General features: G+C 37.9%; 3 protein-coding genes across 4 annotated transcripts in view; all 3 read right to left on the bottom strand.

The window, feature by feature from the left end:
- The window catches only part of LOC145997267 (uncharacterized), an 18,828-nt gene extending 7,458 nt beyond the window's left edge, over nt 1-11,370 (bottom strand). The window contains exon 1 of one of the 2 annotated variants that reach the window (XM_083134134.1): nt 11,283-11,370. In XM_083134134.1, the coding sequence (XP_082990260.1) occupies nt 11,283-11,303 (21 nt within the window). In that variant the 5' untranslated portion in view covers nt 11,304-11,370. Of the gene's footprint in view, nt 1-2,109; nt 2,246-11,282 lie in introns of those variants that run through there. The other variant, XM_083134135.1, reaches the window with a different exon arrangement.
- A 15,435-nt stretch (nt 11,371-26,805) lies between these two features.
- On the bottom strand, nt 26,806-47,646 carry LOC145996949 (polyglutamylase complex subunit TTLL1-like). Its single transcript, XM_083133535.1, has 8 exons — nt 47,536-47,646; nt 44,421-44,552; nt 42,333-42,401; nt 38,922-39,293; nt 32,956-33,157; nt 29,545-29,775; nt 28,523-28,632; nt 26,806-27,033 (listed from the first exon to the last, which is right to left on the bottom strand). Exons 2-8 carry the CDS (start codon nt 44,525-44,527, stop codon nt 26,889-26,891), a joined length of 1,236 nt encoding a protein of 411 aa, XP_082989661.1. The 5' UTR covers nt 44,528-44,552; nt 47,536-47,646; the 3' UTR covers nt 26,806-26,888.
- A 5,183-nt stretch (nt 47,647-52,829) lies between these two features.
- Nucleotides 52,830-82,434, bottom strand: LOC145996951 (polyglutamylase complex subunit TTLL1-like). Its single transcript, XM_083133536.1, has 8 exons — nt 82,318-82,434; nt 76,951-77,081; nt 71,694-71,762; nt 68,940-69,296; nt 62,047-62,248; nt 57,299-57,529; nt 54,265-54,374; nt 52,830-53,037 (listed from the first exon to the last, which is right to left on the bottom strand). The coding sequence occupies exons 2-8, from the start codon at nt 77,058-77,060 to the stop codon at nt 52,890-52,892; spliced, it is 1,227 nt and encodes a 408-aa protein (XP_082989662.1). The 5' UTR covers nt 77,061-77,081; nt 82,318-82,434; the 3' UTR covers nt 52,830-52,889.
- Nucleotides 82,435-144,179: the final 61,745 nt, after the last annotated feature.

The raw sequence follows: 144,179 nt of genomic DNA on the forward strand, positions 1-144,179 counted from the left end.
AGAATATTGTTTAAAGTTTGATTTGATATGATAATCGGAAATGGAACTACAGTTTAAATCTGGATCCGAAGAAATGTGCAATATTCCTCAAAAGGCGACGAAATCCGAGACCCCTTGAGAGAATATGTCTCGTTTTCTGTGTTTTAAGTCCATTTTATGTACAGTAAGGCTAATCGGGACTGGACCTACAGTTTAATGTGGGATCCGAACCACCATGTGCCTCCAACTGATATCGAACCCCGGACCCCTTGATTACAAGGAGACGACGGTACCACTACGCCATCGGGGAGGCCCGATTCTGATTTTTGTTACTTGGCATAGCTTTTATACCACTTGTGGCTAATCGCGACCACGAGGATGAATAAGGATATAATAAAATTAATGAATGGATAGTCACAAAGAACACCCATGCACCCGGGACCCCTGGCGTCGTAACCTGCGCTAACCGCTCTTTCACGAAGGTCGGCAGGAAGTAAGAGAGAGGGAGAGATTGATTGATTTGGTGTTTTAAGTCAACTTTATGCACAGTAAGGCTAATCGGGACTAGACCTACAGTTTACAGAGGGATCCGAACCACTATGTGCTTCCACCGGGTATCGAACCCGGGACCCCTTGATTACAAGGAGACGAGAGAGAGAAAGTCTTCCCTCCGATTACGAACAGTAGCGGCGATTGGGTGCCAAATCTGGGGGCGCAAGGACATTTTTCTTTCTCTTGGTAGACGAGGTTTAGCATTAAGAAGCCAGGGGGGGGGGGGGGGGGCAAAAAGTTTTTTCCAGTGCTCATCCTCGTCTTCGAGATTAACCAAAAGGTGTAGAAATACGATGTAAAAACCCAAATAGAAAGTGAGATATCTAGAATCTCTGGCACTAAGTGTCGGTCTCGTCTCGATTTTACTCGTTCTCGACATCTTGAAATTTCGAAACATTTCAAGAGTTTTGTCTCTGTACCATTTCTAGGGTTCTAGGGGTGCCGCGAGTACAATGTAAATATAAGATATTAGGTTAAATATATTTAATATTAATTAAATTTAATGTAATATGTAATTCCAATATTAAATATTATTGTTGAGAGATTTTTATCTTGGCCCCTTCTTGAAAGTATTGTCGATCCAACAATGGTGCAACGCCATTAAGTTAAGGAGTTCAAATGTAGATTCACAAATAACGGTCGTGGATCTGTCTTGGATGTTCCTGCAAAACAATCAGTTCGCAATAATTCTGCCAAACCAAGAAACTGTCATTGTTGGAATCTTACATTTTCACCTCCCCCATCTTGGCTACGCCCTGTTCATTCGTAATTCCTACTATCCTTTTTCATCTCCACTTTGAATCCGAAAACTGTTGTATATGAATTCCCTTATACACGAGGTAACAATAATAGACGAGAGCTAGTCACTGCATTTTGATAAGCATAACAATCAGAAATATGTGTGTAGGTGGGGAGGAGGGTGCATTGTACTTTGTAGTGAAAGAATGGAATAATGTTCTGGTGAAAAAATGGGCAAGGGGCAAATTAAACAAAATCTCTTATCTTACCCGCGAGAAAATTAGAAAACACAATATTTCAAAGCTTGCAGAATGCAGTCAACAATCAACCAACAACAAAATGACAGAGATTAAATTTTGGACTCCTCAAAACGTATTGAGAAGTATCAGTAATTGCTTATGAATTAACTGTCAAAATAACCTATATCAATGCTTTTCCTGTTCGGAAATCGAGCCATGAATATATAACTGATACACACGCGTAATACAAGTACTACACAGAAAATCTTGAACGAGTTAATTTGAATTGAGTGGCTACGCAAAATGTGAACTAGCTAAAAACGATAAAATAAACACGATCTTTCAGTGTATATCACATAAAATAGATCGAGTTCTATGACAAAACTAGCATTAATAAGCATAGGTCTACACGAAGTACCCTAATCACATTTGGCACTGCACTTTACTCTTACTGTTAGAATTTTACAATCCAAATTCCATTTATAAATAAGCATATTGTTTGTTTTCACCACTATTACATCGGTATACTGAACCGCGATTTAAGTATGCAATTTAAAACAAAACTATGTAAAATACTAACAAGATATTGCACCCAACTTACCATTTTCTACAAAGTTTGTCGATTTACAATATGTAATAACTTGTTTGCACAAAACTATTGCAAACGCGCTGTTTGTAAATATTAATTGAACATTCAAGGAGCTTGGTCCCAGGGAAGAGTTTGACCTAACTGGAAACTTTAGTGTCATCTGTGATTATCATTTCGTTCCGTTAATTTTTGGCTTACGCTATTGAACACAGTCTCTAGCCATTTTTATTTACATGATTAGGGTGCGAATACCAAGGGGTGTAGGGGAATTCGCCAATCCCAAGTACACTTGGCCAGGGGAATTTATAAAATTTGGGCCCTTTGGCTATGCTTTATTTTGGGCCCTGCCGACACTATCATTATTAATATTATTATTAACAGTTTTGTTATCATAGAACTTCACTTTCACTAATTGCATCCGAAAGATGCCTTTCGTTTATAATAGCTACTTGTACAGTGGGATGAATAAGTATTACCAAGCAAATTGCCCACCAGCATATTTTTCTCTTTGTTTAGCCAATAAAAGCTTCAAGAATTTAAACAAAAAGCCAAACAAACAGCTGACAACTTCTGCACCAGAGGACGTAAAAGTCAATTGCTTAAAAACACAAGGATGCAAGGGAAAAGTTAACGAAAATAGTCGTGGACAAATTGCAGAGGAATACTTGTGCATCCCACTGTACTTTGCATTTCGCCACACAACACTGCACATGCACCAAAGGGAAAGATCGACACTGACACTACATTACGGTAGCCACATTGGCCTCGAACTGAGAAACAAGGATGTGCATGTGGGTTTTTACCTTGAGTATCCCTCCAGTTGACTTTCAATGTTTACATTCGTTTTTTCGAGGTACAATTGTTCATATTCGAGCAATGTTACGTGACCTCGCGTTGTTCGTTTGCAGTCCGCCATACAGACTTGCATGCCAGTTATAATACAGTACTGAAAATAGGGTTATGATGTAAGAAGTTATTTAAAAACTAGAAATTCCTCTATCTACCTTCTTTCATGAATAAGAACATATAACTACTTAACATGCTATTTTCAAAATATTAAGGAATTGTAATAGTCGATTTGCTTTGTGTCTTCCGCCCCTTTTGTATCATATTTGTGTGGCCCCCTTGGACTTTCGGCCCCTAGGTTATAGCCTAGGATAGCTTAATGGCAAATGCCCCTTGGCAACAAATGTAAACTTTCATTCCTGCAAAGGTTTGATTTAACCTTACATAATAATACACACGCTTGTAACCACTGGCGTAGGCAGGATTTTTTTCCGGAGGGCGGAAGGAAGGGGGGGCTGGATTGTAGAATTGGATGGTGCATAGCTCCGTTCAGTGGGGCAGGAAAATTTTTCATTTGGGGTACAAAATTCAACATGATATATATATTAGGGCTGAGCCGATACCGACGTATTGGTATCGGTATCTGTAAGTATCGGTTGATTGATCGGTCGATACCAAAGGTTTATGGATTGATTTGCATTATTTTACTACACTTTTTGTGCCACTTTTGGCTAATTTGCAAGATGGGAATGACTGATGATATGATGAATGGACACTCACAATCATCCATGCCCAGGCCGGGATTCAAAACCGGGACCCCTGGCGTCGTAGCGCGATGTGCTAACCACTCCGGCAAGGCGGCCGGGGATGATACCAAAGATTTGAGTGGCTAGGCTAGAGCGGCCAAGAGAAACAACTCATTTGTCAAGATTTTACCTTTTCGAAAGTTCGTTCACCCTTCCTTGTGACAGGTTGGGGTCCCGCACAAGAATTCCATGGTCATTTCCGAAAATGATGCACCCTTCTGGGAAGCAGATGGCAAGATCAAAGGCTGCGCCCAAAAGTGACATTGAAGGCATGTAACTGCCTGGTGGTCAAAGCTATGTGGAAATAATAGAAACCATCCATTGCCATTTCTTGCTCGCAAACTCGTGGGTAAGAACGTGACGTTTTCAAAACCAGCATCATTATAATTCTAGGCTCATTCCGAAGTTCCTGGGAAACATAGGCGTCGACTCCATGGGGCTTGGGGGGAGGGGGGGGCTCGAGCCCCCCATGTTAACGATGGAGGGGGCAGAGCCCCCAAATAATTTTGCTTTAGAGGATCTAATGTATTATTTTGCTTCTCTTGTAAAGTTTACTCTGAATTGTGCCACATGAACTTAACTTTAAATACTGTGCATGAACTAGGGTAGTTCGGGCTACAAATGGCTCTCACATGACATTCAGAACGAGATCATTGATATATTGGGGAGATATGTTTTGCACTCCGTGGTAGCAGATACTAAAAGTCGGGAATATTTTGCTATTATGGTTGACGAAACTTGTGACATATCCATCCGTGAACAATTAATATTCTGCATTAGAACTGTGAATAAAAATTTTGATATTTTTGAGGAATTCATGGGCTTTTATGAGATTCCGAACACTGAGGCCAAAACTTAAAAAAGGGAGAGAGTGAGTCATTTATTAATTTATTTTAGTGATGAGAGCCCTCCCAATAATTTTGACAAGTCTGCGCCCCTGCTGGGAAAGGGCCACATTCGAAGCCAAGCTGGGAGGAAAGTAGACGAGAGGTATGTATCCCAGCTTTCAACAGTATATATATATTATAATGTCGCTGTGGAAGAGAGGGTTGTGGATTTTCTTCTTGTGCTCTACCCTTCTGTGTGACTGCTGCCCGATGCCGACACTGCAGTGACTTGTTTTTATTACAAATGACAGAATAATGGACAGCAGGACATATACAGAGCTCCCAAATGAGCATTAAATATATGTCTGTATTTGTGTATATTTTTACGTAGTTTTCCTCCCTCCCCAGGTTAATCCAAACGATAAGAATGTTGTTTACATTTGTATTTATTTTGCATTCCTTCTGCAAACTGTACGCTATACGCACTACATACATTTTATTTTACACACTAGGTTATAACTTTCTCTGGCAGGGACACTCATAATAATACACCGATTTTTTCGGTGATCTGCAACACTTTAATAATGCTTGCAACATTTCAAAAACAACTTCTTTTTTTGCATCCTATAGGGTAGAAAGAAGTTCACATAAAATGTCACAGGACATTTTATGTGATATAATGTTATATGAGAATAATTTGGAGTATTTGATATCATTAATACTAATGTGATGTGATGGGTTAGTGCGACTCAGTAACTAGCCTTTGTTATTTTACTGGAATTATACAAGTATCAGTATCGTCTCCAGCCCTAATATATATAATATATATATAAAAGCCAAAATTCTATCCCACATTCAAATCGCAATACATTACAATGAATAGATGCATGTTTGTTCGGTACTTTCATATGACAAACTTCTAATTTTCCGTCCTATCACATTCGAAATGAGCCAGAACGAGATCTAGAGCTTATATATATATATGGGACCGTGGGGCTCGAGCCCATCCAATAATTTGTCGTGTTATTATTATTATTATTAGGACCTTATATATTTGTTATCGTGATTCGTGGTGGAGAGCTTACTGAAATAAGTAAATAAAAGATTTAAAAGCAAAAGTTAGAATGCATTGTTGGTGAGCATTAATATCATAATACATGGATGGGAGTTTTTTTTTGCGAGTTTGTAATTCAAGTGTTTTGAGCTACAGAACCGCTGCTCGCTCTGTGGTCCACACGTGTATACGAAAGCGCTCATTTGCAAATACGGCCAGTTGGCCAGGCTTGCTTTATATAAAATTTACGTAAGATTTTTTTTGCGATTGTAATACAATAAACGGCAATGCATGTAATAAAGTAAAAGCTATGCCCTGCTTGTGCGTTAGAACCCCACACATACTGGAGATGATTCGATCAACACCACGCTCCAGCCGCCTTTACCAAGCAGGGTTTCCCTCAGGTACCCACAGAGGTTAGGTAAGCCCCAGTGACATTCTATGCAGGGACACGGCCAGACAAATTCCAGCTTCTATCGCCTACTGCTGAGATCGAACCCGGGACTCCTGCGTGGCAGTCAAGACGTCTTACAGACTTTTTTCTTTCCTTTTTAGCGGTAGTTTCCCAGTCTTTCTTTTTCTGTTTTACATGGATTTGCATTTCCACGTTGATGAATAACAATCATCCATGTCTTTCCAGGGATTCCAACCCGGAACACCCTTGCGTCGTAGTGCGATGTGCTAACCACTCCGTTGTATTGAGACAGACTTGGAGCAAAAATGGAAGAACAGAAAATGAAACTGTTTCTTATCAACAATGCTCGAAAAACAAAACAACTCGCACTGAGATATAAGTAACAACAATCACAGAAAGACCAGTTGAATAAACAAAAGAAGCAATCAATGCTGACAAATGGCAAAGTTGCCGATCTTTGTAGGGACTGCCGCCAGTACAGGAAAGTTAAAGCGGCTTCTCTCTCAGATCAGGAACAATGGCTTGCCTGTTGTATACAATAATCGCGGTCTCGCTTCAATACCTTTACACTCAATGTGACATGGTTTTAATAAGTCATAAGGGTGACCAGACGTCCTGATTTTCGCAGGGCAGTCCATTTTTTTAGGGTTATGTTCTGCGGTCAGCGAGGGCACTCCAAAAAACAAAATATGTCCTATTTTTCATAGCGTCCTGCGAAATGTCCTACACAACATCCAGACGAATTGTTTACCTCTGATTTTTGTTTTTTGGTATTGTTTATTTGCATAGAAATACTTGTAGAAAAAAAAATATCACGTTCACTTCGGTCGCAACCTTAGGGAGAATTCACACCGAAGAAACAGGCGACACGCACCATGCAACATGTGACACGCGACTCGAGTGTTTCACACCGAAGAGACAAGATGCGGCACTGGTTTCTTTGCTCAGTTTGCATGATGGTACCGATATAATTGCATTAATCAGTTTATTAGTCACCCGAAAATAAAATAACGTAACAAGAGACATTGTTACATGTAAATTGCGTTGTAAAATTTGTGCAAGTTATTGAAACTTGGGAGAGGCATGTTGTGCATGAGAAAACTGAGAAATAATATGCACTGACCTCAAACTGTATACGCTAGACTTTTCAGCCTGAATAAAGCGAATACCTAAACACTAGAGAAATGGTTCTCAACCTTCGCGAAACCATTTCACGGTATTTTTTTAAGTGAATGCCCTTAGCCGAAGAATTTTTCTCGTAAATCTTTACAGTATTTAAGATTTTATGCATGAATTAACATGTACCCATGAAATTAAATATTGTTAAATAAATTCTAGAATAATCATAAGAGTAATAATAGTTTGATTACGTGTGTAGGATTGTTGACAAATATAAACATATGGAAGACAAAGTGCTAACGTCGTCTCCTTGTAATTAAGTGATCCCGGGTTCGATAACCGGGCATATCCAGTTCTGATTAGTCTATATGTGCACAAAATGGACTTAAAAAACGAAAACTCCCAACTCAAATATGATATTGGGATTATGATAGTTGTCAACCAGTTTCAGCAGAACATTTCGGTGCTCAGTATAGTTGATACGAGGGCACGGTATCGGGTCGCGGCCCGGCGGTTGAAAAATAATGCACTAGAGTACTTTACCATGTTGACTAATATATTTTGGGTTAAAGTGCCTCAATAAGCTGACTTTTTCAAATAAAAGCAGTCAGGTAGTTGGCCAAAACACGGCCTCTTTACACGATGATGAAGGAAAATTACAGCCGATAGATAACTGCATCAAAAAACTTGATAAAGCGAAATGAACGTTGTGTTTAAATCTTAAAACATTATTAAAACATTGTACATATCGATACTTTATTATATCAACAAATTAGAGGTTCAAACATAATGCCGATTAGGCTCTCTTCTACTCGTTGGAATGAAACATTCGCTGCGCATGTGCGAACAACGAACTGAAGCCACACGATGCACGGTATTGAGAAAACGGCACAGTCCGAGAGGCACGTAAGCGACACGCGACACGTGCATCTTGCCGTGTCTCTTCGGTTCGAAAGGTTGCATTGATTACTGAGTGTTGGCTTCCAAGCGACACGTGTCGCATGTCGCGTGTTTCTTCGGTGTGAATTCTCCCTTAGAGGAACGAAAAAGAGAGAAATGAAAAGGGGAAATATATAACATGACCTCCGTGGCAAAGTGGTTGAACGTTAGGATGCCAGGGGTCCTGGGGTCGAATCCCAGCCTGGGCATCAAGAAGAAAACAGATTAAAGAGAGTTGTGCAATATTTCAGTAGACATGTAAGCAGCACGACTTTTTCTTCCCCAAAGGGGTGGGGGTTGAGGGTGTACTTGACCCTGTGCTCTTTTAGTTGTAGCTGCAAATTCCCCCCCCCCTCCCTCCCATAAGCATCCATTTATGTCCTGCTTTTAGTTTCAGAAAATCTGGTCACCCTACATAAACGTATCATGACACTGCAAAGTTAATAAGTGTTTTCGGTTGAAAATGGATTTTGAAAAAAGGGCACGGAAGGGAGGTCCCGAAGAGGCCCTGTAGAGCAGGGCCGCGCATATCGGCAGAGGGGGAGAAAAATCGAGTGGTGAAATCGCCAACCGTACGTTCCTGACCGTACATGTACGGTCCAGACCTTAGTCCGTACGCTAAATGCACAGCTTGTCAAAATTTGCTCTTGCAGTTTTGTCCCTAACATTTCGCTAAGAAATTCTTAAACCAATCGTACGGACCTGGAGACAAAAATACGGTCTGTTTGCCATGTGTGTTCGGTTTTATCCTTTTCAAAAGTTTGCAACGCTGCATAGGAAATCGGGTAACTCCCGTCGCCCATTACACAATCCCGTTTCTCTCACTGTTCATTGGTGGAGCCGTCTCGCGTCACTACTTGCGCAGAGACTTGTTCTCGTTCGCCTGGTCTACAGTTAGCTGGTACGGAGTTTAGCACCCCTTTGCACTTCCATAGCGTTGCCCCGGATCTCTTTTTCAGTTTACCTACATCGTAAATTCCAAAGCACGTGTACGGTACACCTCAAAATTTGATGTTTCAATCTCAATACAAATAATCGTGCCCGTAGTCTCTCGACTCGAACAATAGTTTATGACAGGACATCGGAAGAAGGCTATGGTCAAAAAGAAGATTCAATTGTGTTGTGTTATAGGGGGAAATTTTATTTTTACAATGTTAACAAACTTGAGGTTGTGTTCCCGTTTACAACTTTGGTTTCCTTTTTCTATATGTAGGGCTGATTAGTGATTATTAGGGAAAGGATTTTAAGGTGCAAAATTATGGTCGGGAAAGGGAAAGAAAGGTTCTGAAAACGTTTTTAAAAAGGTGCTGATAAAATGCTTTTATTCAATGCTCTCTTTTTCTTCACCTTCTGTATATAATGCGCGCGGACCTCATAGAGAACTGTGGTTCTGCCGAATAGGTTTTGTTGAAATTTGTGTTTTCTCTCGCGGGTTTTGCAGCATTATCTTGTGAACTATTGAGGCTGCAATGATTACATTATACCATTTTATAGATCTCGTTCTACTCTACAAAATGAGACTATAGGATTTTATGTATCTGCTCAAGAAGAGTGGAAATAGTTTATTTTTCTGTCCAATTTTTTAACAAAATATGGAAGAACAAGGGTGCTGAAGAATCCATGATCTGGTAAAAAGGGGATAAATGTGCTAATCTCACAAAAAGGTGCAAGAAAGTGTGTCCATCTTACTTGATTTTGTCCTAAAATAAATATACTAAATTATCGGTATGAAAACAGCTATTTGGAAAGTGCACCTTAAAATCAGTTCCTTAGTGATTATAAGTGGAGCTGTATCGGTAATGTAATTCGGTTTCTTTTCTAATCGAGTGGGATCACGTTTGCCCGAGAAATAAACGTGAGAGATCTTCCGCAAGGCGAGGTCCTGTGTACTTTGCATGCCAGTCGGTACTGTGAAGTTTGAAAGTAAGACAAAGAACAATATAATATTTTCCTATTACATTCTACATATGTTATTTTTTGCTTTCTCTTTGTTATGGCAAATCAATCTTACAACATTCACGTCGTCTTGTTAATTGGTAGATGTTAAATCGTTTGTTAAACCTAACTTCACATGTGCGCGATATTTGAAACCCATTTTTTCAAAATTAAAGACGCACACTTTTTCCCCTTTGGATCGATTGATTTGGTTCATTTTCCTTCGTTTTTATGCCACTTTTGGCTAATCGCAAAGATGAGGATGAGTGATATGATGAACATTCACAAAGAACACCCATGCCGGGATTCGAACCCGGGACTCCTGGTGTCGTAGCGTGCTGTAATAACCACTCCGCCAAGGAGGTCGGTTTATTTCTTTTTTCAGCAACTAAAAAAAATACACGATGTATAAAACCGTATTATTACCCTAATTTTATGCGCAGGAGCGGCTATTGAGTCCCAAAACTGGGGGGCGGGGGCAAGGACAACTTACTTTCTCTTAGTAGACAAGGCTTAGCATTAAGAAGCTGTAGTGCAGGGGCAAAACCTGCAACTAATCGCTGCCACTGTTTATGCGTAATTATGTCATATCGCTGGTGTGGAAATGGGTGTTTTATTTATTCAAGTAACGAGAGACGAATTTCGATATTCATTAAAAACTAAAACTTCCATTACCCACACGCTTGCGAAATGAATGAAGTATGCACATATAATATTTGTAAATATTGGATAGGCATATGAAACACTGTTGGACCTACATTAGAATGAACTTTTGCGAGCTTACGACAATACCCTATCCTACAATATAGGTGTTCGTTCAGTTGGTTCAAGAGGTTTAAACACGTCCACTTTGTTACAGATACATCAAATTCCGTAAGAAATAATGCCCCCTCAATTCTTAGAATTTATTACCGGCTTGAAAATGTATTTTTTAAAGAAAGAAAATAGTATTTATTAACTGAGAAAAAAATCCTCTGCACTCATTCCTAAGTGAAAACATAAGGGGGCAACTGTCCCCACCTTATCCCCCGTCCGCACTCCTATGGCAAAACTACTATCGTCATGTCTGTTAACGTGACAATGCAAGTACGTGGTGCGCTGCAGACGTGCTCACATTTTCATGTCGCTGTTACAATAAGTAAATTCACACATTATACAAAGAGATGATCTTTTCTTCAGACGGTACAATTTGACGCTTTCGATTTCGAGATAAGAGCTGGAAGCTAGCAAAATAATGACCTCTCTAAATTAAACGCCGTTCCAAATTAATTTAGCAATGCAACTACAGAGACATGGTTACTTACTTCTTGTTCTTGAGGCTTCATAACTGGAACTAGACAGGCCACCTGTTAACTAAACGAAAGGGGTTGCTACGTAGACTTGCAAAGACGACCGGCGTAAGCTGAATCCTAGCGATAGTAGCGCCAAAGGGATGGTTGCGTCATGAACTGCGAGTCAAAAACGTGGACGAAACAAAGAAGTTGGGTTTTATCAACAACTTGCAGAAACCCTTGACGGGGCGAGAAGTTATGTCAAAATGAAGGTGAAATTGCATCTGATGTATTCACTGTTGTCATTCCAGGTGCAGATAATTATGATGTAGGCACATATGCGTAAAACATTCTACCATTTGTTATGAAAACATTTAATTTCATCGATAGCTTTTTGGCAGTGTTTAAAAGTAGGGGGGGGGGGGGGTTAAGGAATTTCCCGTTCCTTTCTCAAGCAATCTTTTAACTCTGTTCTGTAGCCTTGTAATGAAGAGGTACAGCATTTGACTTCCGACGAAGACACACTGGAAACCTATTTCTAATCTGTGCTGTACTGCTTCAGATCAACAGTAAACCCATTGTTTACTCTCCGCACCACAAAAATTCTTTTTTAAAAAGTAATAATCAATCGTAGAACGAATTTCCTGTTTTAGTAAAGCTCGTATGTAAATTACTATTTGCCAAGTTGCTCAAACTGTATATAATTTTACATACTGTCTAATTTTTCGTTTCCTATTCTATATTTCAGTTGGCATACATGCCAGGTAAGTCTTGTTGTTGCACTATTTTTATTATGAATATAACGAAGAAAGCTTCGTTATACTCGCAATAACAACATTCAAGACAAACATATAAGCGGGTTACCCGAGGGAGTAGTGGTAAAAAGCTCTTGCCTAGAGTCGTTTTCACGTTCAGAAGACACAACGGCGCTTATGGAGAAACCGCACAGTGTTGCCAATACAGCGCTAGCTCATGTCGCCGGGAAATGATGACCTTCCTTCACAATGAAGGTGTTACATATTTTGTATATATAATGATAATTATATGTAATTATTAATATTAATATTATACTGTGAACGTTACAGTTACCCTTTTTACTATGATCCATTGCGATCACTACACACGCGAGTGTAATGCACGAATATGACACTTCAGAAATCACTTAAAAAAGTAAAAATCACTGAGAGCTCACACAACTCAAAACACTTTTTCGGGAGAGGGAAAAAGTCTAAACATACCAAAGCAGATCTATCACTCAAGTAAGGGGAACCTGGCACATGGGTTAGATTAAGTTGCAACCCAAACAAACAAATGAGTTATGGCCCACGTGAACTGATAAGACGTGAATGACTCAAGCAAGGCAAGTCATATTTCTATCTTGAAGCCCCATATTTTGTCACGTGTTGGAAAGCCTTTCAAAGGTTAATATGGTGGCAATGAATTGATGTGTACGTTGGAAACTGAAAGGTGATCTTCATTTCAGTATTAATGTCGACAGTAATGTAAACAAAAACAACGTGTATTTGCGACAGCACTAATGTTGCTCACAACAGCAGCATTGGAAATAATTGTCAATTATTAAATTTAAGTAATTTCAATTCTATTATAACAAACAGCATGAAGTTCATATTTTTACTGAATGGAAATAAAATAACTCGAAAACTTGGTGGTGATTAGCCGGAATGCTGCGGTGAGTCAGCTCAAGATGGCCAGACAACGTCTCCTTACTTCGCGCGCGGTTCGGGTTAAAAAGAAACTCCAAATGCATGGAAGTAATATTTCCGGGAACCTTTGAGTGGTTATAAAAAATAATTTCATTATTTTCTGCACAACTTTGTCGCTGGAAGTTTTTACTTGGAATTACAGAACAAAAAATGGCCAGCGACGACATTTTCTACTGCACGAATATAAAAAATCTCCACATACTTTATTTGAATATTTTTTAATGCAAATATGCTTTAAAGTATTGATAAATTCTGAGTACCACCGTCACCTATGACAATTAAAAAACAGTGTCAATTTTTTTCATAATGAAAGGTTCAATTTTACGGCATGTTTCAACGTTAGGAATGAAAACAATGTAAAAATTATGTTTTCACAGAAAATTTGCGTTTTTAATTTATCTAAAATTATGTAAGCAAGTTACCAGTTTTTTGTGTTCACCATCGTATTCTCTACAAAATTTCCTGCAAAACTGCAGGTACCGATTTTACTTAAGCTAAATTTGTAAATCCAGAAATTTGACAACAGCGCGCTCGTATTTCCCATAAGGAAAGCATTGCCCATAAGAGCCCATTGTGTCTTCTGAACGTGAAAACGACTCTAGTAACGAAGAGCTCCCGGATGCGTATTTACAAACCCTGGAGTGCTGCAGAACCAGAGGTATATAACGCTTTCTTATTGGCTGTGAGCACCGGAAGTGTTTATGTTCCGTGTCCGTTCTCTTTTGTTTGTCTTTTACAGAAAAAAATAGACTCGTGGTTATCTAGTAATAAAGTTGGTAATCAAATTGGCGAAATTATGATAAGAAATAGTTGTATATAAATATGGAAAACGTTAAAAATATAATTAAATCTTTTCTTGTCGACAAAAATCAATAAGCCATTGAAAAACAATAATATTGAATATTTCTGAAAGCGCTTGTAACGTATATGTGAAGTGATTACCGCAGTATAGGAGAAATTTCATAACTTGACATTTTTGTGTAATAACTTTAAAAATGTGCTAACAAATCAATCTCAGTTTAAAGGAGTTTCTCATCATGTTAGGATGGATGTCTGAAATCTAGACTGTCAATTTGAACCCTGCCATCTAGCGTCACTTTGAAGGAACTATGCATTAACTTCCGGAAGACAGCCAATCAGGAGCCAAATATGGCTGCAGGTTCTGTAGCACTATAGGGTTTGTAAATATGCCTCCCGGATCGATCCCCAGTGGAGGCCCTACTTTAAACTGTAGGTTCACTCCCGATTAGACTGATGATATAAGAAACTTTGTCCAACTACTCCATTACGTACACAGTGGCGCCTCGTACTAATATTGGACGTGAGGTTCGAGCCCACCCGATAATTTAGTGTTATTATTATAATTATATATTCGTTATTGTGATTCGCGGATTGCTTATTGAAATCTGTAAATAACAGTATTTTTTTATGAATGAGATATTTTTATTCATGCCGGATATTTATAATATTCAGCAAAGAGTTGGGTGTTTGAGACTAATGTACGTCATTCGTAACGGAATGCAGCATTCAACCAAAGAATTTCAACATTGTAAAATATCAACTTCGACTTTTATTATCTGTGTTAACCATATCAGGAAGAGTGAATATTTCTTTGCAAAGGCAATACTGGAGGTGGTAGCTAATGCCAATGCATGCATATTTATTTATGTGTATTAATTTTGCGTTGAGTGCTTCTTCCACGTAGGTAAATGCAAGGGTATTAGAAGTATAGAGGTTAGGCCAATCGCTTGATGACAAAACGACAGTAAAAGGTAAATTTATCCAGGAAACGAATTCCAAAGCTGTGTGTTACGTTTAGGTCGTTCGCCGGCCTTACAGCTTGGCTACGAGAGGGGTTTAAATGTGAGAAGGGGGAATAATTAATGTTCCTTTGTCCTTCACCTATTTATTATGCACAGGCCGAACAGGTATGGGTGTGAACACGCCTGAGCCGGGTTTGAACTACGAAACACTGAACACTTAAATTATTAGTGTCATCACTAGGACTCGGATAATTATGCATATTGCATATGCAAATGCATATTTAAGGATTTTTAACTAAAATGCATATTTCATATGAAGGTGCATATTTGTATGAAAATAAGTTGATGTGCATGTTTTTGTACCCACAACCAACACCGAGCATATATTGTATTTATTTTTCTTCTCCTCGCTTCTCTTTTCTTTATCTTTTCTCTGGCTTTCTTCTTTCCTTTTTCCTGGATTGTATGAAATGTATTGTGTTTCACTTAACGCAGAACCATATTAAATGAAAAAAATCTGTGTAGCGAATGAGCATCAGAATAATGCATATTCATTGCCTGTCATGTAATCTTTCATAGTTTCTAATATACAGCATTTATAAATTAAATGTTTTTTTTTTTAAAATGCATACTTAAGTGCATATTTTACACTTTTTTAGTGCATATTTGCATGCATATTTTTCGTTTTTTTAGTTCATAACTATCCGAGCCCTAGTCATCAATGTACCTGATCTGGTCACGTCCGTTGACGTGTGTATTTTGCAAGGACAGACTTCATGAGTCGCACCAATTAGACCAACCGCTCGTCTTGCTCACTCCCTTCACAGTTTCCTTTCCAGACCCGGGAGCTGGCTGGTGTTTTTGTGATGACATACCATTTTATTTCCGGCTCGTGACATGCCATCTCCCCCTGAAAAAATGGGGTTGACCAGGGGACAAGCCCATTTCTTTATTTACGAAAAAAAAAGATTAAATATGTACAACGACCAGTCCCTGAATAAATGATTGCACCCCGTAGGCTTGTATGTAGTGTCATATTAACAGGCGCTGTACGTTACGAATAATAATAATACACTAATTGTAGTACAGCACTGTTCTATCGTGTATTCCGAAGCGAATGGAACCATCGGCAAATATGATAGTCTCGGCGGCATCTCATTGCACGACGTACATGTAGGTGACACTATGGAAAACACTATGGAAAAAATATATCACTGGTAACACTAATCCGAAAGATAAGTTAGTAGGTCTCAAAGTTTGAAAGGAATACACAAATAAATTGATTGGATGACTCTGGAGAAATGGCTGTATCTTATTTCTATGATAAGGTACATTAGTGATGACACAGCAAATGATGATCACTATCAGTGTTTAGTATGTTATAAAATAAAAGTTTGATCGTGAACAGGAGCAATTGGTAAATTTAATCAGGGTGTAAATAATAAGATTAGGTACATACTATGCATTCGATTATAGCAGAACATATAATGAAAAGTCTTCAGAAAAAATAAAAGGAAATGGAAGTTTCAAATATGTAATAACAGATAATGTAAATGTGTGTGAATGGCAATATTGCATGAAGTCATAAAAATGGTAGATGTAACTAGAAGAGGTAGGGACTTTGGTATTTCTGTCCAAATCGTGCGAGTTGTGTGTTGTATCAGTAAAAAAATGTGTTTCTGTGTGAGAGTTTGGTCGGTTTTTAACGATGCAGCACTCTCAGTTCGCTTCATCGATAGCTGGGACACATCTGCACTATAATAATTTAGAAGTTAACATGCTGTTATATATTAATTATATTGATAATATTGCCGTTTATATATAAGAAGTGACATGGGCTGAATGAGAATTTTACAGCGAATGATGCATAGCGTATTTTCTCCGCCAACAGTGAGAACACGTGAGCTCTCTTCCCAGACGCAGAAGCTATATTCATCTCGTTGGTGCATTTCTTTTTAACGTACCCAAAATGCTAGCGAAGCAGAAGGTCGTGTTGCTTCGGTATCGTCTTCAGGAATCCATCCTACTCTGTGTGAAATCATATAATAAAGTGACGTCACGGGAACAAAGACTTGGCATAATCTTGTATGAGAAAGAAGAAAAAATGTTGCGGCGAGTGCTGTCGAGTGTACGAGATTTTTATTTTATTTTCTTCTTGCTTTGTGAGTTAGTTGGACACATTTTCCTCCGTAAGATGAAAAAAGAAGAACATAATTTATAAGAAGGAACACAGTTTATATGTTTATATGTGTTATTCAGCGTGGTAGATTTTATAGTTGATACGTTGTTACTATCACTGTTCGAATTTTCGTCGCGGCGAGGAACTATGATGGATGATGATGGTGATCGTCTGCGTTAGGAAGTAGCTGTTTTATGCTGCCAGTGTTTCATTGTTTCACGCAGTGTTGTCAACTTCTGGTGTATAAGGTTCACTAGTTGTGAATTCTTCCAGTTAAAGCCCCTCTAGAGTATGAGGGATATCCGTTTGCATTCCTGAATGTAGCTAAGGAGTTCAAATCTATGCGCTAGTGTTGCAATATGCAGATAGGAAAATATGCCGAAACTGAACACACTAAATCGAGTACACAAATACCCATTTCCAGATGTAAGATGCTTTCTCTTTATAGACTACGCGATGAACCCATTTACAGTTTCTGGCTTCAGAATTCAGATCAATTGAATATACTGATGGGTAGCTGCTTATTGTACATAACATGAAATAAAAACATATTGCAACGTCGCTTTACATTCAAGTGATACATTCGCTTGACCGCTAATACATCATTATACGAAAATACTTTATGCGTCTACTTGGAGACGGGCTCTGGTTGCGTAAAAGTATTTTCTGGGTTCGAATTCCAAACTGGATACGAGTGTTTGTGTTTATCCTTTTCTCAATTTCATCTTATCATCTTGGGTGCCAAAACTGGGGGAGAGGGAGTTCTAGCCTGATTTGCATATCACTTCACACCCTTTCCTTTGAAATTTTTGCGTTGAATTCAATATGTCGGTCAACAATGTGCAGGACTGGCGCTTGACACACACAGCTAGGGATCTCCCTGTGCCTAACCTATTTCTTTCATGACCAGGATAACTCCTTTACATTTTGTAGGGGGTGTTAAAGGACTTTTGACTCGTCATAGTTCATGTAATGGGGCTTTTATCAGTCACATAGTTACACATATTATTTTGTATCTTCTGATCCCATTGCAGTCCCAGAATGATTTTTTGATATGTTTTATAGTATGGCATGAGGGACCAAATATATTTTTTTCACGATTTTTGGTGATGACATGTTTTGAGATATTCAAGGTCAAAGGTCAAGGTCACGTGGCAAAATTATATTTCTATCGAAAGGTGTACTTGTTATATATCAGTGGAAAGCTTGTTCAATTTCCTGTACAATAAGCTTTATTTGAGCTGTCTAGGCAAAATAGTGGCGGAGTTACAGCACATTTAGTATAGCTAAGCGGGCTCAAAAAGGGCAAGTTGTGCGAACTTTGACCTTGAATAATTTAACAATTACAAGACGCACGAGACTCAAAATTTTCATAGTTACTAAGTTCCATGCATAGGTTCAACTCCCCAAATTTCATGAAAGTCGGAGATGGTCAGGTTGGAAATTGCACATATCTGTGTTGATTTGGCATGGAATGACTCTAAATCAAGAAATATGATGGATCAGGACACGCTCCAAGCTTGTGTGAAGGTGTTAGCTGAGGGGAACAAGGAAGCCACAGAAAATTTCATGGATGATGTCATCCACAGATATGCTGTAGAAAGCCTAGACGCCTTAGTTTGCTGTAAATGTACATTATGTAATTGATTCTCATTATCTCATTCTTAAAATGATAGTTAATTAAACCTAATTACACTTACTTTAATTTAATTACATATCAGATGCAAGAAATAATTTTAAAATTTTAGTATTGTTTCATAGATATTAAAATTTGATGCCTGTGACACTCCCCCTCCAAAGTCCAGATTAGCCTATTTGTGCATAAAGGGAACTTAAAAGCACAAACCCTATAAATGTGAATCGGAACCTGGTGAAATAAGTGACATAAAACTAACCTTTATCATCTATTCCAGTGGCGGCCATTGGGTCCCAAAACCGGAGGGGGGGGGGCAAAGACAGTATATTTCCCTTTGTATATAAGGTTTAACATAGTGCGGGGGTAAAAGTGGCGAAAAGTGGGGGGCAATCGGCCCCCTCGACCCCTAATCGCCGCCACTGATCTATTCTATTCTAATGGGTACGTTACTTTTTAGGTACCCTACAAAAATATCATAGAAATGATATATATTATGCTACTCTTGAAAAACCTCTTTTAATCTCCTGCATTGCTTCATAAATATTCGGTTGTTAAGAAAACCTGAGGGAAGTATATATATTATTCAAATTTCTTGAAATTTGAGCAAAACCTTACGCATTCTATGTTATGAAATTATAGCAGCAAGTCATTTAGAAAATTAAGTAGCCAATAATAATTTACAGCTATAAGAAACAAGATAAATGATACAAAATATACCAGAGTAAACAAGGCTTGCCATCTAACAGAAAAAGTTAGAACTAAACGGTTCGGTTTTTTAATGATATTTGTTACTTGTATGGGCCGTACAGAGTTGAGCATACTATTTGCATATTAAATTACAGAATACCCTACCCCAGTCAGTAAGGCTGACTGACACGCATGGATGTACAAGATACAGGCAGTACTGTAGTCCCAAATTTTTCAGAGAATATACAAGTTTCGTGAAACGTTAAGCAGAAACCATGTTTGAATGAAATCAGTTAAATTTTGAAAAAAAGAAAACAAGCCACAGATGGTAGGATGATGATTTTATACCCACAATGTTGTATACATCAGGTAACTCTATTTAGAGAAGGCATTTTAAAAATATGCAACGCGTTTTTTAATGATTGGATTTGAGACGTATAAGGGATACATTACAGCATGTTATTTTAGCTTATTTTCTAGCTCATACTACTTCATGAATTGTCAGTTTGTTTTAAGAATACTGCTAACAACACTAAAGTGGAAAACGTAGAAAAAATACTTTGAAGACCGCATTAAGCAACAAACACATATGGAACGATAATTTAAAATCGTTCATTATTTTGACTTAATTCAAATACAAAATAATAAAAAATAAAACAGAAAAGTACACGCTATGTTCCTTCATGGCACAATGCAATCCATTACGGATAGCTGGATACTTTAAATTGTTCGAGCACTAAGTGATACGAGCCACTAGTAAAATAACGTTATGGGAAAAGGTCTAAATATGAGCCCCCCTTTTTATTTTGTCATTTTCGGAGGAAAAAGAATTAAAGTATCAAGAACCTGCCTTTAAAATGCATATCAATGATATATACTTAAATGTAATAGCATGCTAAAGTATAGGTGGTCTCCATTTTTTTTAAAAAAGAAAAGCAATTTCCAAAAAATGGTTAAATGATGTAAAAATATTGTGGTCTAAATATGGACTACTAGTGGCAATATCACAAAAAGCAATTAAAATTTAAAAAAAAACAGTCATTTATCGCTAAAACTTTATACAATTAATATTTATGAATAACACTGGGGAACAGTGAAATTGCGGCACAGTGTTTGAGAGCTAATTTAGGGCAATTTCATGCTGCTGAATAATGATATAATAATATTTTTCCTGAATTGGCTCTAATTTATGAAATAAATGCAACTAAACCAAAATGGTGGACACATAAGACATACATATAAATGAACTTCCAACAACAATTTAATATTTCTTTTTGTGATTACGATCATTATTATAAAAATAAATTTATATAGGCCTATGATTATAATAATTAAGAAAATATGTACAGAATGAAGTAACAAACTATGTGAAACGTTTTCTATACGATTTCCTGCTGTATTGCTTTTTAGGACATTCCCTCTGTAAGCTCCAACAGTAGTCGGCCATCATGTGGCGATCCCACCGTCCCTGGTACCTTTCTTCCATTATCCTTACATCCTGATGGAACCTTTGTCCCTGTTCTTCACTAAAATTACGAAGGCTCTCAGGGAATCTGTCAATGTGGCTATGTAGAAAATGTATCTTCACACTCGTATTAGCTCCCAATTTCTCAAAATTTTTCAGCATATTTCCAAGTATATCGGGGTACTTTTCTGCTCTGTGATTCCCCCAAAAAGCTTTTGACGACGGACACAGAGCTCAGCCAGGCCTCAGATTCGATGTAAGACATGTAAGTTGTAAAATTGGCATCATTTATAAGTGTACGAAATTGTGGTGGTCCATCAAATATTCCTGCCTTCAATTTTTCAATACTTAGTCCTGGAAAAGTGTGTCATATATATTTGAAACAATCACCACTTGTATCTAAGGCCTTGACAAACTGTTTTATCAACCCAAGTTTAATATGCAGTGGCGGAAGGATGATTTTGTCCCTATCTATCGGCGGTTCATGATAGCATTCCCCACTAACATTTTCCCTTGGGGGCCAAACTTTTATCGTCCAATGCTTTTCTCTAGCACGACTATCCCACAAACATAGGAAACAGGGATACTTTGTGTACCCACTTTGCTGTCCTAGTAAAAAATTCACCATCTTGAAATCCACACACACGAGCCACTTATGTTCAGCATATTCAATTTTTTCTAAAATCATTTTTATGTTTTGGCATTCTTCCTTAAGCTATGTTGAGTGTTTGATATATTGCCTAGCAATGCTTCATAAGTTGCCTAGCAACAATTTACAAATAAATAAATAAGTTTCTTAATGGGAATTTCAGCCTATTATCAAATTTTGATATTACCGAGAAAAGCGTAGAGTAATTTTACCTCCTACATTTTCCATGGTGTGTTTATTTTTATAACTGGAGTCAATTCAACTGAACCAATCATACAATTGGCAATCACAGCGGTTTTGTGTGCTAAAACTGTTATTAAACTTTATGCCGCAAAATAAAATCTTTTTTTTGTTCCCCAGTGTAATCTGTTGTTTTGAAAATCACGCGGAATGGAAAAAATCGAAATTAAGGAAAACATCTAAATATTTGTTGGAAATGTGATCTCAGCATTAGACCTCATGTCATAACCCATATTTAGACCACAACGCTATTTTTCTTCTTAAATTTATTTTCGCTCTCTGTGGTACATATTTCAGAAACAAATCATGACATTATAAAAGCCCACATTTGTTTTATGTACCGATAATATCATAACCTATACAAAGCAGATGACAATTCAGAAAACGCTGAGTTAAAACACCAGCAAAAAGTTTTCGGAGGTCGCAATTCTATAACAGAGTCCAAGGCCGAAACTAACCACCACTTTCTCTTGCGAATTGGCGCCGCAACCTTTGTCCTTGACAGATAACCATTTCCCATAGCCTCTGCCAAGCTGTAGCACCTGGGAGCGCTGATAACTCCAAAACCCATATTTAAACCTTTGCCCATATTTAGACCTTCTCCTCTAACATAGACTGTCCAATATTTTGCTCAAATTTCAAGACATTATAACATATATCTTCCTCCCTCAACTTTTCTTAAAATCAGACCGTTGTGAAGCAATGCAGGAAATGCTCATCATCTTACAGCGTATCTAATTATCATCCAATCTTCATCGCCGTGATTAGACAAAAGTGGCAGAAAATCAACGTAAAATATTAATACAAAAGAAGGTGTAAAAATATGATGGACTGAAAAAGAATCATTATATCCCAATTTGTGTAATCTAATTTCAAGACCATAAAGAGCCAATGTACAGGGTGGCTCAATAAGTCACTTAACACCCCCAGTACAAGGCCACTGCAGCGCGCAACATGGAAATGGTGATGACCAATCGTTATCAGGCCAAGGGGGAACCACATTGACACCACCCACACGGTCGGCGGCCATCTTGATGTCCGCCATCTTGAATTCAACTTCAAAATTTTAAATGGGAAGAGGGTCGTGCGACATATCAAAATGGGCTAGAATTGCACGAGAAATGCAATGGTGAAGGTTTTTTCGACGTATCTTTAACCAGTAAAAAGTTATGACTGAATTCTTGTACCAATTTGCTTCTTTTCGAGGTGTTAGAAAAATGCCTTAAAATTTGTTTAGCGCTTCGGTAATGCATCGAGATCAAAGATACGTCTATGGAGAGACGTTCGCATGCCATTGCACATTATTTTAATCGGATACATCCATGAAGAGCTGATGATTTTTATCTGATAACCCATTTTCGACAGATCAAAGCTGAATGGTTAGTGTTGGTAAGTTAATGGTGTGACGTGCTGTGTGGAACACGATTGGTTAGTCAATTTTCCATCAACGGAACCTTAAATGCTTAGGGTTACTTGGATTTGTTAAACAAACAGTTTTTTTCATCCTTGCTTATGGAAGAAGGTACTTTTTACAGAGTTTTTTCAATAGGGAAGAACACCAGAACACTTATGGGAACGTTATGAACCAGTTTTTGTCCAAAGTTAGTTATCAGATGACAAGGATCACATATTCTGTTTATGAACTTCCTTATGAACATAAACATTAGCCTTGTCACTATGAAGGACTTTTAATTCAATGGAAGCGTCACACTGTAAATTGTTCGCGACAACCATTCATAATGCACAGCTCTTCATGGATGTATCCGATTAAAATAATGTGCAATGGCATGCGAACGTCTCTCCAAAATTGTAATAATATTTTTTTAGCATAAAATTGATCAAGAGTTACAACAAATTGTGAAAAAAATTAGTCGACATGTTACAGTGGTATAGATTGATTGATTGAGTTGGTGTTTTAAGTCCACTTTATGCACAGTAAGGCTAATCGGGACTTGACCTACAGTTTAAAGTGGGATCCGAACCACTATGTGCCTCCACCGGGACCCCTTGGTTACAAGGCGACGACGCTACCACTGCGCCATCGGAGAGGCTACAGTGGTTTAGAGAAATAAGTGATAGAGATTTATATATATATTTATTTATAGTTGTAATTGTAAGTCCACTTTTATGCAGAGATAGGCAACAGGAGCTACAATTTAAATTGGGATATGAACCACAATGTGCCTCCACCGGGTATCGAACCCGGAAGCCCTTGATTACAAGGCGACGACGTTATAATCATACCATGGGAAGACAGACAGCCAGCTTTCTGATGATATTTCCTATGTTGTTCTTCGGCGCAAGGCCGTACGGTACAAGCGGCCTTGCGTCCCTCTCCAATTAAACAAGAGAGGCACCCACAGATGGTAGAGACGTTGACGCCGTTGTGAGGCTTTAAACTAACATCTACCTGTACCAATGCAATTACCTTAGTTTGAAAAGATTTATGACATATATTTACTCTTATTATTAATTTCTCTCATTCTGTCTTTCTCTTTGTTCTCTTTCCTCGTTTCACACACTTCATATTACCCTGTTCTTCTCCTTTACATTATTTTCTTCTCTCTCCTCTCCCTCATTCTCTCTTCCCATATCTCTCATCTTTGTTGTCCATTCTCTCCTCTCTCTGTCTCTCTTTCGCTTGAATATATTGTTCATTCTTCTACTCTGGTTACTGCTGGAGTTTATTTTCCAAACTCCGTAATGTAGTGGTTAGCAGAGTGTTCCACAAAGTCAGAAGATAAAATTTTCACCCGGACGAGCTAGATTTTTGGCGCCCCTCTAATTTTTACCGTGCTTACATACAGAGTGTCCCAACATAGTGTTTACACTATTTGAACGTTAATAATGGGAACACTAATAACAACAGTATGAACTTTTTTGTGTGTTACATACCTTAAAGTGTTCATTGGCAGCAATACTTTGTCTGCAATGCTATAGAACAGATCGACAAATCAACAAACAGCAGATATGGTTTCCACAGGAAGGAAAGCACAGGTAGTGTCAATTGTTTGTATGTTTCCAGTGACCATGGCATTGTGGGGTACACATCATTCTTCATTTTCCCGGATGTAGAAACCTAACGATATTAAATTGGGAGATATGGGTGGTTATTTGACACTTATTACATTGCTCAAAATAATAATTGCTCAGCTCTGCCACTTTGGGAACACTAATGCCTACCGCCTGGTGGGCTGTGATGGAACTAAAAACAACAGAATGCCTACACACGCTCGCACACACACACTTAATATAGACATTGCAGCTTCAAATACAAAAAGTTCAGTCAAATTATCTTTAATAGTTTCTCTGTTATTAACATTTAAAGAATGTAAACATTATTTTGGGACACTCTGTATTTACGGTTTTAACGAGGAAAATAGCCATATATTAAAAACACTTTAAGTGTTACTGCTAAATAACACTTTGTTGTAGGTACGTGTTTATTTAATACCTATGTAATGATGTCTATCAAAATAACAGTAATCTCTTAGCTTAAATTGCTACATGATTTTTCATATTAAGTAGCAGTAACTTCAATTTATTTTTGTCTACAAAAATCCAACTCCTCTTTAAAACAAATAGCCACGCTTATTCAATCAGAAATAATGTCTTAGCGGTACTCAAGGGGGACGCCCCGACACCCCTGCATACATTGGAGCTCATAAAGGGAGTCAAAAATCGAAAAATTGTATCTTTAACTGCGACATATTGACGTTGAGTTTGCGTGCGATCATAAGACAGAAACGTTTCAAAGGAACAGACCAAAGGTGTATGAAATAAAAGGTAGAGATAGAGAGACAAAGAAGGAAATCACTGGGAGAGAAGATGCCAGAGGCAGAGAAAGAGAAATGAAGAAATGAGACGGAGAAAAAAAGAGAGAAAAGAAAAGGAAATAGAAGAGAAATAAATAAGTCAGTCAGAGAGAGAGAAAGAGAGAGAGAAAGAGAGAGAGAAAGAAAAATAAGAGAAATAAAGAAATGACAGAGAGAGAGAGAGAGAGAGAGAGAGAGAGAGAGAGAGAGAGAGAGAGAGAGAGAGAGAATAAGAGAAATGAAGAAACGAGACGGAGGGAGAGAGAAATAAATATGCGAGTGACAGAGAGAAAGGCACAAAAAAAGGAAGACAGACGGAAAAAGAGAGAAATGTACAGAGAGAAAAATAAGCGAAATAAAAAAGCGACGGAGAGAAAGAGAGAGAGAGAGAGAGAGAGAGAGAGAGAGAGAGAGAGAGAGAGAGAGAGAGAGAGAGGGTGAAGAAAAAGTAAGAAATAAAGAAGTGACGCTCTCTTCCCTTCAGTGCGAGAACGAGATAAATTTTTAAAACGCGCGAGAGGGATGAAGGAGGGGAGCGGTGGCGCCAGGATTAATCATCTAGGGGTGTTGAGAGGGGTGCGGAATTAAATTTAGGGGGTGCGATGTTGAAAATAAAGACAAATGAAGCGTGCATGCAAGTTCTAGCTACAAAATCTAAATAGTAATCCACTTTTAGTAGGCATCCATGAAAATATGGCCATGAAACTGAAGAATACTAGCGACTTGCTTCATTTTTGCATGATTTTAGCATAAAGACATGTTTAGAAATTCTAAAGGAACAGCTTGTTCAAGGGAGGCCAATGATATGCATGGACGAGAGGAGAATTTTTTTCAGAGAGAGGCAAGGACAGTGGTGTCACTTCAATACTTATCCTTTAGTGCTCAATGTAACGGCACTACATAGTACGAGACTGTTATAGTTTTCGGTTGAACATAGGTTTTGAAAAGGGGTTGCTGAAGAAAACTGAGGGGTGCGGAAGCACCCTTCGCACCCCCCTGGCGCCGCATCTGGAGGGGGGAATAAAAAAATAAAAAACGAGACACACACACAGAGACAGAGAGAGAGAGAGAGAAAGAGTACACGGAAATGACGGAATAGTTATTGAGAATAACGTAACCAAGTGATAGCTCGTCCATTCCTGGACTTCGCTCCGCTCTACCAGGTGCAGGCACATTGCACAGTGGATCGGATCCCACTTTAAACTCTAGGTCCATTCTTGATTATCTTATCTGTGAATAAAGTGAACTTAAAACATCAATTTAATTCAATTCTTTTCAGTGAACGAGCGTGCACTTGCTGACATGCATTGTTCTGAATGACGCTTATGGTAGAACCTACATTTGAAACAAAGTTTTCCTTGGCGGAGTTAGAAATCAAACAAAACTTTGGCAGCCACGAAATGTATTTACAATTGAACAGCAATGGGAGACAAGTAGTGCCTAACACGAACACAATTGCATAGAGAATTACATAATGCTCTCTACTTCTTGACAAGCGGGTAACCTTTGGTGGCGTAGGGTAGGTACTTGTTCGATACGGCGCCGTCTTCTTCCACCAGTTCCTCGTCCAGAAGGAGCTCAAAATTTCCCAGGGCTTCGGGAGAAGGGGTCTTGTTCCATCTGGTACTGGAAAGACACGCCATGTTATCATCGACTGAAAAGTGATTCGTTTGGTTGTATCTTAATTACGAACAATGCGTGAATAGTCCTAATTGCGAACATATAAAAGTGAAAAATAATTTGATGTTCTACACTCTGCCCCCCTCACACACACATCCCCTAAATGTGCCTTCAAGACACGGGGAGCTTTACCTTTACACCGGGAATCTCTGGAGGAAGAGAACGAAAACATGTCTCTGTAGGACTCGAGAGGCTCGACAAATGAACGCGTGAGTATATTGAGGGGACTGCAGCTACCAGCCGATTGCAGAGCTTATTGCTTCGCTCCGCTCACTCGCTTTCTCCCCTTATTTTACCGTTGTGCACAGCCTTGATCCACAGATTCCAGAGACAGACTATAATTGCGAACATTTGTAATCTGTGGAGCAAGGAAGGACGCGCATAACGGTAAAAAGGGGAGAGAAAGAAAGTAGGCGGATCGTGAGCGCTGCTTCAAACAACTGCTATATAGCTGAAGCCACGTGTTTCCATCTCGCGTGTTCATTGGTCGAGCCCTCTCGAGTCACTACTTGTGCAGAGATTTGTTTTCGTTCGATTGCCAACCTGATTGACCAATCATGGTCTTCTACTTTGAAAATCCCTCCAAGGTAATTTTGCCCTTTCAGTCTGTCGACGTAATCTTTCATACGCGTGTTAATGTTGTATTTCAAGTTCAGTTGTTTTAAGAATGGAAATCCAGAGAAAGGGAAGCTTTGTGCTTAACAAAAGAGATGTGACATTGCTTCGACGGGAGGCACCAGAATAATACAATGAAGGGAGACCTCAAAAAAAGCTTAAAGGATGAGGCAGAAATGTGTGATGCCATGTTTCTGAGGATGGAAATAACCCTGAAAGGTGTGAAGCGGAAGAAGAAATATGTTTTATTGGACAAGAAGATAGCGAAGAACACTAACAAGCTCTTAAGAACAGTGACATATTTTTTTAAAAAAATATTAGTAAAATAATTATATTATTACTTGACGAAGTTTTTAATTGCATTATTAATTGCATGATGCTATTTTCAGTTGAGAATTGTGTACTAAAAAAAATAGGTCACATTTTTATTATTAAATTTATATACTTCGACGACGACTTTACTTAATTTAAAATGTAACTTTTAAAACATCAGTGACAAGTTATGTTTGTCATTTTTTAATATTTCGCATACGTAATTTTGTAGAACATATTTTATTTCTTATGAATGTAACGGAGACGAGACGGAAGCTAAGATAACGAGACAGACTTTCAGATTCATTATTGCTGTTGCAAATAGTTTTCATCGTATTCTTCTAAAATCAAGAAATTCATCTTTCAGCCTGTGCTTGGACTGAATCACAAACTCCACCCATATTGAACTTGGATCTTGGACGTCACACGTAAACAATGGCGATGCAGAAACACTACAGCCAATTAAACTCACAGACTCACAGAAAGTTAGAAGTCTACATATACTTACTCTGGAATGCCGTCAGGAGGCAGCACTATCGACAGTATATTGTCCACCAACCTGTACTTGAGAACACGATCGTTTACCGTTGTGCATTCTAGCGATGGAGACACGTTCACCTGCGAAAAGAAAAAATGATACAAAATTCAACCAATTGCAAACCTAGAAATAAAGAAGACAGATCGTATACAGGGTGTCCCAAAATAATTCCCCGGATGTAGTTATTTATAAGTTTCCAGTGTTACATCTGACTTCTACATGGATATTATTAAGAGTTGAGACGTAAAGTGACGGGAGTGGTCTGTGATAAGCACATGGGCACACAGAAATGCCCTAGCTATCCCCTGACATCTGGCAACAAGTGTACCATGTGACTACTTTCTCAACAGCAACCGACTGTTTAACCCCACCCTGCGAACAAGGAAGGGAGTGGCCTTCTGCGTTTCTTCGTTATGTTAGGACCTTGTTTGTTGAAGTTTGTGAACCAGTGGTTAGTTAGCACTTACAAATTTCGCCAACAGGAGTGCTGGATAATTTATAAATATCCTGATGCTCCAAGAGTATTCACTGGATTTTCTTCCATCCCACTGGTAACCTTTGAAAAACAACACTGCGCAGTGCCAAGGTCCAGACAATCCAATAGGAAGAAAAGCGACGTAAAATAACCCAACTCGTAGAAAAGGGTGTGCATTGTGAAATTACGACATGTAAAGGGCTATTGGATGTCCGCAGGATTTTTTCCTGGGAGAGGCAAGGAAGGTTTTTTCTCCAGGGAGGCAAACAAGGCACATTTTTTCCCCAATAATAGTGTTGTTCCATCAAAAAACATTGCTTAAATTTAAATTTATTATGTTCATGCAATAATTAACACATATTATTGTGGCTGAAATGAAATTATATGTGAAAAATATATAATTTTTGATTGACTTTCATTTTCCAGGTGGGCACCGCCCCCCTTGCACCCACTTCCAAACGCCCATGGCTATGTCCGAAAACAAAAAACTTGATCAAAGAAAATTGGGTATGCTTACCTCAATGAGCCAAGGTTTGAGGTTGTTGTCGATGATGATGTCGTAGCCGTAGCACTCGAAGCAATGTCGCTCGGACGCCATCTTGGGAACCACGGCCTTCAGGGAGTGGACGATCAACCAGGAGATGGACTTGAAGAGATTTTCGGTCACTGCCTTTCCTCGGGTGCTTTCCAAATACAGACGCAAGTTCTGCAAACTTAGCTTTCCTCCGTGAATGCTATTGTAATCTCTCTGGAAGACAAAGACAAAAAATATGAGCCGTTTAGGTATAAGTAAGTCCGAGTCAAATAAAAGTGAGCAAAGACGATTTTTGGACGGAGAAATACACACCCCAGCGTTAAGACACTTGTCCCACTGTGGTTCTATACTCTTTCTATTCTCCGTGAGTGTCTCTTCATCAGTCTCAATACATCCTCGCCAGGCGTGGATCCACGGAGAGGGTGATCACCCCTCCCAACTGCTAGGCTTTTGGACATATTATTATGCCTAAGATTTTTGAAGACTCAAATGTTCCGTCTTTAATCACCAAGTGTTAAATAGGCTCGATAATATTTTTTTAAAAGTTTAAGTCTACTTCATGCTCATGATAGGCTAATCGGAACTGGATCCGCCACTGTGCAATATGGCTGAAAAGGGGATCGAACTCGAGACCCCTTGAGAGATTGTTTCTCTGTTTCCTTTGTTAATTCGTTTTACTCCTCGTATCTGATCGATCAGTTAACCGTGACATTAGGATGAATTATGATAACAACATACAATAATAAACATGTATTCCAGCCAGGTGCCATGTTCGAATCCCGGCCTGGGCATGCGTTTTCTTTGTGAGTGTCCCTTCATCAATTTCATCCTCATCGTACGGATTAGCCAAGAATGGCAGAGAAGCGAAGCTAAATAACAAAAAAACCTATCTATTCCAGCCCTGAGCCCTTAATTTTGCAAAATTACACTCTCATCTCAAGAATATGGAAGCCAACTTTGTTTCCATTTGTAGTACGATACATATATTTTTTATTTTGTAAAACAGCTCAAGTGTTGGTTACAATTGATTCTCGGTGAGGTGAGGTAATGTGCGTCATAGGCCTTGGGGGGATGGACAACCCTAATGCTTCAATACAATTATTGTTTCAATTCCACGATAAATTATGAAAAAAGTATACATAACGGAAATATTATGATCATTTTCTAATATTTATTTATTTATTTATTTATTTATTTATTTAATAGAAGATTCCAAATACAGCGTTAGCCATTTTACATTGGAACGTTTTTATAGAACATAAGGACAAAAAAAATAACATAATACATCAAAAATAATAACATAAAAAAAATTACATGTGGTTAAAAGACTTACATATTTTTTGCTAACTTTCTTCTAAAACTGTCCAGATTTTCAAAAATGTCTATTTGGCTTCCTAGATTATTATATTCACTGGGCAGTCTATGGAACAGAGAGCGCTGGATGAGACACAATCTCGGCTTCTGAGAGGCAAAAAGTTGAGTGCTTCTTGTTGAACGGGCAGGCACACGAAAGTGAATTTCCTGAAGAAGGCGGTCACTTCTGAGGTTGCCATTCACTATTTTATGTAGAAATATTTGGTCAGCCTGTCTATGTCTCTCTTGTGGAGTTTGGATATTTAACATTTGCAGGAGGATGGACTTTTGCAAGTGTTTTGTGGACGGAATTCGGTGTCGAACAATGGCCAGGAAGAAATTTAGGACGGAATTAAGTCTATCTGAATTTGAGGGGCATGCCATAGACCAGATCGGAGAACAGTATTCAATTTTAGGTGACACAAAAGATTTGTAAAAGGTGCTGAGGGCAGTCAAGTTGTTTATTTCCGTGAAACGATAGAGAAGACCCAGCATACGCATTGAACCCCTTGTGACTGTAGAGATGTGCTCAGAAAAGGAAAGTATCTCGTCAAATATGACGCCCAGGTCCTTTTGTGCGGCAGCTCTTTGAACACAATTATTTCTTATGAAATATTTAGTATTAAATGTGTTTTTCTTTAAGGAGAAGGTCATCATGGTACATTTTTGAGGGTTGAGTTTTAAGTTCCATAATTCACACCACTTTATTAGAGAATCTAAATTCTTTTGCAGAAGTGTCATGTCACTGAAATTGGAGATTTTACTATATATTTTGCAATCGTCAGCGAACAAGAGAAGGTTCTTGCATGACTCGGAAAGATATTCTGGGAGATCACAAGGTATAGGATGAAGAGAAGAGGTCCAAGAACACTACCTTGAGGTACACCAGAAGATACAGCTTGATAAGAAGAAGACATTCCGGAAAGAACAACTTTTTGTTGTCTGTTTTGGAGGTAGTGCTTGAGCAGAGAGAGAAAGTTTCCATGAATATTGAAACGGTGGGATAATTTATGAAGCAGGAAATTGTGGTTTATAGAGTCAAAAGCTTTCGAAAAATCCAGATATATTACATCCAGTTGAGAATTTTCAGATATAGAGTTGATAGCGTCAGATAATAAAATGCTTAAGTTGGTTAAGCAGGAGCTTCCTGGTAAAAAGCCGTGCTGTGCTGTATTTATATATGGAGAGGTAAATTTGTAGAGTCGGTCCTTTATTATCTTTTCACAGGCGATAGAAAGTGGTGAAAGAAGGGAAATAGGTCTATAAGAAGAAACAGCACACTTGTCTCCAGATTTGTATAATGGTACCACGTTAGCATATATCCAAAACATATCCTATTTATGTCCATTCTTGGATATCCAGTTCTGGATAAGTTCTAGTTATGTTTTGGATATCCAGAATTGGATGTGTTTTGGATATCCCATTTTGGACAAGATCTAGATATGTTTTGGATATCCAGAATTGGATGTATTTTGGATATCCCATTTTGGACAAGATCTATATATGTTTTGGATATCCAGATTTGGACGTGTTTTGGATATCCAGTTCTGGACAAGATATAGATATGTTTTGGATATCCAAAATTGGACGTTTTTGTATATCCAGTTCTGGACAAGATCTGGCTACATATTGGATATTCGGAATTGGACAATGTTTCTGACAGCTAGTTCTATACATGTTTGGGCTATGTATTAGATGTCTAGAATTGGTCGAGTTTCAGATATCCAGTTCTGGATATCCAATAGACGTCCCATCGATATCTGGAATTGGATATATAATGGATATCCATGGATCTGATCTGGACATTGTGGATATCCAATGGATATCCCTTGGAGATTTGTGCTGTATGGGGAGGTACCCGATTAAAAATCCGCCCGTCCCAACTGTAACTTCTGGATCCGCCCCTGATCCCCGCTCACCCTCATCTTCGCGATTATCCAAAAATGGCAAAAGCGAAGTAAAGTAAACCAAATCCATAAAAAAAAACATTCGTTATGTATACGTATGTATGGCTATTTGCACTAACGTGAGGATACTTACCCCATGTCTCTGTATAGAGACATTGGTGAGATGTATGTACATGTTGTCCAACGTCTGGATGCTCGTGTCGTACTTGAGGGTGCAGAAGCGGCAGAATCCCAGCTTGAAGAGATAAGCCTTCAGAGGATGGAATGAGGTCACCAGAACGTACAGCCTCAAGTCGAACTTCTTGCCTCCGATCAGGAGAGGGTTGTCAATGTACCTGGAAATAGCAGGGTGAGTCCGTGCTCAAAATGGTTTCCTTCAATACCCGGAACGCGCACCACAAATTAGTGGACAAGACTAAACTCCGTACCAGCTAACTGTAGACCAGGAGAACGAGAACAAGTCTCTGCGCAAGTAGTGACGCGAGACGGTTCAACCAATGACCAGGAGAGAAATGGGATTGTGTAATGGGCGACGGGAGTTACCCTATTTCCTCCTTCTTACTGTAAGCGTTGCAAACTTTTGAAAAAGATAATACCGATCGCACATTGCAAACGGACCGTGTTTTTGTATCCACGTTCGTACGATTGGTTTAAGAATTTCTTATAGAAATATTAGGGATAAAACTGCAAGAGCAAATTTTGACAAGCCGTGCATCTAGCGTACGGGCTAAGGACTGGACCGTACGTCCGTACATGCCATGAAATTTCCGTACGATTGGCAACGCTGCGCTTTCACCACTCGATTTTCCTCCTCCTCCTCTGCCGATATGAGCTGCCCTACTCTAAAGTTAGCTGGGACAGGGTATACTTCTACTTACCAAAATATATTATTTTTAAAAAAAAATCTTTAAATACTAAATAATCGTAACCTTTAAATAGGCATGAAATTTTTTTACTTAGATTTATAGATTATCATCAGGAAGCGAGATAAACAAAATGACGTAGAAAAAATTATATTATTTAATCAGCACACAACTGCCAATGGCAAACTGACATCGATACGAAATAATTCTCCCCTAGAAGCTTATCTTCCCGCTTCTGGGAAATTCGCCCTACTTCCGAGGTATGAACATTGTTTGGGCAGAGAAAACTATATTCCTTTTCCGGAATGTCTGGAGTAAGAGAACGCGAACGCGTCCTTAGCGCACGTTGCGGCTGTGTGCCTCGTCCAATGAACGCTCGGAGGGGAGGGAATAGCGCGGGAGGGTGCGACTCGTCTTGTCTACTAGTTCTGTAGTAAACATGACAGCTCGCAAGCCTACTAGGGGAATTCTGCATTCTGCACCCTTCCCCACCTAGTCTGGCCCCGCCCACTAGCTTTCGCCTCTGCGCGTCGCTACTACAGACATTCCGGAAAGTTAATTATACCAAACGATAGATTCGACATGTGATAAACGTATGACCCTAAAATGGTTGGCGCCTGGAGCCTACTGACTGCCCACTAACAGGAGACAAATTTAGTTAACCTAGCATTTTTCTTTAGCATTAAAAAAATAAAATGGATGTCCAATGTCGCAGCTTCCGGCTCACTTTAAGTCCTGGGTGAATCATATAAGAATGTATGAACATATATACACTCTGCCTCTGCCCAATGCGTATAACGGTGGAGAAGGGGAGAAAGCGAGTGGGCGGAGCAAAACCGTGCGCGGCGCTGCAAACGGCTGGTAGCTGCAGCTCCATATTCCTCTCCACGCACTCACTTCCCCTCTCACGCGTTCATTTGTCCCCTCTCCTCCTTGCGCACAGGACTTGTTTCCATTCGCTCGCTCCAGAGTGCAGATAAGGGTCTTGTCTGTGGTATTAGGCAGCATGTGTACTCAAGTCCAATTTTCCTTTAAGCACTTTGCTTTTGGGCGGAGGGGGCTCATGATAGAAAATGCACTCTCCAATTTATCATTTGATTAGAATTGATTTCATTTTTGTTATTTAGTTTCGTTTTCTGCCGTTTTTGGCTAATCGCGAAGATGAAGATGAGTGATGATGAAATTGATGAAGACTCACAGAGAACACCTCGGGTCTCGGAGCGCGATGTGCTAATTACGGATGGCCACAACATTTCAAATTATCCGATATCCGTTTCGAATTCAACGGATAATCTGCATATTCGAATATCCGGATAGTTCAGATGTGATGAAGGATTTGTATAATATCCGTACAGTGAAATACGACCATGGCGAATAAATGAATACGTGGATAGCCCATAAAACGGATAAACGATAAAACTGTCCGGATAATGCACACATTCGGATATCTGGACATTTAGGATAATCCGAATATCCGAATATAGGAAAAGTGGAATCCGAACCACTATGCGATGTGCCTCCAAGGGGTATCGAACCGATCCCAGCCTCAGCATAGGTGTTATTTGTGAGTGTTCCTTCATCAATTTCATCATCATCTAGCTAATAGTGGGTGCAAGGGGTGACCCTTCCACTTAGTACACCCTGGAATGCATTTTGCAAACTAACGAGGCTTTGGCGTCTGCATCTACGACCAGTGTAATCCTCTGTAGGGCTCTGTGTGTGTGTGTGTGTGTGTGTGTGTGTGTGTGGGTGTGTGTGTGTGTGTGTGTATGTGTGTGTGTGTGCTGAGTGTTCATTTACAGCCTCAGCTTCCAACCCAGGTAAGAATATTTTAGTCCTGAAAAAGTGGTTAATGTTAACGGGGCTGGGTCGTATAATATGACAGGTGCAAAATACAAGGGTCGTTCAAGGTTGACCGGGATTTTTGTACGTAAAAAATCGATGAATAGCCGGATCATGATGAAACGTGCGGGTGACGTAATGTATTCCTTCGCAAGTAACTAGCGCCCGGCATGACGTATTTCGCGCATGCGCAGCAGTTACAGCTAACATGGCGGCAAGCAGTGTGTCTGTGGCTGTGGAGCAGCGGTGTGTAATCAAATTTCTCATGATGGAGAAAGTGAAACCAGCTGAGATTTTCAGACGATTGCAAGCACAGTATGGTGAACAAACGATGTCGCGGACAAGAGTGTACGAATGGTGTGAGCAGTTTCGCGAAGGACGGGAGCTGGTGACAAATGAAGCGCATGGACACATTCGCCCGACCGCAGTCACACCAGTGAATATCGCACGTGTTGAGCAAATGATTCTTGAGAACCGGCGAGTAACAGTGCGGGATATTGCTGCCGAGGTGAATATCAGTGTCGGGAGTGTTGAGACAATCATTCACGACCACTTATGCTTCCGCAAAATCTGTGCAAGGTGGGTTCCCCGCCAGCTGACATTCGATCAGAAGTGGACACGCAGGACGGTCTGTGAACCGCTTCTGAATCGGTTTCGAGCAGAAGGTGATGAATTGTTGCAATCCATCATCACGTGTGATGAAACATGGTTGTACAATTCAACCCCAGAGACCAAAAGATGCAGCATGGAGTGGCGGCATAAAGGTTCCCCGCCCCCCAAGAAAAGCAAAATGCAGCCGTCCGCTGGAAAGATCATGGCAAGTGTCTTCTGGGACATGAAGGGCGTTATCCATGTGGATTTTCTGGACAAAGGGAGCACGATTAATACCCAGTATTACTCCACATTGTTGAGTGGTGCTGTACGAAAGTCCATTCGCAAGAAAAGACCTGGGATGTTGTCTGAAAATGTCATTCTTCTCCATGACAATGCCCGCCCTCACACGGCCAATGTGACAACAACAACTCTGGCCAACATGCACTGGAAAGTTCTGCCCCATCCCCCCTACAGCCTGGATTTAGCCCCCAGTGATTATCATTTGTTTGCACCCCTTAAAGACCATCTGGGAGGGAAGAAATTCACGACAGACGAAGCACTGCGGAGTGATGTAATCCAGTGGCTACGACAACAACCAAGTTCTTTCTACGCCAAAGGAATTCGGGAGCTGCCAGAACGATGGCAATGGTGCCTCGGCGCGCACGGAGAATACTTTGAAAAACTGACATAGTTTGGTGTTTCTTCTGATACCTATTTCCTCTGCAGAAATAAAAGTCCCAGTCAACCTTGAACGACCCTTGTAGCTTAGGTGCTGACGCACCATCAATTTTCAATGCAATCAATCAATCAATGTAGCCAAAAGTTGCAGAAAAGTGAAGTAAGATAAACCAAATTAATCAATGATAACACTATTAAGACTTGTTTCTATGTTTAATAGAACACTCAAAATGCTGACCAAGGCAGAATTTATTGTCAAATAAACACACCGTACACGTGACGTTTCAACCTTGTGTTGAGCCCCCGATTTCCTGATTAAATCCGGCCCTGGTTACTTCCTTTCATCCGCCCAGTCTCTCTCCTTAGGTGTCTCAAGAGCAGAAGTAACGCCGGAATTTCCGAAAAGGGGGATCATACATAACAGTAATATTTTGTCCCTAGATTCGTTTACGCAAGTACAGAAGGAGAAGAAACTACTGTTAATTGGCAGTACCTTTGATCTGGGAGTTTATATTTAAATCAAAGATTATCTCTGAAGGATTACATAAGGTTTATTACATTTTGTTTCAATCTACATATTTAAAGAGGGTTTCCACAGGTACATTATTCAAATCAATAAATTCTCTGAAACTAGAAAAGCGTACTTGGGCCAATCCATAAGTTCCGGGTGTGACAATCACACGCTTCAAATCTAAATATTTTGTAAACGAAGACCTTGGCTCATCCATATCATTATTATAGTTTCAGAATGATGATATTGTTACTGTCCTGAAGAGTGAGCTCTGTGAACAACGTTGTTTTGGGGCAATTCAAGAATAACGGGAGTCCGGGTGTGACTCAGAGAGAGGTAAAAGCTTCACTTACCACGACACAACTTGAAAACTCTGTGAATTATTACAATTTTTTTATCCATCATATTTTTTGGGGGGGGGGTGTAGATTGTAACCTTTCACCTCATGTCTTTTATTCCAGAGAAAACATTTTTATTTTTACTGTTATTAATTTTTAAAAAAGTTCCGGGTGTGACCTATGTGAATACCTCATTAATTAACTCCATTTAATACCATATTACTCACCTAATACTTTAACTGAACAATATCAAAGGGGAAAAGAACCTCTTCAACTCATAAATTTTAATAATAACCAAATTTATTTGTGAAAATTACAAATTTATTGAGTATTGCTTATACACTCTCAAGTCTTAATGTAAAAAGACAACCTTTATCACATTTCCCACTTCTCTTTGTTAATCTGTATTCTTAAAGCCATTCAAGGACATGTAAATATCAAATTAATAACTATTTAGTATCCCGCAGTAAGCTAAAGCTTAATTTTAATGCTGTTTAAATAGTTTTTGGACTAATTTTACTTTTTGAAGTGTCATGGATTGGCCGACCTATGGCCTAACCATTAGTACTTTCAATAACACAAAGTTTGCCTAACTATCTCTGTGGCCTACCCTCTACTTACGGATGTTCCGGCCTGTAACGCAACCTTGCGTTTCCTTACCTCATCTCTCTAGGCACTAGCATGGTGATCGGACATATCTTGAATAAGCAAATCTTTGCTAATGGGGAACTTGGGGATTTCAAACAGGGGTTGGCTTTACCAAATGCTACATTAATTTCTCTATCATCAGTCTCTGGACTAAACGCTAGAGGAAGGTTCTTCGTCGTCGTAAAAGTGGTGTTACTAATTGTAGTGTTAAGCCCTTTTATAGTCGGGGTGGAAATCCGTGGAAGTCGACCCCGTAGAACTGGAAGTTTCCACGACAACGGCTTCTTTAAAACAACAGCTCCCCTAAAATGTTGAAATGCACAATCCAATAAGTACATACACACATGCAATAACATGTAAAAATACATATTAATTAACCCTATTAATATAATATAATAGCAAAAAAACAAAAAAAAACAACAGTAAAGTCCGGTCTTTACAACCTCACAGCGCATTTGAATTTGGTTCGGAGTGTGAAGAAGACCTTGCTACAAGGTTGACTGTGTGTTTATTTGACAATAAATTCTACCTTAGTCAGCACTTTGAGTGTTTTTTTAACAAATCAATCAAGTTCTTCATCTATCCTGCAACCCCGTTCCTACCACCAGGCGGGGACGAATCTTACTTGGAAATGACGTAATCCTCCCTGTAGAGCGAGGTGTTGGAGGATGACGTGGACGCTCTGATCTCCTGCACGGCCTTCCGCAGCTTGGAGAGCTTCTTGATGAGGAAGATGCCGTCGCCCCTGGACTTCCCGCACGGCTTCATGATCCACGTGGAGCGAGGGTTCCTCCGGTACTCCTCCACGAAGAGGTTGTAGTCGCCGGGGAGGATGTAGGTGGTGGGGAGGAAGTCGAGGAAGATGTACCGGCCTCTTTCGTCTTTGGCTCCGACGGGGTCTCCCTCCTGCTCCAGCCGTCTCCTGTACCTCATGATGTTCCTCACCAGAAGGTCCTTCCGACTCAGCTCGTGGAATGTCGGGAAGTGATTGATCATCCTGACAGAAAATGAAGAAAAACATTAATGGTCCTCTTCCACGCATCCCAAAACTTTCAACACCCCCCAGAATTTTGAGCAAATGACCGATTTGTTCATTTGGCTTTAAATTTACCCTTACATCCCTTAAATATGAACGTACACACAGTACATGGGAATTTCTCTATCTGTTTTTCCAGCCGAAACTTCACTTATTGGCTCAGATGCCGAAGTTGCAGCTATAATTCGAGCAACAATAGTTCCTAGCTTTCAGTGAATATTCGTCACTTTTGTAAGCGTAAAAAGAGGATATGATGGCCCTTGAACCTATGAAGGAAGTTGGTTACTGTGGAGACGATTTGTTTCTGTTTTGTACTACATTGCTAATTAGCAACAAGGGGTGGGAAACTTCATGGAATGCCTTTGCTCGTCCTGACCTGCAAGGAGAGATCAGATGCTGCCTGGCTTGATTTGTTGTTTTAAGTCCACTTTATGTACAGAAAGGTTTATCGGGACTGGACCTACAATTTAAAGTGGGATCCGAACAACTGTGCCGTGTGCCTCCTGGGTATCAAAACCGGGACCCTTGATAACAAGGCGTTACAACCGCCATCGGGGAGGCTACAGACGTTGCCTGGCCGAAGAGTGGCTTATGACTATGGTTACCTTAGCCTAAGGTCCGTCGTCCGGGAGGAATTTGACAAAAAAAATCACAAATGTCCTACATAATTTGAATTTGAATTAACAAAATATGTGTTTCGGTCGAAAAAAGAGTAATCGAAATATACATTATGCATTAAATTTCTGTCGACTGCACTCCCAAACCCAACAGTGAAATTAATTTTGATTCAGATACTGCAAAAAAGTGGTTCTAGAACAAAGACTGATACGGAACAAAGTTATTGAACTATAAACTACTGAAACAATTTTAAGTTATGTTAAGGACATTATGTTTCATATTATTTCAAGTTATGCTAATTGCTGAATATTTTAATTGAGTTAAATTTTTTGGGAATTGCTGAATATTTGTTTGTCTTTCCAGGTAATAATGCAAATGTTGGGAGAGTATTTTAATTAATGTCAGCACAATGTAGTGACGAAAAAAGAAATTTCTCACAGAGTCTGTAAAAGTTTTGGTACTGGTTCAGTATAATTTCAACGAGTTCAGAGTTCCATTTGACTAAATCCGTAGTTTAAAAATATGGCTCCTCCGAGAAATATGACTGAAAACATGTGTGGCAACAAATGTATTGTTTATCATTGATTACAAGTTTGGGAATTTTGTATCTAAGAAATCTTTTAAAAATCATTATTTTTTTAAACTGAAAATGTGTCAATTTTACATTATTTAGTAACTTGTTCTAGTAATGTGTATTATTTACTGCGAATGATTTGTGTCCTACATTTTGGGAGAGAAAGTCCTACATTTCCCTTATGGTGATATAGTAACGCTATTTATGACTGAGGGTAAAACAACAAAGCGTCATCTTTGCAACCAACTTTTGCATCAAACGTAACCCTCCTAACCAAATTACTTTTTACAGAATTGTAATAATGCCTACGTTGTTAGGTTAGGAGCCCAGGTTTAGGACTGTTAGCAACCCATTAGCTAACAACGTGTTAGCATATGGGAGTATTTGAAAATAAGATCCTTAGGAAAATATTTGAGCCTAAAAGGGATGAGGAGACAGGTGAGTGGAGAAGGCTACATAATTTAGAAATACATAATTTGTATTCATGTCCAGATATTATTAGAATGATTAAATCGAGAATACTTAGGTGGGCAGGCCATGTGGCAGGAATGGGAGAGGAAAGAAGAGTTTACAGGATTCTTGTCGGGAAACCTGATGGTAAGAGACCTGTAGGAAGACCAAGACGAAGATGGAGGGATAATATTGAGATGGCCTGTGTTGCTGCAGCCATGAACCTTCGGGTTCAATAAGGCTAGAGAGTTAGTTAGTTAGTTAGCATCTGGGTGTGCCTCTCACTCGACCCGCCCTTCCTTCTTTTGGTGCCAGACAATGATGGTGCCAGCCTGATATATGTGTGTGGGGGAAAGGGGAGGGGGGTGCTACAGATTTCGTTTTCAATTCTCGGGGGCTAATATGGGCGTAACTTGGAACCTAACTTTTGAGGGGCGAGCAGAATCTAAAATTTTTGCATTCCATAAAAACAGTGATCAGGACTATTTCGCTAAATTACTGTTACATTTGAGAGAACAGAGCACTCATCCTCCACTTACTAATCGATCCCATTACGAAGGTAACACTTGAATTGTCGCAAACTAAAAAAATGTTTTTTTACATCCAGATGTTTATGGGGTATGCACATTGCAATAACACAAAGCTTAGAACGTTCGTGAAAGGCAATTTTGAAGGTTTCAACCATTGCAAGCAGCTGCTGAAGGGTTCTTATTTTGAGTTTCCTTTCTGCCTCGTTTCGTTGCGTGCAGTAACTTCAGGCATCACTAAACTCTGTGCATATCACAACAATAGTGGGCGGCGAAAGATTGTAGCTCTTCGTACTTCAGAAAATCGGCACTTTCTGAATTGAAACTGTCCTTAGTAAAGATTTCCTTTAATTTAGAAATTAGGTGATCAAGAACTGTAGAATAGATCCTAATTTTAACATCCTCTTCACATGTAACTCTTTTTGCTTTCACATGCTGAAATGTAAATACGCCACTATGACAGTAATGCAGAAATTATTTTATAACATCACAAGTTATAATTAATTAATATGTAGGCCTAGGCCTACGAGCATTAAAATTGGCCGGTTTTTGCACCGTATTGCAGTATTTTAGTGGGTTGGATTTGTATTAACGTCCACTACATGCACAGAGGATAATCGGGACGAGGCCCACAGTTTGTAGTGGAATTTTAACCACTTACTGAAATGTGCCTCCAGCAGGGAGCGAACCATGAACCACTTGGTTACATGGCAATGGTCTTACAGGTAGATCACCGGGGTGGGAGCAAATTCTGTAATAGTCCGCTTCTCAATCTACATCGTGTGAGCGGGCCTTAACCGAGAACATAAAATGAATATAGTAATTACTTACTGATTGTCGCTAAGTCGGTGTAGAAGTGATGCTTTGTAAACATCCCTAAATACTTTGGTGCTTCTTATCCTAAATACAATGTAAAGAAAGGTGTTATTAATATACAGCATATTTAATACAAATTATAATCAATGTAAGAAATAGAATTACTGCATGGGTGTCGGGAGGGAGGGAGGTAGGGCCGGTTCGTCGGCCCCCTGGAGATTGGAAGTTTTTCATTTCAGGTTACGAATAAGCAGAAAGTTTGTTATTTTTACAGTTAATTACAGAAATAAAGTTCAGTTAGTAGTCGAACAGAATAACGAAAGTAAAAACAGCATTAGATCGAAAAAAATAGTGTAAAATACAGAGCATATGCTTCAATATCCTACCATTTTATCCGAAAAAGAAATGGTTTTCACTGTTTTCAGAATTCCAAAAAATAGTTTTATGTGAAACGTCACACAACGTGATTAAAATATTCCCCTAGCATTTATGTGAAACGTCACACAACATGATTAAAATATTCCCCTAGTATTTAAATCATTTTCTTAAACGAGGTGTTCAAAAGTTAATAACACAATAGAATGACTGTGCATTTTAGTGCACTAACACTATGAAATGTAACAAACAGCTGTGCTACATCTTTGCATCTGGTGGATCGTGTACAGGAGTCTCACCATAGATACGTAGTTAGATATTATAATAATAATAAAAATAAAAACATGTCCTCCATTATGTTCTGTTATGGGGCTTATCCCCGTATTGTGTGACGGGCAAAAATAGCCTATGGGCTAGGGTTGCCAGATTTCTAAAATAAAAAAAAACTGGACATATAGACATGGATATAGTTAAATTTATATAACGTTTTTAAACATTACTATATCAATTGCAGTTTAAAGCATTGTTAATGCCGAATTTTTAACATCTTGACAAAATATATTAATATTTGAGTGAACACTTGGCGTCCTTTAAGGGGTCCTTTGTTTAGAATAATCACTACTATAAGAAAACTTTCTTTTTGGCATGACGAAATAAAAGAAAACTTTTTACATCACCTAAACCATGAATATTATCCACTCCACTCTGATTCCATTGACCAAGAAAAAAAAAGTGATAGCTGTATTAAAACCAGAACTGCCTTTGCCAGTCGTGAGTGGCTTCTTATTCGACAATCGACAATGAGCAGTTCTACGCCAATGTTAATATGAGGATTGAGTGGTAAATGGTAATTGGTATCCAATTAGGTTAGTTATAAATTGTTATTAATTTCTTGTTGTATAAAATGATTTTGAAATTTGAATTCGTTTTTTCTTTAGCTAAATGCAAGGCAAATGGGCGTCCCGAGAACATTTTCCGGGACATTTCTTTAAAAAAGAGGACAATCCCGTATAGGGTCTGGCAACCCTACTATGGACTGATGTACCATACTATAAAAATCAATCAATCTATCCTTTGTCGAAATGTAAATGGTCTAACGATGAGAATTGTGCACAACCAACTCTAGATGTAGCTTTAAATGTGTTTATGAAAAAGCAGAGATGGATACTACTGCAAGAGACATAATTTTAAAAACGATTACAATTAAAAATATACTATTACATTTTATTAATTGTTAGTTCAAAAGTAGTATTTTATGAATACAATAGTCACAAATATTAAGCTGCACGTAATGACACGTGTATTGCAAGTAGTTATTCCAGCACTATAACAAGTTTTCAACATATTATTATTTTTATTATTCGAGATTTGCCTCGCCCGAAAAATAAACTTGTCTGTGCTCCTGAACCCAAGCTATGTACAGGGTGGTCCAAATGTCTTGTTACCTCTACATAAATATGTAATAACACAATAATCTAATACAGCATAAGGTATTCTAATAAACAGACACATATGATGGATTCACTGTCAGCAGGACGGATGTTTACGCATCCACAATGTTAGTATTAGCACCATCATTTTCGTGATATGGAGGGTGAAATGTAAATAAACAACTTCACTGAAACTTAAGGGGGTGACAAAACATTTGGATCACTCTGTATATTTTTGTACTATGGATATTATGTTGTATAAACTATACAGTATGTCTAATTGTTTGACTGTACTTGCCATATAATATTCCAGTTCTCATCGGGTGCTACCTCAGTCCATCCGCGCCTATAAAAATTGGAAGTTACAACTGCATTGGCGAAGTCTTGAGCGTATGTGAGCCTCATGATTTTCTATGACGTCACGGACAATCTGAAAAGTATGATGATATGTTACTGTGAGACAAACATTGCATATCCTGGAACTGGCATTAGTGGAACTTTTCCCCTTCAAATTTACATTCTATCTTCGAGTAGAATAGAGACAGGGGTGTAAGGTGTGCTGCTTCCACGTAGTACACCCAATCGGTGGTCTCTGCTTCCACGTAGTACACCATGGACTGAATTTTGCAACGAGGCTATGGCGTCTGGACCTAGGGCCAGTATAATCTTCGTAGGAACTGTGTGTGTATTGTCTTGTGATTTGTCTTTATTTGTGCTCAGTGACTTTTTACAGCCTCAGCTTTTAACCAAGGTAAGAATATTTTAATCCTCAGAAACTTGTTTTATTTTTGCTATGATAAGGGGCTGGGCCCCGTATGGTGTAACGGGCGCAAAATAGCCTAAGTGCTGACGCACCCAAAATGTTAAATTCAAATTCAGAATAGAGACAGAATATCGCAAAAATAAGAACTTCGGTTCTCTTACGTCAGCGCCCACTAAGAATTTTTCCAAAAATCAACCCAAGAAAGAAAAAGGGAATGTTAAACCTGTTTTATTTCGGTACGTTTACAGCTCAAACCCCTTATCCTTAAGCATGAAAATCTTTATATTGTAAACAAAAATGCTCAACAGATGGCACTGTGTGTATTATACGTGTCGATATGGTTGTGATTTTTGAATTTTATACATATATGAATTAATGAACACGCTTGTCATTCTTATGGATTATAATTTCCGATACCTACTGATATTGTACTAAAATAATGCTTCGTAATTATTGATATGAATATTAATTTCCGATACTTGCTGATAGTGATTAAAACTAATGTCTCATAGCGCCTCATTTATTCTTTCTTGACAAAGTCACTGCCTTGTTTCAAGTCCGCGTTTTCTATAATTTGATGAAGAAAATACACTATCATACAATGCTGGCGGGTTGCTATCATCGTACATGTAGCCTACCGTTATAGAAAATTACAATTTGTTCTAACTTAAACGGGGAAAAAACGCCGAAATTACAGGCATATCCGTTACAAGATAGCCTAATGTTGCCACTTCACTCATGAAATAAATGGGTATTCCCAAACCAGCAAAAGTGCTTCACGTGACTCACAAACTTACAATTTCGACCCTGTGGCGATTTCTTTTTCTCTCTCGAAATTGGCATTCTGGACAAATATTTCTCCTAAATTTCCCCATTAATTAATTACTAGAAGTTTCTCTACGACACAAATTGGGAATGAAAAGTATTACAAGTTCTTAGAAAGCAATCCAGTTTAAATAAGTTGTACAGCTATCAAATTAGAAGCGATCAAAGAATTGCGTGACATTTGAAATACACTGCATGTTACTGTAGATTTTTCCCGCGAGTCTTCACAAAAACGCTGTCTAAAAGATCATAGTTGTAGACTTTGTAGCGAAGTTCGCACATCGCCGTAAAGTTAGGCAACACACACAACGTCATGCGGGCTAGCAGGCATATCACGATCTAAGTGTCCCTTTTTTGCCGGCGACTGTACAATATGGTTTAACTCAAAACTATCATCAAGTTAGAATTCCGCTTCAAAAAATATATGGGCATAAATGATGATAGCAGAAAGTATATACGTCAAACTTTATCACGTACTGGTAACCTCGCGTGCCACAGTGTGGGTACCCTGTAACATTAGGCTACGCATATAGTAATAGGTTCACACATCATGTATTCGATTCCAATTATAGCTAAGAAAAAATATATTTTGTTCACAGATATTTTTTGTAGAATTAGGTTAATACACATTTAAACTCCATATCAATTTCAGCAGCTTGACCAAGAAGACCCTCTGATGCTGTCCTCAAATTTTCAACCATGAGCTAGAGGAGTCGGCATGGGCGAGCAAACGGCTGTTTACCATGTAATCGTTCCCTTGCGTTGTCGAAATGTGTAGCTTCTTTCAACAAATCGTCTGCTATATTCAATGCCATCAATTTGTATTATCTGAAGGTGAAAACCGTACACCAGCGACAGTAGAGACGTAATGTTCTTGATTTTTTTTTTTTTTTTGACAACGAGGCAAGCTTCCAAGCTACTGAAGCACTTGGATGAAAGCGAAGGGGAAACGAGAGGAGAAAACAAATGACTGTGCACGTTATTTCGCGAGTTTGGTCGGTCAAGCTGTATATTCCTAGCAGTTTGTCACACCAAATTCCAATAAGGAAGACTACGCGAACACAAGTAGTCGTTAATGCATCCAGAAAAACATGTACGTTTCATTGACACTGACCCAATTAGACAGTCAACCGGCAGACATTGCGCTGTGGTAGCAGGAAGACTCCTCAGGTCTCACCACCGCCAGGTTTCGCTTTCCGTAAATGTGGAATATGAGATTAAACAAAGACAAGAAGCGCGAGACCCCTGGACTTTGTATCAAAGAGACTGCATTCGGACGGAGACACATGCAGGTGCAGTGAGATCTCAACCACGAAGTCAGTTCAGTGCAACTCACTCTCGCTAATCTGTCTTGTTTCCTTATCGTCGGCCTGGGACAAGCCACAAGATATTGAAACCGCTACTATCTGTTAATTTAGTTCCATTCCTTCTAGACTCGTAGACCTCAGTATCAAAACACGAGTCATTCATCAATGTGTATGTATGTATATGTGTGTGTACTTCATGGAAAACTACTCTCCCAAGTTTACATAACTACGTTATTTACTTTTTAACGTGGTCAACTTTTCTGCATTACTCAACACACGTTTCTTTCATTGTAACTTTTACTCGACCACAAACATTACCTCACTACAAAAAACTTGTCAGGAAAGGAAAATTGCAACGGAATCATTCATTATCGTAACATTTATAAGTCGATTTACTTGCCACTTTATCAACATCTTATTGAATATTAAAAAAATCCAAAGCACAAAAACGGATTCTAGATATCTAAGCTTGCCTTGAGAATAAAATCAAGATATTACTAAAATTCAGGTTTACTTACTTGAATCCATAAAATAAAGGCAGATACAACTATAATTTTAACCACAATGTTGAGAACATTTTTTTATCGGTCAACACCACCACAGACGTGGATTCTTGTCAGCATGTCCAGTCACAGATCAATTATGACAGATGTCCATTCTCTCGTAAACTTTCGCGAGTGTTTTTAAACTTACAGAGCCATCTAGTGGATTTATTTATTTATTTATTTATTTATACATACTCCCCATAACAGAGCTATTGCTCCACTTACAACGGGGGCTTACAAGTAAATAAACTATGGTACATAATATCCATATACATAAACATATATTAACATATACATAAACATAAATATTAACATATACAAACACATAAACCAATTGCATATACACAAATAATTAAATGATATTAATGCCTATTTTCAGTTTGTGTTATATTATATTGTATTATAAAATTATATTTAGCATTGATAAAATAACTTGAAATATATAATTACAATTTTTTAAACAAAATACTAATTAAGAATAAAATTGTTTAATAACAGATAAATATTTCTTGTAGGACATAGCAAAATCAATATTAACATTATTTTGTATTAGTACATTATGAGCTTTACATATTCGAACCATTACTGAATTCTGATGTACAATATTTTTAGAATTAACGAAAGAAAATGGCAAATAAGAACGAAGCGTTCTAGGTTTAATTGTGAATCCTATCAACTGAAGACAATCTTGAGCATCAATTAAGTTATTTATAAATTTATAAAGTAAAATATGTTTGGCTAGTTCTCTTCTTGATTGTAATGAAGAGAACCCAAATTCAGATAAAATAGTATTATAGGATATTCTTTCTAAATATGAAGATCTTTTAAATTTTTTGTAATATAAATATCTTACGAACTTATTCTGAACATTTTCAATTAAATCACGGTAGCATTGAAAATAAGGATCCCAGATGACACTAACATACTCTAACTTACTTCTTAATATCGAATTGTATATTGAAGCAATAGCTTGAATATTATTAATTTCTCTGGTAGTTCTAAATATAAAGCCTAAAATTCTAAATGCATCCGATACTAATGTTTGTACGTGCTCTCTGTAAGTAAGCCTTGAGTCGAGTAAAAGTCCCAAATCCTTTATAAGTTTAACTCTATTTAAAACTATTCCATTCATAGTATAGTTATGAGTATAATATAAGTTATGTCTGCTAAACGTAATAGTTCTGCATTTACTTATATTAAAATCTAACTTATTGGTGACACTCCACTGAAAGCAGTTGTTTATATCTTTCTGTAATTGCGCTAAATCACTTATATTTGTAATGGATTTAAATATTTTTAGGTCATCAGCATAAAGCAGATAATTAGAATTTTTTATAACAGAGGATAAATCATTAATAAATATTATAAAAAGTAAGGGACCCAAGTTTGAGCCTTGCGGAACACCAGATGTAACACAATATAAAGGGGATGATTCAAAATTGTAGGTGACATAAAATTTCCTATTTTTTAAATACGATGCTATTAATTTTAACAGTGGAAACGAAAAACCGAAATTTGCTAACTTATATATTAATATATCATGATCTAACTTATCAAAAGCTTTAGCAAAATCTGTATAAATAGTATCAACAGAGTAACCATTGTTAAATGAGTCTGCCAAAAATTGGGTAAATGAGATAAGATTAGTTAAGGTTGATCTTTTGGATATAAAACCATGCTGATGGTGAGTTATATACGGTTTAACATGATAACAAATTCTATTATATAAAATGTGTTCAAAAATTTTTGCTGGTGTTGAAATTAAAGATATAGGCCTATAATTAATGATTTCATTGGCGTTACCAGATTTTGGTATAGGAGTTACTTTACTTATTTTCCACCTATCGGGGAAAATTTGGGTGGTTATAATCAAATTAAATATGGTGCATAGAGGAAACAATAAGCAATCAGTACATCCTTTAAATATGTAAACTGGTATACTATCTGGACCACTAGCTTTCTTCGATTTCAGTTTTCTAATAGAAGTTTCACATTCAGATTCAGTAATACTATCTAATACCAATGGTTGATTTACTATCATAGGTACTTCACTAGGAATTGAGTAAGTTGGAATAGAATCATTAAAAACGCTCTTAAAGAATTGCGCAAAACCATTAGCTATATCTTTGTTATTGTCAAGTAATACTCCATTATAGGTTAGACTACACTGATTATTAGTTGATTTCTTTTTACCCTTAATATAACTCCAAAAAGACCTAGGATTATTTTTTATGGATTCTTCAGAATTCTTTATGTAAATCTTGTAAGCTTTAGTTATCATAGATTTTGATTTTCTGCGTAATTCAACAAATTTCTTCTGGTTATATTCTGACAATTTACGTCTATGTCTATAATATTCTTTATATTTAAGTAATCTTATAATATCCAGTGTAAACCAAGGCGGGTAAGATTTTCTCTTATTACGCTTCCTTATGGGTACATTATTACGAATAATTTTATCTAAAATTTCATAAAAGTAGTCCAATGCTACGTTGGGATTCTTAAATAATGTTAAAGGATTCCAATCAGTTTGATTAAGATTTCTATATATATTGAAAAAATCAGCATTACGGTAATCATATGTATAAATAGAACGTGACTTAACATTATGAATAGTTTTGTCATAAAAGCGGTGGACTTGAAGTGATAAGGGAGGATGATGAGCATCAGGGCTTAGAAGAGGGAAAGAGTTATGATTAACTACGACATTGTTAGACAAGTTGGTCAGTACCAAATCCAACGTTTTTCCGTTGTTATTTTTTACATTATTTATGCTTTGTAATTCCAGTAAACTTAAAAATCTAAATAATGTTAAGGAAAGAGGACAACCATTTTCTAAGTCGTAATTAGAATCTACAATTTCTGGAATATTAAAATCTCCTACAATAATCAGACCACAAGAATGTATATTACATAGCTCTTCCATTCTGGCAAAAAACATATTGTAAATTTGTAATTTAGTATTAGGTGGAAAATAAACTGTAACCACTATAATGGAAGAAACACTAGTTATTATCTTAACACAAACAATCTGAATATTTTCTATAGTTATTTCAATGTTCTTGGTCCTCAAAGTACTCTTTACTGCAATTAATGCGCCACCACCTCTTCTATGTAACCGATCTTGCCTAAATACAGCATAGCGAGTATCAATAAATTCACAGTTGTTAATAACATTGGAAAGCCAAGTTTCTGTAAAAACAATTACATCATAGTTTTCATTTAGAATACTTAGATATACATCATTAAGCTTAGTATTAATACCTCTTACATTTTGATAGTATAAATTCAATTCATTATGTGATTCATTATAATCCGTGACTCAATTCACCATGATTACATAATATTTTGTATATCTGTTTCAGATATATAAATTGTATATCTGGATAGAGTCAATTACTTGATTCTGAGTAATCAATTTATAAAATTTGTACGAAACTTTTGTTATCTGCAAATTCTTTTTGATACACCAATTCGAGTAAAAGACAAACGTGCAGAATAGTAGAGACATTCCATTATTAATGTATTGAAAAGACAAATTCAATTACAACTCATTGTAAAAATAACCTAATTCTAATCCACAAATCTTGATTTCGACTCGAAATTTATTCTGCCTCTCGTACAGTGGGATCCATATGTATTACCGTGCAAATTGTCCATCACTTTTTTCATTAATTTTTCTCTTACATCGTATGTGTTTTTTTTAAGCGATGGATTTTCATGTATGCTGGTGCAGAAGTTGTCAGCAGCTTGTTTTGAGTTTTCTTTTAATTCTCGAAGCTCTCATTGGGTCAAATAAAGTGCACGAACATGGTGATGGACAATTTGCACTGTAATACTCATGGAACCACTGTACATTGTAGTGTAACCCATGGAATAAACATTTGTCTGGATAATGCTTGTAATGTAACTGCTTTTCAGGTAATTTCACTCAATCTCCAGAAATGGAAAGTAAAATAAAAAAAGGTAAAAAAGGTAAAGTGCTCCCCTGTGCATAGCACTACGCCATGAAGGCGTATAGGGGGTGTGGGGGTAACGCCCCACACTTCCTTGATCCGGTCGTGAGTAGGGGTGATGTGATCAGCATCACGCCCCTGACCGCCTTTACCCCCCAGGGTTTCCCCCAGGTACCCATGTTATTCGACGCTGGGTGGGCGCCGGGGCCGCTTCCATCGTTAGAAAAGTTCCCGGATTTGAACCGGCCGGGGATCGAACCCGGGACCTTGAGCATGGTAGTCAGACGCGTTACCGACTGAGCCACCGCGGCCGGAAAGTAAAATAAACCAAACCAATCCATCAATCAACTCGAAATATCTTGAAAATGTGTGGTGAAAGTAAATATGGCTTCTCACTATCTCTCCCTGAATCCTTCAACTGATGGGGTCATGGCGTGTGTTATCCAGTGGCGTACCAAAGGGGGAGTTGGTGGGAGTCATAACTCTCTCTTTGGCCCAGTATTCCTAAAAAAAGAACGTTAAAGGCAGGAAAAGATAGCAAATTGTGGATTGACTACAAAAATAAGTACACGTAATACCCTCCCTTCGAAAATCCTGGGCACGCCACTGACCCCATCACTGTGGTATTGCTGCAGTGGTTCTCAACCTTCGTGAGATCACGGCCCTGCAAATTATTTTTTTTAAAGGTAGATGCCCTGATCCCGTGAATTTTTACTCAGAAATAATTTTCTATAACATTTAAAGTTTTATAAATTAAATAATATGTTCTCTTGAAATTAAGTGATGATAAATAAAGTATGGTATAATATAATCATAAATAGTAGTAGTTCGATATTGTCTAGGCTTCTTGACAAATTTAAAATTAAGTTAAAATTAGTTGTCAACCGCTGGGTCTAATGGCATCGTGTAGTTTTCTCTGGCCAACAGCATTATATTAATTTGGTAAGTTCTGATTTACATTGACGTGTTGCATTTTGAACACCGGAATGTTCCAGTGAATACTAATTGGAAAATCTATTATTATATCGGAAAAATGATAATGAATTTAATGATGATGGTGGAGAACCTCTAGCGGCCCGGCGGTTGAGAAACGCTGTACTACAGTCATCATGTATCTCATAGTTCTACACAATTGTATTCAAATGTATGTACTATATGAACATGACTGTAGTGCTGTCTAATTTTCTTTCAACTACGAAGAATAGAATTAAATTTCAGTACACATTGATACATATTTTAGAAATGAAAAAATCAAAATATTTATAAGTAACGTATATTCATCTTATAACATTTTAAAACTAATTTCATCCAAGGAAAAATCTACGACGAGAAAAACTTGTACAAATCAAAGCGAGAATATGGTCAAAAAAGTTATTTATTTTGTCTGAAAGATGAGCAGCTGCTTGGCCGGCACTTGCCGGCAAAATAGGAATCGCCTTCCGCTCCCAACAAGTCCTCGTCTACCAGGCGCTCAAAGTCACCCAGATCATCAGTAGAGGGTATCTTGTTCCATTTTATACTGAGAAGGAAAAATAATAGTGTTAGCTACGCCGAAAAATCACTCCCAAGAAAGATCGTAGACAACTCAATATCCTCGGGATCAGGGTGTAAAATCCTTAGGAATGTTGGGATGTGTGCGTGTGTGAATATAGTATACATAGGAGTATATACGTTCATTCGGTGGCACCTTGCGTCGAAAGGTAGTCATGATTTTACCGGCGTTCGAATCTTGACTTGGTTGGGATGGTTTCTCCCTTGAGCGTCCCTTCATCAATTCCATCTTATCATTAATCTTCGTCGTCGCAATGAACTAAAAGTGTGGCAGAAGAGAGACAAAAATAAGAAAAATAGATGTAGCCTACATAGACACACACACACGCGCAGGCACACACATATGTGTGTATGACATCTGCTATACTTATTCTAACAATACGTTCGAGAGATCATCTCTACTCTCGTCTTCAGTTGAATAAATTAATATTTGCCGTTGGTCGGAATCTAACCTACAACAGCCCACCTCCGTGGCTTAGTTGATAGCACAGTCCGCTTCGACGCCAGGGGTCGCCGATTCTAATCTCTGCCTGGATAGGGGCAGGGGCATTGTGAGTGTCCCTTTTATAAATTTCATCATATCATCACTCATGCCCATCTTCGAGATTAACCAAAAGTGGAAGGAAAAAAAACGAAGTAAAGTAAACCAAATCAATGATATCGATTGAACCTACGACATACCTGTATAGGTAAAAGCACTATAGGCAATTGCATGCTAATAAAGAATCATTGTCACTAGCATTCAGATGACATTTGTTTCTCATTAAGAGAATTCCATTCCTTAAAACAACACAGGATGTAGAATAAAACATGATGAAAATAGCGCCTGGCAAGTATGCGCGCTCCGAACACTAGCGCCGCATACGGACGCCATCGGAACTTACTTTCTGGACGCGCCTCGTATTAACAATTATCTGTATGCTGTGATAATTATACTCAGTACACTTAATAGTAATGCATTGTAAATTACTCAATAGAACAGAGAAATAGGAGAACAACATTTGTCCCAACCACAATAGGAATGGCGGGAGAATTCGATGGATGGACATCAAAATCTAGTCTCTTCTATACGCAGAAATCTCTAGTTACGGCTCTGATTGAAACTAACGGAATCATTTTATCAGATATGATGATTCATATAAAAGTTACATTAGGTATACAAGCTTTAGCCGTGTGATGAAAAGAACATACTTACTCTGGAATGCCGGTAGGCGGCAGCACTATCGACAAAACGTTGCTAATCAATTTGTACTTCAGTACACGGTCGTTGACTGTCGTGCATTCCAGCGATGGCGACGTATTTACCTGTAAATAAAAATCAACATGTATACAAAAAATTCTTGTGAACAAACCACGAGATTTTTAAACACAAAAGTCATGTATCACAGACAATAGTTGTGAAATGAACGAAAATAGACACTGATACTCAATTGACTAAACGTGTCTCAAAATTTTTATCGTTGCATATCAGATTCTGTTTATTTGTATTAACTGATAAATGATTTAACTCGACATTTTGTGCCCTTCAGTAATGTCACAGAGAAAGAAGTGTGTTTAAAATGACAAAATATTTTTTTAAATAGGCGACGAACAAAATGATTGGTCACCATTGGTGATGATTGTTCAGAGCAGAAGCATTTTACAAATGGTGGATTCGCTTTTGTGTGCCACTGCATGGTTTTCCATCTTGAACATTTGAACACGGGCAGATATGTCCGGCAACTTGAGTCTCGCTTTTATTATTATTATTATTATTATAGTCTCAACCTTTTTTGTGAATACTGAAGCGGCTGCGAGTTTTAGATAATTTCGGTGTGGGAAAAATATGGTAAATATAACATCAGTAAACATAGCAAATTACTTATTCCCCGACTCTTTTCTTGCCCTTGTTAAGAAAACAACAAACAAACTAAAACAGTGGAACCTTCTGAAGAAGCCCGCCTCCACCCGCCTACTTTCAGGGGTATGCGCTTATTGTCCTGGTACCTATAAATAAACCAGGATGTCATATCTTCAAAATTACGATTCCTCGTTCTTGTGCGCTAAGCTCTTTTTTTGTATTTTTTTCATTACAGTAGTTTCCATTACATTTATATTGTTTGAACTGTTGTTTTAAGTCCACTTTATGCACAGAAAGGCTAATCGGGACTGGACCTACAGTTTAAAATGGGGTCCGAACTACTACGTCCCTCCACCGAGTATCGAAACCGGGACCCTTTTATTACATGGCGACGACGTTGCCACTATCCCATCGGGGAGCCATTACATTTATATCTGTTAACAATTACATGTTGGTTCTCTTCATTCATTGTATACATTTTATAGGATTGTACAGTTAGTTTAGTTCCGCACCGTGGCCGTGTGGACAAAGGCTCTGGCTTAGGAACGGGCGCAGGTTCGAGTCTCCTGAGGGAAGCGTAACAACTTTTCTCCTGAGATTTCGGCCTGTGTAGGGACCGATGGCCACCCACCACCGTGAGGAAATTAGGGAGCTACGAGTGAGTAGCGTAACACCACAGACAAATGTATTACCTTTGTCTGTGAACACGGTCATGAAAACTTACAACGACTGGAGGTTGGTCATGCCACAGACAAAATGTAATACATTTGTCTGTGGTCGTGCTGACCACACGTCACCCCGTAACTGGTTGAAGGCCGGCAGTCGGTAGGTAGGCATTGGCCTTCACGGGCTGTTACTGTTATTGTGGTTAGGTTACAATTTGTTCCTACTAGTTTCTATTTTAATATCTCGTAAGTTGGTTGGTAGCTGTGACAACAATTGTTCTTGTAATATTAAGATTTTGTTCGGGAATCTAGAAACATTCAGTGAATATTTTTTTTGTATGCACGCATTGCTTACATTGTAGAATTATTACTCTTGTAGTCTACGGACATTATAAATTTAAATGCACGAACGGGTTTGTCAGCTCACATCATCGAGGAGAAGCATATGATGATTAAAAAGAAAAGGGTTTTGAAAAGAGTGATTTGAATGTCTGGGAAGCTTGGCTTATTGCGGAAGAACACTGGAATAAATTTAATAATGAAAATGGTATCATAGACCCACTATGGAGTTTTCTTTTTCACAAGTGGAGTACGCCACCATATTTAAAATTCAATGTAACTGAAAACATCAAGAATCTCTGTAAAAGGGGATGATGATTTTGAAACGAACTGTCAACTATGCTTCAAATGTTATAACTGTCACTAGTTGTCATTTGTGTTTAGTATACTGTGACAATTCATCATGGCTAAATACACGCTTCAAGACAGTTTGGTTATTATTAAAGAAAATGAAAATATACGTTCTATTGAACTTGAAACGGATCATAATTTTGGGCAAAAAATTATCATCTCAGATGAAGTTCATTTCTGGTTAAGTGGATATGTTATGTTAACAAACACGATTGTCGTTTTTGGTGTGAAAACAATCCACACGAGATTCACGAGAAGCCCTTGTATCCGCAAAAGGTCACTGTATGGTGTGCTTTATGGCATGGTGACATCATCGGATCATTCTTTTTCCAAAACCAGGTAGGAGATGAAGTTACAGTGACTGGTGAGCGGTACCGATTTATGTTAACAGATTTTTTTCTGGCCAAATTTAGATGAAATTAATTTGGAGGACATGTGGTTCCAACAAGACGGTGCCAAATGTCACACTGCCGAAAGGATAATTTCAAGAAATGCAACTGTTAATTGGCCTCCAAGAAGTTGTGATTTAACTCCTTTACATTGCTTTTTGTGGGGCTATTTGAAATCTTTAGTCTATGCAAATAGACCACGAACCCTTGATGCATTAAGATTGAACATCGAACGCTGCATTCGTGACATTAGGCCCGAGTTATTGCACAAAGTCATCGAAAATTGGGTTCATCGAATTCACTCGTGTGCACAAAGTCGAGATGGACACTTAAATGATGTGTTATTCCAAACATAATGTAATAAACTATGCTTCAAAATAATATAAAAAGTTTCGTTGTATCTGAAATAGTTTTCATTTTATTTCATTTTAAAATCATATCGTTCTTATTTGAAAACCCTATATAACTGATTATTTTTTAAAGATTTGAAACAATTGTTATAATTGTATCTTTAATAAAAATATTAAAAAAGTCTGATGAAGGGAGCGTGTGTTCTCCTGAAACGTCACAACAAAAACATGTTTTTATGCTTGTAACAACCGTAGACTACAAGAGAAATAATCCAGTGAATAACTCTGTACTCACTTCAATTAACCAAGGCTTAAGATTATTGTCAATGATGATGTCATAGCCGTAGATTTCGAAGGAGTGCCTGTCAGCGGCCATCTTGGGAACGACTGCCTTGAGCGAATGGACGATGAGCCAAGAGATGGACTTAAAGAGCCTTTCCGTGACTTCCTTTCCTCTGGTGCTCTCGAGGTACAGCATCAGGTTCTGAGTCGTTAGCTTCCCTCCGTGCATCTTGTTGTACTCTGGCTGTGGAAAAAGGGAAAGAATTAATTATATTAGAGGGAGTGTACCAAATGCGGGCCACGTCCTAAAACGGGACAACTACATTTCTGCTCTTGATGATGCTGTAGCCTGGCGGAAATGCATGGATGGAGCTGGTAGCTTACGTTATTGTCGCATGCAGTGCTTGCCCCCATCTTGATTACTGCGTCTATTGTTCTCCAATCAGCTCGTGAGTGATTTTGGCTCCAATCAATTGCCGTACTTCGGTCATTTGAGAGATAAGTGCGTCAAGTCTTCTATGTACTTAATCCTAAGTATAGGAGCTATCTTTGTATGCAATTCGTAAGCAATGAACGAGAATGCGTGAGAAAAAATTTGCATGAAAAAAATAATCACGTGTGCTCCTAAAGTGAGCCCCCACGTCGTCCCAGAGTGTTCTGTGCTCTTATGGCCCCATGACGAAGACATTTGTATTTGTGATTACTAGAGCTGGCATCTTTATGACCTAAAAATCACCAAAATATGCAAAATAAAATGTGCTCTTATGACCTATAATTTTACAAAATAATCACTATAGTTTGAAAAATATGCCCTTATAACTGGACAGTTTCAAATATCAATATCTAAATGCTGAGCTATTTTCACATACGTACTATTTTTAGTTCACTTTATTGGCCCTGAGTTGCAATGCGCAATGAATACTTTCTCTAAATTTTCAAATAAAAATGAAAAAGATTTTGCTACAGTCAAAAAAAAAAAAAAACAACTCTCGACCAAACATGGGAGTAAGAACGAATACACTTCGAAAATAACTGTATATTTCTTGAAAATGCAAAAATATGCTCAATATGACCGAAAATCCATCAAAATATGCTATATCTCGCAAAAATGGCCAAATATGCCCTTAAAAAGCACGTTAACTTAATTAGTTTCTTCATAATATGAATTTCTATACGTTTTGGGAACACATCACCCTTAGCAAAAAAAATATGCTAGGTCATGAAAATTCTAAGCCTAGTGATTACTGTATGTGATACTTCGAGAGTTTTCTTTGAAGATTCAATTCTTCTCTTTCTTTCAGGTTATTATCTTTTTTTTAAAGTTTCTTGTGATACAGTCTGCTAAACATTCAGAAAACGTTTTATTTTATTCCAAAACATTCCATGTATTGTATTTCAGCTTTATCACTATAATTAATGCTGTTGCTGTTTTATAATAATAATAATAATCCTTTGCGCAACAGCCCATGAAGGGCCTGGGCATACCTACCGACTGCCGGTCTCCCTCCCACACTTTCTCTCGTCACCTCTAAGCGTGGAGATCGTGATTCAACCAGTATTGGAATAGTCAGCCCGACGTATCCCCAGCCGTTATAGTAGGTCTTCTCGACCGGATTACGCTCACTCCCTCGGAGCTTCCCAATTTCCTCACGATGGTGGGTTGCCACCGGCCCTATACGTAGGCCGAATAAATTCCGACCAGAGCCGGATTCGAACCTACGCAGCGAACGATCTCAAGACGAGTGAACGCCTTAACCCGCTCGGCTACGGAGGAGGACTGTTGCTGTTTTTAATTGTACTAAATTTAAGGGGGCTCACTTTTTTTCCCAGTGTTCAAAATTGCATCTCATCGAGAAAAAAAAAGGATTTTCACAATGAAGTCATTATTTTCTCGCTATGGGAGGAGACATACTAAATAAGCACATAACGAACTATTTCAGGCCTAAGTACAATTTATTTTGGCTTGACGGTTTCCTTGATATGCGGCAAAACAAACGAGAGGCCCACATTTAGTACACTTTATCTACATATTTCAGTGATTAATAGAAACATTTGAAAAACGGAAAAGGAAGGCATTGCAACCAAATCTCATTATATAACGTGCTTGATTCATTGATTGATTTGGTTTATTTTACTTCGCTTTTCTGCCACTTTTGGTTCATCGCGAAGATGAGGATGAGTGATGATATGATGAGATTGATGAAGGGACACTCACATATAATACCCACGACCAAGCCGTGGTTCCAACCTGGGACCCCTGGCGTCAAAGGCGAGTATTCCGTGCATCCTAATCTTTAACGAAAAACGGTTTAGTAATAAATTATTTTTAAGTACCGCCAATACAATTTTCTAAAAACAAAAGCTTCATATAATGGTCGCATTCCACTCTTTTGCACAAAAATTTGGCATAAAATTTGCGACTATTATGCGGTGAAATAAGGTATTATGGGCAATAAATCATTTTTCGTTAATTTAGCTCTACTCAAAAGCAAATTAATATCTAAATCAACTAAATTGAGGCTTTATCATACCATAATAAGACCTGGGTCCCGGGTTCGATACCCGGTGGAGGCTCATAGTGGTTCGGATCCCACTTTAAGCTGTAGGTCCAATCCCGATTAGCCTTACCGTGCATAAAGTGGACTTAAAACACCAACTCAATCAATCAATCATAATAAGACCTGCATGTGAAAGGTGGACACCCAAAAGACTCCTGTAAACAGAAACTCTTAATATTTTAAGGAAAAATCTTAAATGGGCCTCTGACAGAACCTGATGGTACGTGAAGAATACGAACCAAGGAAGAACTCAACAAAATAAAAAAAGAATAGAACATCATGAACTTTATTGAATCACAAATATTAATGTGGTTTGGGCACATAAATACGTAGAATGACCGATGAAAGATTAGTAGGGAAAAAAATCTATGGTACTTTAGTATTATGCGGACTATCTCATTTCAGACGAGGAATGCCTACGCTGTTAGTTTAGGTCTGTTGGGTTAGGTTCTATTAGCATAAATAATAAATGTTCAGTGTATTTATGCTAATAAAACCTAACCCAACAGAGTTAACCCAACAACGTAGACATTCCTCGTCTGAAATGAGGTAGTCCGTATAATACTAGAGCACCATTTCTATCAATGGAAAACAATCTGAACACTAGCCCTAGGCAGGCATAAGGAACGATGGGAAGAGGAAATAATAAAAGTCATGAAAGAAAATAATTGGACGAGCTGGATCCAGGACAGGAAAGACAAATTGTTGATAAGGTCCAAAATTCAATATATGAAGTTGTAATGCCTTAAGAAGAAGAAGAAGAAGAAGAAGTCTATATGTTTAGAGTGGTAGCCCAGTCAGCAGGGAGTCTGACTGCCTCGCAGGGAGTGATTTCAAATGGAAATGTTTCCAGAATATCCTTGCATAAAGCGTCTCTGGGGTTCAATCAACCTTTAATAAATGGGGTACTGAGGGTAACCCTGGAGATAAAGGCAATTGGAGCGCGATGCTGATCACACCACTTCCACAACCAGATTGTGAACGTGTGGAGCCCTATTTCCGCATCCCCCCATATGCCTTCACGGCATATTGCAATGTACAGTGTAGATAGCTTTAACTTTGTCTATACTCTGTCCCAGGAGTATGCGGAGCAAGGCCCGAAAACAAGTCCTCTGCGAATTATGACTCGAGAAAGTTCGACAAATGAACTGGTGAGAGGGGAAGGAATTGCGTGGAGAGGAGGAACAACTCTTCAGCTACCAGTCTGCAGCAGCGCGCACTGCTTTGCTCCGACAGACTCCCGGAACATACTGTATATAAAAATATTGGCCTTTATAAAGACGTACGACGTAATTCTTGACTTATACACACAAGGTAGTGGAAGACAGTAACGTCACACGAGAGACTCGTTTCGAATATAGCCAGAAGGTGCGAGAAGGAAAAGTCCCAAAGCAAGTTGTAGGGATATTACCGAAACCGAACTTTTCTCCTCGAGATCTAGTACAGGTTCCCTCACTCGCGAAACGAGACCACTACTATATTTCGTCTTCTCTTTGTAGCATCCTGAATTCCTACCGGTTTTAAAACTAAAATCATACATAGAAAGGGCCAATGTTTGGAGGTAACAGTTATTTCTATAAGGAATTGAACAATATCCAGGTAATATGTAAAGCAAGGCCACGCATAACGGTATAGAAGGGGAGAAAGCGAGTGGGCAAGCGAAGCAGCTGGTAGCAGAAGTCGCTCTTCCTCCTCCACGCAATCCCGATCCCTCTCACGTGTTCATTGGTCGCGCCCTCTCGCGTCACTACTTGCGCAGAGACTCGTTTTCGTTCGCTCGTTCCAGAGATTCCAGGGACAGAGTATAGGTATTTTTTAAAGTAAGTAGCTTCAACCGTAACAGAGTTACTTTTTAGCAACAAAAGTAACGTTATGAACAGTTACTTTACGACACTTATATTGGTAGCTTGTAAAATTGTAACGTGGAGAAATGGTTAAATTTGGGAATCTATTTGTCTTATGTGGATGCTAAGGTGAAAGGATTTTACTGGCATCGCCTATAGCAAGGGAGTTAGGCTTCCGCATTTGCAGCTTGGGAGCGAGTCATAACTCCCGAAGCCTCCAATCAGCAAGCGAGTCGTTGATGCCATCTGAACACAGCACCTATCGCCAACCCTATTACCCACACTCTACACTGTACGTAGTTTCGGTTTGATAGACAGTCGGCTCTAGATGTTCCGAATATAATGCACTTTTGACTTACCCCGTTCTTCTGAATAGACACGTTCGTGAGGTGGACGAACATATTTTCTAGCTCGTGAACACTTTTGTCGTACTTGAGGGTGCAGAAGCGACAGAATCCCAGCTTGAAGAGATAAGCCTTCAGGGGGTGGAAGGAGGTCACCAGAACGTACAGCCTCAAGTCGAACTTCTTGCCTCCCATCAACAGAGGGTTGGCAATGTACCTGGAAGCAAACAAGGTAGCCTGAAATGTGAACAGCTGGCGATGAATGTCATAGCAAGCAAATTATCCACCATCATGTTCATCACACTTTCCGTGTTTCTCCTTATGGATCTATCCGTGGGGAAAGTGATGGAAACTATCTCCTATTCAAGCGCGTCGCAGAGGATTTCATTTTGCCTGGACTTACGCAGGGGTAGAAAAACTGGACTCAGGAGCCACTTTTCTTTTTTTTTTTTTCAAATACGGTGTAAGAGATCCGTAGCCAGGCAGGAACCTGGGAAGCTCTGCTGCCAGCCCCTTGACATTACGTGAAACTATTTTGTATAACATTTTGTATAATTTGTTTCCAGTGAAGAGTGAGAATGTAGACAGGAGATATTATTTTGCTCACAACTTGGTGAAGAGTAAATTCACAGAACATAAGCACCAGCTCTTACATTCGTTCATCTTGTTTCGTTCATGAGCTGAAGCCTAAGTAACGGCAAGTACAGTGCTCAAAAAAAGTTTTGCATATTATGATTGCACGCGGTTTGAGTCACAATATCCCCAAAAGGTATACAATGTTCATTATGTGAGCAATGCCCGAGACAGAAACCGACATAATGCCCCAAGTGAGTTCGATATTCAGCAGATAGAGGGCAGTAGTTGCCACATGATCCCTGAGCAGATTTGAAAGCAGCCCAATGGGAGGCATTGTCCGTGTCTTATCCACACTTGTTAGTTGGAAACTGCACAGACAGCGGGTGGAAAACGAAGGGCAACATGCCTCGAGCAACCATTTCTGCTACGGACCGCATTCGAATTGTAACGCTACTGCAAGAGGGATATCGCCAAGTGGACGTCGCTGCCCATGTTGGAGTGAGCGAAAGTGATGTCTCTCGAGTGTGGAAAAAGTTCAGGGAGACACAATCAGTTGCTGATCGACCAAGGACAGGGCGACCACGCGAAACAACACACAGGGAAGATCGGTACGTGGTGATTTCGGCACGTCGTAGACCCACTGCAACTGCTACCAGTTTGTGCCAGGATCTGCGGAAGGCCTCAGGAGCGAATGCGGAATCGACTTCATGAGAGAAGGATTGACGTCAAGAAGACCCATACCAAAGGTTCCTCTTAATCCACACCATGAGAGAGACCGTGTAAGGTGGGCAACAATGCACAGTGAATGGAGTCAGGAACAGTGGGAGCATACGCTCTTTACAGACGAGGTCACCATCAGTTTGCGCCCGTTAAGCAAAAGCATAAGGTAGGGATGTACCGAAGCCGATTACCGATGTTCGAATATCGGCCGAAATTGACACATCGGCTTCGGCATCGGCATCGGCAAAAGTCCGATATTTAAACCGGTACCGATTATACTAGAGTTTTACCTTGAAAGAAGTTTTATATTTTAATTTTGTAAGATTTATTGAAAATTAGGTTAAATTGAGTTAAATCCGAGACTGTGCTTATAATGTTCACATAAAAAACAGAAAACCAACTAAAGTACAGTACCGGTGATGAACGTATTCACAAACACATACCGACTTGCTTCCGACAGCTTCTGTGTACAGTTCTTCTTTCCATTTTATTATGATTAATGTGTTTTAGGTTGGACAATCAGCAAATGCTAAGCCAAATTATATTTGCACCAACAACTAAAATATATTTAACATTATTTTAATGATATAATCTAATTTTAACATACATTGCAACAGCACGTATCCCGTAAGACGAAAAAGGTTAATACACAGGTTATAAAATGAAGTATGAACCTATGTATGTAACCAGTGTTACTAACTCGAGTCAAGTTGTCATTCGTGCCAGATAAAGTGTAATATCGGCCCTCTTCTTGGTGTGTGCGGGATCCCGAAAAGTTGGGATCGGGAAAAAATTTCCCTTCCGATCTCGACTTGGGGAAATGGCTTCCTGACTTTTCGGGATCCCGAGCAGTCGGAAAATACCGAAAGTTCGTTTTACAAATTCGTGAATTCTCGACATATTCTGCATTGAAAATATCTGGAACTTATCGGAAGTTGTTTGTTTTTAATTATTCCAGATATGCAAAAATAATCACTTAAGGTGAAAATGACGTGTAGAATTCGAGATTTCCCGAGGTTCACAAAATTTCGTACATTTTCCCACTTAGTCAGGAAATTGCGAATTTTCCTCGTCCCGACTATTCTCACACGCTTCATGTGATCCCTAATCAGCATTCAGTTGTGTGATTCCGAAAAATCTGTTCAGGGACTTCGGGAAATAATTTCCCAACATTTCGGGATTCCGAAGTGTCAGAAATTGTCCAATAATCGAATTAAAAGAGGCTAATTCTCGATGCTTTCTTCACTTTGACTATCGGATGTGAGGGATAGAAAGGTTTTGATCGGAATGGCACTAGGACTTTTTTTTTAATCCTGACGTTTGGGATGGGAAAAATTTACAAGTTCCTGGCCAAGTTAGGATATTTTCAGTACGAGAAATGTTCAATTTTTCCCAACACTAGAAGTGCTGCAAAAACTCATGTTTTTAAAGTTGAATCTTACAGAATTGAACTTCCATTACTAAGAACAGGAAGTCCTTTGACTAATAAGAACTGCTTTTGTACTAATGGTAAATCTCTGAAAATACATATGTATGTGTATAATGTGCAAATATAAGTGTTTAAAGGAAATTTATTTTTGTTATTCTCAAAATAACATTCCATTTTCGTTAAATAGTCTTATGTATCGGAATCGGTTAAATATCGGCATCGGTATCGGTTCCAAAAATAATCGGTGAGTACATCGGCATCGGCAAATTTTCAGCTTCGTCACATCCCTAGCATAAGGGTTTGGATACGATCAGATGAGAGATTGAACAAGCCCTTCATCCAGAAACGCTATTCTCGAACCCGTGGTAGCAGGTTTCTGTGGGGGGATGGCTTCAAGCTGGTGGATGATAACGCTCGACCATATCGAGCCAGAGTGGTTCAAGAGTTCCTTGATATGCACGGCATTCGACGCATGGTGTGGCCAGCGTATTCTCCAGACATGAACTGCGTGGAACATGCATGGGGTCTCCTGAAGCGAGCAATTGTCAGCCTCGAAAATCCTCCTGTGAACAAAGTGCAATTGCGGGAGGCTGCCATTCAAAAGTGGGACAGTCTTCCTCAGGAGAAGTTGAATGCTCTTTTCCTTAGCATGCCCCGTCGTGTTCAAGCATGCCTTCGGGCTCGAGGTGGCTATACACGGTACTGAACTCCCATCTGTTGATCCCAAGCATGCCTGCGAGCCGTAGGTACACGGTATTACACTGCCTTTCTTTTTTGTTTCGCATCCCACACTTTCAATCTTGTGCTTCTGGTGTGATTTTGTTTCTTCTGCATGGCTGCACAGTTTTCTTTCTGTTTGTATGTCTCCCCTGTACTCTTGAATATGATTCCATGTATCTAGTACAATAAAATGATCACAAACCCTGAATATGCAAAACTTTTTTTGAGCACTGTATTTAGAAGATTCTCTAGACTTTAGAAAGCTCTTTCATAGGGAAGCTTCTTTATCTGTACGTTGCGGCCTCCTGTTTAGACAGAAATCTGTGACTTTGATGTCATCATCCACATTCCTTCCACATCTGTCCCCAAGTTTTGAGAACGAAGGGGTTTTATTGCTTCGGCCGGGGGTGGAATGTACGGTAGGCACTATGATTGAATGTTGTCCATTTCTTTCTTTTATGGCAGAAATATCTGTATCATCAAAAGTGGTATGGAGTGTTTAGTAAGAGATGATATCAGTAGCAGTCAATTAACACTTCAAGAAATGTTTTGAAATATATAGGAAAAAAATAGTGTTTTAATATTTGTAAATTTTATATTTTATATTAACTTAATGCCCCCTCACACATAATTTACCTTCATTTAATACTATTATACTTCTGAAAAATTGACTTGGTTTACGGCCGTGAGCCCCCCTGGAGATCAATTCTAGCTACGGGCCTGTAGTAGGAGTCATAAATCCAACTAGGAAAAAGCTACACATTATGAAATATGATCTAAAACATTTAATTTATTAATTTAAACAATATTGGGTAAAGATTGTAATTCATTTTTGCTCTGGAGTGGTCTTCCCTGCCATATCACAGCAGATTTTAAAATTCGGTTAGCAACATTACAAACATTTATAATGGCATGTTTATTATTCCGATTTAGTGTACACGTGATACAGAAAACACAAATACATTAAAAAAACGCATACTGTACTTGATATTCAAAAAAAGGTAATGGAAATTTTCATAAACAAACTCAAAATACATATTTTTTTTACAACTAATTTTGAAAATTCAGGCGCCATGGCGACCGGGCGTGCTGTATTTTTCTACACTGGGTTTACGGGTGTACTAATTACTTTCAGGAGACTCTGCGTGATTTCTCATGGAAGCTAAGATTCTCCCTTATGAGACTTGCACTCTCTCCTTACCTCTTTATTCCTTTCCTCTTATGCTTTCTCTATCTCTTTTTATCTTCATATATATATATCTCTCTTTCATCCTCTGTTTCTGTGTCTTTTTTCTGTCTTCCTTTCTTTCTTTCTTACTCTGTTTATACATCTCTATCTCTCTGCATCTTTATACCTTCATTCGTTTCTTTTTCTCTGTTTTCCTCCCTTTAGTTTCTTTCTTATCATCTTCCTTCTTCATTCAATTCTCTATATATTCTCTCTCTTTCTTTTCCGTGTTCCTCCTTCTTTATCCTTCTTTCTATGTTTCTCTCTCTCACTCTCTATATCCATCCCTTTTTACTATATTTCTTTCCTTCTCTTTTTCTCTCTATCGTATCCCTCTTTCTCCCTTTTTCCATCCCTCCTTCCCTTTATCCTTTCTCCGAGTCTCTGTTCTCTTTCACGTTTTCTCTTCCCATGTTTCTCTCATTCCCTCACTTTAACATTCTTCGGGTTCTCTATCTCATTTTATTCATCTTATACAGGGTGGCTCAAAAAGTCACTTTAACATTCTTCGGGTTCTCTATCTCATTTTATTCATCTTATACAAGGTGGCTCAAAAAGTCACTTAACACCCTCGGTACAAGGCCACTGCAGCACGCAACGTGGAAATGGTGATGACCAATCGTTATCAGGTCAAGGGGAAACCACATTGACGCCACCCGCACGGTCGGCGGCCATGTTGATGTCCGCCATCTTGAATTCAACTTCAGAATTTTAAATGGGAAGGAGGTGATATGATATATCAAATCAGGCTAGAATTTCACGAGAAATGCATTGGTGAAGGTTTTTCGACGTATCTTTAACCACGAAAAAGTTATGAGTGAATTTTTGTACAAATTTGCTCCTTTTCGAGGTGTTAGAAAAATACCTTAAAATTTGTTTAGCGCATCGGTAATGCATCGAGATCAAAGTGATGTCTAGGGAGAGAAGTTCGCATGCCATTGCACACGATTTTAATCGGATACATCCACGAAGAGCTGCGCATTATGAATGGTTGTCGCGAACAATTTACAGTGTGACGCTTCCATTGAATTAAAAGTCCTTCACAGTGACAAGGCTAATGTTTATGTTTATAAGGAAGTTCATAAACAGAAAGAACATCGAGACCGGTATTCCAACACGGGACCCCTGGCGTCGTAGCCCACTGTGCTAACCATTCCACCACGGAGGTCGGCACTGTGGACATAGACATCGCGAAGGGGTGGCTAAATAAAAATAAAAAAAACAGGGGGTCGGATCATATTGGGGTGAGGATAAACCATAATAATCTACCAATATTTTATGTATATGAATAATTCATTTTCGAAATTATTGGAGGGGACACATGGTTCGGATCTCGCTTTGAAATTGTAGGTCCTTTTCCGATTAGTCTGAGCATGAATGGCCGTAGGATATTTTCCAGAGAGAATCAAGCAAGATATCTTTTCAAGGAAAAAGGGGAGGATACAAAGAAGTTACATTTTCCCCAATAATATCGTTCCCCCCTCAAAAAACAGTCTTTCAGTTTGAAGTTATCATCTTACTGCAACGCCCTAAAAATAATTAACATAAATTAATGTGGCTGAAATGAAGCTATACATATACATGTCCCAAAATAGTGTTGACTGAACTTTTTTTGTATTTGAAGCTGCAATGTCTACGTTGAGTATGTGCGAGTGCATGTATACATTTTGTTGATTTAAGTTCTGTTACAACCCACCAGGCAGTAAGCATTAGTGTACACAAAATGGCAGGGGTGAGCAGTTTTTCTTTCGAGCAACATAAGAAGTGTTGAATAACCACCCAGATCTCCAAATTCAACACCGTTAAATTTCTACTTCTGGCAAACTGTGAAGAATGATTGTAAGCCACATAGATATGGTCACTGGATGACATGAGACATGCGATTGACACTACCTGTGCTTCCCATTCTGTGGATACCATATCTGCTTTTGTTGTCGATGTGTTCTATAGCATTGCAGATGAAGTATTGCTCCCAATGAACACTATAATTTTAAGGTATGTGCAACCCCAAAAAGTTCATATTTGCCGTTGTTAGTGTTTCCGATATTAACGTTCAAAGAGTGTAAACACTATTTTGGGTTACTCTGTATGTGTGAAACATAATGTTAGATCGATATTTTATTTCCAGGTGGGCCGTGGCCCCCTTGCTCCCCTTCCGAACGATCATGAGCCTGAGCATAAAATGAATTTGAAACAGACTACACCTTGCAATCAAACTGGAAAAAGAATACTTACTTAGATATCACATATCCTTCTGAAGGGAGCACATTGTCCGTCTGAATCTCCTTCGACCACTTCCTGAGCTTGGATATCTTGTTCATGAGGAATATCCCGGTCCCTCGGGACTTCCCGCAGGGTTTGATGATCCAGGTGCCCCTCGGGTTCTTCTTGTATTCCTCCAGGAACATGTTGTAGTCCCCTGGGAGGACGTAGGTGGTGGGGAGGAAGTCGAGGAACACGTAGGTGCCCTTGTCGTTCTTCACGGCGATGGGGTCACCCTCAGACTCCAGCTTCTTGCGGTAGCGTATGATGTTCCTCACCAGCATATCTTTGCGACTCAGCTCGTAGAAGGTGGGGAAGTGGTTGATTATCCTGAAAAGACACAGCCAGGGTTGGTTCCTATTTCAGGACACCAGTGTGCGAATTAAGCTTTTTGACTTGGGTGGGAGGAGTCGTATTTGTGATTTCATTTCCGGGGGGAGGTAGGGCATTAAATCTTGTGATAACATTTAGACGTAATTTATGAACAGTATTTTTATATTCAAAGAAATCTAAACAGATACACAAATAGGGCTATTGAACTAGTAATTCCGAGAAAACTTGACCAAATATCTATTGTGCGTTCAACTCAATGACGGCATGCGGCGAGAAATGTGACGAAAGCATTTCCTTTAGCATTTTTGCTAGCATAAATGCTACGTAAAAGCTTCCAAAAATCTTATAGCAGATAGTACTTTACACGCAAACTTTTCATGTAACTTTTCGGCTAGCTTTTGCGATTGCAATAACATATACAGCATGAAAGGCACGTCGAGTTACACCATCTACGATGAGTGCACGGTGTTTACATTTTAAACAACTAAAATATTCTTCCATACGTGTACAGTAAACGTTGTAAAGTATGTATTTAAGCAGCGCCATTGGTTTGTATCTAATAACGTTTTATACGAAACGTTATTCCTCTCGGTTGAATAGTGATCGACTTTTAAAAACGTGAAGTGATACATTGTATACATCTTACACGGCCGACATTACAACTGCACTCGTGACCTAGAGGTCGCTTCTGATTGGTTACGCTACGAAAAATGATACGGACCGAGCCTATCCTTGAGAAATGACATGTAATATGCCATAAGATTTTTCGCTTTACACGGTACCTTTTTGGTCATGGCATAAATGTTAAGAAAAATGCTAAGGAAAATGCTTTCGTCTAAAGCGGGCTTAAAGCTGACGAAATCAGCTCTTGCCATGGATGTAGGCTTTCAAGTAGTTTATTTGACAATGGTCAGAGCAACGGCGTTACTCTGGGACTTTTTTGTAAAACCTCTGCACCCGACGACAACAAACAAATAAACAATGAGCTATTTAAAAATATAACTTCTGACGCGAGGTAGTGTGCAATTGTTTTAAATGCTAATTAACTGTTTTCGCGAATGATTTTTTCAGTGGTGATTGTTCCATTGTTAAGAAATAGTATAATATATTCTCACTTCAATTTTCTTTGGCGCAGATAAAAACATCCCTGGCAGGGATTACATTTTTTTTTCCTTCTGCCGGGGATAAAAAGGTTCCTGAAATTAAACGATCACGCTTGGAGAAATCTAACAAGAAGCGATCACCATTTGAAGTGTCTAAAATGAAGCGATCTCCCTCCGATATATATCTGAAATGAAACTGTTGCCCTGCGAGAAGTCTGAAATGAATCGACAATCCTTAGAGAGGTTTGACATATGAAACGATCACCCTCCGAGAAGTCTAACATAAAGCGATCATCATCTGAGGTGTTGATTAAATTGATTGATTGAATTGCTTTATTTTACTTCGCTTATTGTGCCACTTTTGGCTAATTTGGGAAGATGAGGATGAGTGATGATATGATGACATTGATGAATGGACACTCACAAACATCCATTACCCAGGCCAGGATTCGAACCCAGGACCTTCGGCGTCGTAGCGCGATGTGCTAACCACTCTGCCACGGGGGCCGGCATCATCTGAGGTGTCTAAAATGAAGTGATCACTTTCAGAATCGTCTCAAAATATAAATCATGCAACATATGGTTAAATGACGTCCCCTTTAAGCCTAATATTAAGTAATCACCCTCAGAGAAGACATCTTCTAACACTAACATTAAACGCATAGCTTCACTATAGTGGGCAGGTTATCTGCCACCCAACGAAAGAAGTTGATCAAAGCGCCACTCAAAAGTGGAGGGGGAAGGTGATGCACTCGATTGTTCTAAAGGTTTGAAAACCACTAACCTACTTGCAAACCTACTTTTCGACCGCGAGAGACGTGCCTAGTAGCTGGACTGGACGAATCGAAATGCGAAAGGGGTGGTAGACAGAAACATGTGCGAATCAACTCAATCAGATGAGTATATCACTTGTATGCATTCGGTGGTTTATTATCTCTCGCCTTTTCCACGACGTTTGAAACCTCAATGTTCATTCAGTGGCAGATGATTTTTACGGAACCTGTATCCCCTTCTGCATTTCCCTTGCAACCATAACCCCTTATTTTGCCAGTGGACTCGGCCAGTTAGCACATGCGCACTTGTATCGATGTTCGCGACTAACGCAGACAGACTGGATTTTAATAGCAAATTTTCAATGGCAACTTCTAGCACCGCCGTAGAGATAGAAAACACACATAACGCATTGCAGGGAAGCGAGTATTTTAGGATCTAAGTCTCCAATTTATATTGCCGGTGACTGTACATAATAAAAAAAGGATGTAAACCTAAGTGCATTAAAGTATTTACTTACTGAAATTCGCTAAGGCGATGCGCAGTGCGGGTTCTGTAGAAATCCATTAAAAATTTTGTGCTTCTTATCCTGCAAGAGGAAGGACATTTATGTCAAAATTCAAAAATAGATTATTCATAAGCATTGCAACAAAAAACATGCACATGTAAACATTCCAGATTTTAATGTATTTGCATTTTTGTTATGTTACGTCGCATTTCGACCGCTTCCTGGCTAATCGCGACGATGGGTGTTGATTGGATGATATTGGTGAAGAGAGCTTCACAAAGACTCCTCGATAATTATGCCTATTTTTTTCTAATTAGATAGATTCCCATGTTTTATGTCAATTTTATTCAGGGCGCGGAAACCAGAAATAACAGAGATATCTGATCCCGAAGTATGGGCCACATAAGTGAAACACTTCCTCTTTCGGACTATTTTAAATGTTTTACATTAGTATGCACATTCAAAAAGTGAAAAAAAAGTGCAAATGCTAACACCTCCAAAATTAACACCTCCAACCTAACAAAACCGTCGAAAATTACTATCACCATCCAACCTAACACTCCTAACCTAACAAACACGACAAAACGTAACACAATTGAATCTAACACTCCTAACGAAATAAAAAAGTCCATATAAAAAAAATGGTTAGGAAATATACATAAATAGGCTACCATGAGAATATGCATCTTCCGCTATGTGATTGTAGGTGAAATGTGTCACGTGGCACACGAATGAATTATTTCCACTCCAAAACAGAAAAAAAACACATGCAAATGTATTTAATTTATAGATTTCGATCGTTTATGTAACATAAAATTTGTGTCATGGTGTGAAAACCACAAATCGTTGTGCGAGAACCAGAGGGAAGTAAATCCAATTTTCAAATTTACACGAGAGAGGACAATGTAGCCTATTGTTTGGAATATGTCTGACTGTTACATGACTCCACCTTACTGCTAAAGATTAGAAGAGGAGATATGTAGATCTGACTATAACTAGAGCTCTTGAGAGGAGTTTATTTAAACAAAACTGAAAAATGAGTTTTTGGAACTACGTTCCTCTCAGGTGGGAATTACCACTTGGCTATCCTAGGCTACAACCTAGGGGCCGCAGAAAAATGAGGCGCCGAGGGGCAGAAGTGACAAAAACCATCGACTGTTAAAATTCCTTTGTACTGTGATAATAGCAATGTATAACAACATGTCAAGTCATTTTACTTCCTTATTTCATGAAAGAAGGAGTAGACCCACCAGCATCATCTGTAACAGGTCCTCCGATCGAAACCCCGAAATTTGAACCACAGGTTAAGACACTAAAATAGGAAAGAATTTGACGTGACGTTGTCGACCCTTTAATTTACCATGGTGAGGTAGAATCTACGAGTAAAACAATCTATCTGAACTAGGGATGGCCAGATCCGGATCCTAGCGGATCCGGATTCTAAAATTTTTCGGATCCGGATCCGTTTTGCCATCCCACATGCGCTTCTTTGGAAAGTAAGAATGTGCTTATAACATATTGTTACCTGCTAATATACATATAGTATATATATAATATACATACATACACACATATATATAGTGTGTGTACGCGCGTGCGCGATTTGTAATTAATAGAGACCGGATGTTAGGCAAAATGCCTATTCTTTCCTGTTAGAGATATGACGAAAACAAATGTTGCGAGGGCCGGGGGGGGGGGGGATTAGCTTCATTTAAAGGCAATTTCATTTTGCCTATTTTGCCTATTTCATACGATATTGCCTATATTATTTCATAAATGCCAGATATTGCCTTTTTTAGGCATTTTCTTTAAAATTGGGACATGACTGAACTCTGTGCATACAATTTCCTGTTCCCAGGATTAGTTTCCGATGCTTCCAAGAAATTTAAAAATAACAGTTTACAGTAGAAAGCTGAATGGCTTTGAGTTAGATCCACATGTTCTCGCTTGCTTTAAGTATGCTCCAGTAACATCTGTAGACTTTGAAAGATCTTTTTCAATTCTAAACAATGGGTTGTCCGATCCCAGACATAACTTGTCGGTTGATCACCTGAAGAAATACCTTGTTGTGATGTGCAACCGCAATTAGTGCTTCTTATTCAGAGACTGTCAAACCGTACAGTACAAACTTGAAATTCATTTAAACAGTTTCTTAGTTTGAACTGCTGTGTGGAATATATAGTGTAAATTTTTAACTGGAATAACCCTGCGTGCAGTGATAAAGTGTATATTTAAATAATTTGCGTACTGGTTGGAAGTAGCCAACAATTTCTTTTGTCAGACTATTGTGTGTAGCCATTATACAATGGAAAATTTTGGGCTGACGTGACTCCTGTTTGCAGTGATTTATTAAGTACAATATTGGACTGCTGTCTCTAATGATGAGCTCTTGGTTTATTTTAAGCAACTATAAAGAATGTACAGGTATGTTTCTATATTTTTTAAACACCTATTTCTTTTTGTATGTCTATCTTCATTATTTTGAGTAATATTTCATTGCCTTTTTTATTGCCTATTTGTATTTTAATGCCTATTTTACTGCCTATTTTGAAAATTATAAGTGCTTATTTGCCTGCCTATTTTATATGTTTTTAGTGCCTAAACATCCGGTCTCTAGTAATTAATTAATACACTTACAAGGGAGGTCTAAGTCTCCCCCTCCGATTTCTATGAAACTTGGCAGGTGTATAGAGGCCCGCCCTGAAATGTCAAGATGAGGAGAAATTGAAGTGGGGATCTGACCCCGAAACCACGTAAATATGGCATAGGAAGAAACAGGGGGGCATAGGGCCTCTCTATACACCTGTCAAATTCCATGGAAATCGGAGGGGGACACAGGGGTCAGATGATCCCCACGTCAATTTGTACTCATCTTGATATTTGAGGCGGGTTTTGCCCCCTAAAACAGTTTTTTAGCCGAAACAAAAACACGTATTTCTTCCTTTGGGCCCCTCTATACACCTACCACGTTTCATGGAAATCGGAAGGGAACACAGGGGTCAGATCCTCACTTCAATTTGTCCTCATCTTGACATTTGAGGGAGGTTGCCCCTAGAACAGATTTTTAGCCCAAACAAAAAAAAAAAAAAACACGTATTTCTTCATTTGGTCCGTTTATACACACACCTGCCAAGTTTCATGGAAATCGGAGGGGGACACAGGGGTCAGATCCCCACTTCAATTTGTCCTCATCTTGACAATTGAGTGGGTTTTGCCCTGTAAAACCGTTTTTTAGCTGAAACAAAAAAAAACACGTATTTCTTCCATTGGGCCCCACTATACACCTGCCAAGTTTCATGGAAATCGGAGGGAGACACATAGGTCAAATGCACACTTTAATTTGTCCTCATCTTGGCATTTGAGGGGGGTTGCCCCCTAAAACAGTTTTTTAGCCGAAACAAAAAAAAACACGTATTTCTTCATTTGGGCCCGTTTATACACACACCTGCCAAGTATCATGAAAATCGGAAGGGGACGCAGGGGTCAGATCCTCACTTCAATTTGTCCTGATCTTGACATTTGAAGGGGTCTTGCCCCCTAAAACCGTTTTTTAGCTGAAACAAAGAAACACGTATTTCTTCCATTGGGTCTCTCTATACACCTACCACGTTTCATGGAAATCGGAAGGGAACACAGGGGTCAGATCCCCACTTCAATTTGTCCTCATCTTGACAATTGAGTGGGTTTTGCCCTGTAAAACCGTTTTTTCAGCTGAAACAAAAAAAAAACACGTATTTCTTCCATTGGGCCCCACTATACACCAGCAAAGTTTCATGGAAATCGGAGGGGGACACTTAGATAACTTCCCTTCTTAGTCTTACACTTTGTAATTATATAACACTGCATATATTATAATGTTTTATTTTAATTTGGAAAACTGTAACTGTAGAACAATTGCATAATTTTTGTATAACATTTCTATTTTGTTATATGTGTTAAAGGTTTCATCCTGGAATTGAATGTCTCACATTTATGTGTGTTTTCATTCCCAATTCATTCGAATGAATACATATTCGTTTCAATGGCATTTACAAAATCACCTCTGACATTTTATGTTAAACAAGTAAGATTATTTTTGTGCAAGAGTGTGTTAGCCGATGCGTAGCAAAGTATTTTAGGAACAACACTTGAAAAAAATTCTTGTATGACTAACTAATGAACAATTTCTTTGTAATCGAAGGTCATAATTAATACCTTTTAAGGTGTGGTAATATTATAATGGGATTGAGATACGAAACTCTCGGATCCGGATCCAAAAAATCCGGAATTTCCGGACCCGGATCCGGATCCAGATGAACTCTCGGATCCGGATCCAAATTCGAAACTTTCAGACCCGGATCCGTTTGGCCATCCCTAATCTGAACCCTCCTTGTGGTTAAACTTAACTTCCGATGACAATGATTACACCATTCGAAATATTCCAAAAGAGCACGCTATTAATAACATAGATTTTTCAAATTCGAAGCGTGTTTATGCAGAATGAGGCACGCTACAAAACAGATGTTTTCCAGTAAAATGCCTGTTAGAATAATAATAATTAATAATAATTAGGGCTAGGATCTTTATGACCTAAAAATCACCAAAATATGCAAAATAAAATATGCTCTTATGACCTAAAATTGTACAAAATATGCACTTTAATTTGAAAAATATGCCCTTATAATTGGACTGTTTCAAACATTAATATCTAAATGCTGAGATATTTTCACATACGTACTATTTTTAGTTGAAATCCACAATGAATACTTTTTGTAAATTTTCAAATGAAAATGAAGAAAAATTTCCTGCAGTAAAAAAAAAAAAACTCGAGTGAACCTAGGAGTAAGAACGAATCCACTTCGAAAATATGCTGAATATGACTGAAAATCCATCAAAATATGCTCTATCACGCAGAAATGGCTAAATATGCCAAAATATGCCCTTAAGAAGCACCCCAATTAAATTAGTTTTCTCATAATATGAATTTCTACATATTTAGGGAACACCCTTACCAAAATAAACATGCTAAGTCATGAAAATCCTAGCCCTAGGGCCAAAAACAAAGGACAGCATAGGGACCCAAATTTTACAAATCCCCCTTTGCTTCCTCTGGTTCTCATACAACGAAAACCGAGACATTTGATCACAATAGCATTGCATAAACCAATCATTGCATCAATATAAAACATTTCCGCAAGATAAACAGAAAACTATGATAAACAAGATATAATCTTCATAAACCATACAAAATGTTTGCACTTTCTAGCGAGGGTACAGAGGGTCAACTCACCACATGATATTCCAGTCTTCTTCCTCGCTTGGCACCTCTATCCAGCCACGCCTCCGAAAAGTGGACGCGACAACAGAGTTCGCGAAGTCTGTGGCGAAGGCAAGCTTCATGCTCCTGGCCACTGCAACAGTCTGGCACAAAGTAAAAGAGAAGTAAGCAGCAGGTAGGTCAGTGGCGGATCCAGAAGTTACGGTTGGGAAGGGCACCTTTCAGTCGAGTACCTGACCTCACGCAGAACAAATTCAAACCTACACTGTTTTATGTAAACAATACATGGTATTGTTAACAGAAACATAGGCGCTGACTTCGAGAGTGAAAATTCAAGTAGAGGGACAGATATTATATATATTTACACACTATATATATATATATAATATTGTTTATGCAAACCTTGCCTCCCAAAATTTATTTTAATTTACCGCCTCTGGACAGAAACCAGTAACTGTTATGTTCTAGAGATTAAAGTATTGTTCTGCAAAAATAGTGTTTCAGGACTGGAACAGATGGTTATTATTCTACGTCTATGTCTACAATACCTTTCATTGCTACGGCAAACTGAACGATCAGATATGAGGAGTAAAGTGAATATACAGAGGTCATTCTCAGCCGGTAAAATTTTCGTATCCGCAAAACGTATCTCTTCAATTTTACAGGAGAAAGTACAAGCCGAACTGACTTTCCGTACACTTTTGAAAGGTCGGTTAATTTATTTCGCAAGTAAATCATGTATTTTTTGAAGATTAATGTCTCTCCAATGCACGAAAGCTGTTGCCTCTATGTCCTTCCACTACGTGAATCAAATGTTGCGTGCGTTCGATGATCAGTGTTTACAACCACACCGATGTTTTCCAAGAACATGACAATTTTGAAGATGACAATTTTAACTATGTTTGCCTAACCTAACCTTGCCGTGCATGGTTCGTGGGGCTCTTTATGAATGGTTCGTGGGGATATCCGTGCATGGTTCGTGGGGATTTTGAACCTGGAAAAAAAATACTCCCTCTGTCCCATAATTATAGTCCGGTATGCCAAAATGGTAGTACAGAAATGACAGACGAAGAGGCAGATGGAAAGCACAATTTGTACTGATCCTTGAGTAGTACAGTTGTATGACTCATTCCCTTGTTTCATGTTCTTCTTCTGTATACACCAATGGCACAGTTCGAATATCGGCCAATTATTATGAGACAACAAACAAAGGTGTACCGGACAATAATTATGGGACAGAAGGAGTACAAAATAAGTAACACGAAAGTAGGTATTTTTCGACGAAGGTTGCAACACTGCATAACCACTGATCATGGACAACGCTAGTCAAGATTTCTCCGCCATATTGCGTGTAATGCAAGCGAAAACGAACAAACAAAAATTACTCGATATGTCGAAAATTGAGATTATTTGCGTGAAAAAACTAAATGGCACCTTCAAGAATCCTTAGGAATGCAGAATATTTAAGTACCAATGTGAAAATGAAGAAAATAAAGGAATTTCAGACGTTTGGCGGATACTGAAATTTTAATAATTTTTAATACTAACAGCAGTATCTGTTTTCTTACGACGTTAGTCAAGACACTCGTCCATCTTTTTAGCTTGTCTGCTATTCGCAATGCCTTGTGGGAACAAAAGTATACCGGCAAGTAGGCTACAGTAACGAGTGCCGCGTGAGGCAAAAACTAACAGGTGAGCAAGTACTACACAACTAGTAGTCCAAATGAAACTGGAGAATCCAGCAGGAAATCTAGCCTCGTGTGATTCAGTCATTAAAAGCTGATGCTGTAAAATGGCACTCAGCACACACAAGAACAAACGAAGGACATCACGTCCCCACAAAGGATTATCCTGACCGTGGGTCGAGACGCCAGAGCCTCGTTAGCCTGCAAGCAGTAGCTACCGGGGTATACTCGCGGAAGTGAGGTTGACCTTTGGGTGCCTTACCAGAAGGCCATTCCTTATATCCCCTCTATCATGAATAGTGAACATGTATTATACCGACATGAGACGAGACATGACATATTTTTAAGCAGTTTCTTTGTTATGGCGATTCGTGAAACTGACATCAATATACGACTGGCTACAAAATACAACCTTAGTGACAATGAAGTTCGACCAGTCACAAATATAGGAGTGCGTTGTGAAAGAAGGAGAACACATGCATATGCTGAACATATTTTATTCAGCAGGCTACATGGAACAAAGGAAAACATAAATTTCCGCTGCAACGCAGCAATGTATGGTTAGGGTTACCAGACGTCCGGTTTTTCCCGGACATGTCCTACATTATAGCCTTATGTCCGGCGTCCGGGAGGAATTTGAAAAATATCATAAATGTCCTACATTTTGAGCGTCACATAATATTAATTACGAAAATACGTAACAGAGAAAAATCATGCAAGTTACAAGTCTATGGACTGCGCTTCCAAACTCAATGGTGAAATTTATTTTGATTCAGTCATTGCACAAAAAAAAAGTTTGTCCTGCTATTAAACGGGAAAATGGAAGCAATTAATGAACAAAGTTTTGGGACCACTTTCTGATGACGTCACTGTTCAATGCCTGAGCAGAATATCATGCCTTAGAATTTATACTGATGGAACAAGGCGTTGTCCATTCTTATTCCATATTGAATATAATTTGATTGTAAAGCAGGGGTATACAGAACAAAGTTATTCAGGGTGTCTGCCAGTCAAGAGAGTCATGGTAGTCAAGAAAAAGTAAAGAAATTAACAAGTAGGTCAAGAAGTCAATAAAAATGAAATAAATTATTCTTGTGGTCAAGAATTTTTGCTATCATAATGACTGATTGGTTGATTTAGTTTATTTTACTTCACTTTTTTCTGTCCCTTTGGCTAATCGCAGGGATGAGGATGAATGGTGGTAAGATAAGATGGAAGAAGGGACAGTCACAAACATATAGGAACAACAATACAAGCCCCACATAAGGTTATATTGGCTGAGTGTCCAGACGCCAAAGCCTCGCTCGTCTGCTAAACATAGTTCAGGATGCATTAATACGAGAAAGCAGATCTAATTCTCTTCTTAAATTCAGCTTCTGTTTTTATCTTAATTGGCCCTTTGATAGGGATTTTCATTAAATAAATGATTATTTTCTTAATTACTAATTTCCAACTTTACCCAAGTAGGGGTCGAATAAATAAACGTTAAGAAAAACGGAAAAAAGGTCTAGAAAAGTCCAGAACCATTTTAAATTATGGTAATTGCTGAATATTTGTTTGCCATTACAGGTCATAATTCAAATTTTGAGAGATTACTTTCATAAGAGAGAATTTATATTTTCATAAAGTCTGTAAAATGTTTGGTACTGGTCCCTATAATTTCAAAGAGTTTGACTGTCCACTCTAACATAAATATAGTTTGACTAAACCTGAAATTTTGATAAAAATTGTCTTCTCTGAGAAGTTCCACTTAAATCATGTAGTAACAGGTGCATTGATTAGTATGACTGCAAGTTTTGAAATTTTGCATTTAAAAATTCATTAAGAATTCATTCTTTTAAAACTTAAATGTGTCATTTTTCAACTACTTTCTAACGTGTTCTGTAGAAATATGTATTATTTATTGAGAATGTCTTGTGTCCTACATTTTGACTTAAAGTCCTACATTTTGGGACAGCATGTCCTACATTTCCCTTACAGCGATCTGGTAACCCTATGTATGGTGTCCACACAAAATAAAACATTTTCGTCCATCTACACGTGACATTGAAGTTCGACCACTGTTAGAGGGGATCCTGTTTACCATGGTGTGACGCCGCCCCGTCGGCGAATACCTGTGGCAATGCGTCGGGGCATGCTGCGGACGATTCGTGCAAGGTATTCCACATCAATGCGGTGCATTCCTCCTGCAGGCAGGCGATAAGAGCAGCCACTGTCGTGGGTCCCCTCTGTTGCACACGTCGCTTAAGAACACGCCACACATTCTCAATGGGCGAGAGGTCGGGACTGGATGGTGGCCATGGCAGAGTTCGCACGTGATGGCGAGTCAACCATTCTCTTGTCAGCCGCGCTGTATGAGGCCTGGCATTGTCGTGTTGAAAGATGAGACGCTCCTGTGGAACAGGTGCCTTCGCACTGTGGGAAGATGCCGCTCCAGTATGCGTGTATAGGCGTGTGCATTCACAATGCCCTCACAGACATGTAGTGGGCCAACCCCAGATGCTGTCATGCATCCCCATACTATCACTGACGCAGGTTTCTGTACCCGACTTGCATAACATTTTGCTTCATTCTGTTCCTCCTTCCGACAAATGACTGTTTTCCGTATTTTCCCGTAAACAACATTGAAAATGGATTTGTCCGTCCACAAAACCCTGTTCCACTGCCGAAATGTCCATCCTCGGTACAGTCGTGCCCACCGTAGTCGATTGACTTTGTTCAACATGGAAAGGAAGGGTTTACGTTTCGCCTTGTACACTCGGTAACCGCAGCGCTGTAGGTAACGGCGAATGGTTCTAGTTGACACTTCAATGTGAAAGCGTTCTCGAGTCCACAGTCGTAATTCGGCCACAGAAACATGATTGTTGGTCTGGATATAGCGCCAAAATATCCGTAGGTCACGCACGCTCAGCAGGCGTTTTCGACCGGGGACCTTACCTGGCTCTGTAGTACCCGTATTTTGGTGGTGTTTGATGATGCAGTGGACGGTTGACTTGGGTAAGTTCATTTGGCGCCCTATTTCCCGTTCACTGAGTCCATCCCGTTGCAACTCCACCACTCTTCTCCTCACGGTGTTGTCAATAGGTTTGCCCCTGGCCATGGTGATGATGCACTGCGGTTCCTCGGTGCACAGCACGCGTTTATATACGGCGGACTCCCTTATCGTGTCCGTGACGTCATGCTTCCGTCGAATGCGCCACTATCTGGAATTTTGCCGTATGGGTCTGGTGCCTGGTCGAAGTTCAATGTCACGCGTATAGTTCCCCGTTTTCTTTCTTTACGTGACCTTGGGTGCAACATGCTGGGATCACGATTCTTGCCTGCTCACACGCCTCCTTCTACACACATGCGTCACTTCTGCGGGTCACCCATTCCACCGCCTATGCCTCTGTGCACTTAATCACGTATTCCTTTCTGGTCGAACTTCATTGTCACCAAGGTTGTACAAGTTTTTGATTTTGACTCCACTTTGAACATATCCTACAAATTCGCATGCTTATTATTATCGTATTATACGAAAAGCGAAGGAGGATTTTAAGAAAGCAAATGAGGAAAACTATCGTCCTGAGTACAGGTATCTAATCTTCACTTTCAATCCCATCCATTTCTCCATGAAATTGCTAATATTACGTTGTGAAATTTACCAATACAGAACCCCAGAAATAGATAGTAAAGTAATAAAAACTGAACTTACTTTAGTGAAATAAATGAAAATCTGCTACCTACATAAGTAGGTGCCTTTCTTGCCAATTAAATAAATAATAATAATACACGAACATTCTTCCGAATAAGTATAAATAAAGGCCATCAAGAATAACAGCATCATCAACATTATTGGACTACAATTGGCTGTTTTTGCCCAGTATACATTTTGAATTCATACACTCGCATATTCCCTATTTACTAAAATTCAACATATAGAATCTAATAAATATACCCGTATCTATAGATGTTCATACACATACGCATACTTTCATTCTTACATCCACTTTTACTGTGCCTATTGCAAACTTTTATTCCTGTGATGACCAGTTTCTAATTGTTTAACCTTTAGTTTTGTTTACCTTTAGAAATATCCTCTTTTACGGAGGACAAGGGAAACAACCAAAGTTGGTCCAATAACCAAGCAAAGAAATTAAATTAAGCAGTGGAAGACTAGTAATATAAAGGATTAAGATTTAAGCTGTAAGAATTGTAGGTTTTGCAAAAAGCATAAAAGGGCTAAATTAATATGAAGGTTATTTGACATTTAGCCTGACGGGCTCTAGACAACATAAACAGTGTGAATAAAGAATATAAACCCCCAAATGACATACAGTAACTGATGTAACCTTAAATAACCATAAACAAAATTATAGAAACTAAATTTCACAATTGAACATTTACATTATGGTTCTATTGTATGCATTTAATATCACAACGACTTCCAGTAGCTTTTATTTTATATAAAGTATTTCCTCTTTATTTCAATTTAACACCTGCTTTTAATATTCTTCTTTTTTTTTTTCAAAGAACCCAGACAAAGAGTGATGTGATTTAACTAAAATTGACCAACTAACTTCTCTACAAAAAACAACTTAAAAATACTAAACCACTACTCCCTGTCTTTGTTCCATTTTAATGTCCTTTTTGACACTTAGGAGAAACTCAACTTAAGGTGTGGTATTCGTCTGATCAGTAAGAAGTGAAGTCACTGAAGTTCCTTCTGTAGGCTTGCTCTCCTTCGACCTTTCGTACTTCGTAGCAACGCCCCTTACATAATAACCAAAGCCATCTGGTGGCAAACCAACGTAACAATTATTTTATAAAGCCACTGCATCCGTAGATATGAGTGAGAGATTTTTCTAGTCTGACTTTTTAAGAGTGTGGTGAATTGTTTGTTTTTGTTAATGCAAGAGTTAAATGCAAGACTACCTGCGCAAATATCGAATGAATAGTGTTCGCCACGTGCAAATTTCCATTAAAGGTTTACATCGATTCATAGTACCTTCGTTTTGTTTGTTACAATCAAGTGCTCCTTACACAATACATGTAGAAGGTGAGTTGTATGTCCATCTCACATCGGGCAGCTCCTTCTATCTCCTTTAAATGGAAGAATCAAAAGCTTGTAGGGTAGTGGTTAAGTGGTACCGTTAAGGATTTTCAACCTAGCTGCAGTGGGTTCAAATCCATCCGGTGGCAGAAACTTTTCGTACGTTTTAGTCATATCCCATTGTGTTCATTGTCCACGTCGTATGGAATGGAATGATTCTGTTCTGTTTGTCATCAACAATGGAATATCAAATAATAAAATCTCCATTTCGACGAGCTGAAACGTGAGGAAAATTGGAAACTTCTTATAATTATGAAAATTAATTTCGTTTTTAATCGCCGGTAAAATCGAAAATCTCACACGGAAGATCCTATCTTGCTCTTAACTCAACCAAAACGCATTCGCCACGAGAATATATTAGATTGCCATTAAAATGTTATTGATTATTTCGCCGACCCCCGTGGCGGAGTGGTTAGCACATCGCGCTACGACGCCAGGGGTCCTGGGTTCGAATCCCGGCCTGAACATGGATGTATGTGAGTGTCCATTCATCAATTTTATCATGTCATCACTCATCCCCATCTTCGCAAATTAGCCAAAAAAGTGACACAAAAAGCAAGTAAAATATAGCAAAATCAATCAATCATTATTGATTATTTCATGTTGATAATTTGATCAATGCAGCAATTTCTGATGCTCAGACAATTTTTTCTCGAACTATACTCTGTCCCAGCTAACTGTAGAGCAGGGTCGCGCATAGCGGCAGAGGAGGAGGAGGGAAATCGAGTGGTTAGTACCTCTCATTTCTGAACCAAGTTTCCAAAAACAAGTATTTTCATCTTCATTTTGCTTGTTTACTTTTCCCCTTACATGTTGCCAACCCTTAACGATATTTTGTCCTTTCTCGCATATTAAGAACATTTATATGTTTTTACACATAACAATAATATTAATTTGTATTATTCTTAACCATATCACACCAAGCACAATTGTGTCAATTAATTTGTGTATCCTTGTGTATTTGTTTTCAATCTTTTTTATTATTATTATTATTTTTAGTGTGTAGACGAGACTTTGTTCTCAATTTTGTATTTGTTCTTTTTGTGTCTTCTTTATGTTTCTCTCTTTCTTCTTTTTTGTTATTATACAAACATATATTAGGTAGAATGTATTTAGTATGTATATGTATTCATAGGGATTGGGTGGTAGAACAGCCGCAGGCTGAACCTCGCCCTTTAATAAAGGAAAATTGAATTGAATTGAATTCAATTTATGCACAGTAAGGCTAATCGGGACTGGACCTACAGTTTAAAGTGGGATCGGAACCACTATGTGCCTCCACCGGGTATCGAACCCGGGACCCCTTGAATGCAAGGCGACGACGCTACCGTACTGCGCCATCGGCGATGCTGGAAATCGAGTGGTGAAAGCGCAGCGTTGCCAACCGTACGGTCGTGACCATACATGTAAGGAAATTTCATGGCATGTACGGACGTACGGTCCAGACCTTAGTCCGTAAGCTAAATGCACGGCTTGTCAACATTTGCACTTCCTGTTTTATCCCTAATATTTCCCTAAGAAATTCTTAAACCAATCGTACTTACCTGGAGACAAAAATACGGTCCGTTTGCCATGTGCGTACGGTATGATCGTTTCCAAAGTTTGCAACGATGACAGAGTGAGCAAGGAAAGCGGGTAACTCCAGTCGTCCATTACGCAATCCCGTTTCTCTCACTGTTCATTGGTGGAGCCGTCTAGCGTCACTACTTGCGCAGAGACTTGTTCTCGTTCGCCTGGTCTACAGTTAGCTGGTACGGGGTTTATCTTTCGTCTCCCCCCACTCCCTTATCTTCTTCTCCTCTGATCCTACCTTATATTCTCTCCTGTTCTCTCCTCTTGACTCCACCTCACTGTTTTTCACTTCTCTTATCTTCTCTCCTGCTTGAGAAGATTTGGCGAAAGTGGAAGTACCGCTTGGACACCTGCCCTGCCGCACATGGGGTGCACATAGAATGCATTTAAGGTCTGTGTGAAACTTCTTATATTTACCTCTCAAATGGTTGCAGTATCATGTATCTCTGTTCACTATTGCTGAAAATATGGACTTACAAAATCGACCAAAATATTCTGAACACCGTGATTTTGAGAAATTCTTACAATAAACACAATAACAAATTAACTTGAGTATTGGAACCTTTCTTTCCAGAAAAAAAAAACACTGCATATTATGCATGTGTGTGTGTTGAGTAAATAATGATATCAACAATTGCATGTGAACAGTATTATTTCTTTGTTGCTAAGATTTTTAATGCGCATTATCATTAAAATTACGAACTAATTACGAAAGACATTTTTCTGGTGCTGTAAGTGTTGAAAACTGCAAAATGATTTGTAAAGAAGCAAGGTGAACGAAAACCAGGACAATATGGACTCAATATCAAGATAGCTGGAGGGACTGAAGCAATTTTGAAGGTACGTGAGTCAAGTAGAAGATTCAACAGAAATCATGAAAATGAATAAAGGCAGGGGCGGCTCGAGACAATATTTTCACCCAGGCAAGGTTGGTATTTTGCGCCCCCAACTTTCTATCTTGTTCCCCGTACTTCCCACTTTCCTCCAATAAAAAACACTACCATGTATGTGCTTGTTGACTACCTACATAATGACATCAAAATAACAGTAATCTCTCAGCTTAAATTGCTACATGGTTTTGTAATATATTTATTATGTTATGCAGCAGTAACTTCAAATAATTTTTGTCTACACAAACCCAACTCTTTTTTAAAAACATAATAGCCACGCTGACATAATCAGAAATAAGGTTTTGGCGCTACTCAAGGGGGAGGCCTCGGTTAGGCACCCCGGGCAGTCGTCCGGCCCTTAAACCTCCCCAATTTTTAGGGCTTGCCGATAGGAAAGTGGCTAATGCTGTCCCCTTGGATCCAAAAAGTCCTGGGTTCTATTCTCAGTGATGGCACCGTGCCCTAGGTGGGTGTGGGGCCTATAACCGAAACTTTTCAAAGAACTGAAAATAATTCAGAGATTTTTTTTTATTTTTGTTCCTTACTGTGAAGTGCAGGTCCTCTATATGATTACATTATATACATTATTCCCAGTAATTAACAATTTATATATTTCACTTTATTACCTAAGAAGAATAAGCAGATTATGCTGAAGGTTAAAACCAAGAATTATGGGAGGTTAATGAAAGTTTCTAATTTCTGTTGCTTTCTATTTCCGAGATACGTACCACACCTTCTAAATTTCATTACATTTAAAATTCAATTACAAAATTGAATATGTTCAATATCAAGCTATCTTTGTACATGTCAAAGTGGCAGTTTTTAATCATATCCAATAACATTCATACCTTAATTCTCGTTTGTCTACTTTTTCATTCAATTTTGACACTGTAGTGAATTTACATTGTTTCATATAAAATATTTTCACTTCATGATTTTTTTCTATACATAAACGATATTGCTTACTTTTGATTTGAATATTTCAACACGACTTTTATTTAGTACTTTTTTAGAATATGGTTTCGGTATTTTTTTTGCATATTTTAAGTACATAAAAACGATCCGTGAAGTCAGGAAAAGTAATATTAATGTCTCAATTGAAAGCACCAACGTCTTATAAACTCGTAGTAAACCGTGCACATAAAATAATTTCAATTAATTAATTGGTGCTGGGCCCCATGAGGTGCGGAGCCTTAGGGGAGTACCCGAGTTGCCCCTATCTAAGGCCGGCCCTGAATGTAGTACTTTATGATATATTTTAGTGTTCCTTGTAGATTTGACCTCATTTGGCACATATCCAGTAAAGATCGTAAAAATCTTAAGTTTGTTGCTATGTGCGTTTAATGTTTTCGGTAAATTTCTCGTATCGGACAAACGGATTTCTTCAAATTTACAGGAGAAATTACTTACCGAATGCAGTTTCTTTAGAATTGTGGAAGTTCGGGGAAGTGTTTTCTCGCATCGTTCATTGAATTTTGCCGGTAAATCATCTATTTTTCGATATAAATGTGTGACCGATGCACGAAAGCTCTTGCATACATTTACTTCCAGGTGGATGTAGCCTGTGTGTGATGATGTAATCCCGGTCAGTGTTTCCAAACACGTGTTTTTGTAACTGAAGAAGGCACGTTTCTGCAAATGGTTCGTGGGACTATGTGTCAATGGTTCGTGGGGCTATGTGTCAATGGTTCGTGGGGCTATGCGTCAATGGTTGGTGGGGCTATGCCTAAATGGTTAGTGGGGCTATGCGAGAATGGTGTGTGGAGCTACGCATATTTTTTCGAAGCAAATTTTTAACTATTGTAACCTATACGTGACCCTACCTAACCTAACCTTACCGGAAATGGTTTGTGGGGCTATGCATGAATGGTTCGTGGGGCTATGCATCAATGGTTTGTAGGGCTAGGTAGGTATTTTTGGGTACAGTGGGATGGAAACACTGCATGCCGAGTACGGTAGTGAAACTGTGACCGCCATTTTGCGTGTTACCGAAGGCAAAAAGAAATGAAGAAAACTTACTTGATATGTTTCTCAATGCAGAATACGTAAGTACGAATATTCAAATTAAATGAACTAGCAAATTTCAGCCGTTTGTCCGATACGAGAAATTTACCAATGTTTTCAATAAACATTTTGGCAAAAATAAGTATTTTATAACTAAAGCAACCACTTGTATTGGTTTGTCTATTTTGTGATTTACTCTCGCTTTTTTGCCACTATTAGTTAATCGTGACGATCAGGATTCTCACAAATAACACTCATGCCCGGACCAGAACTCGAACCTGGGAACGTCGAAAGTTGACCACTTAACACCCCCCCTCCTTAAAAAACATATCCAATTTTATTTCTTCTCGATTTCTGTTTCCCATCCATACTCTTCAATTTTCATTAGAAGAGACAAATATCCATGTCTTACCCAGGATTCGAACTCGGGACTCCTGACGTCGTAGCTAACCACTCCGCCACGGAGATCCACTTTTGTGGGGCTCCCACAAGGAGTCGAACCCGGGACTGTTTGCACCAAGGGCGAGAGTGCTATAAAGGTACGCGGGCCACCGACTCTGCGAATAAAGTAGTTCCAAATTAATATACGTTAAATGGTTATTTCTGTATTCCCCTCACTCCTAACACTGTTTTTTTTCCTTTCATCCAAAGTTGGGCCCCACCCGAAATGATATTCTTGACTACGCCCCTGTATAGGCAGCCGAGAGGAGTGAATACCTACGCTGGAGTGTGAACATCTTTGGACAACATTCACGAAGCCTGTCTTCAAGGAAAAAGCATAAATACGGTAAGTGACGCGTGTATGTATGATGATAAGTGGTTTTTTCTTATAGAAAGATACGAGGGGCGATCAGGTTGCTCTGACCCTAACATAGAAAGAGCGGCAATAGGGTTTCATTTTATTTTTATTTTTCAACATACTCCCCTGCAACTCCAATGCACTTCTCCCATCGGTGCTCCAACGCCTGGATACCTTGCAAAAAAATTATTCCGACTGGTCCTCCAACCATGAGTCCGCAACCCTTATCACCTCAGAATCACCAGATTTTTTCTTGCCCAAGAATGTCATTCTTCAAATGTTTGAACAAATGGAAATCACTGGGGGCCAAATCTGGGGAATAGGGTAGGTGGGGCAGCAATTCGAACGATGCATCTGCGATAGCGGCCCTCGCAATGCGTGAGGTGTGGACAGGTGTATTGTTCTGGTGAAGGGGCACACCACGGGTGAACATCCCACGCCACTTTTTCTTGATGCAATCACGTAGTTTCTTGATTAGGTCACTGTAGTATGTTCCAGTGATGGTTTGGCCTCTTTGTAGATAGTCCACAAGAAGGACACCCTTGCAGTCCCAGAAAATTGAGGCCATCACCTTCTTGGCTGACGTTTGCATCTTGAACTTCTTCGTTGGTGGAGAATGTGGGTGTTTCCACTCCATGCTTTGTGATTTTGTTTCTGGGTCGAAGTGATGGACCCATGTTTCATCCATAGTTTCAAATCGGGCAAGGAAATCGTCTATATCAGCACGAAACTTGTCAAGAAGTTCTTGACTGATGAGCACTCGGGTGCGCTTCTGATCTGGGGTGAGGTTTCGAGCAACCCATCTTGCAGCATTTTTTTTCATTTGCAATTCCTGGGTAATTATGTTTTACACAGTGCCATATGACAGGCCACAAATCTCAGCAACATAACGGATAGTGACTCGACGATCCTTCAGCACGATATCGTGGACTTTGTTAATGTTTTCGGTCGTCATGACAGTTTTTGGTGCTCCACCTGCATGTTCATCCTCACACGACTCTCTCCCACAATTAAACTCACGACACCATCTCTTCACCATACTGTATGAAGGAGCATTGTCCCCTAGTGTATCCACCAAGTCCTCACGAATTTTGGATACCGTCCACTTCTTCTTCACAAAATATTTGATCACCGCTCTCACCTCAGTTTTCTCCATTCTGGCACATTGACACAACTTCACTCAGTTAAACCCCTGTAAAAGGAAAACTGTACGTTACTCAGACTGCAATTCAGAATGAAAGCATATAAGGGATCACTACACAATATCAGAATAAAAAATCAATTATAACATCATTCCTTCTATGTTAGGGTCGGAGCAACCTGATCGCCCCTCGTACAACCATAGTGACTGCAGCTTGTTGGCGTATGTTAGCATGGCGGTTTTTCCATAACATGTTGGCACTTTTTAACATGTTATTCAACAGAGAACTACAGGGCCTCCTCGATGTCGTAGTGGTAACGCCGCCTTCTTTAACCCCTTAAGTGTGGAATTTGTTGAACAAGTCGCTACTGGAAAATGTAGGTTTTTTCGTTAAATTCAGTTGAACAAAATTTATTGAAATAATACACCAATATTTGCATGCCTTTGTTTGGTTTGAGTTGGTGTTTTAAGTCCACTTTACGCACAGGAAGGCTAATCGCGACTGGACCTACAGTTTAAAGTGGGATCCGAACCACTTCTGCCTCCACCGGGGTATCGAACCCAGGACCCCTTGATTACAAGACAATGACGCTACCACTGTGCCATAGGGGAGGCCCCTGCATGCCTTTGTCTTGTATAAAGTTTTAATCTATTGCCTACACAGGCTTTCATATTTCACGACAAATGTAAATAATACAATGATACACAAATACAATAATACACAAATACTTATACAATAATACCAACATACAGTAATACACAACATCTTGGCATATATGTACTAATTTTTCCCTTCTTCTTCTATCTTTTCGTCTTCTTCTTTTTCCCCTTTTTTTTCTCTTGCTACTATTTTTTGTTTCTACTACAGCTAGAACTATATCACCAAACGTCTGTGTGACTATATACGCCACAGTAAATCGAATATAGTTGAAACAAACACAAAGCGCAGTGGCGGCGATTGGGTTCCAAAACTGGGGGGGGGGGCAAAGACAGTATATTTCCCTCTGTAGATAAGGTTTAGCATAGTGTGGAGGCAAAAGTGGCGAAAAGTGGGGGCAACTACCCCCCTCGCCTCCCTAATCGCCGCCATCCACACTTAAGGGGTAAATCAACAGAACTCAGGTTCGATTCCTGGTGGACGCTTGGATCCTACTGTAAACGGTAGGCCCAGCCACGATTAGCCTATTTCAGCATAAAGTGGACTTTAAACACACTTTGACCTTGACAGGGGAAAGTGCCAGTGGCAACCCTAATTCTGTCCTGCGTGGTTCAACACATGCAGGATAAACAAGTCCTCAACGAGCAAACCTTCATTCAGAAGGGCAAACTCTAATAGGAGTTGTTTATTTATGTACAGTCCTCTGCAATAAAGATGAGACACCTAGATCCTGAAATGCTGGCTTCCGTGCAATGCGTTGTGTGTGTTGCCTGACTCCACGGCGATGCGCTAACTTCAATAGGAGCTATTTAAATAAGAAGTTCTACTATCGCCTCAGAGTTAGGCAACACACATAACGCATTGCGGCGAAGCCTGCATATCAGGGTGTAAGTGTCCCATTTTTATTGCCTTTGAGTGTACCTACATATACAGAGAAGGAGAGTGGTTGCACTATGTAGCGAATTTCCAATATTCGAGGACGATGCCTGTTTTTGGTTGTAGACAGTGATAAAAATGTGTATTTGTATTAGAATAACGAAATATGTGTTGGAACTTCATACGTATGTTTTTTGTAACAAATACTATACATTAAGAAAACGAGAAATGCAACACTATAATCAGCACGTAACTCTACGTGTATAACTTCGAAGCTTTTGTTGGAATTTTTAAAGTATTGTCGTCGTTATTCCTGGCCTCCAATTCCATAAAAGCGCGGGAATATTCCAAGAACACGCTCGTCTGATTGGTTGCTTAGAGCGCCTGCTGTGACACGCACGACAGGAAACAGCGCAAATGACCAATCACATCCCACTGGCGCAAAAGCGTAGGTGAAAGGGGAGGGATCACTCTGGAAACTAATTCGGCCCTGTCATAATTCTACAGGGGAAAAATTCTAAATATAAGGTCGAGTCAACTGAAAGTGAGCCAAATAGAAACCTTGACCATGTTACACATTTGCGGCTTTACATGAGAAAAATAATAGACTTATTTTTTAAATACTTATGTTAGTGTTAAATAATACATTTATTTAATACCTACATAATGATATCAAAGTAAAAGTACTGTCTTTTAGCTTGAATTGCTACTTGATTTTGTAATGTATATATTATCTTATGCAGCAGTAAATTCAAATACTTTTTTTTCTTGGAGGGATGGTAGCATTGGAGACAAAGACTATGCAGAGTACTAAAAATCCGGAGTCCCTAAATTCTCGTTTTCGTTGAGTACTTCTTTCTACGTGCCTTACAATTAACTGTGGGTCTGGACTTGTTGAATCATGAAAACCACTTCTGTTTTCTCTTTCATATATTTTCTATCTTTTATATATTGGCTTTTATCTTCTTTACATCTTTCTATCACTGAACTTCCACTAAATCCACACTTATCCTCTAATAATTTATTATATTATTTTGCTTTGTGCTACCATCTGTTTTTTCTTTTCTGAAACTCCTTTCTTTCCATTTTGTGTTATCCTTTCTAATATGAAACATTTGGTTTATGACAACTCTTTTTAAAGCAAATAGCCACGCTTATATAACCAAAATTAAGGTTTTGCCTGTACTCAAGGAAGACACTGACACTGCCCCTGAGCCGCCTCTGGTCTCAATACGAGATTTATACAGAGGTGCATATGTCTGACTACTGTAGCTACGTTTGCTTCTTTGTGTGCATGGTTCTCTTTCTGCACTGTATAAGAATAAATATACTTATTTCCCCGCATAAAACATCGGCTTGGCTCACTTTCATTTGACTCGCTCTTATATGTTGAATTTACATAAGGTGTAACATCAGTGATACTCTTCACAGTAGGGTGACCATAATACATACATAATACACGAAACATCTCAAGGAGGTCAGTTTATCTATCCCCTTCCTGAAAAATCAGTTAGGCCTATTTGAATATTATTATTATTATTTATTAAAGTATGGATAACTTAAAATAATACATCATAAACAATAAATTATATGCTCTCCCGATGTCAAAAGGTAATAATTAATCTCAGTATTCAGGGGCGTAACTAAGCCGGGGCAGTGCCCTGGGGCCCTCGAGGTAAAGAGGCCCCGAAACGCCGGGACACTGTAATGGATTTTCGCTGCAGGTAGATTATAGTGACGTGTGAGGCCCAAAGTTGATGGTTTCGTGCAGTTGCACGTTTGCAGTAATGAGTCTAATTTTTTGTTGACTGTTCAATGTAAAGTCTTGGAGCAGACGAGTATCACTTCTACGTCAATAATAACATACCGTCTTGATACGGCTGCATATTATCTCTCACGTAACGCTCTTATGGTAGAAATGACTGAGCTGCGGGAGAGCATTTGAATCAATTGTTAAAATGATTAAAATATGTTCTAAACAGGAGGATTTCACATAAATTCTCTGACAAAAGAATCAAAAAGGTAAAGAATCATTATGACGAACTCTATCCAAAGACTTGCCAACCGAGAGAGTTGGTTCAACGTTTCAATATTTTACCCGATATTCGACACAATTTGGTTACAACTGGAAAATCGTTAAATAGGAATCGGAGACGCATTAAAGTGATACAGCGCTCTTTATGCCAAGATCTATAGACACAGAGCTTCGCAAAGAACCTGAAAAGAATTGAAAAGCATTTCCTTACCTCTATTTGATTCATAAATATTATCCGAAGTTCTTTCAAACGCAAGATAAAGTGCGTGAATGATGTGAAAGAGCTTGCTCATCTCCTTGTGATGCAACATAATTCATTGACTTCCAGTTATTGGGGCACATAAATCCTGAAATACTGGGTTCCCTGCAATGTGTTGTGATCGTGACTGTACCTTTCTGTTCCTCTCACAGTAGCAAAGGCAGATAGATTGTTTTCTAAATTTAAAATTATAGAAACATATTAACTGTAATATAATTAAGCCTTGTTTCCATATTAAAAACACTAAGTTGCTGACCAAGGCAGTTTATTAAGATTAAATTTCTTGGATATTGAGATGAAAAAGAAGAGAGGAATGGGGATTGTGGCTACATGGTATCAAAAGAAGTGTTCGGCAGGAGTGTTCTGCCACAAAAGAAGTGATGTGGGTGATGGAACTAAACGTAATTTTATAAGGAACATGGAAGACCGAATAAAGAAGATATGCTCAGAGAAAGGGGAAGAAGAAACCAAGATTAATAGCCTGTGGGAACAACTAGAAGAGAATGGCTATGAAAAGAAAGACAGACACAACATCAACAAAAGAAGGAAAGAGATAAAAGAGAGAGGTCTGGAAGAGAAGGAAGAAAAAGAAAAAGAGAGATGGTTTGGTATAAGAAGTATGGGCGATGCCACAGAGAAGATATGCAAAGTGCTGAGGAAAGTGGGTATAAGAACTTACAGGAAGGGAGGACGCACTATTTTAAGTATAGCCAGCAAGAAGAAGAAGGAAGAAAACAGAGAGGAAGAAGAGAAAGGGGTTATCTACGAGGTGAAGTGCAGAGGATGTGAACGTGTATATATAGGGGAAACGATGAAGAGACTTAAAGACAGGTTAAAGCAACACATGGATGATGTGAGATTGAAGAGAGACAGGAATGTCATATTCAAACACACTAGTGAAACAGGACATGAAGTTGAATGGGTTCGGCTAGGCGAATAGAAAAAGAGAAGAGAGAACTAGTGAGACAATGGAAGGAGGCCAAAGAAATGTAAAAGAAAGGAGAAGACATCATGAATTGGAATGGAGGACTCAATTGATTGATTGATTGATTTAGTTTATTTTACTTCGCGTTTTGTGCCTCTTGGCTAATTTGCGAAGATGAGGATGAGTGATGAAAAGATGAAATTGATGAATGGACATTCACAAACAACCAAGCCAGAGCGGGATTCGAACCACTCGGCCACAGGGTCCGGCTCGGAGGACTCAAGATAAACAAGGAATGGAAGAGTGTGTTAGAGAAAGTTGAAAGGATGAAGAAAAGGAATGAAGAAAAGGAATGAAGAAAAAAGAAGTATGAACAAGGAAGAAAGAAGAGAAAAAAAAAGACCAGAGGAGGAGGTATTCATCCATATCCAAAGAGGCAGGAGGGGTGGGGGAGTGGTAAGCAGGTGGTTCTAGACTCTTGCTAATCTTGACCTGTCAATCACCTGTCAGTGTAGTAGACCCATTAGTCAACAACTGTCAGGAGGTGATATGTTTAACTCCTTTGGAGAAATCTTCCTAGATAAGGACTGTCAACTTGATTTGTTGTTGTGTAAGTAGTGACCCTGCTATGTGTATGTAATCTTTCTGTGTGTAGTATATCTCTTCATTTTAGTTTAGTTCTTCGTCTGAGGAAGACCCTGATACAGGGTTGAAACGTTACGTGTTAAGTGTTTTTAACTTAATAAACTGCCTTGGTCAGTAACTTAGTGTTTTTAAACCTATTAACGCAGTACTATGAGTCAAGAACGCCTTAATGGTCTGGTTTTACTTTCAACTGAAATGACACAGCCGAAGAAATAAATTTTTAAAGTAATCGATGGTTTTGCGTAAATGACAATAAATTTGTCGATAATGTAAGCATTATAATTAACCATTAATTTTAATTTGTTAATGAGTAAAGAATGTATTTCACAGTAAGGTAAACCTGTATAATATCTGATACTTTTTGAAATCACCATAATTAACCCACGACAATGAGCAGAAACGCGCAATTTTTGGCAATATGAACTATTGGTGCCTTACTTTTTGCCTTGTGATGTGTTTATCTCCCTTATTGTTCAATTATTTGTTGTACGGTACAAAATTAAAAACAATGTAAATTTGAGGAATCGAAAAAAGCCGGCCTAATATCGGATAGGAATTTAACATTATATTTGAAATAAAATTACTACATCTCATGATAGAAGCAACCTATTATTTATTTTGCTGGAGGTTTGCAAATGTTCAAAAATAACAAGGATCACAAAAGTATGATTAGTTCAAAAGTATGTTTAGTACAAAAGAGCATTGAATGACTTGTTATGCTTTACAGAAATTACATACATATGTCTTCCAGTTGTCACTATCAGCACATAATTCATGTGCCCACTAGAGGCAACGGGTGCCACGAATCTACTCCTCGCCCCTACTGTCATGCTTGTAGGCCTCACCACAGTAGGTGCAGTCACAATTGTCGGCACTGTCATTGTCATCAGCAGAAACTAGTTTCAGACTAGTGTCAGATTCTTCCGAGTCAGATTGCACTTCCCATGTTTTGTGCAGCAATTTGGGATTGGGGAATGTCAATTTGACCAATTTTGCTTGCTGTTTCGCTCCTCCTTCATTAATTTGCTTACTTTTTTGCACTCTTAGTTTTATCCTCATTCCTCTCCTTCCTTGTTTTTGGTGGATTAGCAGTTTTGAGTGCAGCAATTGTCTCCAACGATCGTGTTAGTTCTGCTTTGTATGGACTAGAAGTCACCACCACGGTTTTCCCACTTCTACGGCCGAAGTTCGCAGGTGTTGGCATCGCATGCGGAGGGCGAATATCATACGGAGAAACACGTTGGTTTGTCGATGATGATCCACTTGTGGATGTAGCAACAGCGGGTGAGGTCATAGAAGCAGTAACGACAAGATCATGCCACATGGAAGCGCCGCTATAATAGTTGAACTGTGACTGGAGGAAGTGCCAGGGATGGAGGGTGCAGGGACGTGTTTCTCTGTTTCACATTCAATGAAGTCAGATGGACCAAATATGAGAGGATCAAATGGATAAATGCCGCATTTCCTGAAGCCATTCACAGCTGTCTCAATTGTGGCTGAACGCATGAATGCACGTCCGAACAATGTTCCCACCTGATAAACTGTCACAGGCCGAAAAGGATGGACGTCAAGCCAGTTCTCGATTTCATAGGCGTAGGCTTTTTTAAAGGGGGCCATGAATGCAACGTCCAGAGGTTGGAGCTTGTGTGTACTATGGAAAGGGGGGGGTTAGACACACAATCTTGACTATTCGCCCTCGCAACATCAATTACACTCAAGTTTCTCGTGTGAGAATAATGGCCGTCCAGGATTAACATTATAGGGTCCTCACACGTTGGTTTTGAGAATTTAATGAAGTGATGCAACCAGTCTGTGAATATAGGTAGCTGGATCCATCCTGAAGGGTGGGTAACTGCAATCGTTCCAGGGGGTGTTCCGTCAAGAAGTTCTGCTTTCATATTTGTGTGCGGGAATACAATAAGTGGAGGTACATAAAGTCCAGGGCCGTTCATACACGTAACCATCGTAATAAGTGATCCTCTCTCTGCAGAAGTAAGTTTTCCAACTTCTTTCTTTCCTTTGGAACGCGTTCCTTGTACCATAGTGACTCCCGTTTCATCAACGTTAAAAATTTTGTGAGGGTCAAATTTAACAGCAGCTACCTCAGGTTTCAGAAAGAATTCGTCTACCTTTTCACGTGTAAAGCTCTTCAGTCTTGCAATGGAAACAGCACATGGAGTACGAACAGCTAAATTCGGGTGGCGACGCACAAACCTCTTCAGCCACTTCTCACCTGCCGCCCATGTAAAGGGCTAGAACGCGAATATCTCGCGACTGTAGTCCATAAAACTGTCCATCCAGTTCTTCGCAATACTTCACTAATTCATTTTCCAGGTCTGTACCAAGAGTTGATTTTCGTCCTAAAGGAACTGCTACAAGGTCCAGAGACGTTTTTGTTGGATGATTAACATAATTTTCAACTGTCGAACGCGGTACATTGAATGTTTTTGAAGCCTTCAGGAAACCCATTTCATGATTTTTAACAGCTTCCACTGCCTTCAGCATCGATTCTTTGCTCCATTGCTTTCTCTTCAACATCTGTAACAGAACACTGAAGAACCCGTTGTGAAACCTGCATAATATCGGATATCTGATATTTGGCAGGCTTCCCTATCCGATATTAGGCCGAGCGCGACTCGTGGGAAATATAACCTTAATATCAAACAAAGACATTTACCGGAATAGGACTAGCATATCAACATACTCTATTATTCCATCTTTCTATGAAATATAAGTAAGCTATAGTTTCTCCTTACCTTCAATGTGGAAACCTTTGATGATGAAATGCTTCCCAAAACTCAGAAACTGAAATTTGTGGGTTTTTGTCGTTCGTGGAGGCGCAGTGTGCTCAACAGCGTTCCCACTCACAATGGAGCAATGGAGCCAATCAACGGACGTAGTTCAGTGAATTGCTGCAGATGGCAACACCCACGATCCGAGACACGAGGGTATCCGATATTGGGCGGGTATCCTATATTATGCAGGTTTACCTTATCCATTTTTTTAGTCGTCTCTAGCATTTAAAAAAGAAACATCTTTAATCATAATACAGAGATTTTTATTTGCTAAAATTACGCATTTTAAATTCGTATATCTAGTCATTATAATTGCATAACTGGGGACTACCACTTGAAGACTCTACCCCGGGGCCCCCACGAGTCTCGTTACGCCCCTGTCGGTATGACTTACTTTTTCTGTGCCATTCTGATCAATCTTCAATGTTAGTCTAACTTTGAAGTTCAGGAATGCCTGAAGTATTTATCAGACGAACCAAACTTCTTGATAACAGTTTTATTCTTCACCAAGTCTTCAGAAAACTCCCCGAAAAACTTACCCCATTATCTGACACACAACGCGCAATTTGTCTGAGTTTGTGTCAAAACGCAGGAATTTAAATTCTTGTTACAGGTCCGTAGTCAAGTCAATCTGAAGTCAAGAGGGCGCGAAAGGAACTAAATATTGGAAACAAAATTCTATAAAAGTAACATTAAGTGTATATCGTTGTCATTATGGAATAGCAATAATATCCATTTCAGTGTATTTGAAATACATAGTTACAAATTAATTACATTGCATTAATATATATTTTAAATTCCCCACTGAAGCTATTATAACTCAATACAAATTGAATATCTATAACGATGAAATTCTTCGCACCAGAATTTACACCAGAAAATAAAAAATAAAAATAATTTAAAAAAACAGCAAATAATAAGGAATTGGAACCAATATGACGTCTCAAAACACCATATCTGGTGTAAAAAGCACCAAATTGGCAATGGAACATTTTGATTATGAACCACTTGAAACTCAGTCCAGCTGATATCCCCTGACGATTTTTTTAAAAAAACATTTATTTTTAGCATGAAATGTGTCTCAAATTAAAACTTGGGGATTTTCAATAAAAACTTTAAAAAAACGGGACAAATTGTGTTTTCTTTTTAAAATAATAACGAAGGGACGACCGGGACATGCCTCTGAAACTGGACTGTCCCGATCAAAATGGAACGTATGGTAACCCTAACAAATAAGCATTTGATTTTGTTTTCAAATAATTTTGGAGTGCTAGTGAAAGCGCCCTTAGGTACATACACTGGCAGCAGGAAATTTGTGGCAACGAATTGTCATCAGCATCTACATGCGTGAGTACAACAGGAGATAGGGTGAGTAAATAGGTTAGACATAAGTTTAGACGCGCTTGCAAGTTTTTACTGTTACTTTATTACTATATAGAACTGCTATCTCTCAGCGGTGTCCATAGAAGTCCAACGCGGCGAAGATTTCAATAGAAGTTACAGTGTGGGGTTTTCAGGTATGTTAGCTACCAATAACAGTGATAGTCTTTAATTTTCCATTTCACCTAAACTATTCAAAAAAATCTCGAAATTTACTGTAGTGTGATTAAAATAAAATTGGTTATTATCAAGTTGCTGTTCTAAGAGGTTTCTACGTTCTCTGGAATTAATTGGACTGCGTTTAGTTATGTACGTGGAACCTCCGCTGGGACCGGCTTGATCTAAGTTGATATTTACAGTTCTTTCGGCCAATCTAATTATCTGGTTGAAAGTTTCGTTAAGTTCATCCTCTGAGCTGAAACACTACATTATCATAGAAATAATAATTTTTCCTGACCTTTAGCATAAAGAAAAACAAAAAAAAAAACAAAAAAAAACGCGTGCAGCCTTATGTTTTCTCTATTTTAATGCGTTCGTAAGCAGTTATTGATTTAACATTTTCATCATAAGTTTCATCTTTTATTGTTCTGATTAAGAGTAAAAAAATACGACTGAAATCCTGCAAAAAATGGTATGATCGTTATAGATTCTGAATGAACATTTATTTCAAATTGAAATGAATGAAACTTCCAGGATCTCCATCCACATAACGTTCTTCCATGAACGTGGGATCGAACCAAGAACCTTAACCATTTGGTGGGTGATGTAGATCGCTAATCATTCATCCTCAATGTTTGAGCACTCACTCCTCTTGGTAGGCTAGATGGTAAAGAGCAAGAGGTACTAAATACACACTTGGAAATGGCAACACACAAGCTTCTGGATTTATACCTTCAAGTCTAGATCAACGATGTTGGAAATAACATAACCTGTCTATCTCTGATGAAAAAGTCCCCGCTGATAAGCTGCTCGAATCTAATCGTGCTCGACAGCTCAATCTCCTCAGCTTGCTACTTGTTCGACGACTCCAAGCAAAATACCCCACACCGCCCGTTGCTCTCAGTTTTGGTCTATTCCCTGTAACTCTGGTCATTGCCCTGCAAATGGCAGTTGATCAACACCTCAACCCTAGAAAATCAGGAAGATTTGTTAATAAATGATATGGCATTCTTTGAATGCCTGATAGAGAAACGGCCAATGACTGAAGTTAAGAATTCTGGCTCGATATGATTCTCCATTTAGAGGAGATGGGAAGGTATAGAAATTGATTATGCCCGGGTAGACCGATCCCTAACGCTGTAATAATTGACCATTGGTTGGAGTTGGTATTAAAATTGAATATGCCCTGGTGGACCCATTTCTAACGCTGTAATATTTGACCAATGGTTGGAGCTGGTACTGAAATTGATTATGCCCTGGTGGATCCATTCCCAACACAGTAATAATTAGCCAAACGGCTGGAGCTGGTATTGAAATTCATTATGCCCTGGTTAACCCATTCCTAACGCTGAAGTAATTTGACCTAAGGTTGGAGTTGGAATTGAAATTGATTATTCCCTGGGGGACCTATTCCTAACGCTGTTATAATTGACAAATTGTTGGAGTTGGTATTGAAATTGCTTATGCCCTGGTGTGCCCATTCCTAACGCTGTTATAACTGACCAATGATTGGTGTTGACATTGAAATTGATCATGCCCAGGTGGAAACATTTTTAACGCTGTAATAATTGACCAATGGTTGGAGTTGGAATTCTAATTGATTAGACATTGTTCGAACAATTTCTATGTAAAAATTGACCAATGGTTGGAGTTGGCATTGTAATTGTTTATGCCCTGTTGGAACCATTTCTAACGCTGAAATAATTTGACCAATGTTTGGAGATGGTATTGAAATTAATATTGTCCTTGTGGACCCATTCTTAACGCTATAATAAGTTTACCAATGGTTGGTGATGGTATTGAAATTGATTATGCCCGGGTGGACCTATCCCCAACGCACTAATAATCGACCAATGGTTCGAGTTGGTATCGAAATTGATTATGCCTAGGAAGACTCATTAATAATGCTGTAATAATTTGACCAATGGCTGGAGATGGTATCGAAATATAGTATGCCCGGCTGGACTCATTTCTGAGGTGTAATAATTGACCATTAGTTGGAGTTCGTACTAAATTGATTATGTCCTCGTTGACCCATTCCTAACGCTGTAATAATTTGACTAATGGTTAGAAATGGTATTGAAATTGATTATGTCCTTCTGGGCTCATTCCTAACGCTGTAATAATTTGACCAATGGTTGGAGTTGGTATTCAAATTGATTATTCCCTGGTGAACCCATTCCTAACGCTATAATAATTGACCATTGGTTGGAGTTGGTACTAAAATTGATTATCTCTGGTGGACCCATTCCTAACGCTGTAATAATTTGACCAATGGTTGGAGATGGTATTGAAATTGATTTTGCCCGGGTATACCCATCCCCAACGCTTTAATAATTGACCATTGGTTGGAGTTGGTATCGAAATTGATTATGTATTGGAAGTCTCATTCCCAATGCTGTAATAATTGACCATTGGTTGGAGTTGGTTTTAAAATTGATTATGGCCTTGTGGAACCATTCATAACGCTGTAATAATTGACCAATTGTTGGAGTCTGTACAAAAATTGATTATCCCTTTGTGGACCCATTCCTAACGCTGTCATAATTGATCAAATGTTTGAGTTGGTATTGTAATTGACTATGAACTTGTGTACCTATTCCTAACGCTGAAATAATTGCCCAATGGTTGGAGTTGGTAATGAAATTCATTATGCCTTGGAGGTCTCATTGCTAATGCTGTAATAGTTGACTATTGGTTGGAGTTGGTTTTAAAATTTATTATGACCTTGTGGACCTATTCCTAACGCTCTAATAATTGACCAATGGTTGGAGTTGGTATCGAAATTGATTATGCTTTGGAAGTTTCATTCCTAACGCTGTAATAATTGACCACAGGTTGGAGTTGGTTTCGAAATTGATTATGACCTTGGGGACCTATTTCTAACGCTTTAATAATTTGACCAATGGCTTGAGATGGTACTGAAATTGACTATGCCCTGGTGAACCCATCCCCAAAGCTCTAATAATTGACCAATGGTTTGAGTTTGTATCGAAATTGATTATGCCTTGGAAGTATCATTCCTAACGCTGTAATAATTTACCTTTGGTTGGAGATGGTATTGAAATTGATCTTGTCCTAGTGGACCCATCCTCAACGCTATAATAATTTGACCAATGGTTGGAGATGGTACAGAAATTGATTTTGACCTTGAGGACCATCCTGAATGCTTAAATAATTTGACTTATAGTTGGAGATGGTATTGAAATTGATTTTGTTCTTGTAGACCCATTCTTAACGCTTAAATAATTTGACCAATGGTTGGAAATGGTATTGAAAGCGATCTTGTCCTAGCGGACCCATCCCCAACGCTCTAATAATAGACCTATGGTTCGAGTTGGTATCGAAATTGATTATGCCTTGGAAGACTCATTCCTAACGCTGTAATAACTTGACCAATGGTTGGAGTTGGTACTAAAATTGAATATGACCTTGTGGACCTATTCCTAACGCTGTAATAATTGACCGATGGATGGAGTTGGTATTAAAATGGATTATGTACTTGTGGACCTATTCCTAACGCTGTAATAATTTGACCAATGGTTGGAGATGGTACTGAAATTGATTTTGTCCTTGTGGACCCATTCCTAACGCTGTAATAATTTGACCAATGGTTGGAGATGGTATTGAAATTGATTTTATCCTTGTGGACCCTTACTTAACGCTATAATAATTTTACCAATGGTTTATAATGGTATTGAAATTGATCTTGTCCGGGTGGACCGATCCCCAATGCTCAAATAATCGACCAATGGTTGGAGTTGGCATCGAAATTGATTATGCCTTGGACGTGTCATTCCTAAAGCTGTAATAATTAAAGATTGGTTGTAGTTGGTTTTAAAATTGATTATGACCTTTTGTACCTATTCCTAACGCTGTTATATTTGACCAATGGTTGGAGATGGTATTGAAATTGATTTTGTCCTTGATGACCCATCCTTAACGCTATAATAATTTGACCAACGGTTGGAGATGGTATTGAAACTGATTATGCCCGAATGGACCCATCCCCAAGGATCTAATAATTGACCAATGGTTGGATTTGCTATCGAAAAAAATTATGCCTTGGAAGTCTCATTCCTAACGCTGTAATAATTGACCATTGGTTGGAGATGGCATTGAAATTGATTTTGTCCTTGTGGACCCATTCTTAACGTTTAAAAAATTTGACAAATGGTTGGAGATGGTATTGAAATTTATTTTGTACTTGTTGGCCCATTCTTAACGGTATAATAATTTGACAAATGGTTGGAGATGGTATTGAAATTGATTATGTTAGGGTTGACCCATCCCCAATACTCTAATAATTACCCAATGGTTCGATTTGGTATCGAAATTGATTATGCATTGGAAGACTCATTCCTAACGCAGTAATAATTTGACCAATGGTTGGAGATTGTAACGTAATATATAATGTCCGGGTCGACTCAATTCTGAGGCTGTAATAACTTGACCAATGGCTGGAGTTGGTATTAAAATTGATTATGACCTTGTGGACCTATTCCTAACGCTGTAATAATTTGACCAATGGTTGCAGATGGTATTGAAATTGATTTTGTCCTTGTGGACCCAATCTTAACGGTATAAGAATTTGACCAATGGTTGGAGATGGTATTCAAATTCATTTCTTTCTTGTGGACCCATTGTTAACGCTATAGTAATTTGGCCAAAGGTTGGAGAGGGTATTGAAATTGATTATGGCCGGTGGACACATCCCCAACGCTCTAATAATCGACCAATGGTTCTAGTTGGTATCGAAATTGATTATGCCTTGGATGACTCATTCCTAACGCTGTATTAACTCGACCAATGGTTGGAGTTGGTACTAAAATTGAATATGACCTTGTGGACCTATTCCTAACGCTGTAATAATTGACCGATGGATGGAGTTGGTATTAAAATGGATTATGACCTTGTGGACCTATTCCTAACGCTGTAATAATTTGACCAATGGTTGGAGATGGTATTGAAATTGATTTTGTCCTTGTGGACCCATTCCTAACGCTGTAATAATTTGACCAATGGTTGGAGATGGTATTGAAATTGATTTTATCCTTGTGGACCCTTTCTTAACGCTATAATAATTTTACCAATGGTTGGTGATGGTATTGAAATTGATTATGCCCGGGTGGACGCATCCCCAACGCTCTAATAATCGACCAATGGTTCGTTCGACTTGGTATCGAAATTGATTATGCCCTGGAAGACTCATTCCTAACGCTATAATAATTTGACCAATGGTTGGAAATGGTATCGAAATATATATTGCCCGGGTGGACTCATTTCTGAGGCTGTAATAATTGACGTTAGGTTGGAGTTGGTACTAAAATTGATTATGTCCTGGTTGACCCTTACCTAAAACTGTAATAATTGACCGATGGATGGAGTTGGTATTAAAATTGATTATGAACTTGTGGACTTATTCCTGACGCTGTAATAATTTGACCAATGGTTGGAGATGGTATTGAAATTTATTTTTTCCTTGTGGACCCATTCCTAACGCTGTAAAAATTTGACCAATGGTTGGAGATGGTATTGAAATTGATTTTGTCCTTGTGGAACCATTCTTAACGCTTAAAGAATCTGATCAATGGTTGGATATGGTATTGAAATTTATTTTGTACTTGTTGGCCCATTCTTAACGCTTAAATAATTTGACCAATGGTTGGAGATGGTATTCAAATCGATTTCGTTCTTGTGGACCCATTGTTAACGCTATAGTAATTTGACCAATGGTTGGAGACGGTATTGAAATTGATTATGGCCGGGTGGACCCATCCCCAACGCTCTAATAATTAACAAATGGTTCGAGATTGTATTGAAATTGATTTTGTCCTTGTGGACCCATTCTTAACGCTTAAATAATTTGACCAATGGTTGGAGATGGTATTGAAATTGATTTTGTCCTTGTGGATCCATTCTTAACGCTATAATAATTTGACCAATGGTTGGAGATGGTATTGAAATTGATTTTGCCTGGGTGGACTCATCCCCAATGTTCTAATAATCGACCAATGGTTGGAGTTGGCATCGAAATTGATTATGCCTTGGAAATCTCATTTCTAACGCTGTAATAACTGACCATTGGTTGGAGTTGGTTTTAAAATTGATTATGAACTTGTGGATCTATTCCTAACGCTCTAATAACACAGGGCCGAAATTAAATTCCATTTAATGATGTTTTTTGTTTAATACGTGATCTTTATTATTTGTACCATGCTGATCACGAATATGAAATTCGTTTTTCTCTATCACGCAACGTTTTCTTACAAATCAAATTTCATAATTTTAGCTTTGTCCAATATTGCATACTGTTTTATTATTATTTCTTTTTTCTCAATCAGGATAACTAGCTTATCACACTAAAAGCATCAACATGTTTATTTTAAAATGAATATAGGACAGACACAAAGGACCCATGTAATATAGAAAACGACATATAACAGTATATAATATACACACAAGTAAATCATTACACAATACATATTTTTCAGTTCTGTTTAGCACGTTTTCTTCTGTAAGCTTTTCTAACTTTCTTGTGATATTCTTCTGGCGTTTCTCTGTACATTGCCAAAAGTAGTCAGCCATCATGCTAACACTCCAATGTCCTTGATACCTTTTCTCCATATCCCTCATGGCCTGATGGAACCGTTCCGCTTGTTCCTCACTTAATTCACCGAGATCTTGTGGAAAGTTATCAAGGTGTGAATGCAAAAAATGTAATTTGAGATTCATGTTACTACTCAGCTCTTGAAATTTAAGTAACATATTCTCAACAACTTCTCTGTAATCAGGACTTTTGTGGTTCCCCAAGAAGTTCAACACTATACTTTCAAATGCTATCCAAGCATCTCTTTCAGCTACAGTCATTGTTTCCTCGAAGTCTTTATCATTCATTAATTTCCTAATGTCTGGTCCAACAAAAATACCTTCTTTCACTTTGCCGTACGACAGGGATGGGAATTTGTTGGATATGAACTGGAAACATTGTCCTTCCTTGTTAAGTGCCTTCACAAATTGTTTAATCAACCCTAATTTGATATGAAGAGGAGGAAGTACAACTATCTCAGGACTGACTAAATGTTGTTGTACGATGTTCTTTGAACCCGGGTTCAACATTTTCCGTATTGGCCATTCTTTTCTTTCCCAGTGGTAATATCGTGCTCTACGATCCCACTCACAGATGTAACATGGCATTTTCGTATATCCACATTGTAGTCCAAGTAAAATGCTCAAAACTTTAAGATCACCACACACCAACCAACCATGGTCCTCATATTTAATTTTATTAAGAATAAGTTGCATATTGCTGTAGGTTTCTTTTAGTGACACCGAATGAGCAATATTACATATTCCATTATGTAACAGAACAAATTTTAAACTTGTTTTATTCGAGTCAATGAATAGCCTCCAATCAGTTCAAAGACAAGGAAAATTTAACTTAGTCAGCAAGCCGGACACATCACAACAAAACACGAGAGAATCTTGTTTCAAGAAATAAGGCACAAACTCTTTTTCTCGGTGTCTGTACCAGGAAAATGTTGTTCCACGAGCCAGCAAGTTCTTCTCGTTAAGTCTGGAACCAAGAAGCTCAGCTGATTCTTTAGATAAATTTAGGTCTCTAATTAAATCATTGAGTTCGCTTTGAGTGAACGGTATAGGGTCACGAGATCCGTGAGGGGGGTCATAAATGTCATCTTCCATTTCACTTCCTTCCACTGAATCACTTAGTGAACCAGGATCACTTACACACTCAAGACTTGATGGAGGTGTCGGTACAGGCAAGTCTGGACCATGCAACACAGGTCTCATTGCAGAGGGAATATTGAGATACACTATCCTCTTCTTGTTTCTACTATTTCGAAATACAATTTCACAGGTACAGAAGTAACAATCATTGTTGTGATCCTGAGGCTCCCTGCACACCATAGGTATTGCAAATGGCATAGATGGCCGCTTTCCCGTGCTCCACTTTCGTAAAGATTCCACACATGATCTACATACCTTGTGTGGGGCCAACTACTTATCTAGATCTCCTAGTTTAATTTTAAAGTATGCGTAATATGCTTTTCTTACAAAATCTGTAATTTAATGTCTCTGTACCAGGGGAACAAATTCACCGCAGATGTAGCAAAACACATCTGGGCTATTCAGACAACCACGAGATGCAATGGCCACACCATGCAAATTAGGACTCTTGAGAGTTACATATAAAATTAATTTCAAATGATATATAAATGATTTACATAGTATTATTTTCAGCATTTAGGCAAGAAACATATTAATTAATTTAAATACAACAAAACTTCTCTGTATTTAAAGCTTGTTCGTCTTTATTACTTGTAGAATAATTTTGAAAAGTACCAGTGACATCTAGCGACAATCACTTCAATTGCACTGAAACGTGCATACCACAACCCACGTATAAAAATCGTGAATTGTAAAAAATTCTTGCGTGATGTGAGAAAACTAATGCCAGTTTCAGCATCAGCAAATTCAAATGCATGTAAAACATCCAAAATTATAAAAACAACAGAACCCATGCGGCCCTGTGTAATTGACCAATGGTTGGAGTTGGTATCGAAATTGATTATGCTTTGGAAGTCTCATTCCTAACGCAGTAATAATTGACCATTGGTTGGAGTTGGTTTCGAAATTGATTATGACCTTGTGGACCTATTTCTAATGCTGTAATAATTCTAACAATGGTTGAAGGTGGTACTGAAATTGATTTTGTCCTTCTGGACCAATTCATAATGCTATCATAATTTGACCAATGGTTGGAGATGGCATTGAAATTGATTATCCCCTGGTGGACCCAAACTAAAAACTCTAATAATTGACAAATGTTTGGAGTTGGTATCGAAATTGATTATGCTTTGGAAGTTTCATTCCTAACTCTGTGTAAATTAACCATTGGTTGGAGATGGTATTGAAATATATTTTGTCCTTGTAGACTCATTCCTAATGCTGAAATAATTTGTCCAATGGTTGGAGATGGTATTGAAATTGATTTTGTCCTTGAGGACCCATCCTTAACGCTATACTAATTTGACCTATGGTTAGAGATCGTATTGAAATTGATTATGCCCGAATGGAGCCTTCCCCAAGGATCTAATAATAATCCAATGGTTCGAGTTGGTATCGAAATTGATTATGCATTGGAAGACTCATTCCTCAAGCTGTAATAATTTGACCAATCGTTGGAGATGATATTGAAATTAATTTTGTGCTTGTGGACCCATTCTTAACGCTTAAATAATTTGACCAATGGTTGGAGATGTTATTGAAATATATTTTGTCCTTGTTGGCCCATTCTTAACGCTATAATAATTGAGCAATGGTTGGAGTTGGTATCGAAATATATTATGCCCTTGTGGACCCACTCCTGCCGTTGTAATAAATGACCATTGGTTGGAGTTGGTACTAAAATTGATTATGTCTGGTGGACCCATTCCTAACGCTGTAATAATTTGACCAAAGTTTGGAGATGGTATTGTAATCGATTATGCCCTGTTGGACCCATTCTTAAAGCTATAATAATTTTACTAATGGTTGGCGATGGTATTGAAATCAATTATGGACAGGTGGAAACATCCCTAACTATCTAAATATCGACCAATGGTTCAAGTTGGTATCAAAATTGATTATGCCCTAGAAGACTCATTCCTAACGCTATAATAATTTGACCAATGGTTGGAGATGGTATCGATATATATAATGCCCGGGTGGACTCATTTCTGAGGCTGTAATAATTGACCATAGGTTGGAGTTGGTACAAAATTTGAATATGTCCTGCTTTACCCATTCCTAACGCTGTAATAATTAACCGCAGGATGGAGTTGGTATTAAAATTGATTATGACCTAGTGGACCTATTCCTAATGCAGTAATAATTTGACCAATAGTTGGAGATGGTATTGAAATTTATTTTGTCCTTGTGGACCCATTCTTAATGCTATAATAATTGACCATTGGTTGGAGTTGGTACTAAAATTGATTATGTCCTGGTTCACCCATCCCTAACGTTGCAATAATTGACCGATGGATGGAGTTGGTATTAAAATTGACTATGACTTTGTGGACCTATTCCTAACGCTGTAAAAATTTGATAAATGGTTGGAGATAGTACTGAAATATATTTTGTCCTTGTTGGCCCATTCTTATCGCTGTAATAATTTGACCAATGGTTGGAGATTGTATTGAAATTGATTTTCCCCGGGTGGACCCATCCCCAACACTCTAAAAATCGACCAATGGTTGGAGTTGGCATCGAAATAGATTATGCCTTGGAAATCTCATTTCTAACGCTGCAATAATTGACCATTGGTTGGAGTTGGTTTTTTCGAAATTGATTATCAACTTCTGGACCTATTCCTAATGCTCTATAAATTGACCAATGGTTGGAGTTAGTATCGAAATTGATTATGCTTTGGAAGTCTCATTCCTAACGCTGTAATAATTGACCATTTGTTGGAGGTGGTATTGAAATTGATTTTGTCCTTCTGGACCATTCCTAATGCTGAAATAATTTGTCCAATGGTTGGAGATGGTATTGAAATTGATTTTGTTCTTGAGGACATATCCTTAACGCTATATAAATTTTACCAATGGATGTAGATGGTATTGAAATTGATTATGCGCGAAAGGACTCATCCCCAAGGATCTAGGATCTAATAATTGACCAATGGTTGGAGTTGGTATTGAAATAAATTATGCCTTGGAAGTCTCATTCCTAACGCTGTAATAATTGACCATTGGTTGGAGATGGCATTGAAATTGATTTTGTCCTTGTGGACCCATTCTTAACGCTTAAATAATTTGACCGATGGTTGGCGATAGTATTGAAATTTATTCTGTACTTGTTGGCCCATTCTTAACGGTATCAGAATTTGACCAATGGATGGAGATGGTATTGAAATTGATTATGCCCGAATGGACCCATCCCAGAGGATCTAATAATTGACCAATGGTTGGAGTTGGTATCGAAATAAATTATGCCATGGAAGTCTCATTCCTAAGGCTGTAATAATATAACCAATGGTTGGAGATGTTATTAAAATTGATTATGACCTTGCGGACCTATTCCTAGCGCTGTAATACTTTGACCAATGGTTGGAGATGGAATTGAAATTGATTTTGTCCTTGTGGACCCATTCTTAACGCTTACATAATTTGACCAATTGTTTGAGATGGTTTGAAATTTATTTTGTACTTGTTGGCCCATTCTTAACGCTATAATAATTTGACCAATGGTTGGAGATGGTATTGATATATTATGCCTTGGAAGACTCATTCCTAACACTGTAATAATTTGACCAATGGTTGGAGATGGTATCGAAATATATTATTCCCGGGTGGACTCATTCCGACGTTATAATTATTGACCATTGGTTGGAGCTGGTACTAAAATTGAATATGTCATGGTTGACCCATTCCTAACGCTGTAATAATTGACTGATGGATTGAGATGGTATTAAAATTGATTATGACCTTGAGGACCCATTCTTAACGTTTAAATAATTTGACCAATGGTTGGAGATGGTATTAAAATATTTTTGCACTTGTTGGCCCATTCTTAAAGCAATAATAATTTTACCAATGGTTGGTGATTGTATTGAAATTGATTATGCCCCGGAGGACTCATTTCTGACGTTGTAATAATTGACCATTGGTTGGAGTTGGTACTAAAATTGATTATGTCCTGGTTGACCCATTCCTAACGCTGTAATAATTGACCGATGGATGGATTTGGTATTAAAATTGATTCTGACCTTGTGGACCTATTCCTAACGCTGTAATAATTTGACCAATGGTTGGAGATAGTATTGAAATTGATTTTGTCCTTGTGGACCCATTCTTAATGCTTAAATAATTTGACCAATGGTTTGAGATGGTATTGAAATTTATTTTGTACTTGTTGGCCCATTCTTAACGGAATAAGAATTTGACCAATTGTTGGAGATGGTATACAAATTGATTTCCTTCTTGTGGACCTATTGTTAACGCTATAGTAATTTGACCAATGGTTGGAGAGGGTACTGAAATTGATTATGGCCGGGTGGACCCATCCCCAACGCTCTAATAATTGACAAGTGGTTGGAGTTGGTATCAAAAATGTTTATGCCTTGGAAGTCTCATTTCTAACGCAGTAATAAATGACCATTGGTTGGAGTTGGTTTAAAATTTGATTATGACCTTGTGGACCTATTCCTAACGCTATAATAATTTGACCAATGGTTGGAGATGGTATTGAATTTGATTTTGTTCTTGTGGACCCATTCTTAAAGCTATAATAATTTGGCCAATGGTTGATGATGGTATTCTAATTGATTTCGTTCTTGTGGTCCCATTCTTAAAGCTAAAATAATTTTGACCAATGGTTGGAGATGGTATCAAAATATATAATGCCTGGGTGGATTCATTTCTGAGGCTGTCATAATTGACCATTGGTTGGAGTTGGTACTAAAATTGATTATGTCCTGTTGACCCTTTCCTAAAGCCGTAATAATTGACCGATGGATGGAGTTGTTATTAAAATTGATTATGTCCTTGTGGACCTATTCCTAACGCTGTAAAAATTTGACCAATGGTTGGAGATGGCATTGAAATTGATTTTGTCCTTGTGGAGCCATTCGTAATGCTTAAATAATTTGACCAATGGTTTGAGATGGTTTGAAATTTATTTTGTACTTGTTGGCGAATTCCTAACGCTATAATAATTTGACCAATGGATGGAGATGGTATTGAAATTGATTATGCCCGAATGGACCCTTCCCCAAGGATTTAATAATTGACCAATGGTTGGAGTTGGTATCGAAATAAATTATGCCTTGGAATCTCATTCCTAACGCTGTAATAATTGACCACTGGTTGGAGATGGCATTGAAATTGATTTTGTCCTTGTGGACCCATTCTTAACGCTTACATAATTTGACCAATGGTTGGATATGGTATTGAAATTTATTTTGTACTTGTTGGCCCATTCTTAACGGTATAAGAATTTGACCAATGGTTGGAGATGGTATTCAAATTCATTTCGTTCTTGTGGACCCATTGTTAACGCTATAGTAATTTGACCAATGGTTGGAGAGGGTATAGAAATTCATTATGGCCGGGTGGACCCATCGCCAACACTATAATAATTGACAAATTGTTGGAGTTGGTATCAAAATTGCTTATGCCTTGGAAGTCTCATTTCTAACGCAGTAATTAATGACCATTGTTTGGAGTTGGTTTTAAATTTGATTTTGATCTTGTGGACCTATTCCTAACGCTATAATAATTTGACAAATGGTTGGAGATGGTATTGAAATTGATTTTGTCCTTGTGGACCCAATCTTAACGGTATAAGAATTTGACCAATGGTTGGAGATGGTATTCAAATTGATTTCGTTCTTTTGGACCCATTCTTAAAGCTATAATAATTTTACCAATGGTTGGTGATTGTATTAAAGTGATTATGCCCCGGAGCACTCATTCCTAACGCTGTAATAATTGACCGATGGATGGATTTGGTATTAAAATTGATTCCGACCTTGTGGACCTATTCCTAACGCTGTAGTAATTTGACCAATGGTTGGAGATGGAATTGAAATTGGTTTTGTCCTTGTGGACCCATTCTTAAGGCTTAAATAATTTGACAAATGGTTTGAGATGGTATGAAATTTATTTTGTCCTCGTTGGCACATTCCTAACGCTATAATAATTTGACCAATGGATGGAGATGGTACTCAAATTGATTATGCCCGAATGTACCCATCCACAAGGATTTAATTATTGACCAATGGTTGGAGATGGTATCGAAATATATAATGCCCGGGTGGACTCATTTCTGAGGCTGTCATAATTGACCTTTGGTTGGAGATCGTACTAAAATTGAATATGTCCTGCTTTACCCATTCCTAACGCTGTAATAATTCACCGATGGATGGAGTTGGTATTAAAATTGATTATGACCTTGTGGACCTATTCCTAATGCAGTAAAAATTTGACCAATGGTTGGAGATGGTATTGAAATATATTTTGTCCTTGTTGGCCCATTCTGATCGCTGTAATAATATGACCAATTGTTGGAGATTGTATTGAAATTGATTTTCCCCGGGTGGACCCATCCCCAACGCTCTAAAAATCGACCAATGGTTGAAGTTGGTATCGAAATTGATTATGCTTTGGAAGTCTCATTCGTAACGCTGTAATAATTAACATTTGTTGGAGGTGGTATTGAAATTGATTTTGTCCTTCTGGACCCATTCCTAATGCTGAAATAATTTGTCCAATGGTTGGAGATGGTAATGAAATTGATTTTGTTCCTGAGGACCTATCCTTAACGCTATATAAATTTGACCAATGGATGTAAATGGTATTGAAATTGATTATGCGCGAATGGACTCATCCCCAAGGATCTAATAATTGACCAATGGTAGAGTTGGTATCGAAATAAATTATGCCTTGGAAGTCTCATTCTTAACGCTGTAATAATTGACCATTTGTTGGAGATGGCATTGAAATTGATTTTGTCCTTGTGGACCCATTCTTAGCGCTTAAATAATTTGACCAATGGTTGGAGATGGAATTGAAATTGATTTTGTCCTTGTGGACCCATTCTTAACGCTTAAATAATTTGACCAATGGTTTGAGATGGTTTGAAATTTATTTTGTACTTGTTGGCCCATTCTTAACGCTATAATAATTTGACCAAATTTTGGAGATGGTATCGAAATATCTTATTCCCGGGTGGACTCATTCCGACGTTATAATTATTGACCATTGGTTGGAGTTGGTACAAAAATTGAATATGTCATGGTTGACCCATTCCTAACGCTGTAATAATTGACTGATGGATTGAGATGGTATTAAAATTGAATATGACCTTGTGGACCTATTCCTAACTCTATAAAAATTTGACTAATGGTTGGAGATGGTATTGAAATTGATTTTGTCCTTGTGGACCCATTCTTAACGCTTAAATAATTTGACCAATGGTTGGAAATCGTATTGAAATTAATTTTGTTATTATTCGCCCATTCTTAACGCTATAATAATTGACCAATGGTTGGAGTTTGTATCAAAATTGATTATGCCTTGGACGACTCATTCCTAACGCTGTAATAATTGACCATTGGTTGGAGTTGGTACTACAATTGATTATGTCTGGTACACCCATTGCTAACGCTGTAATAATTTGACCAATAGTTGGAGATGGTATTGAAATATATTTTGTCCTTGTTGGCCTATTCTTATGGCTGTAATAATTTGACCACTGGTTTGAGATTGTATTGAAATTGATTTTGCAGAGTGGACCCATCCCCAACTCTCTAATAATCGACCAATGGTTGGAGTTGGCATCGAAATTGATTATGCCTTGGAAATCTCATTTCCAAAGCTGTAATAATTGACCATTGGTTGGAGTTGGTTTTGAAATTGATTATGAACTTCTGGACCTATTCCTAATGCTCTAATAATTGACCAATGGTTGGAGTTGGTATCGAAATTGATTATGCTTTGGAAGTTTCATTCCTAACTCTGTGTAAATTAACCATTGGTTGGAGATGGTATTGAAATATATTTTGTCTTTGTAGACCCATTCCTAATGCTAAAATAATTTGTCCAATAGTTGGAGATGGTATTGAAATTGATTTTGTCCTTGAGGACCTATCCCTAACGCTATAATAATTTGACCAATGAATGGAGTTGGTACTGAAATTGATTATGCCCGAATGAACCCTTCCCCAAGGATCTAATAATTGACCAATGGTTGTAGTTGGTATCGAAATAAATTATGCCTTGGAAGTTTCATTCCTAAGGCTGTAATAATTTGACCAATGGTTGGAGATGGTATTAAAATTGATTATGACCTTGTGGACCTATTCCTAACGCTGTAATAACTTGACCAATGGTTGCAGATGGTATTGAAATTGATTTTGTCCTTGTGGACCCAATCTTAACGGTATAAGAATTTGACCAATGGTTGGAGATGGTATTCAAATTCATTTCGTTCTTGTGGACCCATTGTTAACGCTATAGTAATTTGGCCAATGGTTGGAAAGGGTATTGAAATTGATTGTGGCCGGTGGACCTATCCCCAACGCTCTAATAATTGACAAATGGTTGGAGTTGGTATCAAAATTGTTTATGCCTTGGAAGTCTCATTTCTAATGCAGTAATAAATAACTATTGGTTGGAGTTGGTTTTAAATTTGATTATGATCTTGTGGACCTATTCCTAACGCTTTAATAATTTGACCAATGGTTGGAGATGGTATTGAAATTGATTTTGTTTTTGTGAACCCATTCATAAAGCTATAATAATTTGACCAATGGTTGATGAAATTATTCAAATTGATTTCGTTCTTGTGGACCCATTCTTAAAGCTATAATAATTTTACCAATGGTTGGTGATTGTTTTGAATTTGAGTATGCACCGTAGGACTCATTTCTGACGTTGTAATAATTGGCCATTGGTTGGAGTTGGTACTAAAATTGATTATGTCCTGGTTGACACATTCCAGCGCTGTAATAATTGACCGATGGATGGATTTGGTATTAAAATTAATTCTGACCTTGTGGACCTATTCCAAACTCTGTAATAATTTGACCAATGGTTGGAGATGGTATTGTAATTGATTTTGTTCTTGTGGACATTCTTAAAGCTATAATAATTTGACCAATGGTTGATGATGGTATTCCAATTGATTTCCTTCTTGTCGACCCATTCTTAAAGCTAAAATAATTTTGACCAATGGTTGGAGATGGTATTGAAATATATAATGCCCGGGTGGACTCATTTCTGAGGCTGTCATAATTGACCATTGGTTGGAGTTCGTAGTAAAATTGATTATGTCCTGTTGACACTTTCCTAAAGCTGTAATAATTTACCGAAGGATGGAGTTGTTATTAAAATTGATTATGACCCTGTGGACCTATTCCTAATGCTGTAATAATTGACCAATGGTTGGAGATGGTATTGAAATTGATTTTGTCTTTTTGGACCCATTCTTAACGCTAAAATAATTTGACAAATGGTTTGAGATGGTATTGAAATTTATTTTGTACTTGTTGGCCCATTCTTAACGTTAATTTGACCAATGGTTGGAGATGGTATTGAAATTGATTTTGTTCTTGTGAACCCATTCATAAAGCTATAATAATTTGACCAATGGTTGATGATGGTATTCAAATTGATTTCGTTCTTGTGGACCCATTCTTAAAGCTATAATAATTTTACCAATGGTTGGTGATTGTTTTGAATTTGATTATACCCCGTAGGACTCATTTCTGACGTTGTAATAATTGGCCATTGGTTGGAGTTGGTACTAAAATTGATTATGTCCTGGTTGACACATTCCTAGCGCTGTAATAATTGACAGATGGATGGATTTTGTATTAACATTGATTCTGACCTTGTGGACCTATTCCAAACTCTGTAATAATTTGACCAAAGGTTGGAGATGGTATTGAAATTGATTCTGTCCTTGTGGACCCATTCTTAACGCTTAAATAATTTGACCAATGGTTGGAGATGGTATTGAAATTGATTTCCTTCTTGTGGACCCATTGTTAACGCTATAGTAATTTGACCAATGGTTGGTGAGGGTTTTGAAATTGATTATGGCCGGGTGAACCCATCCCCAATGCTCTAATAATTGACAAATGGTTGGAGTTGGTATCATAATTGTTTATGCCTTGGAAGTCTCATTTCTAACGCAGTAATAAATGACCATAGGTTGTAGTTGGTTTTAAATTTGATTATGACATTGTGGACCTATTCCTAATGCTATAATAATTTGACCAATGGTTGGAGATGGTATTGAAATTAATTTTGTTCTTGTGGACCCATTCTTAAAGCTATAATAATTTGACCAATGGTTGGATATGGTATTGAAATTTATTTTGTACTTGTTGGCCCATTCTTAACGGTATAAGAATTTGACCAATGGTTGGAGATGGTACTAAAATTGGTTTTGTCCTTGTGGAGCCATTCTTAACTCTTCAATAATTTCACCAATGGTTTGAGATGGTTTGAAATTTATTTTGTACTTGTTGGCGAATTCCTAACGCTATAATAATTTGACCAATGGATAGAGATGGTATTGAAATTGGTTATGCCCGAATGGACCCTTCCCCAAGGATTTAATAATTGACCAATGGTTGGAGTTGGTATCGAAATAAATTATGGCTTGGAAGTCTCATTCCTAACGCTGTAATAATTGACCACTGGTTGGAGATGGCATTGAAATTGATTTTGTCCTTGTGGACCCATTCTTAACGCTTACATAATTTGACCAATGGTTGGATATGGTATTGAAATTTATTTTGTACGTGTTGGCCCATTCTTAACGGTATAAGAATTTGACCAATGGTTTGAGATGGTATTCAAATTCATTTCGTTCTTGTGGACCCATTGTTAACGCTATAGTAATTTGACCAATGGTTGGAGAGGGTATAGAAATTCATTATGGCCGGGTGGACCCATCCCCAACGCTCTAATAATTGACAAATGGTTGGAGTTGGTATCAAAATTGTTTATGCCTTGGAAGTCTCATTTCTAAAGCAGTAATAAATGACCATTGGTTGGAGTTGGCTTTAAATTTGATTATGATCTTGTGGACCTATTACTAACGCTATAGTAATTTGACCAATGGTTGGAGCTGGTATTGAAATTGTTTTTGTTCTTGTGAACCCATTCTTAAAGCTATAATAATTTGACCAATGGTTGATGATGGTATTCAAATTGATTTCGTTCATGTGGACCCATTCTTAAAGCTATAATAATTTTACCAATGGTTGGTGATTGTATTGAAATTGATTATGCCCCGGAGGACTCATTTCTGACGTTGTAATAATTGACCATTGGTTGGAGTTGGTACTAAAATTGGTTTTGTCCTTGTGGACCCATTCTTAACGCTCAAATAATTTGACCAATGGTTTGAGATGGTTTGAAATTTATTTTGTCCTCGTTGGCGCATTCCTAACGCTATATTAATTTGACCAATGGATGGAGATGGTACTCAAATTGATTATGCCCGAATGGACCCATCCACAAGGATTTAATAATTGACCAATGGTTGGAGTTGGTATCGAAATAAATTATGCCTTGGAAGTATCATTCCTAACACTGTAATAATTGACCATCGGTTGGAGATGGTATTGAAATTGATTTTGTTCTTGTGGACATTCTAAAAGCTATAATAATTTGACCAATGGTTTATGATGGTATTCAAATTGATTTCCTTCTTGTGGAGCCATTGTTAAAGCTAAAATAAATTTGACCAATGGTTGGAGATGGTATCGAAATATATAATGCCCGGGTGGACTCATTTCTGAGGCTGTCATAATTGACCATTGGTTGGAGTTCGTACTAAAATTGAATATGTCCTCTCGACCCTTTCCTAAAGCTGTAATAATTGACCGATGGATGGAGTTGTTATTAAAATTGATTATGACCCTGTGGACGTATTCCTAACGCTGTAATAATTTGACCAATGGTTGGAGATGGTATTGAAATTGATTTTGTCCTTGTGGACCCATTCTTAACACTTAAATAATTTGACCAATGGTTTGAGATGGTTTGAAATTTATTTTGTCCTCGTTGGCGCATTCCTAACGCTATAATAATTTGACCAATGGATGGAGATGGTACTCAAATGGATTATGCCTGAATGGACCCATCCCAAAGGTCTTAATAATTGACCAATGGTTGGAGTTGGTATCGAAATAAATTATGCCTTGGAAGTATCATTCCTAACGCTGTAATAATTGACCATTGGTTGGAGATGGCATTGAAATTGATTTTGTCCTTGTGGACCCATTCTTAACGCTTAAATAATTTGACCAATGGTTGGAGATGGTATTGAAATTTATTTTGTACTTGTTGGCCCATTCTTAACGGTATAAGAATTTGACCAATGGATGGAGATGGTATTGAAATTGATTATGCCCGAATGGACTAATCCCAGAGGATCTAATAATTGACCAATGGTTGGAGTTGGTATCGAAATAAATTATGCCATGGAAGTCTCATTCCTAAAGTTGTAATAATATAACCAATGGTTGGAGATGGCATTGAAATTGATTTTGTCCTTGTGGACCCATTCTTAACGCTTAAATAATTTGACCAATGGTTGGAGATGGTATTGAAATTTATTTTGTACTTGTTGGCCCATTCTTAACGCTATAATAATTTGACCAAATGTTGGAGATGGTATCGAAATATATCATTCCCGGGTGGACTCATTCCGACGTTATAATTATTGACCATTGGTTGGAGTTGGTACAAAAATTGAATATGTCATGGTTGACCCATTCCTAACGCTGTAATAATTGACTGATGGATTGAGATGGTATTAAAATTGATTATCACCTTGTGGACCTATTCCTAACGCTATAAAAATTTGACTAATGGTTGGAGATGGTATTGAAATTGATTTTGTCCTTGTGGACCCATTCTTAACGCTTAAATAATTTGAGCAATGGTTGGAAATCGTATTGAAATTAATTTTGTTATTATTCGCCCATTCTTAACGCTATAATAATTGACCAATGGTTGGAGTTTGTATCAAAATTGATTATGCCTTGGAAGACTCATTCCTAACGCTGTAATAATTGACCATTGGTTGGAGTTGGTACTACAATTGATTATGTCTGGTACACCCATTGCTAACGCTGTAATAATTTGACCAATAGTTGGAGATGGTATTGAAATATATTTTGTCCTTGTTGGCCTATTCTTATGGCTGTAATAATTTGACCACTGGTTTGAGATTGTATTGAAATTGATTTTGCAGGGTGGACCCATCCCCAACTCTCTAATAATCGACCAATGGTTGGAGTTGGCATCGAAATTGATTATGCCTTGGAAATCTCATTTCCAACGCTGTAATAATTGACCATTGGTTGGAGTTGGTTTTGAAATTGATTATGAACTTCTGGACCTATTCCTAATGCTCTAATAATTGACCAATGGTTGGAGTTGGTATCGAAATTGATTATGCTTTGGAAGTTTCATTCCTAACTCTGTGTAAATTAACCATTGGTTGGAGATGGTATTGAAATATATTTTGTCCTTGTAGACCCATTCCTAATGCTGAAATAATTTGTCCAATAGTTGGAGATGGTATTGAAATTGATTTTGTCCTTGAGGACCTATCCCTAACGCTATAATAATTTGACCAATGAATGGAGTTGGTACTGAAATTGATTATGCCCGAATGAACCCTTCCCCAAGGATCTAATAATTGACCAATGGTTGTAGTTGGTATCGAAATAAATTATGCCTTGGAAGTTTCATTCCTAAGGCTGTAATAATTTGACCAATGGTTGGAGATGGTATTAAAATTGATTATAACCTTGTGGACCTATTCCTAACGCTGTAATAATTTGACCAATGGTTGCAGATGGTATTGAAATTGATTTTGTCCTTGTGGACCCAATCTTAACGGTATAAGAATTTGACCAATGGTTGGAGATGGTATTCAAATTCATTTCGTTCTTGTGGACCCATTGTTAACGCTATAGTAATTTGGCCAATGGTTGGAAAGGGTATTGAAATTGATTGTGGCCGGTGGACCTATCCCCAACGCTCTAATAATTGACAAATGGTTGGAGTTGGTATCAAAATTGTTTATGCCTTGGAAGTCTCATTTCTAATGCAGTAATAAATGACCATTGGTTGGAGTTGGTTTTAAATTTGATTATGATATTGTGGACCTATTCCTAACGCTTTAATAATTTGACCAATGGTTGGAGATGGTATTGAAATTGATTTTGTTTTTGTGAACCCATTCATAAAGCTATAATAATTTGACCAATGGTTGATGAAATTATTCAAATTGATTTCGTTCTTGTGGACCCATTCTTAAAGCTATAATAATTTTACCAATGGTTGGTGATTGTTTTGAATTTGATTATGCCCCGTGGGACTCATTTCTGACGTTGTAATAATTGGCCATTGGTTGGAGTTGGTACTAAAATTGATTATGTCCTGGTTGACACATTCCAGCGCTGTAATAATTGACCGATGGATGGATTTGGTATTAAAATTAATTCTGACCTTGTGGACCTATTCCAAACTCTGTAATAATTTGACCAATGGTTGGAGATGGTATTGTAATTGATTATGTTCTTGAGGACATTCTTAAAGCTATAATAATTTGACCAATAGTTGATGATGGTATTCCAATTGATTTCCTTCTTGTCGACCCATTCTTAAAGCTAAAATAATTTTGACCAATGGTTGGAGATGGTATTGAAATATATATAATGCCCGGGTGGACTCATTTCTGAGGCTGTCATAATTGACCATTGGTTGGAGTTCGTAGTAAAATTGATTATGTCCTGTTGACACTTTCCTAAAGCTGTAATAATTTACCGAAGGATGGAGTTGTTATTAAAATTGATTATGACCCTGTGGACCTATTCCTAATGCTGTAATAATTGACCAATGGTTGGAGATGGTATTGAAATTGATTTTGTCCTTTTGGACCCATTCTTAACGCTAAAATAATTTGACAAATGGTTTGAGATGGTATTGAAATTTATTTTGTACTTGTTGGCCCATTCTTAACGCTAATTTGACCAATGGTTGGAGATGGTATTGAAATTGATTTTTTTCTTGTGAACCCATTCATAAAGCTATAATAATTTGACCAATGGTTGATGATGGTATTCAAATTGATTTCGTTCTTGTGGACCCATTCTTAAAGCTATAATAATTTTACCAATGGTTGGTGATTGTTTTGAATTTGATTATACCCCGTAGGACTCATTTCTGACGTTGTAATAATTGGCCATTGGTTGGAGTTGGTACTAAAATTGATTATGTCCTGGTTGACACATTCCTAGCGCTGTAATAATTGACAGATGGATGGATTTGGTATTAACATTGATTCTGACCTTGTGGACCTATTCCAAACTCTGTAATAATTTGACCAAAGGTTGGAGATGGTATTGAAATTGATTCTGTCCTTGTGGACCCATTCGTAACGCTTAAATAATTTGACCAATGGTTGGAGATGGTATTGAAATTGATTTCCTTCTTGTGGACCCATTGTTAACGCTATAGTAATTTGACCAATGGTTGGTGAGGGTTTTGAAATTGATTATGGCCGGGTGAACCCATCCCCAATGCTCTAATAATTGACAAATGGTTGGAGTTGGTATCATAATTGTTTATGCCTTGGAAGTGTCATTTCTAACGCAGTAATAAATGACCATTGGTTGTAGTTGGTTTTAAATTTGATTGTGACCTTGTGGACCTATTCCTAATGCTATAATAATTTGACCAATGGTTGGAGATGGTATTGAAATTAATTTTGTTCTTGTGCACCCATTCTTAAAGCTATAATAATTTGACCAATGGTTGGATATGGTATTGAAATTTATTTTGTACTTGTTGGCCCATTCTTAACGGTATAAGAATTTGACCAATGGTTGGAGATGGTACTAAAATTGGTTTTGTCCTTGTGGAGCCATTCTTAACTCTTCAATAATTTCACCAATGGTTTGAGATGGTTTGAAATTTATTTTGTACTTGTTGGCGAATTCCTAACGCTATAATAATTTGACCAATGGATAGAGATGGTATTGAAATTGGTTATGCCCGAATGGACCCTTCTCCAAGGATTTAATAATTGACCAATGGTTGGAGTTGGTATCGAAATAAATTATGGCTTGGAAGTCTCATTCCTAACGCTGTAATAATTGACCACTGGTTGGAGATGGCATTGAAATTGATTTTGTCCTTGTGGACCCATTCTTAACGCTTACATAATTTGACCTATGGTTGGATATGGTATTGAAATTTATTTTGTACGTGTTGGCCCATTCTTAACGGTATAAGAATTTGACCAATGGTTTGAGATGGTATTCAAATTCATTTCGTTCTTGTGGACCCATTGTTAACGCTATAGTAATTGGACCAATGGTTGGAGAGGGTATAGAAATTCATTATGGCCGGGTGGACCCATCCCCAATGCTCTAATAATTGACAAATGGTTGGAGTTGGTATCAAAATTGTTTATGCCTTGGAAGTCTCATTTCTAAAGCAGTAATAAATGACCATTGGTTGGAGTTGGCTTTAAATTTGATTATGATCTTGTGGACCTATTACTAACGCTATAGTAATTTGACCAATGGTTGGAGCTGGTATTGAAATTGTTTTTGTTCTTGTGAACCCATTCTTAAAGCTCTAATAATTTGACCAATGGTTGATGATGGTATTCAAATTGATTTCGTTCATGTGGACCCATTCTTAGAGCTATAATAATTTTACCAATGGTTGGTGATTGTATTGAAATTGATTATGCCCCGGAGGACTCATTTCTGACGTTGTAATAATTGACCATTGGTTGGAGTTGGTACTAAAATTGGTTTTGTCCTTGTGGACCCATTCTTAACGCTTAAATAATTTGACCAATGGTTTGAGATGGTTTGAAATTTATTTTGTAATTGTTGGCGCATTCCTAACGCTATATTAATTTGACCAATGGATGGAGATGGTACTCAAATTGATTATGCCCGAATGGACCCATCCACAAGGATTTAATAATTGACCAATGGTTGGAGTTGGTATCGAAATAAATTATGCCTTGGAAGTATCATTCCTAACGCTGTAATAATATAACCAATGGTTGGAGATGGCATTGAAATTGATTTTCCCCGGGTGGACCCATCCCCAACACTCTAAAAATCGACCAATGGTTGGAGTTGGCATCGAAATAGATTATGCCTTGGAAATCTCATTTCTAACGCTGCAATAATTGACCATTGGTTGGAGTTGGTTTTTTCGAAATTGATTATCAACTTCTGGACCTATTCCTAATGCTCTATAAATTGACCAATGGTTGGAGTTAGTATCGAAATTGATTATGCTTTGGAAGTCTCATTCCTAACGCTGTAATAATTGACCATTTGTTGGAGGTGGTATTGAAATTGATTTTGTCCTTCTGGACCATTCCTAATGCTGAAATAATTTGTCCAATGGTTGGAGATGGTATTGAAATTGATTTTGTTCTTGAGGACATATCCTTAACGCTATATAAATTTTACCAATGGATGTAGATGGTATTGAAATTGATTATGCGCGAAAGGACTCATCCCCAAGGATCTAGGATCTAATAATTGACCAATGGTTGGAGTTGGTATTGAAATAAATTATGCCTTGGAAGTCTCATTCCTAACGCTGTAATAATTGACCATTGGTTGGAGATGGCATTGAAATTGATTTTGTCCTTGTGGACCCATTCTTAACGCTTAAATAATTTGACCGATGGTTGGCGATAGTATTGAAATTTATTCTGTACTTGTTGGCCCATTCTTAACGGTATCAGAATTTGACCAATGGATGGAGATGGTATTGAAATTGATTATGCCCGAATGGACCCATCCCAGAGGATCTAATAATTGACCAATGGTTGGAGTTGGTATCGAAATAAATTATGCCATGGAAGTCTCATTCCTAAGGCTGTAATAATATAACCAATGGTTGGAGATGTTATTAAAATTGATTATGACCTTGCGGACCTATTCCTAGCGCTGTAATACTTTGACCAATGGTTGGAGATGGAATTGAAATTGATTTTGTCCTTGTGGACCCATTCTTAACGCTTACATAATTTGACCAATTGTTTGAGATGGTTTGAAATTTATTTTGTACTTGTTGGCCCATTCTTAACGCTATAATAATTTGACCAATGGTTGGAGATGGTATTGATATATTATGCCTTGGAAGACTCATTCCTAACACTGTAATAATTTGACCAATGGTTGGAGATGGTATCGAAATATATTATTCCCGGGTGGACTCATTCCGACGTTATAATTATTGACCATTGGTTGGAGCTGGTACTAAAATTGAATATGTCATGGTTGACCCATTCCTAACGCTGTAATAATTGACTGATGGATTGAGATGGTATTAAAATTGATTATGACCTTGAGGACCCATTCTTAACGTTTAAATAATTTGACCAATGGTTGGAGATGGTATTAAAATATTTTTGCACTTGTTGGCCCATTCTTAAAGCAATAATAATTTTACCAATGGTTGGTGATTGTATTGAAATTGATTATGCCCCGGAGGACTCATTTCTGACGTTGTAATAATTGACCATTGGTTGGAGTTGGTACTAAAATTGATTATGTCCTGGTTGACCCATTCCTAACGCTGTAATAATTGACCGATGGATGGATTTGGTATTAAAATTGATTCTGACCTTGTGGACCTATTCCTAACGCTGTAATAATTTGACCAATGGTTGGAGATAGTATTGAAATTGATTTTGTCCTTGTGGACCCATTCTTAATGCTTAAATAATTTGACCAATGGTTTGAGATGGTATTGAAATTTATTTTGTACTTGTTGGCCCATTCTTAACGGAATAAGAATTTGACCAATTGTTGGAGATGGTATACAAATTGATTTCCTTCTTGTGGACCTATTGTTAACGCTATAGTAATTTGACCAATGGTTGGAGAGGGTACTGAAATTGATTATGGCCGGGTGGACCCATCCCCAACGCTCTAATAATTGACAAGTGGTTGGAGTTGGTATCAAAAATGTTTATGCCTTGGAAGTCTCATTTCTAACGCAGTAATAAATGACCATTGGTTGGAGTTGGTTTAAAATTTGATTATGACCTTGTGGACCTATTCCTAACGCTATAATAATTTGACCAATGGTTGGAGATGGTATTGAATTTGATTTTGTTCTTGTGGACCCATTCTTAAAGCTATAATAATTTGGCCAATGGTTGATGATGGTATTCAAATTGATTTCGTTCTTGTGGTCCCATTCTTAAAGCTAAAATAATTTTGACCAATGGTTGGAGATGGTATCAAAATATATAATGCCTGGGTGGATTCATTTCTGAGGCTGTCATAATTGACCATTGGTTGGAGTTGGTACTAAAATTGATTATGTCCTGTTGACCCTTTCCTAAAGCCGTAATAATTGACCGATGGATGGAGTTGTTATTAAAATTGATTATGTCCTTGTGGACCTATTCCTAACGCTGTAAAAATTTGACCAATGGTTGGAGATGGCATTGAAATTGATTTTGTCCTTGTGGAGCCATTCGTAATGCTTAAATAATTTGACCAATGGTTTGAGATGGTTTGAAATTTATTTTGTACTTGTTGGCGAATTCCTAACGCTATAATAATTTGACCAATGGATGGAGATGGTATTGAAATTGATTATGCCCGAATGGACCCTTCCCCAAGGATTTAATAATTGACCAATGGTTGGAGTTGGTATCGAAATAAATTATGCCTTGGAATCTCATTCCTAACGCTGTAATAATTGACCACTGGTTGGAGATGGCATTGAAATTGATTTTGTCCTTGTGGACCCATTCTTAACGCTTACATAATTTGACCAATGGTTGGATATGGTATTGAAATTTATTTTGTACTTGTTGGCCCATTCTTAACGGTATAAGAATTTGACCAATGGTTGGAGATGGTATTCAAATTCATTTCGTTCTTGTGGACCCATTGTTAACGCTATAGTAATTTGACCAATGGTTGGAGAGGGTATAGAAATTCATTATGGCCGGGTGGACCCATCGCCAACACTATAATAATTGACAAATTGTTGGAGTTGGTATCAAAATTGCTTATGCCTTGGAAGTCTCATTTCTAACGCAGTAATTAATGACCATTGTTTGGAGTTGGTTTTAAATTTGATTTTGATCTTATGGACCTATTCCTAACGCTATAATAATTTGACAAATGGTTGGAGATGGTATTGAAATTGATTTTGTCCTTGTGGACCCAATCTTAACGGTATAAGAATTTGACCAATGGTTGGAGATGGTATTCAAATTGATTTCGTTCTTTTGGACCCATTCTTAAAGCTATAATAATTTTACCAATGGTTGGTGATTGTATTAAAGTGATTATGCCCCGGAGCACTCATTCCTAACGCTGTAATAATTGACCGATGGATGGATTTGGTATTAAAATTGATTCCGACCTTGTGGACCTATTCCTAACGCTGTAGTAATTTGACCAATGGTTGGAGATGGAATTGAAATTGGTTTTGTCCTTGTGGACCCATTCTTAAGGCTTAAATAATTTGACAAATGGTTTGAGATGGTATGAAATTTATTTTGTCCTCGTTGGCACATTCCTAACGCTATAATAATTTGACCAATGGATGGAGATGGTACTCAAATTGATTATGCCCGAATGTACCCATCCACAAGGATTTAATTATTGACCAATGGTTGGAGATGGTATCGAAATATATAATGCCCGGGTGGACTCATTTCTGAGGCTGTCATAATTGACCTTTGGTTGGAGATCGTACTAAAATTGAATATGTCCTGCTTTACCCATTCCTAACGCTGTAATAATTCACCGATGGATGGAGTTGGTATTAAAATTGATTATGACCTTGTGGACCTATTCCTAATGCAGTAAAAATTTGACCAATGGTTGGAGATGGTATTGAAATATATTTTGTCCTTGTTGGCCCATTCTGATCGCTGTAATAATATGACCAATTGTTGGAGATTGTATTGAAATTGATTTTCCCCGGGTGGACCCATCCCCAACGCTCTAAAAATCGACCAATGGTTGAAGTTGGTATCGAAATTGATTATGCTTTGGAAGTCTCATTCGTAACGCTGTAATAATTAACATTTGTTGGAGGTGGTATTGAAATTGATTTTGTCCTTCTGGACCCATTCCTAATGCTGAAATAATTTGTCCAATGGTTGGAGATGGTAATGAAATTGATTTTGTTCCTGAGGACCTATCCTTAACGCTATATAAATTTGACCAATGGATGTAAATGGTATTGAAATTGATTATGCGCGAATGGACTCATCCCCAAGGATCTAATAATTGACCAATGGTAGAGTTGGTATCGAAATAAATTATGCCTTGGAAGTCTCATTCTTAACGCTGTAATAATTGACCATTTGTTGGAGATGGCATTGAAATTGATTTTGTCCTTGTGGACCCATTCTTAGCGCTTAAATAATTTGACCAATGGTTGGAGATGGAATTGAAATTGATTTTGTCCTTGTGGACCCATTCTTAACGCTTAAATAATTTGACCAATGGTTTGAGATGGTTTGAAATTTATTTTGTACTTGTTGGCCCATTCTTAACGCTATAATAATTTGACCAAATTTTGGAGATGGTATCGAAATATCTTATTCCCGGGTGGACTCATTCCGACGTTATAATTATTGACCATTGGTTGGAGTTGGTACAAAAATTGAATATGTCATGGTTGACCCATTCCTAACGCTGTAATAATTGACTGATGGATTGAGATGGTATTAAAATTGAATATGACCTTGTGGACCTATTCCTAACTCTATAAAAATTTGACTAATGGTTGGAGATGGTATTGAAATTGATTTTGTCCTTGTGGACCCATTCTTAACGCTTAAATAATTTGACCAATGGTTGGAAATCGTATTGAAATTAATTTTGTTATTATTCGCCCATTCTTAACGCTATAATAATTGACCAATGGTTGGAGTTTGTATCAAAATTGATTATGCCTTGGACGACTCATTCCTAACGCTGTAATAATTGACCATTGGTTGGAGTTGGTACTACAATTGATTATGTCTGGTACACCCATTGCTAACGCTGTAATAATTTGACCAATAGTTGGAGATGGTATTGAAATATATTTTGTCCTTGTTGGCCTATTCTTATGGCTGTAATAATTTGACCACTGGTTTGAGATTGTATTGAAATTGATTTTGCAGAGTGGACCCATCCCCAACTCTCTAATAATCGACCAATGGTTGGAGTTGGCATCGAAATTGATTATGCCTTGGAAATCTCATTTCCAAAGCTGTAATAATTGACCATTGGTTGGAGTTGGTTTTGAAATTGATTATGAACTTCTGGACCTATTCCTAATGCTCTAATAATTGACCAATGGTTGGAGTTGGTATCGAAATTGATTATGCTTTGGAAGTTTCATTCCTAACTCTGTGTAAATTAACCATTGGTTGGAGATGGTATTGAAATATATTTTGTCTTTGTAGACCCATTCCTAATGCTAAAATAATTTGTCCAATAGTTGGAGATGGTATTGAAATTGATTTTGTCCTTGAGGACCTATCCCTAACGCTATAATAATTTGACCAATGAATGGAGTTGGTACTGAAATTGATTATGCCCGAATGAACCCTTCCCCAAGGATCTAATAATTGACCAATGGTTGTAGTTGGTATCGAAATAAATTATGCCTTGGAAGTTTCATTCCTAAGGCTGTAATAATTTGACCAATGGTTGGAGATGGTATTAAAATTGATTATGACCTTGTGGACCTATTCCTAACGCTGTAATAACTTGACCAATGGTTGCAGATGGTATTGAAATTGATTTTGTCCTTGTGGACCCAATCTTAACGGTATAAGAATTTGACCAATGGTTGGAGATGGTATTCAAATTCATTTCGTTCTTGTGGACCCATTGTTAACGCTATAGTAATTTGGCCAATGGTTGGAAAGGGTATTGAAATTGATTGTGGCCGGTGGACCTATCCCCAACGCTCTAATAATTGACAAATGGTTGGAGTTGGTATCAAAATTGTTTATGCCTTGGAAGTCTCATTTCTAATGCAGTAATAAATAACTATTGGTTGGAGTTGGTTTTAAATTTGATTATGATCTTGTGGACCTATTCCTAACGCTTTAATAATTTGACCAATGGTTGGAGATGGTATTGAAATTGATTTTGTTTTTGTGAACCCATTCATAAAGCTATAATAATTTGACCAATGGTTGATGAAATTATTCAAATTGATTTCGTTCTTGTGGACCCATTCTTAAAGCTATAATAATTTTACCAATGGTTGGTGATTGTTTTGAATTTGAGTATGCACCGTAGGACTCATTTCTGACGTTGTAATAATTGGCCATTGGTTGGAGTTGGTACTAAAATTGATTATGTCCTGGTTGACACATTCCAGCGCTGTAATAATTGACCGATGGATGGATTTGGTATTAAAATTAATTCTGACCTTGTGGACCTATTCCAAACTCTGTAATAATTTGACCAATGGTTGGAGATGGTATTGTAATTGATTTTGTTCTTGTGGACATTCTTAAAGCTATAATAATTTGACCAATGGTTGATGATGGTATTCCAATTGATTTCCTTCTTGTCGACCCATTCTTAAAGCTAAAATAATTTTGACCAATGGTTGGAGATGGTATTGAAATATATAATGCCCGGGTGGACTCATTTCTGAGGCTGTCATAATTGACCATTGGTTGGAGTTCGTAGTAAAATTGATTATGTCCTGTTGACACTTTCCTAAAGCTGTAATAATTTACCGAAGGATGGAGTTGTTATTAAAATTGATTATGACCCTGTGGACCTATTCCTAATGCTGTAATAATTGACCAATGGTTGGAGATGGTATTGAAATTGATTTTGTCTTTTTGGACCCATTCTTAACGCTAAAATAATTTGACAAATGGTTTGAGATGGTATTGAAATTTATTTTGTACTTGTTGGCCCATTCTTAACGTTAATTTGACCAATGGTTGGAGATGGTATTGAAATTGATTTTGTTCTTGTGAACCCATTCATAAAGCTATAATAATTTGACCAATGGTTGATGATGGTATTCAAATTGATTTCGTTCTTGTGGACCCATTCTTAAAGCTATAATAATTTTACCAATGGTTGGTGATTGTTTTGAATTTGATTATACCCCGTAGGACTCATTTCTGACGTTGTAATAATTGGCCATTGGTTGGAGTTGGTACTAAAATTGATTATGTCCTGGTTGACACATTCCTAGCGCTGTAATAATTGACAGATGGATGGATTTTGTATTAACATTGATTCTGACCTTGTGGACCTATTCCAAACTCTGTAATAATTTGACCAAAGGTTGGAGATGGTATTGAAATTGATTCTGTCCTTGTGGACCCATTCTTAACGCTTAAATAATTTGACCAATGGTTGGAGATGGTATTGAAATTGATTTCCTTCTTGTGGACCCATTGTTAACGCTATAGTAATTTGACCAATGGTTGGTGAGGGTTTTGAAATTGATTATGGCCGGGTGAACCCATCCCCAATGCTCTAATAATTGACAAATGGTTGGAGTTGGTATCATAATTGTTTATGCCTTGGAAGTCTCATTTCTAACGCAGTAATAAATGACCATAGGTTGTAGTTGGTTTTAAATTTGATTATGACATTGTGGACCTATTCCTAATGCTATAATAATTTGACCAATGGTTGGAGATGGTATTGAAATTAATTTTGTTCTTGTGGACCCATTCTTAAAGCTATAATAATTTGACCAATGGTTGGATATGGTATTGAAATTTATTTTGTACTTGTTGGCCCATTCTTAACGGTATAAGAATTTGACCAATGGTTGGAGATGGTACTAAAATTGGTTTTGTCCTTGTGGAGCCATTCTTAACTCTTCAATAATTTCACCAATGGTTTGAGATGGTTTGAAATTTATTTTGTACTTGTTGGCGAATTCCTAACGCTATAATAATTTGACCAATGGATAGAGATGGTATTGAAATTGGTTATGCCCGAATGGACCCTTCCCCAAGGATTTAATAATTGACCAATGGTTGGAGTTGGTATCGAAATAAATTATGGCTTGGAAGTCTCATTCCTAACGCTGTAATAATTGACCACTGGTTGGAGATGGCATTGAAATTGATTTTGTCCTTGTGGACCCATTCTTAACGCTTACATAATTTGACCAATGGTTGGATATGGTATTGAAATTTATTTTGTACGTGTTGGCCCATTCTTAACGGTATAAGAATTTGACCAATGGTTTGAGATGGTATTCAAATTCATTTCGTTCTTGTGGACCCATTGTTAACGCTATAGTAATTTGACCAATGGTTGGAGAGGGTATAGAAATTCATTATGGCCGGGTGGACCCATCCCCAACGCTCTAATAATTGACAAATGGTTGGAGTTGGTATCAAAATTGTTTATGCCTTGGAAGTCTCATTTCTAAAGCAGTAATAAATGACCATTGGTTGGAGTTGGCTTTAAATTTGATTATGATCTTGTGGACCTATTACTAACGCTATAGTAATTTGACCAATGGTTGGAGCTGGTATTGAAATTGTTTTTGTTCTTGTGAACCCATTCTTAAAGCTATAATAATTTGACCAATGGTTGATGATGGTATTCAAATTGATTTCGTTCATGTGGACCCATTCTTAAAGCTATAATAATTTTACCAATGGTTGGTGATTGTATTGAAATTGATTATGCCCCGGAGGACTCATTTCTGACGTTGTAATAATTGACCATTGGTTGGAGTTGGTACTAAAATTGGTTTTGTCCTTGTGGACCCATTCTTAACGCTCAAATAATTTGACCAATGGTTTGAGATGGTTTGAAATTTATTTTGTCCTCGTTGGCGCATTCCTAACGCTATATTAATTTGACCAATGGATGGAGATGGTACTCAAATTGATTATGCCCGAATGGACCCATCCACAAGGATTTAATAATTGACCAATGGTTGGAGTTGGTATCGAAATAAATTATGCCTTGGAAGTATCATTCCTAACACTGTAATAATTGACCATCGGTTGGAGATGGTATTGAAATTGATTTTGTTCTTGTGGACATTCTAAAAGCTATAATAATTTGACCAATGGTTTATGATGGTATTCAAATTGATTTCCTTCTTGTGGAGCCATTGTTAAAGCTAAAATAAATTTGACCAATGGTTGGAGATGGTATCGAAATATATAATGCCCGGGTGGACTCATTTCTGAGGCTGTCATAATTGACCATTGGTTGGAGTTCGTACTAAAATTGAATATGTCCTCTCGACCCTTTCCTAAAGCTGTAATAATTGACCGATGGATGGAGTTGTTATTAAAATTGATTATGACCCTGTGGACGTATTCCTAACGCTGTAATAATTTGACCAATGGTTGGAGATGGTATTGAAATTGATTTTGTCCTTGTGGACCCATTCTTAACACTTAAATAATTTGACCAATGGTTTGAGATGGTTTGAAATTTATTTTGTCCTCGTTGGCGCATTCCTAACGCTATAATAATTTGACCAATGGATGGAGATGGTACTCAAATGGATTATGCCTGAATGGACCCATCCCAAAGGTCTTAATAATTGACCAATGGTTGGAGTTGGTATCGAAATAAATTATGCCTTGGAAGTATCATTCCTAACGCTGTAATAATTGACCATTGGTTGGAGATGGCATTGAAATTGATTTTGTCCTTGTGGACCCATTCTTAACGCTTAAATAATTTGACCAATGGTTGGAGATGGTATTGAAATTTATTTTGTACTTGTTGGCCCATTCTTAACGGTATAAGAATTTGACCAATGGATGGAGATGGTATTGAAATTGATTATGCCCGAATGGACTAATCCCAGAGGATCTAATAATTGACCAATGGTTGGAGTTGGTATCGAAATAAATTATGCCATGGAAGTCTCATTCCTAAAGTTGTAATAATATAACCAATGGTTGGAGATGGCATTGAAATTGATTTTGTCCTTGTGGACCCATTCTTAACGCTTAAATAATTTGACCAATGGTTGGAGATGGTATTGAAATTTATTTTGTACTTGTTGGCCCATTCTTAACGCTATAATAATTTGACCAAATGTTGGAGATGGTATCGAAATATATCATTCCCGGGTGGACTCATTCCGACGTTATAATTATTGACCATTGGTTGGAGTTGGTACAAAAATTGAATATGTCATGGTTGACCCATTCCTAACGCTGTAATAATTGACTGATGGATTGAGATGGTATTAAAATTGATTATCACCTTGTGGACCTATTCCTAACGCTATAAAAATTTGACTAATGGTTGGAGATGGTATTGAAATTGATTTTGTCCTTGTGGACCCATTCTTAACGCTTAAATAATTTGAGCAATGGTTGGAAATCGTATTGAAATTAATTTTGTTATTATTCGCCCATTCTTAACGCTATAATAATTGACCAATGGTTGGAGTTTGTATCAAAATTGATTATGCCTTGGAAGACTCATTCCTAACGCTGTAATAATTGACCATTGGTTGGAGTTGGTACTACAATTGATTATGTCTGGTACACCCATTGCTAACGCTGTAATAATTTGACCAATAGTTGGAGATGGTATTGAAATATATTTTGTCCTTGTTGGCCTATTCTTATGGCTGTAATAATTTGACCACTGGTTTGAGATTGTATTGAAATTGATTTTGCAGGGTGGACCCATCCCCAACTCTCTAATAATCGACCAATGGTTGGAGTTGGCATCGAAATTGATTATGCCTTGGAAATCTCATTTCCAACGCTGTAATAATTGACCATTGGTTGGAGTTGGTTTTGAAATTGATTATGAACTTCTGGACCTATTCCTAATGCTCTAATAATTGACCAATGGTTGGAGTTGGTATCGAAATTGATTATGCTTTGGAAGTTTCATTCCTAACTCTGTGTAAATTAACCATTGGTTGGAGATGGTATTGAAATATATTTTGTCCTTGTAGACCCATTCCTAATGCTGAAATAATTTGTCCAATAGTTGGAGATGGTATTGAAATTGATTTTGTCCTTGAGGACCTATCCCTAACGCTATAATAATTTGACCAATGAATGGAGTTGGTACTGAAATTGATTATGCCCGAATGAACCCTTCCCCAAGGATCTAATAATTGACCAATGGTTGTAGTTGGTATCGAAATAAATTATGCCTTGGAAGTTTCATTCCTAAGGCTGTAATAATTTGACCAATGGTTGGAGATGGTATTAAAATTGATTATAACCTTGTGGACCTATTCCTAACGCTGTAATAATTTGACCAATGGTTGCAGATGGTATTGAAATTGATTTTGTCCTTGTGGACCCAATCTTAACGGTATAAGAATTTGACCAATGGTTGGAGATGGTATTCAAATTCATTTCGTTCTTGTGGACCCATTGTTAACGCTATAGTAATTTGGCCAATGGTTGGAAAGGGTATTGAAATTGATTGTGGCCGGTGGACCTATCCCCAACGCTCTAATAATTGACAAATGGTTGGAGTTGGTATCAAAATTGTTTATGCCTTGGAAGTCTCATTTCTAATGCAGTAATAAATGACCATTGGTTGGAGTTGGTTTTAAATTTGATTATGATATTGTGGACCTATTCCTAACGCTTTAATAATTTGACCAATGGTTGGAGATGGTATTGAAATTGATTTTGTTTTTGTGAACCCATTCATAAAGCTATAATAATTTGACCAATGGTTGATGAAATTATTCAAATTGATTTCGTTCTTGTGGACCCATTCTTAAAGCTATAATAATTTTACCAATGGTTGGTGATTGTTTTGAATTTGATTATGCCCCGTGGGACTCATTTCTGACGTTGTAATAATTGGCCATTGGTTGGAGTTGGTACTAAAATTGATTATGTCCTGGTTGACACATTCCAGCGCTGTAATAATTGACCGATGGATGGATTTGGTATTAAAATTAATTCTGACCTTGTGGACCTATTCCAAACTCTGTAATAATTTGACCAATGGTTGGAGATGGTATTGTAATTGATTATGTTCTTGAGGACATTCTTAAAGCTATAATAATTTGACCAATAGTTGATGATGGTATTCCAATTGATTTCCTTCTTGTCGACCCATTCTTAAAGCTAAAATAATTTTGACCAATGGTTGGAGATGGTATTGAAATATATATAATGCCCGGGTGGACTCATTTCTGAGGCTGTCATAATTGACCATTGGTTGGAGTTCGTAGTAAAATTGATTATGTCCTGTTGACACTTTCCTAAAGCTGTAATAATTTACCGAAGGATGGAGTTGTTATTAAAATTGATTATGACCCTGTGGACCTATTCCTAATGCTGTAATAATTGACCAATGGTTGGAGATGGTATTGAAATTGATTTTGTCCTTTTGGACCCATTCTTAACGCTAAAATAATTTGACAAATGGTTTGAGATGGTATTGAAATTTATTTTGTACTTGTTGGCCCATTCTTAACGCTAATTTGACCAATGGTTGGAGATGGTATTGAAATTGATTTTTTTCTTGTGAACCCATTCATAAAGCTATAATAATTTGACCAATGGTTGATGATGGTATTCAAATTGATTTCGTTCTTGTGGACCCATTCTTAAAGCTATAATAATTTTACCAATGGTTGGTGATTGTTTTGAATTTGATTATACCCCGTAGGACTCATTTCTGACGTTGTAATAATTGGCCATTGGTTGGAGTTGGTACTAAAATTGATTATGTCCTGGTTGACACATTCCTAGCGCTGTAATAATTGACAGATGGATGGATTTGGTATTAACATTGATTCTGACCTTGTGGACCTATTCCAAACTCTGTAATAATTTGACCAAAGGTTGGAGATGGTATTGAAATTGATTCTGTCCTTGTGGACCCATTCGTAACGCTTAAATAATTTGACCAATGGTTGGAGATGGTATTGAAATTGATTTCCTTCTTGTGGACCCATTGTTAACGCTATAGTAATTTGACCAATGGTTGGTGAGGGTTTTGAAATTGATTATGGCCGGGTGAACCCATCCCCAATGCTCTAATAATTGACAAATGGTTGGAGTTGGTATCATAATTGTTTATGCCTTGGAAGTGTCATTTCTAACGCAGTAATAAATGACCATTGGTTGTAGTTGGTTTTAAATTTGATTGTGACCTTGTGGACCTATTCCTAATGCTATAATAATTTGACCAATGGTTGGAGATGGTATTGAAATTAATTTTGTTCTTGTGCACCCATTCTTAAAGCTATAATAATTTGACCAATGGTTGGATATGGTATTGAAATTTATTTTGTACTTGTTGGCCCATTCTTAACGGTATAAGAATTTGACCAATGGTTGGAGATGGTACTAAAATTGGTTTTGTCCTTGTGGAGCCATTCTTAACTCTTCAATAATTTCACCAATGGTTTGAGATGGTTTGAAATTTATTTTGTACTTGTTGGCGAATTCCTAACGCTATAATAATTTGACCAATGGATAGAGATGGTATTGAAATTGGTTATGCCCGAATGGACCCTTCTCCAAGGATTTAATAATTGACCAATGGTTGGAGTTGGTATCGAAATAAATTATGGCTTGGAAGTCTCATTCCTAACGCTGTAATAATTGACCACTGGTTGGAGATGGCATTGAAATTGATTTTGTCCTTGTGGACCCATTCTTAACGCTTACATAATTTGACCTATGGTTGGATATGGTATTGAAATTTATTTTGTACGTGTTGGCCCATTCTTAACGGTATAAGCATTTGACCAATGGTTTGAGATGGTATTCAAATTCATTTCGTTCTTGTGGACCCATTGTTAACGCTATAGTAATTGGACCAATGGTTGGAGAGGGTATAGAAATTCATTATGGCCGGGTGGACCCATCCCCAATGCTCTAATAATTGACAAATGGTTGGAGTTGGTATCAAAATTGTTTATGCCTTGGAAGTCTCATTTCTAAAGCAGTAATAAATGACCATTGGTTGGAGTTGGCTTTAAATTTGATTATGATCTTGTGGACCTATTACTAACGCTATAGTAATTTGACCAATGGTTGGAGCTGGTATTGAAATTGTTTTTGTTCTTGTGAACCCATTCTTAAAGCTCTAATAATTTGACCAATGGTTGATGATGGTATTCAAATTGATTTCGTTCATGTGGACCCATTCTTAGAGCTATAATAATTTTACCAATGGTTGGTGATTGTATTGAAATTGATTATGCCCCGGAGGACTCATTTCTGACGTTGTAATAATTGACCATTGGTTGGAGTTGGTACTAAAATTGGTTTTGTCCTTGTGGACCCATTCTTAACGCTTAAATAATTTGACCAATGGTTTGAGATGGTTTGAAATTTATTTTGTAATTGTTGGCGCATTCCTAACGCTATATTAATTTGACCAATGGATGGAGATGGTACTCAAATTGATTATGCCCGAATGGACCCATCCACAAGGATTTAATAATTGACCAATGGTTGGAGTTGGTATCGAAATAAATTATGCCTTGGAAGTATCATTCCTAACGCTGTAATAATTGACCATCGGTTGGAGATGGTATTGAAATTGATTTTGTTCTTGTGGACATTCTTAAAGCTATAATAATTTGACCAATGGTTTATGATGGTATTCAAATTGATTTCCTTCTTGTGGAGCCATTGTTAAAGCTAAAATAAATTTGACCAATGGTTGGAGATGGTATCGAAATATATAATGCCCGGGTGGACTCATTTCTGAGGCTGTCATAATTGACCATTGGTTGGAGTTCGTACTAAAATTGAATATGTCCTCTCGACCCTTTCCTAAAGCTGTAATAATTGACCGATGGATGGAGTTGTTATTAAAATTGATTATGACCCTGTGGACGTATTCCTAACGCTGTAATAATTTGACCAATGGTTAGAGATGGTATTGAAATTGATTTTGTCCTTGTGGATTCATTCTTAACACTTAAATAATTTGACCAATGGTTTGAGATGGTTTGAAATTTATTTTGTCCTCGTTGGCGCATTCCTAACGCTATAATAATTTGACCAATGGATGGAGATGGTACTCAAATGGATTATGCCTGAATGGACCCATCCCAAAGGTCTTAATAATTGACCAATGGTTGGAGTTGGTATCGAAATAAATTATGCCTTGGAAGTATCATTCCTAACGCTGTAATAATTGACCATTGGTTGGAGATGGCATTGAAATTGATTTTGTCCTTGTGGACCCATTCTTAACGCTTAAATAATTTGACCAATGGTTGGAGATGGTATTGAAATTTATTTTGTACTTGTTGGCCCATTCTTAACGGTATAAGAATTTGACCAATGGATGGATATGGTATTGAAATTGATTATGCCCGAATGGACTAATCCCAGAGGATCTAATAATTGACCAATGGTTGGAGTTGGTATCGAAATAAATTATGGCATGGAAGTCTCATTCCTAAAGTTGTAATAATATAACCAATGGTTGGAGATGGCATTGAAATTGATTTTGTCCTTGTGGACCCCTTCTTAACGCTTAAATAATTTGACCAATGGTTGGAGATGGTATTGAAATTTATTTTGTACTTGTTGGCCCATTCTTAACGCTATAATAATTTTACCAATGGTTGCAGATGGTATTGATATATTATGCCTTGGAAGACTCATTCCTAACACTAATAATTTGACCAATGGTTGGAGATGGTATCGAAATATATTATTCCCGAGTGGATTCATTCCGACGTTATAATTATTGACCATTGGTTGGAGTTGGTACTAAAATTGATTATGTCCTGGTTGACACATTCCTAGCGCTGTAATAATTGACCGATGGATGGAGTTGTTATTAAAATTGATTATGACCCTGTGGACCTATTCCTAACGCTGTAATAATTTGACCAAGGGTTGGAGATGGTATTGAAATTGATTTTGTCCTTGTGGACCCATTCTTAATGCTTAAATAATTTGACCAATGGTTTGAGATGGTATTGAAATTTATTTTGTCCTCGTTCGCGCATTCCTAATGCTATAATAATACGACCAATGGATGGAGATGGTACTCAAAATGATTATGCCCGAATGGACCCATCCACAAGGATTTAATAATTGACCAATGGTTGGAGTTGGTATCGAAATAAATTATGCCTTGGAAGTATCATTCCTAACACTGTAATAATTGACCATTGGTTGGAGATGGTATTGAAATTGATTTTGTTCTTGTGGACATTCTTAAAGCTATAATAATTTGACAAATGGTTGATTATGGTATTCAAATTGATTTCCTTCTTGTGGACCCATTCTTACCGCTTAAATAAAATTGACCAATGGTTGGTGATGGTATCGAAATATATAATGTCCGGGTGGACTCATTTCTTAGGCTGTCATAATTGACCATTGGTTTGAGTTCGTACTAAAATTGAATATGTCCTGTTGACCATTTCCTAAAGTTGTAATAATCGACCGATGGATGGAGATGGTATTGAAATTGATTTTGTCCTTGTGGACCAATTTTTAACGCTTAAATAATTTGACCAATGGTTTGAGATGGTATTGAAATTGATTTTGTCCTTGTGGACCAATTCTTAACGCTTAAATAATTTAACCAATGGTTTGAAATGGTTTGAAATTTATTTTGTCCTCGTTGGCACATTCCTAACGCTATAATAATTTGACCAATGGATGGAGATGGTACTCAAATTGATTATGCCCGAATGGACCCATCAACAAGGATCTAATAATTGACCAATGGTTGGAGTTGGTATCGAAATAAATTATGCCTTGGAAGTTTCATTCCTAAGGCTGTAATAATTGGTTGGATCTAATAATTGACCAATGGTTGGAGTTGGTATCGAAATAAATTATATCTTGGAAGTTTCATTCCTAAGGCTGTAATCATTTGACCAATGGTTGGAGATGGTATTAAAATTGATTATGACCTTGTGGACCTATTCCTAACGCTGTAATAATTTGACCAATGGTTGGAGATGGTATTGAAATTGATTTTGTTCTTGTGAACCCATTCATAAAGCTATAATAATTTGACCAATGGTTGATGATGTTATTCAAATTGATTTCGTTCTTTTGGACCCATTCTTAAAGCTATAATAATTTTACCAATGGTTGGTGATTGTTTTGAAATTGATTATGCTCCGTAGGTCTCATTTCTGACGTTGTAATAATTGGCCATTGGTAGGAGTTGGTACTAAAATTGATTATGTCCTGGTTGACACATTCCTTGCCCTGTAATAATTGACCGATGGATGGATTTGGTATTAAAATTGATTCTGACCTTGTGGACCTATTGCTAACGCTGTAATAATTTGACCAATGGTTGGAGATGGTATTGAAACTTATTTTGTCCTAGTGGATCCATTCTTAACGCTTAAATAAGTTGACCAATGTTTGGAGATGGTATTGAAACTTATTTTGTCCTTGTTGGCCCATTCTTAACGCTTTATAATTTGACCAAAGTTTGGAGATGGTATTGAAATGGATTTTGTTCTTGTGGACATTCTTAAAGCTATAATAATTTGACCAATGGTTGATGATGGTATTCAAATTGATTTCCTTCTTGTCGACCCATTCTTAAAGCTAAAATAATTTTGACCAATGGTTGGAGATTGTATTGAAATATATAATGCCCAGGTGGACTCATTTCTGAGGCTGTCATAATTGACCATTGGTTGGAGTTCGTAGTAAAATTGATTATGTCTTGTTGACACTTTCCCAAAGCTGTAATAATTGACCGATGGATGGAGTTGTTATTAAAATTGATTATGACCCTGTGGACCTATTCCTAACGCTGTAACAATTTGACCAAAGGTTGGAGATGGTATTGAAATTGATTTTGTCCTTTTGGACCCATTCTTAACAATTAAATAATTTGACCAATTGTTTGAGATGGTATTGAAATTTATTTTGTACTTGTTGGCCCATTATTAACGGTATAAGAATTTGACCAATGGTTGGAGATGGTACTAAAATTGGTGTTGTCCTTGTGGAACCATTCTTAACGCTTAAATAATTTCACCAATGGTTTGAGATGGTTTGAAATTTATATTGTACTTATTGGCGAATTCCTAACGCTATAATAATTTGACCAATGGATAGAGATGGTATTGAAATTGATTATGCCCGAATGGACCCTTCCCCAAGGATTTAATAATTGACCAATGGTTGGAGTTGGTATCGAAATAAATTATGGCTTGGAAGTCTCATTCCTAACGCTTTAATAATTGACCACTGGTTGGATATGGCATTGAAATTGATTTTGTCCTTGTGGACCCATTCTTAGCGCTTACATAATTTGACCAATGGTCGGATATGGTATTGAAATTTATTTTGTACTTGTTGGCCCATTCTTAACGGTATAGGAATTTGACCAATGGTTGGAGATGGTATTCAAATTCATTTCGTTCTTGTGGACCCATTGTTAACGCTATAGTAATTTGACCAATGGTTGGAGAGGGTATAGAAATTCATTATGGCCGGGTGGAACCATCCCCAACGCTCTAATAATTGACAGATGGTTGGAGTTGGTATCAAAATTGTTTATGCCTTGGAAGTCTCATTTCTAAAGCAGTAATAAATGACCATTGGTTGGAGTTGGCTTTAAATTTGATTATGATCTTGTGGACCTATTCCTAACGCTATAGTAATTTGACCAATGGTTGGAGCTGGTATTGAAATTGTTTTTGTTCTTGTGAACCCATTCTTAAAGCTATAATAATTTGACCAATGGTTGATGATGGTATTCAAATTGATTTCGTTCATGTGGACCCATTCTTAAAGCTATAATAATTTTTCAAATGGTTGGTGATTGTATTGAAATTGATTATGCCCCGGAGGACTCATTACTGACGTTGTAATAATTGACCATTGGTTGGAGTTGGTACTAAAATTGGTTTTGTCCTTGTGGACCAATTGTTAGCGCTTAAATAATTTGACCAATGGTTTGAGATGGTTTGAAATTTATTTTGTCCTCGTTGGCGCATTCCTAACGCTATAATAATTTGACCAATGGATGGAGATGGTACTCAAATGGATTATGCCTGAATGGACCCATCCCAAAAGTCTTAATAATTGACCAATGGTTGGAGTTGGTATCGAAATAAATGATGCCTTGGAGGTATCATTCCTAACGCTGTAATAATTGACCATTGGTTGGAGATGGCATTGAAATTGATTTTGTCCTTGTGGACCCATTCTTAACGCTTAAATAATTTGACCAATGGTTGGAGATGGTATTGAAATTTATTTTGTACTTGTTGGCCCATTCTTAACGGTATAAGAATTTGACCAATGGATGGAGATGGTATTGAAATTGATTATGCCCGAATGGACTAATCCCAGAGGATCTAATAATTGACCAATGGTTGGAGTTGGTATCGAAATAAATTATGCCATGGAAGTCTCATTCCTAAGGCTGTAATAATATAACCAATGGTTGGAGATGGCATTGAAATTGATTTTGTCCTTGTGGACCCATTCTTAACGCTTAAATAATTTGACCAATGGTTGGAGATAGTATTGAAATTCATTTTGAACTTGTTGGCCCATTCTTAACGCTATAATAATTTGACCAATGGTTGGAGATGGTATTGATATATTATGCCTTGGAAGACTCATTCCTAACACTAATAATTTGACCAATGGTTGGAGATGGTATCGAAATATATTATTCCTGAGAGGACTCATTCCGACGTTATAATTATTGACCATTGGTTGGAGTTGGTACTAAAATTGAATATGTCATGGTTGACCGATTCCTAACGCTGTAATAATTGACTGTTGGATTGAGATGGTATTAAAATTGATTATGACCTTGTGGACC

The sequence above is a fragment of the Lepisma saccharinum genome, chromosome 13 (genome assembly GCF_977018435.1).
Source record: "Lepisma saccharinum chromosome 13, izLepSacc3.1, whole genome shotgun sequence".
Classification (NCBI taxonomy): domain Eukaryota; kingdom Metazoa; phylum Arthropoda; class Insecta; order Zygentoma; family Lepismatidae; genus Lepisma; species Lepisma saccharinum.

What these genes read in the sequence shown, in the direction of transcription:
- LOC145996949 (XM_083133535.1), bottom strand. Translation starts at nt 44,527, where the DNA reads ATGAGGCTCACATACGCTCAAGACTTCGCCAATGCAGTTGTAACTTCC. An exon ending in GAGAACTGGAATATTATATG is followed by an intron (nt 42,402 to 44,420) that starts GCAAGTACAGTC and finishes CATTGTATTTAG; the next exon opens with GATAAGAAGCACCAAAGTAT. An exon ending in TCAAACCTTGGCTCATTGAG is followed by an intron (nt 28,633 to 29,544) that starts GTAAGCATACCC and finishes TTCTTTTCGCAG; the next exon opens with GTGAACGTGTCTCCATCGCT.
- LOC145996951 (XM_083133536.1), bottom strand. Translation starts at nt 77,060, where the DNA reads ATGAAGCTTGCCTTCGCCACAGACTTCGCGAACTCTGTTGTCGCGTCC. An exon ending in GAAGACTGGAATATCATGTG is followed by an intron (nt 71,763 to 76,950) that starts GTGAGTTGACCC and finishes TTCCTCTTGCAG; the next exon opens with GATAAGAAGCACAAAATTTT. An exon ending in CATCGCCTTAGCGAATTTCA is followed by an intron (nt 69,297 to 71,693) that starts GTAAGTAAATAC and finishes GTGTCTTTTCAG; the next exon opens with GATAATCAACCACTTCCCCA.